General features: G+C 40.3%; 3 protein-coding genes across 10 annotated transcripts; 1 reads left to right on the top strand and 2 right to left on the bottom strand.

The window, feature by feature from the left end:
• Positions 1–982: 982 nt before the first annotated feature.
• Positions 983–14,008, top strand: fmnl1a (formin-like 1a). The gene is made up of 25 exons (XM_063470778.1): positions 983–1,572; positions 4,854–4,937; positions 5,291–5,377; positions 5,475–5,548; positions 6,201–6,284; positions 6,393–6,536; positions 7,254–7,362; positions 7,545–7,621; positions 7,700–7,793; positions 8,143–8,217; positions 8,302–8,412; positions 9,771–9,920; positions 10,017–10,118; positions 10,607–11,189; positions 11,282–11,406; positions 11,515–11,717; positions 11,848–12,082; positions 12,169–12,237; positions 12,316–12,396; positions 12,482–12,611; positions 12,710–12,873; positions 12,961–13,062; positions 13,148–13,243; positions 13,381–13,495; positions 13,618–14,008. The coding sequence occupies exons 1-25, from the start codon at positions 1,387–1,389 to the stop codon at positions 13,680–13,682; spliced, it is 3,345 nt and encodes a 1,114-aa protein (XP_063326848.1). The 5' UTR covers positions 983–1,386; the 3' UTR covers positions 13,683–14,008.
• A 270-nt stretch (positions 14,009–14,278) lies between these two features.
• On the bottom strand, positions 14,279–105,813 carry srcin1a (SRC kinase signaling inhibitor 1a). 8 transcript variants are annotated; one of them, XM_063472214.1, is made up of 21 exons: positions 105,663–105,813; positions 60,791–61,149; positions 54,368–54,394; positions 46,941–47,136; positions 46,181–46,192; positions 45,464–45,759; positions 41,836–42,656; positions 41,420–41,521; positions 40,872–40,999; positions 39,272–39,292; positions 38,481–38,641; positions 36,182–36,357; positions 35,103–35,233; positions 34,646–34,793; positions 33,429–33,735; positions 33,027–33,288; positions 31,994–32,133; positions 31,678–31,830; positions 25,904–26,041; positions 21,696–21,740; positions 14,279–19,502 (listed from the first exon to the last, which is right to left on the bottom strand). In XM_063472214.1, exons 1-21 carry the CDS (start codon positions 105,751–105,753, stop codon positions 18,984–18,986), a joined length of 4,233 nt encoding a protein of 1,410 aa, XP_063328284.1. In that variant the 5' UTR covers positions 105,754–105,813; the 3' UTR covers positions 14,279–18,983. The 8 variants fall into 8 exon arrangements, with proteins under 8 accessions (XP_063328284.1, XP_063328285.1, XP_063328289.1 ...); XM_063472215.1 differs by having other exon boundaries at positions 31,678–31,827; XM_063472219.1 differs by having other exon boundaries at positions 40,872–40,912.
• Positions 28,125–31,507, bottom strand: LOC135932901 (uncharacterized). Its single transcript, XM_065470635.1, has 3 exons — positions 31,334–31,507; positions 31,107–31,235; positions 28,125–29,311 (listed from the first exon to the last, which is right to left on the bottom strand). Exons 1-3 carry the CDS (start codon positions 31,505–31,507, stop codon positions 28,376–28,378), a joined length of 1,239 nt encoding a protein of 412 aa, XP_065326707.1. The 3' UTR covers positions 28,125–28,375.
• Positions 105,814–114,905: the final 9,092 nt, after the last annotated feature.

Raw genomic sequence — 114,905 nt, 5'->3', positions numbered from 1 at the left:
TGCAGCCATCTTCCTGTCACAAATCACCCCTGAAACTTGTGTCAATCCTCTCCATCCTGCATGCATTCTCTTCTTCAGGCATCTTGTGTACCTACTGTTGCTTTACATGAAAAACTCCAAGTATTTAAACTCACTTTACTTCAGTACCTCTGCTCCTGCTTTATCCTTTTGATGATTTTTTTCCAGCATTTCCCTGATGTCTAAACACCTCTCCAATCTTCTCTTTTGGCAGCAGTAAAGGAATCTTTATCTTGATCTTTTCTTTTCACTCAGCTGATAACACTGTTGCCTTCCCGTGAGTCTCAGAAAGCTTTGAAAATGAATATCCTGTTGCATCAGAGCTAATAATTTTCACTTTCTCGAAGAAATGCATCTGTGATAAACTTATTATTCTTTTCCTCAATAGAAATCATTTGTGTACACAAAGACTTCTTAAATTACTGAGCCAACGAAAAGTAACAAGTTAGTTTTCAGAAACGTAACTAACATTCCCACTGGATAGATCTCACTAGATGCAGTAGTCATCTTCACCCACAGAGGGGTGTTGTTTGACAATTCTTGTCATGCTAAAACCACCTTTACCTGTCTGGATTAAACCACCACATGAAGGGAAAATACCAAAACAAATGTAACCTTTGACTCATGTCAAGCTGACATCAGTAAAATGACTCAATCTAGTACAAAAAGGTGGTTTCTTTGTGAAATGTTGCAAAGTTTCCTTTAATTGTGTAGTTGATTTACATCTACATCGACATCTGTTAATCTTACATCAAATCTGGACAGAGTCTGCTCTCCTTCATTCCTGTAGTATCTTTTCTTTATCATCACCCACCTACTGCATGGTTACGTGTAACAGTTACCATGTTTATCTTCCACCATGTCCTCCGCCCCAGGTTCTATAGCTGTCATGCACAGGAAGTTACTCTTCTGCTTTTGTGCTTCTGTGGTTTCTGACTGTGTCACACTCCTCGTCCGCCTTCCTCTCACACGCAGGCTTCGGTACTAAACTATTTAAGGGAGTTCTCGGTCAACTAATGTAGACAACAGTGCACGAGGCATAGGTGGACTTTTCTTTCTAACAGGCCTTAACAGGACTTATCACCTCATTTTCAAAAGGAACTTGAAGACAACTTAAGGAGAAGGGGGCCATGAGGATAAACTTTCTTTTTTCATTGCCCACCCTGTCCTCGGGTGTGAGGCGGATTTTGTAAACCTGAGAATTAATGTAGATTGCCCTAGAGGCCCTAGACTTGGTTTGATTAGGGCCTTTTTGTTATTGTAATTCAAAGTGACCATCTTTTGTCACTTTGCTTGTGGATACGCTGATTTCCTGGAGGAAACAGTTTGCATAAATCAGTCCCCCTGGATTACTTGTGGAGATTAGTGATGGGGAATGCGGCTGGTGGGGGATTGGAGCATGAACCGGCCGAAGGCCGAGAGGCCAGAAACTCAGTCAGTGCAGCTTCAGCAATGAATGACTCTGCACCAACCTTGCAAAAAAAGCAGCCTCCTCAACCCAAACTTCCCATGCCACCAGAGAAGGAGCTGGAGGAGCGCTTCAACACGGTTCTGGTGAGTGAGAGCATGACACGCCATGCACCCTTACTGGATATGAAATCATGCAGATTTTGCACAAAGTTTTGGTTTGTATATGTAAGGGCGATTGCGCAAGTAAGTAAGTGATTAAGAGGATCACAAAAAACACATATCAAAACAGCTTTCATTTTACATTGTTACATTGTTAAAGTAATAACCCAAGTTTGAAAGTGACTGGTCTTTCACTCTTTGGAAATTTACTTTGCTCTAATATAGACTCCAATATGTACTTTACTTCATTTCTTATACTCTCTAGGTATATCTATAATATATATATAAAGCTATTTGTCAAGTGAGAAGAAAGAGCTGAACGTTACAAAGACCGTTAGACCCTCAGTCAGAGTCTAATGGTCTGTCATTTTGTCCAGTCAAATTTGCACAATATCATCAGTTACTTAAAATTTCACTTTAATGATAAAAACAATGACAATCCTGTCAACAAGTTGCCAAATTCTTCACGGTTTGGTTAGAAAAATTCAAGCCAGAAACTGCTTGATAAATGCATGCACAACAGCAGGCTGAAATGGGAAGTTGAGCAATGCATTTACATGACGGAGGCCACAGGACCGGAAAGGAACTGTTTCACCATTCTTTCAACAGTCTCACAACAAGTTAGTAAAGATAAAACTTCAAGTATTACGATCTTTTAGATTATATGTTGCGCAAAATATCAAACCATGATGCTTAGACTATCTTAATCCTGGTTTATTCTTTACCTTTTTTTAATGAAAAAATAGAGTTAACTATAAGATTTTTGTTTTGTTGTTTTCTTTAGTAATGCTAAGAAAAAAATACAGATCTACAAAAGTGAAACAAAGACACTATATTGTAAACAGTCATGTTAATCTGACATATCTTAGCCAGTAACATATATGAGTTAAGAGTTTTACTTTTTCAAGGCTCAAGTTCTCCAGATTTTTACATCTAAATAGTTCAGTTTGTCCTACAATGTTCTCATTTTTAATTTTCTATAATGTCTGGCATTGTGGTTTATGTGGTAGATGATTTACAGCATTAAGTGTCCAGATATACATTTTAACCACACTCATTAAAACCACTAGTCTGGAAGTGGGCACATCTACTTAAAGCCACCGAAGATTCTTTGACCTGTCAACCCCTGAGGTTGTCTTGCCGCTGAACATCTGGATGTTGGTATCAAATCCTTTGAGACCCATGAGTTGTAGGGTGTGGCTTCCATGAGTCTGGCTTATACCACAGAGGAAAGCACCTGCCTGCTATTATCAATAATATTATGCCACAAAGTTTAGGATGGTACTTTAACATAGGCTTTCCCAACAAAACATTAAATTACAAAAGCAGGATCAGTGTTATTCAGTGCAGTTGTAAACAGGTTTTAACCTTTCAAGCAAATATTTAGCATACATACAAATTTAGTGTATATAAAAAATAATGATTTTGTGTTTTTATAGAAGGTGGGGAGTAATTAGAAAGTTATTTTTTATATAGTAAAAAACAAACACTTTACACAACAAACATAAATCCATGCAACTATTCCAACTAAAACTATTCGTCTTTTCTCAAAAATGACATTGATTGGATCAGCATACCATGACTATTCTAAAGACAAGTCAAAATTCACACCATGTCTCCTTCATATGACAAACCTTGAATGGAAACATCATTATAATTTCATTCAAGATAATACCGTTTATAGCCAGGGTTAACAGTTCATCAATATCTACACAAAATGTGCTCTCCGGAAAATGACAACACCCTCTCAAGTGTCTTCCTTCTTCAGTAAAATACTTGTCACTTGTCAAACCTCAGACTAGAGATTATATGGTTGACCTCACCAACAAGGAAACAAGAAGTGAACCTTCTTTTTTTTTTTTTGCATTACTGAAAAATGTGAGTACTTTTTATTTTTGAGCAACTAAATCAGAAGCTATAAACTTCATAATGCGAGGCACTCACATTACCATTTTTTTTAAGTACCACAAAACCACAGTAAGACCTCTCCCTTACATCAGCCAAGGAAGGAGCCTCATCTCCTCGAGCACCAATGCATCAGATCATTTCCGTTTTCACTCCTCCCTTTTTAAAGAAAAAAAAAAGTGAACAGAAGATGTCAAACCGCTGCTCGAATGTACACAAAACTAGATTCAAAAGCCACACCCAACATCAACTGAAATTATTAAAACTTGCTGTAAATGGTCACACTTTTGATCAGCTTCATGAAAAATAGTACCAGTGCAGTACCAGCTGCAATAATGTGAGAGAGGACTGTGAAAAAATATCTTTAGGCAAGACATAAATAATTACAGGGAATTAGTGATCAAAGAAAGCAAGTTAATTTTGTGAGTGAAGCCTTTTTCCTTGACGCAGGGGCATAATTTCAAGGGGGTCAGGGGGGTTATGACCCCCCCAATAATCAGACCCAACCAATATAAATAGGCTGTTAATTTTCTTTACTCATTTCAGTTATTACCAGCAAAATAATTGCATGTTTAATCATCTGGGAATTTACCCAGATTTATTTATTTATTTAGACAGAGATCTTGACCCCCCCAATGTTCAGCACAAAGTTACACCAATGCCTTGATGTATCTTATTCCTTTTAATTTGACCTTTTTTTAAAAAAAAAAATAAAAATAAAACAAACAAAAAAAAACTCCTCTCATTCAGTTTCTGTGAATGGGGAAATAACCTTTACACATCACATGTCCCTGTAGGTTTGATAACTCAGTGTGAAACTGTCCCTTTTGGACAGTAATATGCCAACTCAAAAGTCAACCTACACTGGAATCATGGAGGTGGAGGATACTTGGTCTGTATAACGGTCTTTATGAAGTTCAGAAAATAACAGAAATATTACGTGCAGTTTATGACCGAAAAAGATATTTTACTAAAGCTGAAACAGACTGCACAGATAATGTCTAAACATGGGTCATATTATTTAAAAAGTCAATAAAAGTGTTGCTGAAGCTTGAGTACACACTGAGAGCGTGTAACACATCGGTACCTATTGGCAACGATCAATGCATACATGTAAACACTGAGTCATCTGCTACCAGTAGGTAGTTACCGCCTTTCAGTTTTATGCTGAAAGTGCATCTGAGGTATTGTTGTTTTGCATATTGTTACATGAGCAGGAAATACAAAGAAATGATAGCATATAGTATAATATCTTTCTGCTAAATATCAGTGGAGATGGAGTTGATTTTTTTTGTACTCCAAATACATTTTCATGTAAATTCTAAAACCCATTTTATATTTTTACATCTGTCTTCTTTCAGAGTTCCATGAACTTGCCTCCAGATAAACTCCAGCTGTTGAGTCAATACGACAATGAAAAGAAATGGGAATTAGTCTGTGATCAGGTGAGAGCTTTTATTTGTTTTTTATGAGTAACATATGCCATCAAAATGGACACGATTCTTGCAGCGTTGGCTCCACTGGGGGCAGAGTTGATATAAAGTGCGCAAATACCCGAAGGGGAGAGTCTTAAGTGGTGGTTGCAAACCTTGCAACATAGTTTCTGTGGTGGCAACTGATAGAGGCGTCGGCATGGAAACAGAGAGCGGTTTGTGCTCGTTGTATTTACTAGAATAACTTCAAATGCAGCTTGCTGGTAAAATATGGTTCTGGATCAGTCATTATTTGGGGTCGCTGCTTAAATTAATTTTACTTCAACATGTGCTGACTCTATCCTCTGTAAAATATTCTCCCACAGGAGCGTTTCCAGGTGAAGAGCCCCCCATCCACTTACCTGACCAAGATCAAAAGCCTCTACCAGGATCAAGGAGGGGTGTCTCGTAGGGTCAGTAGAAAGCATTTTTGTTCTTTCAAATGTATCATCTCCATATGCGTGCATCATGTACCTGCATCAGTGACTTTAACCTCTTCTGCTTTTTTAGTTGAAGAAAAGGATCCAAGATGCCACCCAGGTCCTTAAAAATTTGGAGATATCCCTTCGGACCAATCACATTGGGTGAGCCTGTTTGTTTCATGAGCCTCTGTTTGGTTTATCAGTGTTTAAGGTGTAATCTGTTTTATTTTGGTTTTTGGTGCGCCACAAGTATGTTTTCCAGATTTTTATAGCAGTTTCATGCAATCCAACCTGAAAATCTTTATCAATCATTAATGCTAAAAGATGATTCAAGGTGAACTTTAGCGAAACTGCAAACTGTCTGTGCACTTTACCTACATAAACCATTTAGCTGTTTTAGTTTCACTTGATATTTTTCAACTGGTGATCAACACCTTTGCTGAAGTGGTTCTTTACCGCACCAACAGTTATATATAGTTTATATACAACCTTTTACAGAAACAGTACTTAAAGCTTCAATGTATTGTTACATTTGTACATAAAGTGGAAATGTTGGTAAAACCAGTGCAGAAATAGTCTGGGTTTTTTTAGCCCTTTGACTTTGTTGCATTTTTTTTCCTTCATAGTGCAACTTGTCAAAAAAAAAAAAAGTAAGATTGCAAAAGAAAATCACCTGACTGTGCTGGATTCCATATTTAGAGTAGGACTGTGTTCTGTTTTCTTTCTAAAGTTACAATCTTTGGCTATAAATCCAGTCTGGGCACAGAATCTATTACATATGGTCACTCCTCATGATTTACTTTTCTTTTTGAAGATGGGCCCAGGAGTTTCTCAATGAACAGAATAAAGGTTTGGATGTTCTGGTGGAATACCTGTCCTACGCACAAAGTGACAGCTCGTGAGTACTAAGCAGACATGAATGCTATTTTAGAATCTGACTGAGTTTCGAAACTTAATTATTCTATTATAGATTATGTTAAAAGATGTCTATTTTTACACGTTTAAGGTTTGAGGTTGAGGCTATAGAAAATGGTGGCAGCCTGTCAGACAGAGGAAAATCAGCAGAAAGGTCAATGGAAGACTTGACCAAGAGCTCCAGCAGCCATCAGTCACATGGCATGACCAGAGCGGCTCGTGCACTGACTGTAAGGTAAGAAACTCGAGACTTGAAAGGTTACTGAGGTAACCTTCAGAGATGGTTTCAGAGATGTCGCACAGTTCAAATGCCTTTGAATGAAGAATGAACTTTAAACATAAGCAGCTCTACACACTGTCAAAAAATAGACTCATGCAAAGCAGAAGTGGTGTGAAAACTCCACGAACTTCTGCGGTACTGATAAGTACCACAGTGGTTTCCACTGCTGTGAGAACTGTGACATGCTACACCTCTCTTTCTTTTAAGAAGTTGCTGATGTATAAATATTTAGGATTGAATTTGAGGAAATCTGTAATCCAAGAAATAGAAATACTCTCAAATAAAGTGACAGCTCTAACTGATATATAAGTTAGAGCTTATAAGATTATAACTCTAAAATATGAAACATAGGTTTAGGTTTAGTAACTTAATCGAAACAGTGCTACAGCACAGCCTCCTTTTAAAAAAGATAACCATTGACATTCTCATGCTCTCATTCATTCAGATCCCCTCACATGGTCATCTAACTGTTTGTTAGTAAAGTTAGTTCGTCTTTTATCCTTTATCTTCATTCCATGTTGTGCTATATAGCATCTGTCAAACACAGTTACTGTCCAAAACCCTAGAAGTCAAAGCTACAAGTATCTCACTGCATCGACTTCAAATCATTTGCGCATACAGGAGATCCTCTTCCTTCAAACATGTATTCCAACATGTATTACTGCTTCACAGAATAAGCACCACTCTGGTAAACAAGATGCATAAGAAGTCCCACATAAACAACCAGAGAGATGATGTACATGTGTGCATAATGTGCCTGCGAGCCATCATGAACTATCAGGTAAAGCTTTAGCACACAGTCTAATAAAGTCACTTAATTCCTATGCTGTCTTTAAAATGGATTATCACAGTATATGACATGTTTTCTGGGTTACTTAAAAAACCCAGTTCTTGTTTCTAGCACATTTGATCACATTTACTCTGGAGTGAACAGCTGTTTATATATCTTCCGTCTGCTTTTAGTCTGGTTTTAATTTGGTGATGACTCACCCACGCTGCGTGAATGAGATCACCCTCAGTCTCAACAGCAGGAATCCCAGGTGAGCGCATTTGTCTGTGAGATAAAGTGTGTTAACTGTCTGCATCCACATCTCACCCATCCTCCTCTGTCGTGGCAGGACCAAAGCTCTTGTTTTGGAACTGCTGGCTGCCGTGTGTCTCGTCCGAGGAGGACACGACATCATTCTCTCTGCCTTTGACAACTTTAAAGAGGTGAAATTATTTTTTTTTCTGTCAATTTCCTCATATTGCAAGAGCCTTATTTGACTTTGACTGTTCAGTCATCTAATTATTTCAGACTTCCCCTCTTTCATTGCTCATCTTATGAGTAACAGTCTACTGCTCACATGCACTATGGTCGCAATTTTAGCACATGTCTAGAAGTCATGCATGTTTATGTTTAAGACTGAACTCACGTACCATACTTAGGTGCAGAATATACTGTCAGTATTAATGTTCTCTGAGGTGGGCTAACACATTTAAAATCTGTTTATTTTTAATCCTCCCATATTCACAATAATAAAAATACATATTTAGCAAGCTTTTATTTTATTTGTTTCAGGTGAGCAAAGAAAAGAACCGCTTTGAGAAGCTCATGGAGTACTTCGTCAATGATGACAACAACATTGACTTCATGGTAGGTACCACGGCCACTGGATGCAGCTTCACCAAGAGATCGTGTGCATGAACGACATTTAACTCTCATTGTTTCTACCCAAAGGTTGCCTGCATGCAGTTCATAAACATTGTGGTCCATTCAGTGGAGAACATGAACTTCCGTGTCCATCTACAATATGAGTTCACTCACCTTGGATTAGACAAGTATCTAGAGGTGTGTGTATATTTTGTTTAAAGTCCCTCATATGACCAGAAAAGCTACAGCTAATAGAAATGTATCTTTTGACACTGTATCTAAATTTCTCTAATCAACTTTTAAAATGGGCTGTGTTATTTCCAGATAAACAGATTCAGCATCATGAGATTTTCTTAACTGGTGATTCTACATTGGTTTTAGGATTGATAGAGAGAATAGTTGTCTATCTGTGTTAGTCTGAAGTACAATAAGTGTTAAATGGAAGCACAGATGCTGACCTAGTTAACAGTTTGGTAGATAACTATTAAGTGATAATGATATACAGCGATTATATTTTTAGGTTCACAAGAGGTCAATCACTTGACATCTTGTTAAGTTATTAACAAAGCCAAACAACTTTCATGACAGATGCCATGTACTCTCTCTTTACAAGCTAACACCGCATGGAAAATATTAGCATTAACTGCTTTAATTTTACCAGACTAGAAGAAGCAGTGCCAGTTCAGCAGTCAGAGTGATAATTTATTCCTTTGCACTCCAAGAGCTGTCCCCAGCAGTAGAAAGCTTGTCAGATGTTTTCTCTTGTTTTGCCGATTTTATCATTTATTTTCTTTGCAACTAGACATAGTTTCTTTTCGGAACTTCATGCTGGTGATGATAAGGGTGCATGAATCATTGTTTGCCATCCAGTTCACTTTTACAATCTGCTTCTTTGTTGGCGTTTCCACACCCCCCCATGTTAACTGGAGGTGACACTGACTTGCTACACCATCTTGTGGTACAAAGGGGTATTAGTGAAAGCATGCACCAGGCCTATGGAAGTTTAACTTATGTGCACTGTGTTGGAGAAAGAATTCATAGGGGGTTTCTTTGCTTTTAATTTATAATGTCTCTTTCTAACAACTTCAAGCCTATAGTGAGAAAGAAAAATACTTTAATGTAGCACTTAAATATTCACCTTTCTGATAAATTTACAACTTCAAGTATCCAGATGTTCAATTCTAATGCCCACTTTCTTCCTCTTTTACTCAGCTGTTGCCTCTTCATCCTGAATGACTCTAATTATACTTTTACTCTACTTTTTTGTCACACACTCACTTCCTCACTTCACAGTTAAGGGAAATGTATTCCAAATGACGTAGCGTTTCTATGAGTAAAAAAAACAAACAAAGTATAATTAGTGCTAATATTAAGATAAATGGCATAGTGACATTTTGTTTTCTGCCATTAAGATATTAAATTTAGCCTTAAAACCTCATGTTTCATTCTCATAAATTACATTTTTTTTTAATTAAAATAGAATCATGTTCTGTGATATTTTGTAAGTGATAATTTATTCCTATGATGTACCAATAGTGTGTATCTTTGTGTATTAGACTCTGAAGCTAACAGAGAGCGAGAAGCTGCAGGTCCAGATCCAGGCCTACTTGGACAATGTGTTAGATGTGGGAGCTCTGCTGGAGGATGCTGAGAACAGAGGAGGGGTGCTGGAGCATGTGGACGAATTACAGGAGCACAATGTTCAGGTTGGCATAGAAGAATCTGAGTGAATAAACAGAGGCAATGTTGTTGCACATTACGTGAAATCATGCTGAAGCAGTGTTGCTTGTGTGGTGTTGCAGCTGAGCGCACGGCTTCAGGAGATTGAGAACCAGACAGCAGAGAAAATAACTGAACTGGAGACTCAGCTCATGCAGGCCACAAAGGAGGCTGAGCTGTTCAAAGTAAGTGCTGCCTTCGAGTTAGCCAAGGAACATATGTAATCGTTACACAGATTTGTTCAAATAAGGTTAAAAGCATGTAAAAAAAAATAAGGACTTGCTGAATAAATGTCGAAATTACTTTTTTTTGCCATGGTATGAGCATAACCCTGAGCATGGTAACGCCAGGTGGTCTACCCCTTTATTTCAAACTACAATATCAACTTAATAACAGCTACAGGAGAAAATGACAAAATGTATGAAATAGTGATCATTTTTTATTTAACAGCAGTATATGGCTGATACTTTAATTTGCCCAGTAGTTATGACTGGAAAAACTAAATCCCATCATTGAATTTGGATTTAGAATAAATCAAAAGAAAATATGATGGCATAAAACCATATAGCAAACTGTCTTTTGTTTAAGTTTTTGTCACCACTTTTTAAGGTTTAATCCAAAAGTATTCAACTAACTTGACCATGCTACAACTCTGCGCACTTGTCCCTTGTAGGAAAGCCTGCGAGAGTCATGCTCCCAGGTTAGCACTTTGCAGCAGAGAGAAAGAGAGCGTGAGCTGGACAGGGAGAGGGAGAAGGACAGGGAGCGGCTGGGTATCACTGGCCCTCAGGGACCTTCAGAGCTAGAGCAGAAGATCCAGGAGCTGCAGGACAAAGGGCTAATCCGAGTGGGACGCACAGCCTCAGGAAGTCTGGACGTCCAAGTCATGCCTGTCACAGTCGTTGAATACATTCAAAGCCCAGCCCCAGCCAACCAAGCCAGCGCTCCAGCCTCCCCGTCATCTAGCATCCCTTCACCACCGCCACCGCCTCCTCTTCCAGGTGGCTCAGAGCAGACTGTCTCTCCACCTCCACCACCTCCATCTCTACCAGGAGGTCCTGCACCACCACCACCCCCTCCTCCTCCTCCTCCTCCACCTCTTTCTGGCTCTGCAGCTGCCCCCCCGCCTCCACCTCCTCTCCCTGGCACTGGTCCCCCACCTCCTCCTCCACCCCCTGGAGCTGGCCCCCCACCCCCACCTCCCCCACCTGGTGGTGGACCACCACCGCCTCCTGGAGCACCATCTGCAGACTCTGGTGAGGAGAATGATGAATACCCCCTCCCCCCAAAACAGAAACATGCTGAAAGAAAAGTGTTTACCATTCCTATTGTTTTTCTATTTTCTCAGGGGCTAAGAGCAGGAAGCCTATTCAGACCAAGTCCAGGATGCCTCTGTTAAACTGGCAGGCATTAAAACCAAACCAAGTGACAGGCACAGTCTTCAACGAGCTAGATGATGAGCAAGTCTTGGGGGTAAGAACATGCTTTCTGCATTTTTTACATACAGCAGAAATTATATCCTGAAAGAAAATGAAATTCTAATGTGAGCACACTCCCTGGCTCTTTTTTTGTCTACCACAGGAGTTGAATATGGAAATGTTTGAGGAACATTTCAAAACTAGGGCCCAGGGTAACCCAGCTGACCTGTCCAAGGTTAAGAAGAAGATGGTCTCAAAAGCCCCCACCAAGACATCTTTGATTGATGGCAATAAAGCCAAAAATCTGGCCATCACTCTACGCAAGGGGGGAATGAGCCCGGCCAATATCTGCACGGCCATAGAAATGTACGTGCTTACTTTTGTATTACTGACCTTCAGCAGATGTTTTTGCCATAATGGCATATTCTGTTCCTTCCTTCACCCTGCCTCTTACACTGTTTATTGCCTACACTAACTCTAACCCTCGTTTGTACAGGTATGACCAGCAATCTTTGTCCATAGACTTCCTGGAACTGCTCGAACCATTCATACCATCAGATTTTGAGATGAAGCTTCTCGCTAACTATGAGAAAGATGGCCGTCCACTGGATGAGCTGACCGACGAAGACCAATTTATTTTACGCTTTGGGAAGATTCCTCGTCTCAACCAGCGAATAAACACTCTGACTTTCATGGGCAACTTTCCAGACAGCGTCAAACGGCTGCAGCCGGTCAGTCTGTTAAATGCTTTGTAACTTGGGCTGAAAGGGATTATAAACACATACTGATTCTTTTTTTTTTTAAACTCCATCCACAGCAACTGAACTCCATCATTTCTGCATCCATGTCTCTCAAGTCTTCAACCAAACTAAAAAAGATCCTAGAGGTAAGTAAAACAGTATGAATGCTAATGAGGCATCTAACTGTAAGATTTGGTTCTCTTAACCCATTTATTTCCTTTCAGATTGTTCTTGCATTCGGTAACTACATGAACAGCAGTAAAAGAGGTGCAGCCTTTGGTTTCAGACTGCAGAGTCTGGATCTTGTAAGTACTGTTTTTTTTATTTTGTTTTGTTTGCTTTTCAATTTATGGAAGCTCAATGACATTTTTCACCATCTTCATATTTCAGCTGTTGGAGACCAAATCTACTGACCGCTCACAGACGCTACTTCATTTCATCACCAATATTATCCAGGAAAAATACCCAGACCTGGTCAACTTCCACACTGAGCTACACTTTGTAGACAAGGCAGGCCTTGGTACATGCACACACTCAGGCTGACCAATCAACCTTCTATTTAATTTGAAAAAAAAAAAAAGTTTAAAAATTTTAAACTCACTTGTGCTTCTTTGCCAGTCTCTCTTGACAGCATTCTTCAAGATATCCGCTCTCTAGAGCGAGGAATGGAGATGACCAAAAAGGAGTTCCTGGTGCAGGATGACAGCCCCGTGTTGAAGGAATTCATTAAAACAAATAGCGAACAGTTGGACACTTTAATCAAAGATGGCAAGACAGCACAGGTTTGTCTGAAATTCTTATCAAGCTCTCAACTCTAAATAATGTCTCATCATATTCTGAAACATATTCATCTACTGTTCTGCGTGCAGGAGGCTTACGGCTCTGTGGTGGAGTACTTTGGAGAGAATCCTAAAACCACGCAGCCCTCAATGTTTTTCCCCATGTTTGGGCGCTTCATAAAGGCCTATAAAGTGAGTTTCTGTGGTAGCTTTCTGATATTTGTCCTTTATAACTGGTGAGCTATATTTTAATCCTCTGTCCCTTGTCTGAATGCAGACAGCACAGCAAGAGATTGAACAGAAGAAGAAAATGGAGAGCGAGAGCCGTGAGGTTAAAGAGTCACCATCTCCAAACAAGGCTGGATCACAAAAGGTAAGAAACTATACATACCGCTAGTGTGTAGTCATCTGTAGGTTTTTTTTTAAAAAGCCTATATTAAATAAAATAGTCTAAAACATGTCATTCAGAAATGCACTTCAAAATATTCTTTAACTTTGTGATTTCTAAAGGGCCCAATGATGCCTAAGATGCCCCAGATGGACCTGATTGCAGAGCTGAAGAAGAGGCAGGTGAAACCGCCAGTACGCGAGGGGAAGGACGGTGCACTGGAGGACATCATCACAGGTACAGTAACATGCTTCTTGCTTGAGAATCATTTTTAGTTTGTCTGCTGCAGTATTTGATGTTTAAATGAAGGGGAAATTCCACCCTCACGTTTATGCATGTCTGTCTTTGTTTTTCATTAGATCTGAGGAACTCACCATACAGGCGGGCAGACGGTCGTCGGCCAGCCCAGCGCCAGGACACTTAAGCCAGTTTTTTCTTTTCTTTACAAATTTCCTTTTGTTAAACAATTGTAACTGGAATTACTCATTAAAATTCAAGCAGAAGACAAGTTTTAAACATTCTGTATATACAATTTTGTTACAATTAGCCATATGGCAGTGTGTATTAACGACATATTAGTGTCATTTTGCTCTGTAAATATAAAGTTGGAAATATTTTAATAATAAACAGTCCATAAACTTTAATTGAAATGTTACAAAACATAACCATTTAAGTATTTCTAATGGCTTTGTATTAAACTTGTATTACTGGTACACTGTTACCCATTCAGTAATAAAAATACTTTGTTTTTAAAATAAACCATTTTTTAACCATTGTGACCATAGTCTCAGAGGTCTGTGATTACTGGTCATATAATGCAATATTTGATATTAGGTTGAGCAGGCAAGCCATATGCCACAGGACCATTGCAGAGGCTTTGGTCTGAACCCACTCAGGGGCATTTGCTGCCTGTCTTTCCTTTCTCCCAGCTTTCCTGTCATAATAAAGGCTAAAAAGCTTCACTTGCTGACAAGTCAGTTTAAAGCAAGATCAGACACTACGACTGTACAAGAGAGCTGCACTTTATTTGACACACAATCACAGCAACTTATGTACAAAAGAAGGCAGGTTCAACTGCCTGCTGTCTTCTCACAGGAAAAACACACACATTTCTCACAGAATATCATGGCATCCACACTGATAAATTAGTATCTCCAGTATCAGTAGGCTTTTAAATTTATGTATCATTATATCATAGATCTATTTTCTGTATTATTTTTGTTGTTATATCACACTACTCTACAAATGGGAGAGTTACTCTGTGGAAAGAGGACACCATCACTGGTGACTTCTCTGGTTGGGGTGCGTTCAAGCATTCCTGACTCCTTTTCGCACTCTCAGCCACTATCATCATTGTCACATAACGTCACAGTAAGACTGAACATGCCCGTGTCACACATACCAAAATAATGTCTCATCCTTCATGTTTGTAAACCTATAACATAGAACCCTTCTCTGCTTTATTCTCACATTTCTGAGAAAACATGTAGACAACATATTTTTTTTTAAAATCACCGTGCGATTGCTTGAGACTATACATGCATTGTTTTGTATATACCTTTGTACCCATCGTCATAGTTTATTATTTAAACATCTTCTTTTGGACATAACAATTTGTTGAACTCGCTAGGAATGACTTGGCCTATTTACAAGTCAATTTTGTTTTTCTACTTTTGATGCCAAGAGTTTGGAACATCCACACATTCATGTAAAAATCTCATATACATACTATAGAATGTAGATTCATTATATTTAAAAAAAAAAAAAAAGATACAATGGCAAAAGAAAAGATAAAAGGTTAAATTCATAAAACTCCACATAATTCCCTTATTAATCCAACTTTCTGGTTTTTTTTACATTTATGGTTTAGCATAACTGCTATGTAAAGCCACTCAGAGGAACAGGTGGAGCAATATAAGCAACAAAAATGAGCTTCCACCTGCCTGAATCTTTCTGCACTGAGGATCCACATTCCTGCCATCCCTGTTCACAGGCAAGCATGACACAGAGATAAATTAAAGCCAAGTAATATTCCTTTTTTTTCAAAGCAGCAAGGCCTTGTATGACGCTTTCAGGCCCACAAACTCACAGTTACTACAACATTTGTTTCCGACCATCTCCAGTATCATTAATACCAGCTCAATCATCACGACACAGAATGGGGAGAAACAAAAAAAAAACAAAATTAAAAATAAAACAGAAACTAATCACAGTTACAGAAAAAAGTACCCTTCCCAAAATAAAACAACAGTAGCAAAATAAGCCCAACACACAGGCACTGGTCCAGCCTCTTATATCTTAAAGTGACCTTTCACATAAAGAGGCAAAGGTGTACACGAGCTGGACAAGTATTTTCAGGGAAAAGCTTTTTTTGTGTGTTTTTTCTTTACAAATTAAAATTACATAAAATCTAACTTGGTGTTCGTAAAGAAAAATTTAGAATTTAAAAATGAACTAACTTCAGAGTATATTACAGAGGCTAACTCTTATCTATACAGAGATTTTAAACAAATATAAAAATGTTCTGCATATGAATAAATAATCTCAGTGTGAAATGCAATATCTCTCAATGAATTAAAAAAAGAAAAATCTGTACAAAATGGTCACTAATATATAAAACAGAAGATATGATGACATTTTACAGTATATAATTTAATCTAGGCCTATATATATATATTTATATATATATATATATATCACATTTTCTTCACAATTATAATATCATACACAAACATCTCACTTAGATATATTTATATATGTATATTTCTTCTATGTTTCATTTCAAGTTTGAGTTTTTCTGATTGCCAGAGGCATCCACTGTGAGTTTTTTTCGACATGCCCTCTAAACCTCCAGCCATGTTGAAATCACAGCCCACTAACACTTGTCTTGAAAAAAAAAAAAAAAAAGTCCAGAGAGCACTGTCACGCAATTCTGGGAGGGTTTCATTTCAGACTTTACTTGGGGGAAAGCAGCCAAGCGTGCATGCTTCCTCCTCATTGCTCACCAGACGCAAATGCAGCAAATTTAACTTGGAGAGTTATGGATTTGAGTGTGGAACAGCATGAGTAAGTGAATTTCTTTCATTTGACTTCACTCAATATGAAACCCGGGGCTTGAACCTGCCTGGCAGAGCTACAGAGCACCCAGGGGTGAGACTTAATTCGCTGTGCTGCGAGCTTGCAGTTGTGCACACTGTTAGAGCTGGGGAGTGTTTAGTCAAATGCCACTGCTGCAACCTGACACACTGCATTTCAAGTGCCGTTTTCTTTTAGCTGCGAAAAATGGGAACAAACCAGTTCTCGCAGCTTCTTCTTTGGGTAAAAGGGTTATTCTGTCATTGCTGCTGATCTACTACTGTAATACAAGATCATTTGGGGGGTTCTGGCAGGAGCAACGTCTTAGAGGCACTGGGAAAAACATGGTTACAGGTCCTTGTAGATAAGCAGGCAGGAATATGTCAAAGGCAAAGAGCACTGCCTTGGTAAAATTGCAAGAGCGCTAATTATATATTGCACACATTGTTCATAATTGAGGCTCGTCAAACTTTGTTCTTGGATAACCTCAGCTGAGCACTTTTGACTTTCAGAGATCCTTCACACCAAAGAATGCAAAGTGAAGAGGGCAGTCAGACCCTTCCTCTCATCTCTTTGGGTCTTTTATTTCACAAGCGCTCTCAATGGACACAGGACGAGTCAAAGCCGGCCTTATTAAAGTATCCTTCAAACACATGTCCCCAAACTAATCCCCTCTCCTAAAGCTGCCTACTCTTTGACATGAGCCCCTTTTCACATGTTTTAAACCTCAATGCCACAAAGCATTGATTTCACACAGTCATGCTGGAGAACCACTGAGAAGAATCACTTTGTCGGTTACGGTCCATTCAGCTACTTCACCTCCCCAGCAGGCTGCCTCGAGGCAAACACGCAGGACAAGCAGCTTCCAAAGAGGTTCCTCGTGCAGGGTTCACACTGACAGACCTTTGATGTGCTTGAAAATAATCCCACCTTGAGTTTCTATCATTGAGAAACACTGAAGGCCTTCATTCATAAAAGTTTCATGATTCAAAATGCAGGTAATATAACCAAAGCGATACTTGGAATCTAATGTGTAGCATATCAAATGTATATGGGAATGCTTTGACCTTTGTGCTTGTCATAATTAACAAGAATTACAAAGTTAATTCTCGTTAATTGGGGATTTTGTGTTTGAGAGTCAACTGTGCTTGCTTTAAATGTCAATACTTTCCTCTCATGTCGCTCTTGGTTTGTAAGACTCACTTTTAGGCTTTTTGTGTCATCTGCTCATTTACAGAATGTATTATATTTTACAATAAGGCCTAAACTTTGATGTGATTAGTTTTGAACTCAAGTATCCCAAAAGAAAGGATCTATCAGTCTGTAGATCTGGAGGGTGAGATCAGATTAATATGGCATAATTTACCAGAGTGCTCTTTATAAGTGGTGAAACAGATGTGACCTACGATGATTATTCACATGAGATTGGCTGAAAGAAAAAAATAAATTGTTGAGTCTGTGCTGTACAGGTTGCTTTTTCAAGTGTGTGTGTGTGTGAGAGAGAGACTGTGTGTTTGTGTGTTGTTCTTCAGTGTGTGTGCTTAAGTCTTTGGGATGGGTTGTGATGTCAGGCTCTGTAATGCCAGAGCAACCTAGAAGATGCTACCGTGGAAACATCCTGATTGTCATAATTAACTAGTTAATACACACATATGAAAACCAACATTTGAATACAATTCATCGTTTGCACTTTTCCCTTCTGTTTGCGTAACCGTGCCTCTTTGTCGTTTCTTTAAAAAGACTTGTGCTATTTCAGGACTGCTGCCTTCTCTATATTCTTGTGAATGCACTGCAGTTTCCAGTTTTCCAATTAGACATCTACTTTAAATGTCCCTAATTGCTGATGCAACTATTTCGTTTGTAGGGTTGTAAATATAGATTAAAATGCAAAATTAAATTAAAGCGGACTCCGAGACAGGAGGGGGAAAACAACTGTGTAAGCTCAGTTTGTACAAACAGAGGGGAAAACATAGCACCAGTTTAGAGTTTAAAACAGGCGATTTAAAAAAAGCCACAAATGCCCTTTTAACACTAAACAGCTTGAAACCTCGTTCATCACCTTGGCCACCTTCTGATTTTTTTTAAATATTTTTTTGTTTTCCGAGTGGAATCACATTCTGTCAGGTGATGCAGGTAAGTCAAAACATTACTATCCTGGACACACACAACTACTGAACTCACTTGGTGATTATTGCAGCTCTTTTTTCTATATGATCAAAGTCACCGTCTAGATATTTCAACTATGCCACTAACAACCCACTGAGAGTATGTATGTGAGAATGGTGGTGTCAGCAAATACATCCAGACCACATCAGCTTATAGCAGGTAGCTGGTGGGAGGGGAGGCCTGTTTGTGCACTCTCTATCTGGGAAGGTGACAGAATGACTTTGTGGTAGAACTGCAGTAGAACTAAGGTACTGGATCAGAGTAGGAAACTTGTCCGTGAAGAAAACTGTGACTCCATTTACACTGTGGTAGACTGTGCAATAAAAGGAAGCAGAAAAAACAAGAAAAGAAAAATTCAAAAATCTTATAAGAACTGGAATATAAAGAATATTGTTCCATAATGCAGCGAGTTCATCTTTATGGTTCATGATGTGATGGTTGTGGTTGAGAACTGTATCCAAAGTCCTTATCCTCCTCCTATTCATCACTTGTTGCCAGGGTAAAGGTCCTTTTTCACAGGCTTGTTGCCACCATCCTTGGACCTGTTGAGGCTGGAGCTGTCGAGGCTACGCCTGCTGGGCTTGAGAACTCCAGAGGAGAAGGTAAAGGAACCAAAGGTGGGAGAGGAGGGAGATAGGGATGGAGTCGGGGTGCTTGGCGAGGATGAAGAGGAGGAGGTAGCAGTTGGAGTAGGGGAGGAGGATTGGCTGCTGGGCAGGGGCAGGGAGGAGGCTCGCTGCTCACGTAGAAGGCGGTGATGACGAAGGGCGGAGGAAAGGAGCAAGGCCTCAGCGCTCAGGCCGGAAGCAGATAGGCTTGCCAAGAGGGCCTTTGCTTGGCTTGAGGAGGCTGTAAGTGCAGGCATCGCCCCCTCCTGGGGATACTTCCTCAGACCAGGAACAAATGCTGCTGCAGGAGAGGCCACTCGGCCTGAAAAAATGCCCGTTTTGATACCAGAGAGGTATGGCTCAATGCTGCCACTGGTGCTGTAGGTCCCTTTCGCCTTCAGGTAGAATAGGGACACAGAAGACAGGAGGGAGCAGAGGAGGAATGTAAAGAGATGAGGTTTTCAGGGGTCGAAGGGAAAAATCATGAAAAATGAAAGTCTTAAAATTGGTTGTGGTTGGGTACTGTGCCCTGCAGCACCTTCCCTTACTATTACACTCAAACATTTCTGCGCAAGCATGCTTGCACACGCACACACACACACGCGCGCTTACACAGACTGGGTGTCAGACCATATATCAGAGTAAACATTGGGGATATGAAAGTAGCTGATAAGGTACAGGGAGCAGATGGTTGTGTGTATCTCTGGAGTCAGGTGAACAGGAGAAGAAGGAAACTGAAGATGCTGGACATGGACAGGTTGCTCACTGCTGCAGGTTTTATAGGTAGGGTAGATGGGCAGGCCAGGAGGTGCAGGGCAGCACAGGTTCACACGGGGTGACGGGGTAGGTGAGGTTGCACCGCAGGAACAAGTGTCAGAAGAAACATGTAGTGAAGGGGAGGGGAGTGAAAACAGAACAGGAAACAAACACAGGAAATTGTTATTCAGGTTGATATCAGATTGTGTGATGCAAGCCACGACACAGGCTGCCATCTTCACGTGATAAACAAAATCACTGATACCACTGAGAAGGTGCAACAGTGAAAGTGGGCAAATGACACTGTTGACCACCTTTATTTTGACACTTGTTTTATTAATGTTGACTCATTAAAAATGTACACATTCACTTTCAGTCCTTTTGTGTAATGCAGAAATGAGACAGTAGATGGCACTGTTTCAACAGTAGATTGAGACTTGTGAGCGATACCTTTACAACATGTCTTTGTTAAGCAGACTACATCTGAGAGAACAGTTTCTGTGTTTCATGTGCAAATCCATTTTAAAAAGTAAATACTCATTTTTTAATATATGGCAAAAAATGTGTTTTTGTACTTTTCAGATGAAGCAACAGGAGAAAAGTTGATTTCTGTGGCTATAAAAGTTTTACTCTGTGTTTGTTTTGGGTTTATGGGAATTAGTTCTGCTTGAAAAGACAGCAGGTGTGCTAGTCTAGACTGCACTGCTGGGAGGCTTTCATCTGCTCTGTTGCAGCTCCAGATCCTGGGCTGCCAACCGTTCCCAGAGAGCCGGGCTGTTCCTTCTGCTCAAGGAACTCTTCTTAAGCCTGGTGGACATATTTTTTCCTGGTCTGCGAGTATGGGAGAGCACCCCTTCATCTCACGCACTCGGACCTGCCTGCCAAATGATAACCTCCATGGATAGTCCCTTACTAACCCCAACTCATGCCCAACACCTTTAACTAGCCTGCTTTACTGCCAGAAGTAATAAGTGGAAATGGAAATAGGGTTTTGCGGCGTGAAAGTGATTCACATTGTCATGCCTTCCTTGATCTGTGCCAAAGCAAACGGAGAGAAATTGTGGCTTTGAACTGTCTGTTCTTATCCAACACATTGATTTGAAGGATCCTCATGCCTGAAATGGTCTAAGTATGTCTCAGTATAGCTTTATTGAGCAAGCAGCCCGAGTACAGCAGCACGAGGCGCTATCAGAAAAGCTCTGTTAATTTTAACACCTGCAAATACACATAGATAACGCTAGAATTAAATCTAAAAAAGAAACTAATTCTCCAGGGGGAATAAAGCTACATTTTATACTGTGGTAAGGTGTAGCAAGGCCATTACAAAAATCTGACTGGCCAACTTTATCCCTACCCCATAATTCTAATTTATGGTGATTGAAATGCCGCAATGTTCAATCAGTATTTTTTCTTGAAACGGCAGGACCCGCGTTTAACGAAAAAGTGGTCTCGTTTTATCTTAAAAATAATAAACTATCCTTCCAGCTGGCTTTCAGTCATGACGTGTGAATGAACACCAGCTGCCTTTCATGCAATCTGGAGGAAAGTGTCATTGTGCGGTAAAGATATTTAAATGTATTCAGATATTTAGGTCTATTTGTGTAGTAGCTGGAGCAGGGGACAGCAGACCATCAGGAGACTCTGAAGTGCTGTCCTCGTTCCTTGGGTTTGGACCCTATTTAAAATGCCCCAGAAATGTCATTACAGTTTGGCAAGAAGAGACAAAAGAGAACAATCTAAAAACACCAAGGGGAAATGGAAGGAGGGGTAAAAGTTTGGGACCATTTAGGGAGCTATGAACAGCAGATGTTTAAGAGAATAGCCTATTTTACCTTGAGTTCGGCGCCAAGGAGAGAGATCACCCAAGCTGGGCACATCTGATTATTGAAACAACAATATTTTTTAAAAATTAGCAGTGAGTTTGGTGGTGAAATGTTGATGGGAAGCACTGTGATTAACTGTAGTCATTGCCACATTTTACACAGTTCAAAAATATCAGCTAAACTTTAAGGTTTCATAAAATTAAAGAATAGATCATATTTTTGGTGTTTTTTTAGCAGCTGCAAGTAGAATTTCTCTTCAGAAAGATGACACACCAGATGTCACTGAGGGGTTTAAAAAAAAGATACCAGGTAAAGTAAAATGTAGATTGAGCAAAAGTTCTTAATTAGCTCTTAAAGGCAGTATGCAAATCAGCCAGCCGCCTTGATAATTTGATGAGATGAGCAGCAGATAATCAGCATGTTTTTTCCTGCCTAGTCTTTGCTCAGCTGTTTCATTATACTGAATTTAAAATGATTTAGTAGACAGATTTTGCCCCATCCATCTTTAAACTAAATTATCAGGCTCTGCACCATTTTCATTTGACATTAAAGATTTCAAAAATATTTATAGAGTTAATGATACAAGGACATTCAGACAGACAGACAGATAGGTATCACTAGTATAGCCTTAATTAAATTATTCACCAATTTCAACTCTTTTGTTATAGTTTTGTTGATGTTATATTGGACCTTTTATAGTAAACAGTCTGACAGCAAGTAGAGCAAAAACTGCTTTGCACTGATATCCATCCATCTATTTTCTTCTGTATACATAGAACCTATGAAACCAAAGGAAGAACATGTAATCACTACACAGAACGGGCAGTGGAACCCAGAACCTTCTTGCTGTGAGGCAACATTGCTAACCACCACACCACCATGCTGCCTTGTTTACTGATTACATTATCACAATTAAAAAAATACAAAAAACCCCAAAACACTTTCAAGTAGCTGTTTTTTAAGCAATGAAATTTGGTTGAGAGTTATTTTGTTATGGTTGTAATCAGGTGGCCACAGAGCATTGACTCAAACTACACAAGGTACACTACACTGTTCAACATGCAAAAAATCCATATGCAATTTATCCACATTGCAGCATTAACTGGTAATGGTAACCTCACTTATAGGGATTGTCACATAATGCATAACAAGAGCAAGGGGTCACAAGTCTGCGTCACAGCAAAATTTATTTCTGAGTTTCTTTTTCCTCCCTCGAGCTACGGCTCTTTGTTTTGTTGTATTAGATAAAAAGATAAAAAGACAATTTTTGTGCTAAATTTCCCCCTGGCAGCTTCCTCCCACGGTCTAAAACATGCAGGTTAATTAGTGTTTCTAAATTTCTAAATTAAAGGTGTAAATATTAATGGCTGTCTGTCGCTCTGTGTTAGCTTTCCAGTAGACTGGTGACATGTTCAGGGACTACATCACCTCTCTCCCAATGACAGCTGGGAGAGGCTCCAGCACCCCTGCAACCCTGAACTGCATGAAGAAAATAGATGGAAGAAGAGATGGAAATTTTATGAAGGAAACCGAGCAGATAGGGAGGTAATGGTGCAGATGTCTGCACAACTTTCACGATAGAGCTACTTTGTGACCAGTAGTAGAGGTCCAGATTACAAGTAGCCAGTGTTTATTTCCTCAATGATTGTTAACTGTGCATCAAAACTGTTGTCAAACTGCCAGTTTGCACATTTACGCAAGCCCGTCTGTAAATGTTCATCCATGAGGATCGCCACCATTAATTAATGTAACAGGAGCTCAACTAGTGATAGTTAGAAGCATGGATATTTCGGACAAGTATCTGACCAACTAACCTCTTTAGCCTTAAAGCAGCTAACAAACTATGGCAGCATTTTTAAAAATGGAGTCCTACCAACATTTTAACATCAATTTAATAAAGTGGCCAATTATTATATCAAGTGCACTTTTGCATTGAATAATTGTTTTTCACTTGTCTTTATACAACACCTGGAAATGTACAAAGGGACTAGTAGTCCCTCATCGTTAAAAATAATACAAAATAGACTTATTGGCTGTTGTAGCGCCTACCACAGCTGACTCTTTATTCTCCTACACTAAACCAGCTGGTTATTTGTTTCTCTTTGTTATTCATCACACAGTTGTGGTATGCTGCTACCCTTAACTGCTTGGCACCGACTTCCCACGCCGACAATTAGCTTTGAGTGTCCACCGTCCCTCGGAGGATAGCGCTTTCACTCGTACAGCATCTTTTCACAATGACTGTTTTGAAGTTTGTGGACAAAGAGACTGTGCTGCCTGTGAGTGTCATACTGAAATAATGGGATTAATTTTGCTTTCATTACACAAGTGTAGGCATCCACTCAGCTTCCAAATCTCGGGGAATGAGCGAGACTGACAGAGGAAGAGTGAAACGGAGAAAGGGCCAGCATGCATAAATTGCAGAGTAGAGAAAGCGGAAAGGGGAAGAAAAAGACATAAAGAAGAGGAAACCTGAAAGACTTTATGGTGGAAAGAGAACTGCCCTCTTCATAATGAATAATCAGTGATTGCCAGTGACTCAAGGGGTGATTATTACATGGCTCTGTAGAGATTCTTCTCAATCTTCTCTCAGTATGAGGCAACCAAAGCCCCCCATGTCTCAAGTCTCTGGCTGTCTGCCTAACGCATTCATTTTTCAATCTTTAAGACTGAATTTGTGTCTGAATGCTCTGTCAAATTCTGTGGGTTATGAAGGTTTAGGTGCACTTCACTGCTTCGGTTATTTTTCAAATTACATTGACATTAAGCCTTTTTCCCCTCCTGTGCACCGGCATGCTGTAAAAATCTTCTCTTGGCTTTACTTGACCGACATGCTCCAACAGTTCAATTTCCTTGCCTCTAGAGGCCATCTAGCATCCTTATGTCCAGTCTTTTGCCTTACTTTAAACCTCTAAAATGCCAGCATATTAGAAACTGAAAAAAGAATGAAAAGCCAGCTGTCAGGCATATGCATAACAACAAATACTTAGAGAGAGAGTTTATGAAGTTTTATAAATTAAACTCAAGCACTTTTAAGAGTTTCTTCATACCCAATTTTCTGTCAGACTTCAGAAGAAAAACAGAAGTGAAGACCTGTTAAAGATGCAAGCACGTCCATAATGCTAATACATGAAAACACTTTAATAGGTTTAAATTATATAATTAGAAGCCACGTAAGACTTTCAGACATGAAACACTGCTTAGGTAATTAAAGTGCTAATCCTTCATCACTCTAACCTGTGTGACATGCATCTCTCTGTGGGACAGTGCCTGCAGAAAATCCGTTGATCCAATTCAGCATTCCCGTGATGATGAGCCTGTCACAATAATGTGCCATTAAAAAGTTTATGATTGTTGGCAAAACTGGCTTTGAATTCAATTCATCACTTCTGCTGTCTGTTAAGTTTGTATCTTGAATGTTACACAGACTGTAATACACAGAGGGCGAGGAATGTATCACGCTGAAAGGTGGCAGTGGTTCTGCCGGGCACAGAAAGGATCGAGTGGCAGTGAAGAGTGGTAGTTAAGGCCCATTTAATCTTGATCTGGTGCAGAGTGGATTACGTGAATGGATGCACACACACTTGCTTTTCGAGAAAATAACTCTGAACGAAGGCTTGCTGAAGTTGTGGGGAAGGTGGTGTAAACATTAACGCAAAATATGTCTCTATTTGAGGAACAAAGCAATTAAATTTGCTTAAACACAGAACAAAATCAATACTATCCTTTCTAGCTTGATTTTTGGTAGGCCCAGATTTTTGCACTCAAAAAAATATTTATGCCCAAAATGCTGATGTTAAGCCATTTGACTACATAAGTATAATGTAAAAGAGTAAATTTAACAGAATCTGGTCAAATTAAATGTACATTCAGTGTATATGGCATTTTTCCCTAATAATTAAATACTTCAATAAATAAACCTTTGATTTTATATATTTCAGTTGCATTTTACTAAGAATGATAGTTTCATATTTCTCTTTGAACCTCTGACAGTTTCAACTGTAGTGACTCTGTGGGCATAAAGGCAGTACGATTCGATAATGATCATTATTGTAATTTTCATGTTTTTTTATATCTCCATTTTGTACAAGCCTTCATTAAGTGCTTAAGATGGTTACACCTAAAAGCCACTTGTCCATCTTAGGGATCATGCACAGACACTGCCAGATCAAGTGCATTTTGGCCTCAACAGTGCAAAACATAAAGGCAAATTGTACCTGTTGCTGGCCCTGGACCTTCATGAAGTCCTCTCTTTTGCCACTTTTAGTCTTTTCTGTGCTGTTTTGTTGCAGGTGCTTCAGTTTGGAGGCAGCCGAGGAGTGGAGAAACTTCCCGCTACCGGAAATAGTTCCTCCCTAAGAATAGAATAAACAAGAGAAGAACAGAGGAGAACCATTAATAACACTTTGTCACACAGCAGATGTCTGTAGATTTCACTTCCCCTCTACAGTGTCTTCAATTTAAGCTTCAGACACACATCTACTTACTACAGAGTTTGAGTCCAGCCTTTATTAAGTCTTTCTCTTGAGACTAATAAGGTTTTTAAGACCTCAGCTTATAGTTGGTATAAAATGGAACTATCCACTTCACAGAGTTTCACTATCTATCAGCAGAAGATGACAAAGACCAGAATATAGAAATGCGGCATCAAAACTGACGTTGCGTAGCTTAGCCTCACCACAGGATCCACGAGGCAGCGTGCTTAATGATCTTTCCTGCTGAGTTACTCTATTGACTCTCTCTAATACACAGAAAAACAAATACACATCCAGTCAAATTTCCATCCAACTGTGCCTCATCTGCACACAGAGACATTAGCTGAAAGGAAAACTAACAAAAGATTAACCCTAATATCAAATAGTCAGTTACCCCTACTACATTAAATCAGAGAAGAAAGACTTGTAACCACCTTCCTTCTGCGCCAAATCCTTTTTTAACGAGAAGCAGAATTTTAAAATTAGATCATAAAATTTGCAAGTAAACTTGCTGTTTGATGTGCTAATTAAAAACTAAACTCTAATGGGTTCTGAAAGTAGATTTCTTGTCAGTGTGAATTTGGTAAGTGCGCCAGCAAATGTTGGACAAGAGTTGGAAGAAGGGTCATGTTGAAATGATGAACGTGGTTGAAGTTGGAGTGATGAAATAATGTGTGAAGACTCTGTAATCCTCAGCCGTGCCCATGGGAGTGCTTTCTGGCTCTACATCAGAGGGCTAAAACTCACCATGACAGTGTGACTGTCAAGTATTGCAGCCCTGCCCTGAGTGGTAGGCTACAATCAGAGCAACAGGGAGTGCTACGCAAGCTGTCAAGACCTCTCAGACAAGTGGCAGCTGACACAGGTTTGATAATTACTAATCTTTTGTTGTGTAGCGGTCAGCTGGAGGTGAGCTAAAGCCAGGCCACTGACAACATCTGGTAATAGAGTTCAGCACATGGTCAGTACATATTAATGTGAAGTATATTAGAAGTGATACTAGGCTTTGGTAAGAAATCTTTTGTTTTTTAAACTTATTAGATTGAATTTTCTCTTTGTAGTTTTATCTTGTTATTTGAAAGCAGCTAAACAGTTTAAATGACTCGGTTTATGTCCTTATGATTAAACATTTTGGGTCAGCTGTTTACATGGATTGTAAATTTATGTGGATGGATGAATACGCACTTAATCAAAACAATGTCACAAAAGTGCTGCATCTGCATTTGTCAGTGGCTCTTTTATCTGTGACGCATGTCTGAATAGCTCCCCGAGAAAGGATTTCTCACATCTGTTTAGGGCAGAAGTTGCTGTAAATGTGTTACTCTTAATTCCTTGCATTGAAATGATTCGAAAGGGCAGCAATTAAATGCAGCTTATTAAAAAGGTTATGAGCCTCGTCCTGTTTATTGTGCTTGAGGTGTTCATATGGGGAACTTCTACTGTGTTTGGTCTTTTAAAGTGAACATTCACAGAATAGAAATATTAGGCTCCATGTAAGCATAGCCACTGTAATGTGTGCAACAGGCCCTTTTTATAAAAGCCATTCTGACTTGTCACAGCAGGGCATTTAAGTAGGCCAACATGAACAATACCAGGACCTGGCCCATGTACAAATGCTTAAACTCATTAATAATGTTTCTGTTTAGCTTGCAATGACACGTCAAAACAGCTGCTGCAAAAAGAGCATAATTTACAACAAAATGATGCTGGATAATGGAAGATACAGCTTAATGTAAATATGTCCTCGCGCTACCTTTTAATAAAGCACAACCGCAGTTGTACTGCTTTGTGCTTAAGACGATTAGTGAGGAAAAGAGAGTTGGATTTCAGGGCAGAACTAAGATAAGAAATTAAATTAATTAGATCGTACTAACCAGTAAAGAGCAGAAAAGGAGAAGAGGAAAATGCATTTATTTTTTATTGCCTCTTGGTGTAACAAAAGGCAAAATTAGCTAGACTCACAGACAGATAGGAGATACCAGGACAGATCAATAAAAAACAATTAACAACTCTGAGCTCAGCAGGAGAGCAGCCCCAGCACTAATCACAGAACAGACAAGTAGGTAGGAAGTCTGCTGTCTGTCCCCTCTGCACGGTTTCGATTTCAAATACAGTCGCATGCCGATTTAATCAGGGAGCAGACATCAGAAGCTGGAAAGTGAATTTCCAACAGCCATCCACAGAGAAGAGGTGAAGAAAAAAGAGGATGCTGCTTCAGAGCAGGAATGGACACAGGAGGTGTAAGCAATAAACCTGGATTGATGATGGACTCGAGGCAGACGGCTTGGGTGGGAGTGGTGGCTTCTTTGCCTCAGAAGTTTGACTACCAGCCGTCGGTACGGGGCTACTGTTGATGATTGTCTGACTGTAGAGCTGCTCTCTAGTAGCATGACCACTGATCTCTATCAATGTGTTTTCCAGCTCTCGAATAGTCTCCTCCAAGCTGTCCAGCCTCTTGTAGGTGGTGCGTCGGACATCTTCTGTCATTCTCCTCTGAGTGTCCGCAGACCTAGTTGACTCATTAGAGTTAAGAGTACTGCTTACTGAGCTCAGCTGTATCTCAGGTATTAATCTAATTTCAGGTTTGTGGTGAAATGTCAGCATGCTAGCCCCTGTCTCTATGCCACTTCTGAGAGCCTCAGCTAGAGACATCTGCTGGTCTGGGGCATGGGAGAATTTTAATTCGAATGACGCCACAAGGGAATACAGCAGTTCGTAGGCCTCTTTGACAGTTTTTTGTACCTTGAAGAGCACTAGCAGAGGCCGGTGACTCAGCTGAGTTTCAGACAGTTCCTTAGTCTGCGGTGAGATGATTAGAGTGTGAAGAACATCTCCTTTAGTCTCACTGAGCTCTTGTACCTCAAGAGGAGACACCACTCTCATGTCCAGATCTGTCACCAGCAGGGCAACTTCCTGTTCGAATTCACTATCCGAACACTGTTCTCGTTGTGGAGGACTTTCAAATCCCCCTGAATGCTTTCCCCTTGAAATTATAGTCTTGCCGACTGAATGATGACCAGTCCAATCTTGTGATTGAGTCTCTTCCACAAGGTCATTCCCTAAATCTCTGACAGAATCCTCTGAGTTTGTGAGCGAAGCAGGACAGCACTCTGTCAACACGATGTTGGGGACAGGAGACATGTGCCCTGCCTATAAATGAAGAAAGCACTTGAGTTTTAAATTTAAACACACTCCAAGAACAAACTTCAAGTGAGATTACAAACCATGGCATTAAAAACACCCAAGCACATCAGAAAGCATGAAAGAAATATTATCACATTGTATCTAATACCTTTGTAGATAATGCTACCAGGATGCTCAGTGTATATTCTTTACATACTGACTCTCACACACAAAAAACCACAATATTATTAATAAGTGCAAATACCTGTTAAGGACTGATGACTTTTATAAACATATCTAAAAAGTTGTGTAACAGGTGTAAATGGAAAGGATTAGAAAGATTGTTAATGAACATACTCAAACTGAACCAAATTACTCACTGTCAGACAAACCTGACTCTTTCAGTTATTGCTTTGGGTTTGCAGCGCATTATTGGCAGAAACCTCTGTATAGCTCCTGTCCAGAAACACTAGATAAAAGACAGCCTATAACCCCAGTTCCGAAAAAGTGTAGATGCTTTGTAAAATGGAAATAAAACCAGAAAGCAATGATTTGCAAATCACAAAAGCAATGTATTTTTCTCAAAATTATTTAACCTGAAATGAAAGGTGCAACAAAAGTCGGAAAAGAGCATCTTAGAGAGGCAGACCTTCTCAGAAACAAAGGTGGGCTGAGGTTTGCCAATCTACATAAAAGTGGATCTAAAAAATGTGGAACATTTTCAGAATAATGTCCCTGAAAATAAAATGAAAGTCTTTAAGTAGCTCAGCCTTTACAGTATATCATCAAAGGATTTAGACAACCTGGAGAAATCTCTGTGCACAAGGCCAAAAATCAATATTGGATGCCCTCAGGTGGCATTCTCTGTGAATACAGTTCGCTGTGCTATCCACAGCAAACTGCATTCAAATGCAAGCAGAAGCTCTGATGCAAAGAAGAAGCCAAATGTGAACATGATCTAAAAGAAAATGCCACTATCGTTTGGCCTAAGCTAATTCAAAATCGACTGAGGCAAAGTAGAAAACTGTTCTGTGGTCAAACAAATCAAAATTTGAAATTGGATTTGGATAACATGGTGCCGGATCCTCTGGACTAAAGAAAAGAGGAATCATCTGGCTTGTTATCAGAGTTTCGTTCAAAAGCCTGCATCTCCGATGGAATAATGGTGCATTATTGCCATGGAATCAGCAGTTTGCACATCTGGAAAGGGTAATACTGATTTTTAACGCACCAATACTACTTATTGTGCTCTACTCAGTTTGAGCACTTAAAGCATTTTCTTACTACATGCCTCATTTCCACACATATACAAGTGCTTTTATCTAAGCCTAAACACTTTTTACCTAATGTTCACACACTCTTACTTTGATACTGCATTTATTTCAACAGTAAGGCTCATAGAGTCCGTGTGCTGAACTTGCCTGCTTGCAGTTCAGACATTTTACAAATTGAAAGTATTTGGCGCATACCAGAAATGAAAATACCACAAAGAAGCCCCATGACTTCTGAGAAGCTAGAATCCTATATCAGACAACAATAAAACAATATTCAAGCAACTAGTCTACTCAGTTCCCAGCTATATAAGCTTACATAGTTGCAAACGTTGCCCTGTCCTGACTTTTGAGACATGTTGCTGCCATCAAATTCCAAATTACTTTTTATTTTTACCTTAAAGTTTTAGCTTTTATTTGCATTTTATACAGCGTCCCAAGTTTTTTGGAACTGGTGTTGTAGTTAATAATTCTTGTGTGTAGTAGCGGGTGTAGAAGAAAAGAGATGGAAACTTAGTAGGTAGATCACTCAGGGTAAGCCAAAGGGTTACCTCACAGCCTGAGGCCTCAGGGGGCCACAGGTCCAGTCTGGATGGGTGTAAACTTTTCATACTGCATGGGCTAACTAGCAGGGAAAGGGGAGCTGGCATAGAGAGCCTGAGCGGGGCTCTCTCAAATAGCTGAGGAGGAAAAAAGAAAGTTACAAACTGTCATTATCTGCAAAATAAAAACACAGCAGCAGCTGAATGATCAAACTCAATTACTGTTGAGTCTTTACTCTATTCAGTTTCAGCAGGTCATCTCTAACACAGTCCAAGCAGCTATCAGGATCCATCTGTCTGGCTGTGATCTGTGAGCCCTGGGTGATGATGTGTGTGAGTGAGCAGTATGTGATCTTTGGGCTCTCACAGTGCCAGGGGCTGGGGACATATGGCACCTGCTGCTTGAACATGTGGTAATGAGGGTGAGCATATCTGAACAGACATTGTCTGCCTGTGTGCACACAAAGACTTGCTCCAAATTGTGGACGTAACATGAATACTAAAAACATTTCTTTTGTTTTGTTTTTTTCCAATGAACAACAGATTATTGGGGATATTATTAACCTTGTGTTTTCTTTACCTCCAATTCGGCAGCAATTTTCTCCTCCTCTCCCTCCTCTTTATCTTCAGAAGCCAGTGTGGGAGGTGTTGATGAAGGACGAGGGTTTTCGGACACGGTCCTCCTCAGTTTTATGTGAGGTTTCTGTCCCTCTGTCTCTTCAGATTCAGCCTTCTAGGGCCACAAGAACAAAAAGGGGTAAGAACTTGTCCAAAGCTGGTGTGAGAAGCTTGCAATTTTGTCTGAAATATATCAATAGGGGAATTTTAATATGATGACTTGTAGATTTGAGGATTAAAACACTGGAATTGTTAAATGCACTATTTTTTTCAGTTACCTTTATGCTTTTTACAGGAATTAGTGGCTCCCCACTGCGAGTGGTCACACCGGGAGATGAGGGGAAACTGCGTCTAGGCGGTGGAGGTGGCGGGGACTTGGAGGGTTTCTCTGTGCGATACCGAGGTACTGTCAGCTCATCTGAAAACACAGTAACATGTCATTAGAAAGAATTATTACATTATTAACACTGAATTTTAAAAACAATATCATGCCAACAAATCCAATTCAGCTTTATGTATGGAGGAATAAAGGTGAGGCTTTTAAAAATATGATCACTGTATCAACTGTAAAGCTTGGTGGTGGTAGCATCATGCTCTGGAGCTGTTTTGCTTCCAGTGGTACCAGCACATTGCACAAATCCACAGCTAGAGACAACTGGCTGTTTCAACAGGACAATGACCCCAAACACGCATCAAAACTGGTTTTGTAGTGGATAAAACATTAAGCTTCTGGAATGGCTTTCCCAAATCTCTGAACTCAAAGAAATGGAAATTGAAAATTTGTGGACTACTCTTTTAAGCCAGGTCTGTGGCAAGAAAAAAAACATTTTAAATAAACTCTATCAGTTCTACCAAGAGGGATGGCCAAATATCCAGCCAGAATTACGCCATATGGCATGCTTTACATACTTGTTGATGGCTACAACAAGCATAAAGTTGAACTGCAACTTTTAACCTTTTAAAGGAAATTTAACCAAGTATTAGTGGAGTGTTTGTATATAACTAATTATGTATATTTAATTCTCACACCGTGTATGAGGGTCAAAATACATTCAAATTAAATTCTTTAAGTCATTAAAGATGTATACTCTTCAATCAATCAACCCTGGAAAAAGAACAGTTTAAAGAAACAATTAAAAGCCCAAATTACTATAATGTAAGCACAACCGTATGTTTTTAACATGCAGTTTAATAAACTGATTAAATAACAGTGATTGTTTATTGAAGAATTAAAAATTAGATTCATTTAAAAAAAAAAATTGAAACAAAACTCTGATCTAACATACTAATGCAGCCTGAGCCTCATCTCACCAGAGCCACGCCTGGACCCTCCCTCTTTCCCAGAAAGCTTGTGCTGGGGCTTGTTGGCACGGTGGTCTGGGGTCGCTGCCCCACTCTGGGGGGTCTGTGTTGATGGTGTGTTGGAGGAGGGCTTAATCTGCTTGGCAGCAAAATCCAAATCTGGAATAGCCTTCATTAGTTCAGCCTGGGTCTCTTCCAATAAACGGTTGATGTCCTGAGCACTGTACTGGGTTAGACTGGCCCGCTTCTCCTCCCAGTCCCGCTCTGCTGCCTGTGAAGTTGAGAGGTGGATATGAGCAGTGTATGAACTCAAAACTATAGTTATGCCTCACTGGTTTACTGGTTTGCATCACAAAGTATTTACAGCAGATGGTGAAAAACACGTAAATAAACAACAGAAATAATCCCTACCAGTCGGACCTCCATGGACAAAGCTTTGTCAGCAGCAGCACGACGCTCAAGCTCTTCCAGAGCTTTGCCCTTGTGGGGAACAGGAGGATGATTATCCTTGTGAAGGCCGGATGGGTTGCCATGTCCACGGCTGAGGCTGGTGTGAGGGCTCCAATTGGACAAGCTGTTGCCTCCCCCGAGATCGTTGATGGCGAGTGGTGGGCTGGTGGGGATTTCAAAGTCTGCAAACTTTCGCAAGTCCTCGTTGTGCTTGGATGATGAACTAGTGAAGTCTTCTTGCTTCTTCCATACTCCCTCATTTGCTTGTCTAGCAAGACAGAAGAAGAATTAATTAATCAACATTTTTAAATGTACCACAAACAACAAACATGTATTATACAGATCTCGAAATGAAAAGGAATTGCAAATGCTAAAAAAAGACCCAAAACACTAAATGCTGAAGGATAAAAACTTCCACTGCAACTGAATGCATTTGCCAACTTACTGCTACCCAAAAGATGAAAGAAAAGAGCAACATTAGATGAGCTCTTTTATCACTGAGATTAATTAAGCCTGAGAGTGAGGCGCTTTTTGGACACAGGGCTGATTAGGAGATAGACAATGGCATGCTGAAGGAAAAAGTCCTTCAAAGTCCTCTAGTCTATACTAACCGCAAAATTAAAACTGTTATTCATGTGACGAAAAAGGACATTCATCAGTGTGACATTCAATAATGCCAATTAAGTACAACAATACTGGAAGCTTGACTGCACACTTAAAGACTGCTTTTCTTCACACTTGATGGATTTAAATCACTTCTATATCTCTTAATGAACTCTGACTTAAAAAAACAGCAAATGTTTAAGCATGAAAGTTTCTGATCTGGATCAACAACATTATCTAATCAATTTTCTTGGTCAAAGGCCTCTCCCGCTGCCTCATTTATGAAAATCCATAATGTTCTGCTGACACACAAGCACATAGGGGTGAAAACATTATGCCTTTCGCAGAGGTGCAAATGGAAAAACCGGGCTGACCGGAATTGATTACAAGTGGATACAGGTCAGTCAGTGTTCGACATATTTAAGAGCTTTCAGATCATATTTAAGATCTTGAGAATTTACTGGACAAGTGTTTCCTTGTCAGTATTTAAAGGGTTATTAAAATCTCTAGACTTTAATGTTGTTTTTTTAGTGGAATACAAACTACCAAGCAGGTATTGTTGTACTATGTCATACTTGCGCATGGTAGCAAGGGTATCAGTTATAGTCTTGCATCGTTTTAACAGGGCATCAAGTCTGTGTGGCTCTTCCTTCAGGAATTTGACAGCTTCCACCTCCACCCGGAGCACCACCCGCATCTTGCTCTGCAGACCCGGGAATTGATCTTCAGGAGAAAGCAACAGATTAATACAGGGAGCCAACTGTGATCACACAAAAAAATGTCTATTACATTTGTCCAAAATGTTTTGTGGTAGGCAACCATAACCTTTTTCAATTTAGGTAAATGGTCACTGAGTTCATTGAGACAATGAGTAATCTGAGGGTGATTAAGTGCTACAGATTGGCTGTTCGTGACTACAAGTTAATCAGTGCATTGATGAGTAACTAGGGCGTTATAAATTGTCTGCCAGCATAAAGGGCTGTGTTTTCCTTTTTGCGCCAGTGTACAGTGAAATCCACCAGAATGACTCACTTTTCAGCTCCGTGAGTGTTTCTCCCAGCTTTCTCAGAAGAGTGGCCTTCTCCTCCAGCTCCTGCACTGTCACCAGCTTGTGGTTGACAGACGACTCCTTCTGGATCTCCTCCACTGACTTCTCCAGGTCGCTGAGATGGAACAGACAGAAGGCTGAACACCAGGGATTCCTCCGCCACACTTAGATTCGACTGAACATTTATCTCAAAATTGTGATATTCAAGTTTCAGCCATGCTTTTGCCAATAAACTGTCTCTCAATCAACTGGGAACTAGATCAACAGTTTGGGCAAGCTGAACTGGAGGAGATACAGATTAGTTTTCAAAAGTTTCATGCAGCAACTGAAGTAAGAAACTTTTAAAATAGCTATATAATATGATGCCTTCAAGAAAACGTAAACTACGCAAATATAAATTTGTTAAGCGCTAATGTTGAGTTGATCTAGTCTGGTCCTCAAGACATATGATGAATAAAAATTCAGTGTATAATTAATCAAAAATAATTGGCTGCCACTAGCCAGGCAAAGTACCAGACATCGATTAGCAGGGATCATCTAACAGTTCAACTAATTATTCTGAAATCCAAGTGCAGAAACGAGTGACATTCAATAAGTCTTCTTCGACTCACAGAGCGATCCAGCAAATTTCAACAGAGTGAAAATTTCCACATACAAGACTGAAGCAGGTTATCTGATTATTAAATCTCAAGGTAGCTCTTTGCTCTCATTTTGCAGTCACTTTAATTAGTTGTTGGACAGTCGTGTACCTCAGATCTTAATAAGCATCTTGCTCTGTGCCGGGCTTAATTATAGCGACAGCTTTATCCTATCAGTGTGTTGTAAAAGAGACATGAATTTTGCTATGTCTGATATAATTATAAAATACAAGTTAAAATATATCGTAAACTACACAAATGTCAACCAGTATTCACCTACAACACAGATTGCATTCATAGATTCTTCTATATTTGGAAACCCCCCTTTTTTTTAAATTATTACTCGTTTCTATCATCAAGCGTGTACTGCTCAACAACTGTTATACAATGCACTGCCAAGAAACAAATCGTGTACTGTAACTGACTGGAGTTGCTGGATGATGAGCTCCTCCTCGTTGAGATATTTGAGTCTTTCTTCCTCCACCAGGAGGCGCTGCCTCTGGAGAGGATCCTCCTGTTTCCTCAGGGCATCAGTCACGCGCACATTCAGCTCCGCCTCTGTCCGCTTCAGCAGCGTTCGCACTGAATCCTGGTTCTCTAGCTGCATGAAAAAAAGCCACACATTAAAAAACAACATCACAGAAATACACATACGCTCAGCAAATATTTGGAAATTAGCTGTGGGAATGTTAGCCTTCTTGGTCTTTGGAGCATTGCTTGCTGGCGTTATGAAAGCTGCTATTTCATTTATCACAAAATAATGTCACATTAAGGAGGAGAACTGGAGCTGACTAAGGCTTTACAATGAAAACTTCAGCGATTTGCAACAACTGCACACCTTTTTCTACCTTGTCCTTGAGGGGTCAGGTTCTCTGGCATCTTTACTCCATGACCTTCCACATGTGAAGAACACTTAACTCTGTCCTTCAATGTATATTAATTTTCCAGTCAATATTAGAGAGTTTTAGCCTTCATGATGTAATGAACAATATGTTCTTGAAACCACTGTGAGATACAGCCAATACTTCACTTTCTGCTGTCTGTATTTGCATTAGCATGTGCACACAAAATTGTTCTAAACACAGAGGGCTGAAATACCCTGAGGAAAATGAAACAGATGCACCAAGCATGAACTCCACTTGCTTTCAGTGTTATGAAAGGAATATTCTACAGGACTATGCATGTAACACAACTCCCCAAGATGAAATCACCTAGTAAGCAAGAAAAAATGAATAATTGATTATTCTTTTGTTCCAGGAAGTGAAGCAAGACAACAATATCGCTAACATTTATAATTACCCAGTATTCCCTGATATACTGCCAGCAGCAGTGATGTAGATGCATGAGGCCAAAAGCAAGGAGTACAGTAACACATTAAAGAAAAATGTTTAATGCATCTAGAGAGATAGCATGCTCTGCTGCCTCTCTCTTGCTCAGTTGCCTCTCCTTTACCCTCTTGCATAATTCATTCACATGTAAAATTGAAGCTGCTGGCCATCAGCACGGGCAGCAATACAGGCCCAGGTGCAGAGGTCACACTTGGGCACACTGACACGCGAACAGCAAACTGTTCTCTCTTCGGTGCATCACAACCATTGGTGTTTGGCTCGCCATCTCACTGTTTCGCTAGTTGAAAGCAGCCTTGCAACTGCTCTTACGGAACAAATAAAAGCACTACATGCCTATCATCTCTCACTTCCATTACTCAATTTTTCATCCCTTTCCCTGCAAGAAACTCCACTCCTCTGAAAGTGAGAGCATTTATCTCATCTCTTTCTAATTCCTCCTGTAGTAACCATGGCACCACTTCAAGCGGAGATAAATGAAACGCAGACAGAAAGGACTTAATTTCCACATTTTGGTTAACTCTTCTTGTGGCTTTCTGTCTAATTCTGCATCTATCTCGACAGGTCTAAGGAGCGAAATGGAAAAGGATGCTCCAAACAAATGCTACTAGCACATCATTCACGCTGATCAAGATAATGCCAGTTCGCTTCAGTAAAAAATGGGTTTATCTCAACCCAGAAACAGTGTCCTGGTTTCTCTAAATAATCTACTGAGCATGCTGTCAACACTCTTCCTAAGGACTACTTCTTCAGTAGAAACTTGTTAATAACAACTGCTCACAAGACTGTGTAATATGCAGAGTCATCAGTAAAGTGTCTCAGGCAAGGCATGCTGCTGCTGATTTTTTTTAGAGCGTACATTTGCAAAGCCTTGAGCAACACATACAAATACAAATAACCATTTGCATGCTATTAGGGTAGAGGTGGGGTGTTAATAATTGTTCACCTTTTCCAATTTGTTTTGATGAGTTATACCACTGTCACAGTGAATTTACATTTCAAAATATCGCATTAATATCAGAGGTCTTTGTTTCTTTTTATCCTTATTACATATTTATATGTATTTATTTTTCTGCTGTGCAATAACAACAATATAACTAACAAAAAAGATGAAAGAAAACATGTGTCCAGATAAAATTTATGTAGTTCTTACATAGTGGCATTCAGTACACAACCACAGAGAGCTCGGTTCACAAACACAGAGTGCCATTTGCAGCTACGATAATCTTTTAGATGAGACAGGAAACGTTAAATATAAACTCGAATATCAAAGGTATATTTAGGAAAACAAACGGTGTTTGTAGAGCTAGACAATAACCAGTTTTCTAATCTGAAAGGACAAACCAATTAAAAACGTTTAATCGTGGATATTAAATACCTGGATCTTGCGTAGCTGGTTGAGCTGTTTGCGCAGGTCGCTAGCGTTTTGCTGCAGACCGTGAAGATGGAGCTGCATCTGCAAGCGACCAATGCTGTTCACCTGGATTGAGTTAGAAGGTGGCGGCGGCATCAGAGCTAGAGGTGCCGACGGTGTATTTGCTGCCAATCACAGAGCAGGAAACGGGGGTCACCGGGAGGTCGTTGGGAAACAAAGCGGTTAGTTTGTTGGGTTATAGTAAAAGTAAAAGTAAAACAATAACACAAATACACACTTGCCATAAAGGCCCAAAGAAATTACATATACAGAAACTCTGGGCGCACACACACAGAGGATATAGTGTGTGAATACAAAAAAGTCCCATATTCACAAAACTCTAATTGCCCAGTGGGAGAAATATGAGCTCATGCTATTAGTAACCCATAGAGAAGTGCAATTAGTCTATTCAGCAGTGACACACGGGGATAACCATGCTCTTATCTGAACATAGGCCTTTGTGAGTATGGCCATTGACCCACCAGATATTCTACCACACATATTCACACACCCTCACAAAGGAGTTTTCCACTGTGTGCCAAAACAAACCTCTGAAATTCGCAAAGGAATAACCAAGCAGAAATTTAAAAAGTAGAGACAGAGACAGAACGAGGGGAGTCTGCGTTCCAGGAGATAAATAGGAGAATATACACTGCCAGCTACCCAGCAACACCACACACCCATACAGAGGTCAGGGAGCAATGAGAAATGTCTGGAAGGAGTAAAAGGGTGATAGAGTAGGAGATGGAAACTACCTTTCTTCTTCTGTCGTCCGGCTGGAATATAGAAAGAGTGAGCCAGTTACCAAGAAATTAATGAGTAGCAGAGAGACAAAGAGGGAGAGGAAAGTTTAGATTTACAGAATGGTGATCCCGGAGAACATTTTATTGACTATAGCAGAGACAATGGCTGTGGTGATGGCATAAGTCTTCTGGCAGTGATCCAATGCATGAGGAAGCTTCAAAGACAACAGGGTTATAAAATTATGGAGAGACAGGAATGACTGTACAGTATCAAAGGGATGCATCCAGTATACCTATCGGGGTACAAAAGCTGAAAAACTCCTGTCAGTATTTAACAAATTCTATGATTAAATATTTGTTTCTTATAGAGAATATGATATTTTGAAAAATACCTTTGAACACAAAATTGAATTTACATGCTGCCAGCAGAGACCGTCACAAGTGAAGGAATAAACCTTCCAGAGACTTCAAAGCTGTCTTATTTTCTCTTTCTGGAGGTTATGTTTACAATTTGGCATCTCAGTTTATTTAACACATTTCACGAGCTGTCACCAGGTATATTTTTCAATCTCTGACAGATCCGTGCTAGCAGTTCGCCTCTACTTTCCTGTATTTGTACTTAGCAATGCAAAAAAAAGTTTGCTGTACAATCTCAAAAGAACCAAAGAGTAATTTTCTCATCTGACCAAGCTTTAACAATTCTATTAACCCGATTTGATGCTTGATTTGATGCTTTATTTTGATTATCAAATGATATATTAGACATTTTAAATTAAACTCTTCCACTTAAGAAGTGACAGAAAAGCAAAGACAGTCAAAGAGAAATAGAAAAAAGAGCTATGAATGAGGTGGAAATGTAATTTCTCAGAGAGTGTCCAAAGGGGCTTTAACACTGAACTCATTTGGTTCAATTAAAATAAACACTGGCAAGTTTTCCTGTGTAATGCAGTTAGTTTTGGATAGCTAGAAGAAAAACTGTCCATGAGAATTATTATGACTTCATAAGCTAAATCTGCTGTTAGATTTGCAATGCTTATAATAAAAAATGCACAGCCAATGTAGGATCACTATTTACGATACATGGAAGTATTACCGTATAACCTATCATACCACTGATTTATTAAAGATATTTCATCTGACTCAGTGTATTATGCACTATATTTGGCCCATTAACATGTCAATACACATTCCCACTAGAGCTAAAATGAAATAAAATTCTTTGAATTCTGCTTGGGACAGGACACTATTACTGTATATGTAGATAAACAGGTTTAAGTTCCAGGGTCAGACTGTATAACTACATATTCACATGCAGTTTGATAGCTAACACATTGTTTGAACACTGCTGGAGTAGAACTAAAAGTTCCAAACAAACAATTACCAACGCTACATTTCTTAACTTAACTTCTTATCCGCCCTCTTGTAAGAAAGTTACCAAGTTGGCATATATTAGTCTTAAACCAGGAAGTCACCGCCATTGCTAGTTTGTGTACATTCGGGTGCATGCACAGGGAGCAGGGAAATCGAGCCATAAAAGTATTCTAAACAGCACAGGAAAGGAAGTGTTAGTAACGGTTGGGTTCACAGGTAACAATTACGCTGCTTTACTCACTTCCAGTGGCGGAGCCATCACTGTTGGTTTCGGTCTTCTCGCTGGAAGAGAAAGGTAATGGCCGTGAAAACTCCGTCCCTTGGTCTGGAGGGCAGCCCGCCATCATGCAGAGACGCAGCAGGCCACATCTGAGGATCAACGGCCACAGGGCAAGGCAATTACAGTGCTAACACTAGAAGCACCACTACTGGATACTGTCAGACTGATTACATTAACAAGTTGTCACCTTTTTAATGAAGTCTACTGCATATGTGAGAGTAAAGTGCCCTGATAACAATGGTCAGTGTAAAGAATCAAAATCTACTGAAAGACTCTAGGAGATGTCTGTATTTATCAGTGCACTGATCAGCATTGTGCCCTGTGGCTAATGTTTAGTGCTCTGAATTTGTGCTGCGCTCACACGAGGTAATGCACCACTTCACAGCTATGGAGCTTATAATGGCTCTCATAATAGATAATAATCCTGTCGATCATCCTGTTTCTGTGTCCAAACAAATGCTGTATCTGTGACTTTCAGAGGGTTAATGGGCTGTAATGGAGAGTCTTACGTGCTGTCACTGTCTGGTGCTCTGGTCAGCACACTCTGGACGAGCCCAGTCAGACTGGCTATCTGCTTCTCCATGGCCTCCATACGCTCCAGGCGATGATCCCTGCGAAAATAACAAACAGCACATCTGTGAAACAAAACACTGAACTCAACACAAACGAAGAGCTGAAAAAACACTTGGAATTCTTTGCAAACAGAAAAATATTTGTTCTTAGGGGTGTGAAATATGCAAATTTGAATAGGAGATTGTTAAACATGAATTAATAATATCTGTAAAATTTTATCAGGCAGAGAAAATATGTAACATTGAGGTTTTTTTTTGTTTGTTTGCTTTTTTCCCTGATGCACACTGCATCAGAAGATACAATAAAATACACGAATAAAAGCAGGAAAACATTCACACTGATTCTTACTGACCTGCTACTGTCAGAATCTTGCCCGGATAACGAAGACCCAAACCCAGATGTGGTGCGGCTGCCCTCTCCAGGTCCAGCTGTTATACACAGAGGATCAGAACTGGAGCTGGGCCTGGATTTCGGGCTCTCCACAAACACAGAAGAAGAGGCAGAGTCCTTGCGGAAACTCTGTCTGACAGGTGAGGCTCTGGGTGTGCTGGAATAAGAGTCCCTGTCCCTCAGCTGCATGTCAGGGATTTTCTGTGGGGATGACGGTGGCATGCGAAATCCCATGCCCAGAGTGGCAGAAGAGTATGTGTCTGAGTATAGTGAACCTCCAGGCTTGTAGAGCGAGTCTTCCAGGTCTCCCTGGAGAGCAGCAGCTGAGTAGGTGCTGAGGGAGCGCACAGAGCCACGTCGGTACAGGCCAGCGGAAACAGGGAAGCTAAAGGGGTCTCCGATCGCAGCTAATGACTGGGTGGAGGCGATGCTGAGGCGGCCTTCGTGCATCAAGCTGTAGGGATCGGCATATAGCCCCTCATTTTTCATCAGTGCCATGTTTTTAGCAGAAACCTCTTCATCAGGCTTGACATCGCGGCGCTCCAGGATGGCACTAGGTGAAGGGGACAGACCTGCGTTGGCACCATGGCCGGCTGAGGGATGGTGTGGGTGTCGGGGCTGATCATGTTGGGGATGGGATCCACCGAAGGATGGAGCACGGCCCCCGCTGTAGGAGAGGCGTGAGCGAGAAGGAGACCCAGAGGATGCTGAGGCGTTGGAGGAAGGAAGGGTATTTAAGCGGCGAGTTGGGGAGGAGTCGCGGGAAGAGTAGACCATTTCCCTCTGAAATGAACAAAGAGGGATGAGAGTTACCATGGAGACCAACAGATGAGTGTGCTGTGATTCCCATGCTTATAATGACTATGGCTATGACTTGGATCTGGCTGACACCAGACAAGGTGTCAGGATCTGCAGATGCCAAAATATGATGATAAATTTGTTAAACAACGAGACAAATTATTGGTCCAATGGAAGAGATCAGAGATGCTGCCTGTGATTTTGTTTATTAGACTAATGATAAAAGGAATGAAATTGATTGTGTCTACTCAAAATGGAAAGAATCTGCGAGGCAACACAAGACCATGTAGTCTTAAATCTGTATATTTATCTACTGCAGGATGATAACATGATGCAAAAGCTCATTCAACCTGAAAAGCTCTGAACATTTCTTCACTGAGCTCTTCTTCCCTGCCTTTTGTCTAGTATATTATTGTTAAACATGCCCCAGTGCTATTTTTCACTTCACCTCTGGCTGTGTTCTCCTGCTGCTAATTTACTCCTGTTGTGATTTTTCTAATTTCTGAACCTTTTAAATGTCAAATAGTCTGCTTTTCCTAGTCGCATATCTACTTTTCTAACTTAAGCCATTCCTGTTTTCATTCATTCTCAGCATCTTAGCAAACAGTTTATTGCAGAGAATAGATTAGACAAAGACAGAGTAATCTGTGATGTTTAGCCTTTGTAACCAGGGATAAATTCATTTATATACACTGAAAAACCATGGCATTAAAACTAAGCCAAACCCTGTATTCCCTGACCAGTTGACAAGTGGTTTCTGATTTTCAGTGGAAGAAACTGGATGTACCAAGAATCGCAAACACTAACTAACCCAGACCTTCCCAAAGTGTGGGGCCCGCCCCCTAGGGGGGGCGCAGAGCCATGGCAGGGGGGGCGCGGGATGAAAAGGGAAAAAAAACAAAAACAAAAACGCTTGGACACTGCTAGCACGGTGCACCCACAGAAACGCAAAGCAGGAGATGAAGCATGGCTGAATATGTTTCCAAACCAACTTCATTCTAAGCCAAAGACTAGAAAATAAGGTGAAGCATATCTGCCCTTTGGTTTCACCTGCACAAGTGCCAAGGTAGGTCTCCCCTGCAGAATTGGTTTTCCCTTTGTCGGGAGCGCGCTGGGCTCTCCAAATCACGGACAAACAGTATCCCACATTCTTGATTTTTAGTTCACAAACACTTGTTGTAATGACTAACTACTCCTGACATGTTGGAGATGTTAGCTCCTTATACAGTAAAGTTACAGTGGGATACAAATAATATCAGGCTGATCCTGCCACGATTTGTTCCCCCGGTTCAAATCACGGACAAACAGCATCCAACAGTTGTTTATGTTTTTAAACCCATTTTGCACAGAGAGGCATTTTTTGAAAAATGTATTGATAGCAATGTTGAATATTATTACACAGGAAAAAACACAACTACACGTAAAATAATTACACCATGACGCCTCTGCCTTTCTAAATGGAGGGACAGTAACTGCATGTGTATGTAAGCGTGTAAAACCTGCAGATAGTCAGATTAACAGTAACAGTATTTCGTCTCTATCTGCCATTCTGCAATTCATCTCATGTAAACAATAACGTGACGTGAAAAAAGGCACATACCTTTGACACAACTCTGTATTCCTTGTCCACACGTAAACGCAAAAAAGGAGTTTTAAAAAAATCTCCGTTTTCGGTGATTCGAAACGCAATTTACGTGTGGACGAAACAGCTGCGTTTTCAAAAATACCCGTGTAGGTGTGGACGTAGCGTAAAAGAGTTAGTAATTTATTTCATTGCTACCTGTAATTTATTGCAGATTACTTGTATTTGCTTAATTGTTTAATAAATGTTTGAGGTGTGAAATAAATCGGAATGGAGCAAAATATGGGTGTGTGGTTGGAGGATGTGCGTGTGCGTGTGCGTGCGCGCGTGCATGCGCGGGGGTGGGGGGGCGCGAACATTTTTCTTGTAAAACAAGGGGGGCCTAGCAAAAAAAGTTTGGGAACCACTGAACTAACCACTGAGAGGTACTGAAACTTTAAAAAGTGCAATAGAAAATACCTCCAGCCTGCAAGATGGGGGCTTTAGCAATAGATTTCACAGTGACTGTGAACAACCACTGGCAACCAGTCAAGGAATACTTATTTTTCCTAATCAACTGTTGCCAACTGGTTGCCAGGTGGTCACCAGCTGGTCTTTAGGCATGTGTGGCTACTTGTTGATGTTTTTGTGGTGTACACATACTCGTTGGCCACCCCTTCCCCTCTTTTTCCATGTCAACTTCTTGTATAAAATGTTTATGTAAACAAGCACAGTACATGCACTGAAATCATTTTTCATTCTCTGTTTGCATGGTTAACAGGAGTTGTATTCTTAGTATTTTGTGAATAATGCAGATTGTAAGCAGAGTTTTGTATAAAAAAAACTAAAAAAAGATCTCCCTCAGGCTCCCTTGATCTTTACTGAAGCAGAAATAGCTTTGAATGTTAAAATATGCTCATTTCACACAGGAACATTGTTCTCTGGTGTCTGCACAGCAACAGATGGCCTACTTGAAGATAAGAAAATACATTTCCAGGAGGAATACCTGTTAAATTACTAACCTGAATATACTGTAATAGCCTGTCAAAGTAACCACTGAAATAATAAAAATAATAAAAGAAGGCACTATTACCTTACCAAAAAGGCACCCCATTATGGTTTTCATTGACAGTTCAGTTGTCAAACTTGCCAGAGATCAGACAAGAATTTTGTTCTGTGAAATAGCAGAAAACAGGCTGGCCTTTTCACCTCCCAGCTCCATTCTGCTTACCCTCAAGTCCCCGTTGGCCAGGTGTGCGGCAGCGGGATAAGAAGCATAGATGGGTTCTTTGCGGTAAATCTTGATGATGCTGCGATCCTGAATGTCTCTGACATCCTCCAGCTCGTAGAAGACATTACGGGCCTCGTCCTTGATCAGGATGGCTGTGTTGGGTGACTTCAGCATACCTGCTGTCAACTTCTGAGGGAACATGTGCACGATGAGAGCATGCAGCGTATCCAGGCTGGTGAGCTCATGGGTGATGTGCACCCGGCGCGTCTCATCTCCATATTGCAGAAACAGCACGCCTAAAAGAAAGCGATGAAGGAGAAGGTGGCTGAGTCAGAAGATGCTGGCTTTAGTGGATGGAGAGAACTAGCAGAGACATTTTGTTGGCTGCAGCTGAAATGATACAAATGTTCTGACTCTTGATATATGAAATCTAGATAACTTTTCTCATCAGATGTCAGCATGACTAATGGCTAAATGAGTACCAAACCCACTCTTATTTTCTTAATGTTAGATTAGGATTGTGAGAGCTAGTTGAGAATTCACAGATAATGCACAAAGATGCATGCACAGGCTGAATTTTTTGCAAGGTTTTCTTTTTGAGTATAAGTTGCCCCACCTATGAATAATTAAACTCCAAAACATCCCAACTTCATAAAAAGCTTTCAGCAGATTCTGCAATGATCATATAAATAAAGATGTGTTTGACGCCTGACTAACCTGAAAATTCATCTTCATACACCATGGGACAAACAAAAAGTCATACACCATGGGACAAACAAAAAAGAACAAACAAAGCAAAGAAAGACCAAGAGTTAAAAGTCAGGCAAAATTAAGTGTCAGTTAATACTGCAGACAAGTTGGGGAGAGAAGAAAACAAAGACAGTAGTTAGTGTAGAGACAGGGGAGACAGGCAAGCCTGGTGTGCCACTTCTGCTTGAACGTCTTATTCAGGAATGCCCTAATCAGGTATAGCTCTTTAATTTTACACCCACTTCTTTTACTTACGCAAGGTAACTCCACACCTTGCTCTTCATGAATCTGCACCACCTTCACGTTAATCCTCTCTACACTCCCAAGGCCCTTTTGTTGTAAAACTGTCCTTGAATGTTCTGCTTGCACACAAGGATATTCTTAATCCAGTACAGTATGAACTCTGTTACAGTTAAATGAAATGTCACTAAATTAACTATCCTAAGAAAAAAAAGATCTATTTTTTTTATTCCATTCTAAAAACTACAAGACATTTTTGAGCTCACAGGGAGCGTACTGCATTGACACTGAAAAACAAAGTCATACTTTATCAGGTTTGAGTGTTCTGTACATTTTTATAGCAGGTCAATTAGACTAAAGACTGTAAATTCGGTGTGAATAAAACATAATTCCTTCAATTCCTTGTAAGCACAGTGGTTCCCTTCACCAGCTACATGAGGTAAAGAGAAAGCTGCCTTGAGTCCAGCTGGTATGCAGTGATTTTAACCTGGAGATCGTAGCTTATTCTGGCTGGCTGAGCGGGACAGCGGCAGACTCTGGCGAAATCGGTTCATCCGGTTAAACCCAATGGGGATGTCGGCTTCTGACATAGTCTCCAAGGATTCAGCGGAGGCAAAAGAGAGCTTGGCAGCCTGGTCGGCAAGACCAGACTGGGTAGACTGGGAGTGGCGTGGACTGCGGCTCTACAGAGAGAAAAGGGACAGAGTAATTCACTGTGAAGTGAAACTGAAGTGGAAAGAATGGATTGGATGGGGCCAGTGGTGTAAGAACAACTTGAAAACAGAAAGCGGGCACACAGTGAGACACCACACAATGAAACACCTAACAAGATTATTGAAGCCCTGACAATGGTTAAGCTAGCAGCCATTTACAAAGAATTACTGGCGTCACAGTCTCTGACATTAGTTGAATGGTGCAGCAACAAAACATTATATAGCTGTACTCAGTTGGCACAGAATGCCAGGACATCAGCCTTTATGAATCACTTATAAGGAGACGTATTAAGCTGAAACTCAGAAAAAGTTAGTGAGACTTTGCACACCTCCCACACGCTCTCATCCAAACTTGTCCGTTTGCAGCTACGAACTTTAAATGAAGGCTTGTGGGATGGGAGGAGAAGCTCATGCAAATCCCAGGCTGTCACTGTGGGTTTATCCTACTGGCCTATGCCCAGGCGTCTCTCACTGAAAGACTGTTAGCGCAGCTGGGGCTGAGCTCACTGAACTGTCTCTCTGATCCCCCACCGCTGCAGAGTCTCCTCCAGCTCAGAGGCTGCTGTAATGAGCTCCCAGAATGCTGTCTGCTCATTGTTTGGACGGCAAAAGCAAACGCATCTTTGGCCACAGTATAGGAGCCATTCCTGTCTCATCCTCCTTGAACCACGAGCACAACAGTCTTCTCCCTTTCTAAGAATTTCCCTGTCTTCCTTTCGCTGCCTAAGTCAAGCAGCAGCATGGATCTACTGCTGCTTCCATTAATGTGGTATTTAATTAATGGGATACTGACAGAAGCAATATGTAGGGCCATATCTGCGCTCATTAAGTCTCAGCAGTGGGCTGTTTGAATTCATTCATAAACACACAACACTGCACAGAATACACAACCACTGTACATCCATTTATGGTTTTGTTAATTGGGTAATAAGCCAGGAAAGCATGCTGAACAAGAAATGAAAGATGCAAACAGAGAATACTTTCAATATGGATTTTTTTTTTCAAAATAATCAATTAACTACTTAATCAGTAAAATGAAAAAATAGCAGGGAAGAAATCCATCTCAATATCCCAGACAGAGAATTTCAAAAGGGTGGGTTTTGTTTTTACCAAAAGGCAGCATGTGACAGTATACTGTCACAGTGGGCAAAATGAATGTAGCACAAGATTAATTTTTTTTAGCCTTGCAGGTGGCACAGTTCAATGGATGGCAATGTCACCCTGTCAGATAGTCGATCGACCACCTCGGTGCATACTCAGCTTTCAGATCGATTGCTACAGAATTTTGCACAGACGATCATAGTTCAATTTGTCCAACACTTCCAAGTGAACACCAGCCTAGCTTTAGCTTTAGTAGATATCCTTAATATGTAGATGCAAATGATAATAAACGTTGCAGTACTCATGCAACTCAATGAGATAAATCTTTTTTACTTATTAAACTTCTGGGAATCGAGTAATTATTCCAGTAGTAAATGGAATAACCAAACAGCAACATATATGGGACCTTATATCATGTTAGGTACTGCAGTCATTGGTAATTTGGTCTTTTAATTAGCTGCTGCATGCATTCACGTGTATGTTTACAAGACAAGTTACAAACCTGCAGCAAGACTAAAAATCCCAACAACCATTTTTTATAATGTAACCTTACATTCCTTTTGTCGCCATCATACATAATTCAATCACGCAATCATACACAGTGAAGCAAACCAGTGATGGTAGCGGCAGACAGTGTCTGAGCGCACTGAGAAACTGCGATGCTGACAGATAACCCACACCATGTTTTCTAATAGGGTCATTTATCTAAGCTGTGACCACACCAAGGAACACAGCCAACAGCATCACAGAGGAGGAGCCCACACTGTAGCTTGCCTCATTCTGGCCAGACCATCCTACATAAGGACATTAAGGGGTGAGGAGGGTTGGGGGATCAAAATAAACCCTGGAGATTTTATTTACGTTTCCACTGTTTTAGGAAGCAAAAGTTATGATTGAAATGTTGAAACATGCTTTCGGTGTTATACAAGCTGTTTGATGTGAGTCTTCTGCTTAACTAAGAAGCTATGATTTGCAGACTGGCAACACTGGTGAACAGTCACCAGTGTTGCTTGGGCTTCGTGCATTTGCCAGACTACTATGTAGGCTGGAGTTATTTATACATGACCTTACGTCAAAATAGGCAAAATAACCAGTTGTAATTTTTACACTTTACAGCCTAAACAGAATAAAAGGTTACTTACTGAGCTAAAAGGTACTGATTTGTAGATTTTTGTTACTTTTTAGAATGAACCAGCGTAGTGAGGTGTGCTAATGATAGTGACGTTTTCATATATACTTTACATACATGAGACAGATAACAATCTTCTCAACTAACTCTTGTTAAGAGAATGAATAAGCATATTTCCTAACTATTAAATTTTTTAATGTTAATTTTTGCTAGACTATTTGTAGACTACACTTGACGTTCTAAATGCCAATAAAGAAGGAGGATGATAAAAAGCAGTTTTTGGACTCTGTGCTTAACAAATTCAGGTGTTTAGCCAACACAGAACAGGTGCTGAACCAGCCGTCTAAATGAAATATTACTCAGTAAAAGTAACACCCAGGAGCTGATTTGGCAAAGAAATGCAGCTTTTTCTATGAATGGGAATATGAGCAACTCTGAACTACAGCTTGACTCATTCTAGCTGTCCTTGTTAGAATATTATTTTAAAGCGAAATAACCCACTGAGCTTTTTAGGAAATGGAAATGGGAGAGTATGATCCTGTATGTCTGAACTAGCTTTCCTGTCGTCTTTTTACACTCAAATTTACCTCCTTATTCACGCTGTATTCTCTCCGGAACTCCTTTCAACATGCTGCAAAAAAAGACAATGAAATCCCCATGTATGACAGGGTGTAAGATTACTGCAGCTGTTGTTATATGTGGTTTTACTCAGATCCTCTTGTTACAACAGTCCCCAAACATTGACTTCCATATTGGTGGTTTATGTGATATGTAAACTGAAAATGTCTCACTGCGGTAATTTTGCATTGTAAATAATATATGTGAATACACCATCTGGTCATGCATCTGGTGCTGCTAGAAATGCCAGTGTTACATCACGGTGTTCACAGCCTTTGAGGAAAACTGGTTTTACCTCCTCATTTTTCCTCCACACCCTCCCACCTTCCACCCCCTTCCCTACACCTCAACCTTTTCTTTTAGACTTTTTCCAACAGCACTCAGTTACTGTTGAGAACTCCACGCTGCTATAAGGGCATGGCAGAAGAGAGGAACAAGAAGAGAACAGGATGATCTTACATGGAACACAAGTGAATAGAGTGGAAAGTGGGACAAGGCAACCTAAGGCTACAAACTGCATTAAACTCATTGCAACCTCCCACCATGTCTTTTCTTGCTTCTTGCTTGTAGACACTAGCACGAGTGCATACACACACACACACACACACACACACACACACACACACACACACACACACACACACACACACACACACACACACACAATGGTCTACTCTGCTTTAAGGTCAAAAGCCTTGTAGCCTTGGTATATGGCGTTCTATGTTTGGGGGAGCATTTCTCATCAAACTCCATCTTGTACTTCAGGGTCGTCTTATCTAGACAGCAAACTAGTTGTCAGATTTTTTTTATCTCTTCTTCAATAAAAATGGTGAAGTTCACTTCAGCCACAGAATGTTTTAATCAGGCATACTGTAATTATACTTCTGGGGCAATCAAAAAATGAATGCATCTGCAAAGTGTTAAGTTATCTCTCTGTGAAGATTACATTTAATTTGAACCCTGAACTTGTTTTCTGATATTGTGCTCAGTTTGAGGTGGTTGATGCCTGATTAACTAACTGCCTGAAGGTTCAGTGATCTGGCCATAAAAGTGAAGTGAGCTCATTTTAAAAATTCTGGAGTATATTTTGAACTTGAAACCCCCTCTGTGTCCTTATATATTCCTATTTTCCTCTTGTTCATAACATAACATGTAGAATGTGAATAAATATGAACCGTGTGATGCACAAGCTTAAGTTAAGAGGAGTTCATGTGAGAGGTGTCGGCATTGGCTACGATACTGCTGAGCATCCGACAAGACAAGAAAATGGCTGAACTACACTGCTGTAACAGTCTAAAACCAGAGGCTGGCTTATTACATGATGGTTGCTGCCAGCCTCTTTCTAATCTTTTCTGCAAGAGCAGTAATTCTCCTCTTAAGTGATATTAAATTCTGTTGGATTTGAAAATTACTATATATAAAAATGCCAAACACAGCTTGATGTGAGTGAAGCCTTTGGTTCCCGAGGTGTAAAATCTTTAAATTGCAAACCTCACACCTTGTCCACATCTCATACTTTTTTCCCCCACCAGCTTATTTTGTTCACCCCTCCTAATAATATCTTTATCTTCCCTGGATGCTTCTGTGTGTCTTAGCCTCCAGTGATATGTCCTCCTTTCCCACCTTTTATCCCCTGTCGCTCATGTGTCCTCCTTTAATTCTTACTCAACTGCTTTGTGTGAACATATCTGCTTCCCCCTCAGTCTCTGGCAGCAAAGGCCAAAGCCACATCCAGGTACATCTCTCGTGTTGTTTCTGTCTACATCTTGAGCATTTTTAATGTTTTTCCTCCACCCACAACCTGGCTCTTTTCCCACACAAAAAAAGTTCACAGCTCTCACTTTTAGAAAATGGAGAGAAAACAGCCCCCTAAATCGATCCATCTCTCACATCCATTTGGCTCTACTTGCTTTTTTCCGTTATTATAGCTTTTCATCTTTGTAACCAATCTCCTGGACACACACTCCCCCAACACTCTCAGAGTCCTTTCTCTTTAGAATACCAGGAATCATCAATGCATGGAACAAAATGCTTTGTAAAATTGCTATAAATTGTAAGTTGTTGCAATAGGTTTGCTTATAAAAGAGAGTGAGAATAACGTAGTGTTCCTCAAGACACCATATTATAACTGAGAGTGTTAGGTGGGTTTCTGGCTGAGAGAAACAGCAGTTTTGAAAGTTTGACAGTTTCATTTTCAGGGATATGTTTAGTCATGCATCACTCACAACTTGTTAATTAGAGTTAAAAATGTGTCTATATTTAGCATGCTACAATCCAATAAGATCCCTGGAAAACATATTTATGCCAAAGATGAAACCATGAGTGTAGTGCAGTCCTTATACTACTTCTATTTGGGGGTTTAATTTGAGCAGGGAGGGTAATTCAGGGAGAATTAGCCTTAGATTAGAGATGATAGCATGAGGGAACAGGACATGGCTTTCAGGAGCTCTAGTGCAAAATGAAGAAAATTGAACAAGATGAGGCGTCGACATACAGTAAAAGATGTCAACAACAGCCTCTGTGTTAAAAGCACATAAATATCTTTAGATCTATGATCACTTGGAGTATTTTGCTTATTTCATTTGACACTATATTAATGCTGCTGCACCTCTGGAACAAATCAATAAATTCTCTCTTTCTCACTACTGCGTTATTAAAACAACCTAATTTAGTGCATTGTGAAGCAAAGCTGCAAAACAACAATAAGTGAATAACAAAAAAGCAACTTGCACTAATAAATGCAAAGAAATGAAAACAATCCCTAGTAAATCACTGATAAAGAAAATGTTAATCATGAACTACTTTGACTAAAGAAGAGTTAATTAATTTTAGCTTTTTTCTAAAGATTTTCTTCTAAACAGTTCACAGTTTGTATAACGCAGCTTTCAGTTTCTCATTAACGGTTGGAAAAAAACTAAACATCCCTAAAGGTCAACTTGACTTTGGGGAATACTGATGAGCATGTCATGGCCTTCATTGCTAATCAAGAACCCACATTTTCAAATGCAAATATAATTATTAGTTTCAATTATTATTATTTTGACATCATTTTAACATTTTCATTGGGAATGAGCAGGATGGATAAGATTAGAAATGAGTATATCAGAGGGCTAGCTCAGGTTGACATGATTTGAAAATGCAGAGGAGTGATAGTGGATATAGTGGGTAACAAATGGGTAAAGGATGTTAAATGTGGAGCTTCCAAGCAGGAAAAGAGGAAGATTCATGGATATAGTGAAGGAGGACAAAGGGTTGGAGGCAGATGAATAGCATTCTCAGTATTTCTGCAGAAAATCTTTCAGTCTTGTTATTTCATTTCTGAAAAGTCATAATTGGTTCAATTGATTGTTTCAAATGCTATTTTTCTTCCTCAAACACCCCCGAGCTTTGGCAGCCCACCTGTATGTCCTGCAGAGTTCAAAATCGTTTACTTGTGTGGCACATTTATGTGACAGACAGAACTCTAAATTCATGTTTTTCAGGATAAAGTAGTTGTGGGAATAGGGGATAAATTGCTTACCCTTCCCCAAGGGTCAGGGCATTTAGCCATTGATATTTAGTGACATTTCCACCTGGTCCAAATGATGCTGAGAGCACAGACTGAGGTCAGACTACAACTCAGACCAGCCCTGGGCTCTTCCCTCACACATATCAATACCTTCTTTAACCTCCTCTATTTAGATAGTACAACTCCCTGCCTACCACTATGATCTATAAAGTGAGAAACTGATACACACAACCTTGCATGCAAGCCAGCAATTCAGCGTAAGTGATTTATACAGTCAGTATCACTGCCTGTTCTCCAGTGTATACAACCCATGTTTTTCCTTTATAAACCTGTGGATAAAATACATTTAGCATCTTTAGCCATGACTCAAGCTTCTGTGCTAATGCCAAAGCATTATTTCAGTAATGCTTGAGTAGCACATCTGAAATGCGTTCTTAATGTCTCACTTAGTAATACTTCAGCAGTGTCACATGGCTGCTATCCATTAATGCCAGCTGACTGAGGTATCATAAATCCAGAGAGAATCATCTTCTGCAGATTAAATGGAGCAGGAGAAGTTTAAGCTGTTGCCACCCCCTGACACCTCTGCCACCACACACACACACCCATAAAGAGACAAAACTCTCACACACATGCACACACACAGTGCACAGAGAGCCAAGAGATGTCAAGCGAGTTGGATACTGAAGCCAAAGTAGCATGGAGATAGGCTAGTGATGCCTGAGGGTCGAAAGTGATGCCACAGCACAAAGCACACATAGACACATTCAAACGGACACACTAACACACACAACGGACAGGAAAAATGACAAACACACAGGGACACTTCAACTAGCAGCACTGACCTTAAAGCTCCAGTAGTTGGGCTGTTGCTGTGAAGTTTCAGGAAGGGAGACAGAGAGAGAATAGTTAGATATTTACGTCTCTGCTTATAGCTTAAGTTAAATATAAACAGAATCTTGAACAGAGCAAACTAAACTAGTTACAAGACAGAGTCACGCTGCAGGCCACAAAAAGTTTTGCATCTTCCTCCAGAAAGCATCATTTGAACTCATTAATATTACTGACAGCCTCATCTAATAGGGCTCTCTGAAGTATTAAATGATTGGTGTTAATGCAAGTGGTCGCTGTGTTTTGCAAGCACTGGGTTCCAGCGTACATAAAACAAGATTGCGTTGTTGGCTGTAACTGGTGAAGGTGAGGAAATGAAAAGAGTGAAATCGAATCAAGCAAGCAACCCACTCTGTAGCGGCAACGCTGGCCTCTCTCCCAGACTTCACCACCACAGGCAACCGAGCACTCTGCCTCCCGCTTGCTGTCTCCTGTCTCATCCATTCCCAATCCACCAGCTGCGCTCTTTTCATCAGAACCTCGAAATCTCACCTGCTTATTTTCGCCAGTGCATGCTGTATTTCTCATCTGTCCATTTGCCCTTCCTGCTGCTCTGCCACATACTAAAAGGCGCTCGCATTTTGGCAGAGGTCTCTGGCTTTCTATAAAGCCATAATTACCCCACAGTCAAATCCAGGCCAATCCACTGATGGTTCCAAAATACCTTAAACTGACATGGAAATTTAAAAAAAAAAGATTGCAAAAGTCCATGAATTTTAATTCTAATCCAAACTGTTATTCTTGTTCTTATTCTTATCTGCAGGCAATTTTCAGTCCATTCAGTCCCCGTTCTCCAGAACCCACATTAGTCTCCTGGCAGATGAATTTTTTTCTTTTTCTTTTTTTTTAAGCGACAAGTTTTGATTTATGATAGTTGGTGGTTTTTCATTACCCGCCTCCCATTCTAATACAGTCTCAACAAAAGCCAGATTATTTCTGTAAACATGAGAATCAGGGCCAGTGATTACTAACTTATTGCAACCCAAGCTTTCACTTAATGTTCCCTCACTCTTTTTCAGCTCAGGTGTTTCTGTCACTCTATTTCCTTCCATCTTCTCTTTTTATATCGAGGTGCAACTGTTTGCTTGGCCTTGACACAGAATGAAGTGCTATAATTAAATTAATACAAAGCAGTAAAGTTTCCTGGGCAAGAAGGTAGCAGTAGTAAACTACTGTGTGCTGAAAACCCCTTTTCAGCTCTTTTCAGTCAGTATACAAGGCGTTTTATGGCTCTGATGAAAACAGAAGAGGAAAACTTTAAATGGCTGTTTTGTAGCTACTTTACATGAATGAACAGATAATTATTTTATATTATCAATTTTGAATTAAAGTGTTAATTTTGAAAGCCACACCAACAAAAAGAATTAAAAAAAAATCTCAAATGCACTAAAAAGACATTAAATGCTTTTTCAAAAGTACTTCTAGAGCTATTCTACTAAAATTTAATTATTCTAATGATGAATTATTATTGTTTTTCCCAGTACTTTGACTTTTTGCATTGCGCCGTGCATCAATAGCACACATGGTGGCTCGATGGTGAAGCGGTTCACGCCATCTAACAAGCAAAAGATCCCATCCCAGGAGGAGACAAATCCTTTTGAGGGTGTGTCAGGAAGTGCATCCAGCGTAAAAAAAAATCTGCCAAATCAAACATGCCGAGCTACCCGCTGTGGGTCCCTTGTGAATAAAGGAGTAGCTGGAAGCAGCCACATCTACAGCACTCACCTAAATCATGTCTATATGGTTACCTAAAAATAAAAAGTTGCCAGAATAGCAAAATTTAATTGTTTTTTTTAGACAGAAGATACTGTATATACACACAAACAGGCTGGAGGGGGGAGAGCTAAATATCAAAATACGTTTCCATGTTTCCCTGATATCTGTGCTACACTGATTGTACACTTCTCTTGAATAATAAAAGTCCATTTAATATTTTTTGGAAGTATTTTGAGACTTTTGCAACATATTTTAAATCTTGCTTTTCCTGCCGTCTGGTAGGAGGTTCAGGCTGCTGAGGTCCCGGACAAATAGACTCAAGGACAGCTTTTACAACAGGGCAATAGACCTAATCAGTGCAAACAGCTGACCTGATTGACTACCTCCCTGGACTTTTTTGGGGGGGTAACAACAATAACAATAATAATATTTATATTTATAAAAAACAAGATGCAACAATAATTAATGTGCAATAATAACAGTGTGCAATACACAAAGACTTATTCTTCATTTTATTACTAAGTTAAGTTACTGTGATGTGTTGTGTTGCATATAGTGCCGACGTGGGACAGTTTTCCAATTTCATCGTACTATTGTACTATGTATGACTGTACAATGACAATAAAGAGTTATCTTATCTTATCTTTAAATCAGCATGTAGTTTGGACTTTGGACTCAGCATTAGTCTTGGGAATGACTGCACCAAACTACCAGAACATCCCAAAAAGGGAAAAATATTCATAGCTCAGAATATCTGCGCCATTCATTACAAATCTGTGTTTTGTTATAAATGATAGACAACAGCTTTAGAAGGATGCTCTAAAATTATTCAGGTTTCGTGAAGTGGCTGCTGTCTTTGAGTTCATCTGTGCTTGTCTCTTCTTTTTTTTATACTGTATCTCCACTATATAAACGAAACCTGCTTGGAGCTTACACAGTATACAATACAAAAATGGTTTAACAATCCTGTGATATGGGCCGAATAACAGTAACAAACTAACCACCTAAAAAATGAAACACTGAAACCTTTAAATCTCACTTAAAGCATTGTGTGCCATTTTGTTATATTATTCTCCAAGTAATGTTTTGCTAGTGTAGAGTGGAGTTGTTCTAAGTATAATTTTAAATGTATATGACTGTGTTTAGGCTCACTGGCTCTGAGACAAGTGGGACACAAATTTATATGGCGCTTAATCTCTACCCACGCTTCTTTTTCCCCGTGGTATATAAATTTCTACCAACATGTCAAAGCAGTTACTAGAGAAGATGACTCTTTGGTGTGATGGCGAGGAAGATTTCTGTCCCCTACCAAACTCTAATGCCTTATATTGTTGCTGTCCATAGAAAACCACTTATCTTCAAAGTCCACAGGATTAAATTAACCAACATTGGTGATAATAAAGAGAAAACTCCTTGTGGATGATTTTAAAAAGTTCTCGTTGTTCACAGGAACACACTGGATTTGTAAATCATCTGGTCAAAAAGCAGACTCTCAGTTAGAGATGGAAGGTCAGTGATAAAGTGGGTCGCTTTTGGGGATATGCCAATGCACAATCCTTCAGGACTGGACTTAAACTGACCTTAAATACCTGATCATGAGTCCATCATTTATTAACTGTAGCCACTGAGTTTTGTCCTTGACAATTTGTCGAACTGACAGGAGCTCAGGGGCAGCACCGGTGCATCATAAATAATTGCTGTTCATTTGTTCCGACAACCTTAATGATTTTATTTTCCCACAAAGCTGAATGACTCTGAGGCTTGGCTTTAATGGTGCAGAAGTGATTTGTGGTCTTGTGCGTCTGTCTCTTCCCAGTGTTTCTCTGTTTGTTGCTTTAATGAGGCTAACTCACACTAAAGTAAACACATTTTTATTGTTCTTTCACCGTTGCTCTGCTCTGACAGCTGCAGATACACTTCACTTGGACTTTGACTTGCAAATATTCTAATGTGAAGGTGAGAGAGAGCAAACTGGAGAGGGCTTATTTCAATGTAGATTATTTCTCTTTAGCAGTTCTCCATGCAGGCAATAATCACTGCCATTAAAGAACATCTTCTGGGAAGAAATCATATTCAACACCTTAGCCTATACTGCCAGTCGTTATCACTCTAATCCCAGATGACACAGTAACTCTTGACTGTAGCTCTGCTACTTAGCTCAAATCTACACATTGTCATTTTTTAACTTCCACTTGAATTAAATAGGCTGCAAGCCCCACTTAGACAAAATTACTGATAGATGTTTGAACTTAGGGCTGGAGGGCTAAATGCATTTCTCACTGCAAAGTTAAGACATCTATATATTTACGGATAAGCTGGTGTTTGTGCACTTACTGGGGTTAACCACAGAAATCTAACAGAAAGACGTAGTCTCGCAGAGTGGAGCGCTGCATTACCTGACCTGCATGTAAAACAGGCTGCACTCGCTCCACCCCTCCTCCACCTCTGTCTCTTTCTCATGTCGTCATCCTCTCTGCACCCCCGCCCCCCTCAAATCAACCATTCTTACTCTTTCTCCCTCGATCCTCCTCCAGTCCGGTGTTGTGTCTAAACATCACAGCAGCTTCTCCCTCTCTCTCTCTTAAAAACGCACACATTAATCAGCAAATTACTGCTCACTCAAACAGAGACACAAAGGACGCTGTGAACAGCTTATACATCAGCCCCCGTGTAGCCTGCCTTGTGAGCATATGCACGCTGTCTATACAACCACAACAAGCACAACAGGTATGCACTCTAATCCCAGCGAGCACATGCCCTCCCAGAAACACACAAACACACAAACTCTCTACAGCAGCCTCCAGTTTCCAGTCTCATCTCACCTGCAGTGCACCTGTGCCTGTCCACCACTCCAGTCATCCCAGGCTGTTCGTCAGGTACAGTGAATCCTCATCGTGCTTTCGCCTGTCTCTCCCTCCCTGAGCTTCTCTTACCCACCTCCCTCTCTTTCACTCAATCTCCCTCTCTCGCTGTCTCGCTCTACAGTTGCACATGCGGCGGAAACTCTTTATTTAATTCATTACAACACCAGCCGATTAACTCCTTCGCAGATGGGTGGCTGGGTCCTGCTGGTGCTGGCTAATTGAGCAGTGGGCTGCTTCACAGGCTGCTGTGCTCCTCTCCAGCTCCTCCTCCCACCCTCCCTCCTTCCTTGCCGTAGATGCTCTGCAAAACCACAAGATGACAAGAAATCCTGGGCTCTGCTGCTTCCTCCCCTGTGCAGTGAAAATGCCCTGTCACCTATGGATCTGTCCACTCCACAGGCGGACACTTAATTTGAGAAAAACGCCTACCTTGAGCTTATTATTCCCCTGTCTCTTCTGCCTTCATTATTGCACAATTCATCCTTCTCTACACAACCTGACCTTTGCAATGCGATATCCCCACCTACCATACATGGGAGAGGTTACCAAGGCAACTACGGACTCCACCTGCCGTTCACCCACCCTCCCGCTCGCTCGCTCACTCCGTTACTCTCTTTGATTCTTTCCCTTCACCCCTGATGTGCTTTTCTTGTCACATCATTACACTAAATTTACCCGTTTTTAACACAGCAGCTGCACTGGAACACAGAGAGCATGTTTCTGCGTAGTGTGTGTGTGAGACAGGGAGCCGTGAAACTGGTCAAAGCATGAAGCACATTTGGAAAGGGGAAAACAACTGATAAATAAGCGAGGAGAGTAGAGGAGAAAGATTATTTCGATGTGTCCGCATTAGCATATGCGCATTAAGTACTTTTTACTACGTTTTCCGACACCTTAGCAGAACCCCTGCTCTGGTCTGAACCCCTCTTCTGAAGGCGGCACCATGCTGAGTAGCATCCTGTTGCAGCACCTCCAGCTTGGTTCTTTGATCTTTGTTTTTTTTTAAATCAGGGTTTCAAAATTTTGTGCTAATTTGAGAGGACATCTCTCATCTTTAACTCTATGTAAAGTTTTGCTACTTCTTCAAGAAGTAAAACAAAACAATGCATTTTATAATGACACCTGTTACACCTACAAAAACTACCTGACGCACCTCTTTCACGTCTTTTCTATCTAGGTCGGTGTCAAACTGTGTGCTCGTTTCACTGTTGATATCATCAGCAAGATGCCTGTTTTTACCATTTAATAATCCATTTAACTTCACCTAAGTAATGGAGCATTCTGTGTGTACAGACAGCATGTTTTTTTGATTTTTTGGTTTCGTTTTTTGGTGATGTCACCCACTGACAAAACAGTAGTATGTCCTGAATTAAAAGCAGCACCTGCCAAAAAAGCACCATAAATGGAGTAAAACCCTGCAAGCTGGTTCAAGGCAAGCAACTTGAGCTGCGCTACGTCATACAAACGTAACATGACTCACGTCCTGCTGTCGTATATCAATAACGCTGTCCCCATTTGATGGTGTATTTATACTTTTCTCTCCCTATAACAAATCAGTGCTGCTGGAGCCCTGCACCCACCTGTTGGCTCCCCTATTGCTCCCAAATTTCTGCGCGTGTGATATTTGTGGGGGAAGAGATGTTCTCTGGGCTAAGATACCAAATTCTAGCTCTGCTGCTGTAATAAATTAGTCATTTCAAGCTTGAGTTGTCTTTTGGAAGTATCTCTGGAAATGGCAACAAAGTGAAAAATAGAAACAGTCGCAAGTACATTAACTAATAAATTAATATTAATTACTTGTTCTCTTGCAGATCGCTCTGATGTACCCCTCATGCTGGCGTGGGAGGGTGAGGGCGACGGTGGGTTGTGGTGAGGGCTGTGGTGTGGATGCTGAAGCTGCTGCTGCTGCTGCTGCTGTTGTTGGTACTTGCTCTTCAGGTGATCCATGAAGGCGTCCCTCTTGCGTTCCATGTCAGCTTTGTGCAGGTTGGTCAGGGCCTCCAGGCTCTGCGCCGCACTGACTGTGTGCCGGTGCTCAGACGTATGCACCAGACCAACATTGGAGAAGCGCCGAGCGTTGTTCCCCAGCGTCCGGTATTCCCGTGGATATTCCAGGTCATCTCTTGAGATCATGTGACCGCCAACACGCTCGGGATCTAAGAGACGAGGAAAGGGAGGATAAAGGAAAGGGAGAAAGGGAGGAAAGAAGGGTGGGAAGTATGCAGGAGAGAGGTGAATCATCACCCACACAAGCATGCAGAAAGATTTTAAGGTGGAGACGTACATACACACAGCAGGCACACATAGGTGGAAACAAATGAAGCAGAGAAGGAGAGTGGAAATATAAGGTACAGAGGGGACAGGAGAGAGAGCGAGAGCGAGAGAGAAAGAGAGAGAGAAATGGGATGGGATGTTAGACTATTTGCCACCAGGACAGAGCAGTTCCTTGCAGAATTATTGATTTCAAATGCTGAAGGAAGAAAAATGAGAAAAGTAAAATGCTTCTGCGGTACATCAAAGGAAGAAGCTCAAACTGAATTTGTTTTGCTGGATATTCCATTGTGATATGCCTGCTTGTCATCTTAAGTGGCTTTCATTGTTTTCTTGGGGAAACAGTGAAAAACAAACTACTGAAAATTGAGGTGATTGAAAGTCACATGGGAACATGAAGAGAACACCATTTTCATTTCTTTCACTGTTCTTGTCCTTCCTCACCAACTCCTGTCGATCTGTGTGAGCATGCCCTCCATCCCATAACCCCGTGAGACATTTTCTCTACATATTCTTACTGTCTCTGCTGAAAGGTACTGATCCGGCTGTCCATTTTTAAGGAGGTGCTTCAAACTGACAGCCCTTGGCCTTTTGTCAGCTCTCTAACTGACAGACAACACAGCCCAAGGTGGAAGGAAAGAGAAGGACAGAAAAGGAGACAGTCGGAAGGAGACAGTGCGATTACACACATACACACACACACACACACACACACACACACACACACACACACACACACACACACACACAAATAAACGTGTGACTTGAATAATGAATGAATGATGGTGCGATAAAGAGCAGAGAACCTTTCAACCAGTAAGTTACCTTGCTTAGGAAAACAGGCCCCAGCGTTGGCTAGAAGAGAAACATGCCAAGGGTTAATATATGTGTTTGTGCACAGATGTGCAACCAAACACACCAGAACACATGACCATCAGAAAAGGGCTATCAAGAAATGATAGCACTTTCTTTGAATTACAATAAGTTAATGCATTATATATGCATTGTGATGTATTCATAAGGGTTCACATATGGCGAAATGGCTTTCTATGAATGCTAATAGTGTCTGACGGTAACCTGCAGAATGGTGAATGACTACAATCATGAATTTTACACAGAAATAATGTTTCCTCAAACTACAACACATTTAAGTCTAACAAAATATTAAACGTCAGCAGGTAGACAAGCATTTTTCTTTTCAACTTGATAATAAAAACTAATATTATTTAAAGTAAAAGCATGAAAAGTGCTGAGGCTTAATAGGGCTGAATGAAGTGCACCATATGTACATTAAATTCTCATCAGCAACATTAGGACGAGCTGAGCAAGTGAGCAGCGGAGGGAGGCTCCTCGGGGCAGAAGCAACAAATGGACTGTTAATGAACGCAGAAGTGACGAGAAAGCCGGCCAGATGGAGGCTCCAACGCTCTCTGGTGGAGAAACCTTAACACAGAAGGAGTCTGTGAAGGGCCGAAGGTCTGTGATCACTCCACGGCAGCTGCAATCAAACCGTGCACTCATTGTGAACCCATTTCTCACTCTCTTCGTTCGCCGAAAGATGCTGCACTTACGTGTGAACTGCTGTCTCAACACCCCGCCCTACCACCCCACACGTTATGAAGTGCTGATAAACTGAACAGGCAAAAGGCAAAATGGACTGACCTCCGAGCTAATAGCATTAGCATTGAGCTCTCCACTGCACACCAAGGCTGACGGCCATACTCATTTGGCCCCCTCTCAGTTTCCCAGATCTCTGGTTTACACCTCATTAGGCTGGAGCTTATTGTGCATCAGCTAACAAGGACCTGACTCAAGGGCCCCATCACAATGGATGGCAAAGCTGTGCCTATGTAGTATGGCTTATTATGCAACTGAGTAGCAGCGTTGACAGTGAAAAGCTGAGTACACTAGGCTGCCTATAGACAGGCATAAAACTAAGAAGAGAACGAAACATCAGCAAACATTTATAGTACAGCCAAGAGTCTTATAGAGTCCTATAGACTGACTGTCAAACTTTTCACAGTGAATACCATCTCAAAAAACATTTGGCTCTTCAAGTGCCATCATTATGGCCGGCATTAAAATACAGTAGCCCATTTAATTAGATATATAGTATTAGTATTTTTACTTGAAGTTAAGACAACACATGGGAAAACGTTTAAAGGGTAACGAGGGCTAAATGTACAGCAAAATACAAGCACTGGTAGCAAGCCCTTATTAACTGTTAGCTAAATAATTCAAACCTCTTAACAACAATAATGCATCAGTGCTGGTTAATGCCTGGAAAAAAACCATTTAGGACATTATCACTACACGGTTGTTCTCTAGAATGACGGCGTAAACAACTAAACTGGCCTGTATACGATTTTGTTTCTTTCTCCTGGAAATTAAGTTTAAAAAGTGTGGATAATTTTATGATCCTCCTTTGCTAGGCATGTTTTCACGTCTGATTATCAAGAATCTGTCAACTACAGAGGAGTTTCCTTAGGCCAGGGGTGCCCAATCCCAGTCCTCGAGAGCTACCGTCCTGCAGCTTTTAGATGGATCCTTGTTCCGACACACCTGAATCAAATGAATGGCTTGTTATCAGGCATTTGCCAAACTTGATGGCATGCTGAAGAGGCAATCAAACCATTTGATTCAGCTGTGTTGGAGTAGGGCTGCATCTAAAAGCTGCAGGACAGTAGCTCTCGAGGACTGGGATTGGGCACCCCTGCCTTAGGCTTATGTATCTCAGGGAAACAAGATGAGTGTAGAAATGTTTCCTATCTTCAAAATGAGTTGTCTTCAACAGATGTCAGATAATCGGAAATTCTTTAATATCAGGTCTGTATTCAGGCCGATATGCTATGTGGTTGTGCATATATTTTAGTAAGATTTTATGTCATAGCAGAAGTTAAATGGCTTGCAAACGTCTGCCAAAATGAATGACTCAGTATCTCTTTGTAACACTCGTTTCAAATCCAACCCAAAAACTTTCCAAACTGCAGTTTGTGGATATTCTTTGCAAAGCTGTACACAAAGCCCTCCATCTTAAAAACAGCGGGAATAAAAGTTGTGTGGGCAGGAGCGTAAGAATAGAAAATGGAAACAGGTTATTCATCTTTACTTTCGTCATTCTCAGCCAATATATTTCCACATAAGCTGGCAGACAATAACCCTGACAGCCAAAACAATCTGTAAAAGCCCACGCAATGGCAGCATCATTTAAACACACATAAAAAGACGGGTTGGGGGAGGATTTCTAGTGTACACTATATAACAAGAAAGCACTTTCTGTCACAAAGTCTGGGTCTGCAGCGCACCAAATTGCAACTACAAAGCGCCTCCGGGAAAAGTTGCAGGATGTTGGTCAGCTAAAAAACAGAGGACTTGAATGACAACAGGAGCCTGCAATGAGAACTGATAAGATCTGTGAGCCCAATGAGGCCTGAGCTGCACTGCCAAGATAGAGGCCACAGTCAAGTGCATTAACCTGTCTAAATAAAAAGAGCCTGCTGCGGCAAGCTCAGAGAGATAACACAAGACAAACAGAGGAGAAGAAATTACAATCCTGGAAAAATAGATACTATAATACAGTCCAAAAAATCCCAACAAAAAAACAACTAACAACAAATGCACCCTGATTGCACAGTCCAACTCCAGTGATATTTCTCCCGGTTTATGCAAAATGCATGAAGTCTGAAACCATCTTCCATCAGTGAAGATTTTTCTACAAATTAAAGATTATGCATAAAAAGATAGAAGCTGCTTAAAAAAACAGGGCTCATAGTAGTCATTTTCCCCCCATAATCACCTCATCCTCCTTAACGTTTCTCATCTATCTTTAAATGTAGGCAATTTCAGTTTCTGACGAGGTATTTGCCAAGCCACCCACAAAAACTATTAAGAGACATACATGCATAATATTAATCTCTATCACTACAACCAAATTCTGGACTGTATACGAAAACGTGTTTTTACAGCCACCCACTGAACTGGAGTTTCAGCTCAGGAAGAGAACTTGCTACTCATCATATGCAAAGACATATGGTATGGAGAATCAGGAGAAGGGGTTTGGATTCGCTTTTTGCTGGATTTGGAAGAGGCAGCCTGTGCAGCTTTATATTTTAGGGATGTTAAACATGTGGGTCAGAGAGAGCAGGGGGTGTATGAGAAGCTTTAAGTCACACAGCATGATAAGAGAGCTGCAAGGTGCAAATAATCAGAGCTCTGGATTCCTTAATAGCTAAATCTAATTTCACAGGCACTTCAAAACACTTGAGTCTGTACATATTGTGCCATATGCAGGTGCAATTTAAGGCTTCTGAATAAGCATTGTTTGAGAGGATACAAATATGAATAAACATTCTTTTGACATAATAAAAACATGATGCTTGCAGTTAAACAGTATTTTGGAGATGCAATTATTGATAAATGTGGAGCATTTCTCCTTTAATCAATAATCATTTGGTCTGCACAATGTTAGAAAAAAATGAATATTTCTGTTATCATTTCCAACAGTTAAAGGTGATATCTTTAGTTTTGGAGACTACTCTGGTGAAACACTAAAGAAGCTGAAATGCTATCATCTAGCTAAACAAGTTAATCAGTAACTAACTGATGGGTTGCTTGTCTACTTATTTAGGTGGCAGTAAGAAACAGGAAGACAGAAAGCTTTTTTTCCTATCTGTGAAATGTGAAATAGTTAAAGTATGAAGTATTTTCTAAGTTACTTTGTGTCTGAAAACTCTGGCACATACAGTACATGCTTTTTTCTAGTGTTTTTGAATAGTCTCGACTGTGCATTGTCAGACAGCAAGAAGCAGAAGTGGCAACAGGGAATAAATTAACGAGTAAGTGTAGCAATAGCTAAGAAAAACTCAATCATCTCTCCTAATTGGCCCTCTGGCCCTGTTGTTGCTATCAAAAATATTTTTTATAAGTGAAACTTCTTTTGATTGCTTTCTTTTTGGATTTTTGAAGTAAGTTTTTTTTTATTTTTATAACTCAATGTCCTCCCTATGCAGACGGTTGGGAAAACAAGGCGAGCTCTTCCCTGTAAATGCAATCTAATTTATTGCTAGCAAGGCAAAGCTCTTTGTGGAATGCCGGCTGCGGCAGGACAGACTAGTTGATTATTAAACCTGTGAAAAAGTGGGGAAGATGTAAAATTAAGCAGAAGTAGGTAAAAAACTGCAAATTGCAAATCCGGCTCGTCTGTTGAGGCTAAAGGCAAAAGGAAATTTGCAAAGCCTAAAGCTGTTAGCAATTTTAACTTGGTGCACTCCAGTGGGAACACTTAAAACAAACAACCAGAAGGAAAGAAGGGCATGTCAGGATTAACTATAACCTCATGAAAACCCAACAATCAGGACATTATAAACCCTGCAGGTCACAACTCAAGAAAGAGGCTATATCTCCATAATGAATAAGCCGTAAAAAGAGTACTGTGAGCTGCATTATCAAAGATAAAACAAGGGTGGTTAAAAGTCAGGTAAGGTTAAGATGAGGTAAATGCAGTCGCTACTGATTTTCCAACTGCAACAAGTGACTCGTATGACAGTGATTGCAAGCTGTCACACATCTTGAAATCTACAGTAGCTGATATAAAGGCAACCATTTGAGTTTCATTGAATACGGCGCCAAAAAATGACTATGAACTTGTAAAAATAACCCCCCTTCTCTCTTCTCTTGCTCTCTCACTGCTTGCGTCTGCTATACACTTAGAGCGATCAGGCTCCAGGTTAAAACACACACACACATATAACCCAGCAGGCATGTGCTATTCAGTTTTTTCTCTCCATTAAGGTAATCTCTGAAAGCTCAGAGGCACTGCTGTGCCAGGAGAGGAGAGTTAAAAGGGGTGAAAATGACGGCTGGGCAGAGAGAGCAGGCCATCAGGAGAAGGTCAGCCTGCCTGTCTGAGCTGCTGGATGGAATAACAGGCCAAGGCAATCATGAGGCTCCAGACAGCCTCACATATAACTGACAGAGACAACTGTAATCTGTTGCGCCACACAAGGCAATGGGGGGGACACCCTCTTGATCATTAAAACATGTACAATACAAAGCAACACGCCCATCTTTTCACCTTTTGCCCTCCACTGTCTATCTATTATCTGTGCCTCTCTCCCACCCACAAACCCAGCAACCTCTAACTTTGTTTCAGTGGCAAACTTGGGAATACTACAGAGGCAGCCAAGTTAAAATTGCAGCAGTAATGTGGATCCAGCAAAACACCTGTTAATACACAAAGGCACACAATCGAGCAATTAGAGCACGCTACGGCTCCTCTGAAACATCTCCGGGGCCGTCTGTAGCTGCAAACGACAAATGTGTGTGTACTCAACTGGAGGATGAATGCAAGAGATGGAATATAAGTGTGACAAAGACATTCTGGAAGGGGAGGAGAGACCTGGGGAGAAACAGGTGGTGGTAGCTAGCGTATTGCATCTCTTTGTTTCACTTATCGTTCTGGTAAAAGCTGGCTGTCTTTTTTTTTCTTTCGAAAATAACAGCAGTCCAGCAGCAGGTGAGAAAGCCTCTTAATTACAGCCTGTTGTTGAACCCGGTCAGGCAGCATGGTATTGCCACTGGGTGTGAGGAAGACACTCCAAACACACTACATTACATCAGTGCTGCTACATTTACCTCACTGGGGAGCTCTACAATAGGTTGCCAGATGGAGACAGGCAGGCGTGTTAGAGTTAAGAGAGAGCTGATGAAAAATACGTTCGGCGAGAGATACTTCAAAGAGCTGCAACCTAACCCCGAATCTCAACAGTGTTTTAGCTCATTTACAACAGCCAAACAACAATTTTAAGTAAATCCACCACACAGTATGTCTGGTTGCAGTTACAAAGTTTGATTTAAAGTGTGTACATGACCAAAATGATCCTTAAACTTATCCTTACAGGCCATACAGAGACACTTTGGGAAAAGATTTTCAAATTCTTATCAAACCAGAGTGCAATTAGAAAATTACATATTTTAATTCCAGTGAATCAAATCTGTAAATTAAGGAGTAAATAGCAACCCTATACCAATGAGTCCAGTCAACACGGACTATGATTGAACCTGTTATGAAAATCCCCAGCTGCACTGCTGCCAAATGAAGCAAAAGAAATCCTACAACCATTTTAGTCACAGCAGTATGAGGCCGCCTCTTCACTGAATGTGCCACGCTCAGTAACCTTCGAAGGGTCCAAACCACCGGAGAGGAGATAGAGATACATATTAAAACTAACAGTCAAATGAAATTGATAATATTATGGTGACAACCGATACTCGGGGTTTAGAGACACATTACATCTCGAGTAGAACGCTAAAAAAAAAAAACAACAACAATAGAAAACCAAAGAGGACATTATACACTCTCAATTGAATGACAGAGATGCCCGAGTCATCATAACATCTCAAACAAGCTGCTGCTGACAATACAACCTCTGGCAGGGCGATGTAATGAGATTGGCCCGTTGCCACATCTACAGTGTATAAACACTGGCCACAATCAGCCGCACACACATAGCAGAGCTTGGCACAAACTGATAGATGGTGTAGAAATCTGCAGACCACCTTTTAAAGTATCTGCATGGGTCCATGCTGTAAATGATGATGCATTATTATAGCTAATAAGATTCCTCATTGATCGCTGTTGCAAATGTGTCTTCCTGACTGATCCTGCCCACATGGAGATCAGAGTACAGTTTCAGTAACAGAGGGGTAACTGGTGCAGGTAAGTTTCTTCAGACATCAAGAATGTGGACTCCAGTTGAAACGCTAAAATCCAGGTCTATTTTTTTTCTACTGATTTAAGGAGGAGTGTTAATGTATAACCACAATGACCTGATTCTACTGTATGCAGACAGCAAACAACAGGAATCGTGTGGACCACATCTGGTTTGGTAGATAAGGTCCTGTATACACTTTTCTCTCGCTTACTACACTCTCTAAGTGGCACCTGAACAGTTAAATACCAAATGGAGTTTTTGCCTTGTCCCTCTAAAATAGCATGATGCAATACACTGCTGAGCCTTTGAGTCAAGAGATGAAAGGAGCAACAAAACAAAGCATAAAAACAGCATCACCTGTGGCATTATCCAACAGTTTTTTCTTGTTTTCATTAGACGAATGCAGTACACTGAACTTTGAAACAATGGACGTCACTGCATGCGGAATACTGAATTTCCTTTTAGGGATTTAAAACAATTAGCTTATTTTCCACAGCTGCATTTTCCTTTTCTTAAATTCATAACTGGGTGCCAATTTAGTTTACCGACTAGTAGCAGGTGACCCATATGCTAAAAGGCTATAATGCAGTTGCCTGGGTGTGAATCGGCCTCAAAGACAGTCACTGCAAGTCTTCCCCTGGTCTTTCTCACATTCTTCTCTTTGCTGTTCTATCACAATAAAAGCCAAAACGTCTCAACTTTAAGAAACCAGGTTCTAGGTTTGAACCCACTGGTCCCCTCAGGCCTTTTTCTGTGGAGTTTGCGTGTTTTCTTATTGCATGCACTGATTCAAGTGGAGTCCAAAGAAAGGTCCTCACATTAGGTCCACTCCGTGTGCCTAAATTGGCTTCAGGTGCAGCAGCCAGCATGAAATGTTGTCTGTCTCTTTACATTAGCCCTGTGATGGACTGGTGATCTCTCACCCTATGGCATCTGGGATAGGCTCCACTCCTGCTGCGACCCTGAACTGGATAAGGAGCTAAGAACATGGAAAGAAATAAAGATGGAAACGAAAAACCTCGACATATAGTGGCATAATAAATCACGCCTTGAAAAAAGTAAAAATACCTGAACAGTCACCTTTTTAGATGTGAACAACCACCAAACAAAAACATAAAGGATGGAGCTTTTTACAAGTTAATGTGATTGTAGAGAAACAAACTATTTCGGGAGAGAGAAAGGGGACAGAGGCAAAATCCAAAGTTTTCCTGAGGGTTTCAACATGACTGTTTATCTTGCAAACAGGCCAACTCTGGCAAAGGCAAATGGATGACAACACTCATCCAATCAGGATCTGCCAGCTGTCCTCTTATCTTGCTCTCATATCAATAAATAAATCTGTCTAAGAACACACATGAACCATGCTGAAAGCACTGTCACTTGAAAAAAAGAGGCGCTCCCACTAAAAGCATTCAAGCTGCTGCATTGCACAACCATGTCTGAAGGACAGGGGGAGCCATAGTTAAAAATTAGAAAGCGGGAAGCGAAACGTTGCTAGAGGTCGCAGATAACAAAGGAAACACCATAATGGCTGACAATAACTCTATCTTAAATTGCTTAGGTCTAATGGGTCATTATCTGCCCCACAGGCCCTGTTTTATTAATAGCAGGACACACCTGCACATGCACAGTCACATATCCCCATATCCAGATGTTGCTAGAGTTTATAATGCAGCACACCTTAACTATAACATGACTGATGATGTGAAATCTGGTCGAGTAGCTGAGGCAGCAATGAAAATCTGAGGATATAAAAGGAAGATTTAAGAAGCCTTCGCTATCTGTGTTGATAACCTGAATGTTTACATATTCATAAGATGAGCAGGGTTATAATGACAGAGGGGGCAACACGGGATGAGAGCAGTACTAAGAGAGCTATAAACCTTTTTACAGCTGTGTTCCCGTATTATGCTCCTACTTTAGACAATGCTGACGGTAAAAAGCTATTAAAACATACATAAAGACCACTATAATCATGGTATATATAATAATGAAGCAAATAACTGGTGTAATAACTAAGAATGACCACCCAACCCTACTGCTCTACAGAGCTCCTATTTTATATTGCACATCATTTTCCTCTGATCTCAACTTTCATATTCTCCTGGCATCCTGGATGTAAAAATAAGCTATTTTTGCCTGCAAAAATAGCTTAATGTGATGTCTGAGTGGTAGTTCTGTCAGCTTCTCTCCCTGCTGCCAGCGGCCAAAACAATCTATTATTCCAGCGTTAAAGGAGAGCGCCACCCATATTACTCGTAAAAGTCTTTTCAAATGTTTGTGGGAGTACCACTAAAAAAACACAGAGGGGTCTAAACCCTATAACTTAAAAAAATCTGAGGCTGAGAAGCTAGAAAGGCTATGTAAGCTTCTTTTAGTATTAACATTAACAGATCAAACTGTTGGTGGTCTAGTTGCACGATAGGTAGCATTCTGCTGCATCAATTTTGATTTTTCCCCTCCTTCATGGCAATATAGGAGGGGAATGCTGGATTCACTGGTGTGCACTCTTATGTAAATACACCTTTGTAATCTCTGAGGGCCACCCACAACCACAATTATAGGAAGTAGTGTTAGAAGCACATACATTTTTAGAAATAGATTCAAGCAGATGAAGTGAATTTCTTGTTATAGTACAGACTGATGGTTCATTAAGTTTTCTTTGGACAGGTCAGCGTGCTTTCCTGTTTCTTTGCTCCACAGGCTGGCAGCATCAGGCTGATTTCAAAACATCCATCTGCAGGTATGTCAACAGTCTCTGTAAGACACCCGAGGTGTCAAACTGAATCTCGGTAAAAGTGAGAGACGTGGAATGGCTCTTCAAAGATACCGCAAGAACCAGCTTTCAACTTCTAAAATGCTCCTTTGGGTAAAACCAGCAGGTACACAATGAAAAGAGTTGTGAAATAAAAGACGACTAACATAAAAATGCTTGTACATGATGGAAGTGTTGAGGGTATTCTTTCCTCGGGCGAGAAATCATTCTTCTTCTCTGCAGTGATCAGACAGGATGAATAATATTAAATTAAATAAATTACCAGATTGTTGAAAGCTCTTAAAAGGTAACAAAGAAAATGCATGCTGAGGTGACAAAGACAAAGCAATTTATACCATGATATTGTTAAAAATACCTTCTCCAGTAACAATGAGTGTGATCTTTTAATGACTTACAATTGACTACAACCCTAAAGACCTTATTAATTTATTTGCACTGAATAAACGCTAACAAATGACGCATTCCACTGCTAAAGAAACACAGCACTGCATAGGCAAGCAGGGTAACTGCAAACACTTACCACTGTTTCTTCTTCTTGTTATTGTATCTAATTAAACAGTCAGCCCCAAAATAACGTCATTAATAAGATTATGCCTATTCTAATATCAATTTACTGGAATGAAAGCCAAAACCTCATTTGTGACACTGAGGCTGTGTGTCTAAGTTTTCCAAATGATCATGTAATGATGTGTAATTTACACTAAATCTTGTCACCACAGCTCTGGTAAGGTTACTTATTTTTATAGGGCAGGATTACTGAGCCGGTTCTGACATGTAGTTGCCGTCACCCCTCCCAGCAGACCTGCTGCCAAGCCTCTTGTAGTATTAGCATTTTCATTCCAGACAGAGCCAACAGGCTAACCTAACGAGCAATCTCCCACAGGAACACATCTGTTGTCAGATTAGTTAGGCTCTGGCCATGGGTCATCAATCAAAGTGGTGGATTACATTATGTACTGGAATGCATTCATTACTTACATCAGCTGATTAAATGGCATGAAGAGATGTAGAAAGAGCAATAGAGAGATGCCCGAAAATTGAGGGGGGGAAAGTTAAAGCATTCAGCTCCACAAATCAAACAGGATTAAATGTGAGTATAGTGAAACTGAGAAAAATGTGAATTGGCACAGAAACAAACACATGCCTTACTGCCTTATCATTTGTAAATGTCAATGTGCTCGAATTTATAACAAATCTATTTGCTATTCTTCATTTTTCTCAAACAGCACACATGAAAACGTAGGGTACTTTCTCATACAGTGGCGTTTTTTAATGCAGATTTGCTCAAATAAGTCCTTTGTCTTAAATTTGGTTGTAAAAACATTAATATTTTGTTATTGCCTAATAAATAACAGTGTATAACAGGTTTTGTTATTTCTTGTTTATTTAAGACAGGTGGTCTAATGAAATTGTTAGGCGCTCTTATGGGAAGAAGAAGCTGTAGGGCATCGTGTTGGCACCAAGTGAAGCCAAAAAGATCAATGATGAGGCCCTAACAGCCTAAGAATAAGCTAGACCTTTACCACAGTCATCTTTGTCTCTGCTAAAGTGTTTTCTGGCTCCTAGATAGAAGCTACAATTAGCTTTTCATGTCTTCTACCTGGAGGGGCAGGCATGCAGTCACAGTCACAGAATTGCTGATTTCCTTCAAATCGTGACAATAAACAGAAGCAATTTTCCTCTTTGATGGGAATTATCCTGACAGTTTAATTGGAATGCCGCTGCCAGAATTTTTTTTAATTGGAGGAACAAAACACACACAAAACTTACCTACAAGAAACTGGAAAAGAAATATAAAGGATCAATCAAAACAACCGGTCATTAGCCGCGATGAGTTTGACAGCGACTGTCACTGCAGATCGGTTACCTTGGCAACAGGTCAGCTGTTCTGCAAAGCCGTCAGCAGTTAGCTAACCCCCAAACACAAGCGCGCACACACACACATCTGTCCAACAAGCATATGGTTAAAGGTTGCACAAGCATTATGGTGTGAGACGTAGTTAGCGACAGATGTGGCACAAGCAGGGTAGCAGAGATTACAAGTTGCTGAGACAACACGGCACATGAATCTGTGTTATGATACGGATCATCATGTGGCACAGTACAAACTGCTCTCTGTCAACTGGCATCAGAGAGAAGACAAATAGAAAATCAGAAGATAGGAGGTAGGAGGTGGGTTTTCCTCCAGATGTCTGGTAGGAAACGGCTTTTACTTTTAAAGGGCTAAGTTAAAGAAAAAGAAAAAATTAAGCATGCCTCTTTCATCTTCAAATCACGTTTTCAAGTCATCTGCTTTTGTGTTAACAAAACCCCTCATCTATTAGGACAGTCAGATCAGAAAACGCACATGCTGAAAGAGTGTCACAAACACAAAGATGCCATGTTCATTTGAAGTCAAGCGAAAACTGTGACACAGATCAGAAAGGAATTCCCATATCTAGGATTTCAGCTTATTTAGCGGGGCTTTGTCATGACTGCTGTGATCCCAGTACTTGAGGGGGGAGATGAACGGCACACAGCAGTCCCTAGTGGGGTGTCAGAGTAATTGCTTATTTTTAACCAGTCCCCAGAGGGCATCACAACGTGGGCAGCGGAGAAGCTCGACTAAACACTCCAAAACAGCAGCTCCACCTGCTCCTCCATATCTCCGTTGTCTGTCTCTTTGTCTTCATCACAAAGGTCAAAACAACAAATACAACCTGGCAGGCTGAACTTTACCATTTACTTCAGTATGTGTCCCTCGGTAGTGTCAAAAGCCAAGCACAGAAAATATAAAGTATATTAGAGACACTGTCACAGTATAACTGGGAATTATGGTCAATAAAATGTTTGCCATTTTGTGTTTATGGCAGGGTTTGTCAATGTAATGAAATGACTTCACTGTACAGTGTACGTGAAGGAGAAACTAAAACTCAAAGATCCCCAGGCGTACATTTATTTTTAAGTTCACTACCTAAAGAAACAGTGTGCCCAAGCACTGTGCAGGCTTTTACACAGGTGACGATAAAATCAATTTTGTATGTTACTGTTCTTTATATTATATGGTATGATTATACCGTCTGTCAGTACTGATGATGCTTCTGCTTAGGGAATTATAAAAATTTTAAAAAGCATGGTTTTAGTGAATTTTATCTTTATTTCTTAGCTGTACAGAAGAGACTATTTTCCAGAATTTCTTTTTTTTTCTTGAGAAAAAAAGGCATGACCTGATTTCAAGTGTTTTTTGCTCCAATAATCCACAGAGAAGCAGAGCAGCTTGCTTAGAGGGCATCTGAAAGACATTTCATCTAGTAAATAAGTGGATCCTCTGTAGCTGGTATTGCTTCTGTTCAATGTAACTTACAGTATTATGCTTTAATAGTGGGATGCTGCATTCTCTAGATAATGCACCATTATTTCATGTCGCTGTGCTTTCCAATCGCTTTTGAAGTACTGCAAGATTGAGTTACCTTGTCTTAACTAAATAAAATTTTGCATCTTTCTCATTTATCTTCTCTTGCGCTTGAACGATTGTCCTTCTAGGCATCACATTAGTGGAGACAAAACTCTGCAACAATCTATGCTACTTGTCTGTTTTCCCTATTCATTTATCATGTGCCCTGTGATCGTCATGCCTCTTAAAGATGTCTCTTTCCTCCTTTATCTCGTGTTTCTACTGCATGTCTCTATGTGTTTCATTTGGGTTGGCGTGCAGAAAGATGAATGGGGTGGGGCAGTCGTACAGATGGATGCGTGGGGTTCTGTTGTGATGTACTGTAGGTGAGCGGGGAAGAGCAGCCAGTTGGCACGAAAGAGGAGGAGGAGATGACGAGTTAGACGTTAACAAGCTGTCGCTGCCAACACAACACAGCGCCCAATGCAACAACAAAAACAACAGAGACAACCCCCCGACAAGCCCGGTGCTATAAACAGCAATCAATATGAATCCAACACCGTTCCACCCACAGAGAAGAGGTACCCACTTTAGGTCAAGCTTGGACCAATTGAAACAAAATTAATGTGCAAAATCAAGCAGAAGCCTCCGGGTATGCAGAAATGCCAAGACCAGCAGTTCCTCAAATGGACACTTGAGGGTGGATCCAAAAGAGAGTCAATCCCAACAGACTGTCATATTAAAATGCCCAACTGAAGACCATTAAAAAGCAAGAGTTCTGATTTGAGATCGTTCCTCCCTTCACAACAACTGCAGGTGTGATTTTCTTTCTTTATCTCAATAGTTTAGATTTTATTTTTAGCATTTAAGTGGCATTACCTTATAAATAATATGAATTATTATGTGGTACAGCACATTCAGATGCATGTGCTATGGATTTGGTTTGTAAAATTTTAGTGTTTTAATAACTTAGTTAGCATTTAGCAGTCAACTGTGTGTTGTATCCATACGAGTCTAAGAGGAAACATTTAATAAAACATTTTCATAATTAAACAAATATTTCTTAACTTTTTTCAAAGGCTTTTTATGGCTTATAGCTCATGTAAATTAGAACTCACGTGTCTCAGATTATTTGAATGTTTCCTAAGATCAATCAAGAAATACAATACAGGATAATCCAACTTCTTAAAAGTACATGCATTTATAAGCTCAATACTTTGTTGGGGTTCCTTTACCACAAATGAGTGCTGAGCTATGATTGAAGCCCAGGTTGCTTTGATGGCAGGTTTCAGGTCATCTGCACTTTTGGGTCAGATGTTCCTCATCTTCTTCTGATGACAGACCATAGATTCTCTCCTGATTCATGTCAGGTGAGTTAGCTAGCCAAGCAAACACACCAATAACATAGTGAGCAAACTAGTAGTTTTGGCACTGTGGAAAGTTCGAAGATGTAGGCAAATGGAAGCATGAAGCATGCTCGTGGTAGACAGTACCACTATAGGATTCTGATATCAATATTTGGTGAATATTGGATTTAAAAGTCCAACATTTTGATATACCAGCTGATATTTGTTTCTTTAGGCACACGAAATATTAAACAGATTTCCCTAACATCTGTTAGGCGTAGTATTTAGCATATTTACTTATTTAGGCTCTGCCAGATTATACTTGTGTTTGTGGCGTTCCCAAACATCTGTGTTGCCAACAAGGAAATTATGGAGTGCCCTCTGGTGGACAATTTATTTAATGTCAGCAATAATAACATGGTTGAAGGGTTTCTCCCATCTGTCTTTTACCCTTTTAAATTTCATTTATCAGGATTGCAAATGCAGATACTGATAGATAAGCACATAGCCAATATTGGTTGTAATGTCTAAAATCAATCGGACATTAGTAGACAGCCACATTGACTCTGAGTGGACCAACCAGCACGAACACCAGCAGATGACATGGCACCCCAAATCATCACAGACTGTAGAAAATTCACTCTGGACTTCAAACACCTTGGTTTCTGTGCCTCTCCACTCTTCATCCAGACTCTAGGACCTTGATTTCAAAATGTAATGTAAAATGTACTTTCATCTGAAAAGAGGACTTTGAACAACTGAGCAACAGTCCAGTCCCATTTCTCCTTAGCACAGTGAAGATGCTTCTGATGTTGTCTCTGATTCAGGAGGGACTTAATTCTGAATGCAACAGTTGTAGCACCTTTCCTGAAGACGTCTGCATGGTGGGTCTTGATGCACAGACACCAGCCTCAGTCCACTCCTTGCAAAGGTCTCTCAAGTTCTTAAATCAACATCTGTTGACAAGACTCTTAAGGCTGCAGTAATTTCTGTTGATTATGCACCTTTTCCTACCACACTTTTCATTCTATTAAACTTTCCCTTAATATGCTTCAATACAGCGCTCTGCGAACATCCAGCTTTTTCAGCAATGACCTTCTGTGGCTTACAGTGATTATGGAGCGTGTCAATGGTTGTTATCTGGACAACTGTCAAGTCAGCAGTCTTCTCCATGATTATAGCTTTATGTGCTGAACTAGACTGTGAAATACGCACTATTTATACTGTAGAATATTTCATTTGAGTAAATTACTATTGAAAGAATGAGATACTGGATTTCCATTTTTCATGAGTATAAGTCAAAATCATCAAAATCACAAGGCTTGTGTAATTCTTGTGTTAAAGGTCTTAAAGGTCACAGCCATAAAGATGAACCTCAAAAACCAATAAATGATGTCACTTTCTGTGTTTGTGTTGTCTTTCTTTTTTTTATTGTGGTGAATAGCAATTTTAGTTGATGAAACTTAGAAATAGAGCAGTAAAGTTTACTGTGCCCTTCCAGACTAACCTCAGTGTCTCAGCTCACTCCCAAATGGCTTACTGCAGCAAGACGAGGATTAGCCAATGTTGCTGCCACCACTTCAAAACACTTTAACTGCAGCAGTCAAAATCAATCAAACCAAAGGAGAGAGAACATCAAATGTGTTCTGTTGCTTTTGGTTACTTTGCTTTTTGTGACTTTAGATAGCTTATCGGGATGTACATTTAACATTCAGTTTCCATTGATTTAAATTTACAGGAAACTTTTTGATTCCATATTATACCATGTAAAAGCTCTGAATGCTACAGTGCTCCCTACAGTATACTTTTAGTCACTTATTGTATTATATCATGGGACTAATAGCTGCAGGGCTTGGTACAGGCATGCCAAAAACACCTACTCCCTAAAACTCAAGAGCACCAAGTAACATTTACTCAAGTTAAATGTCAGTTATGATGAGTCCCAAGGCCAATCTGACTGAATGTTTTTCCTTCAATCTTAAGGCCTCATGCTGCCAATCACACCCACAGAAAAGCTGCCTCTCTGGACACACATAAATAGGCGGGGTATCACAGTTTTAAAACTAAAGCAGGTCTCTTTTGGGATCCTAGGTCTTTAAGGGAGAATACAGCAGTATTTAATATAAAAAAAAGACATCAAAAATGTCTCTATTTTAGCGATTGTTCCAATCTTTTCTTCCTGCCACCTGCTAGCTGAATGAAGCTTGAATCTGACAATTGTTAAATGTTCTGCCCCACAGCACCAGAGCACTTGGCAGAGCCGCCCATGGCTGATCCAGTAAGAACTAGCACTGACTCACAACGAGCTGGGAGACAGAGAAAAAGAGATGGAGATTGACAGAGAGACAATGGTTGCTACAGATAGACAGGAAGAGAACCTAAGTATTGAGGTAGATGAAACTTAGAGAGCAAAAAAAGAAAAATGGGAATATAGAGGCCGGCAGTAAGAGGGCAGTGAAGAGAGGAGTAATTGACGGTTTTCAGGTAAGCGTTGAAAAACAGCTGAAAAGTGAAGAAAGAGAGCGGAGAAGTGGGCTGAAATGAGGTGTGCACTGAACAAGACAGAAAAAAAAGAAACAAAAAAAAAAAAAAATCAACCGTTAGAGTCGGGGGCCAGAAAGGCAGTGGGAAAAGAGCAGAGAGCAGAATCCAGGTTGTGAAACGTCCAAATCCATTTGTTACCCAGAGACTCATTAGCATTTTTGAGTGAGTGTCTGGTTATAAATAGGATTGGGAGTGTGTGTTTGACAGGAGGGAGTCTACAATTTGACAAGAAGACATTCATCTCACCAGAGAACTCCCAGAAGATGGACAGAGAGACAAACAGATGGATCTCCCACAACAAAGCACAGTATTTCATCAGTCAGCAACTCCCATGAAAAGTCTTTCCTACCCAAGCCATACCCTCATCACCCCATCTTATAGTACAACAGTGAGTACAACACTGAAACGAGTGCAAATAAATGAAAACTGCATTTTTTTCCCCTTTTATTTATTGTGAAAGTATTAGCAACACTTTATAGTACAGCCCATAACTAGGGGTGTAATTCCCCTGTAATTAAATGGAATTTCAGTAGATTTTATTTGATTATATTGATTATATTACATATTACCACAAATATTTAAAGGTAGAACAACTAGAATATGGCAGTAACAAGTCAGGTTTTTACAGGAAACAAAGAAATTACTAAACAGTACATTAATTTAAGCACTACATAACTAAGTAGTTTTTTTAAGTAGTGTGCACTTTTATGATAATCAATAATATTTTCCCATCTTACATCGTAACTACGCTGTACTTTTTGGGGGGGAGGCTATATTATGAAGTTGACTGAATGAAGTTATGCAATAATTAAAGTTACTCATGCATTAGTTTTTAAGCATTACTTACTTACTTACCAATGACTTACATAGTCTCCTGCAAAAGCCTGACTTGTTACACCCTATTATAGCGTATCTACCATTAAGTATTTGTGGGTAAACACAATTGCATTGTAATTTAAAAGAAAATAACAGGTGATCTATGCACTTGGGCATGGGCTATATTATAAAGTGTTACAGACTTGTTGCATTTTACTTTACAAAGTTAGGAAAAAAATCTTTACACCAACCCTAACATTGTATTAAATCTAAAAATCATCCCCATTATCTCCCTTAGAATGAGGAATACAGCTTAACAGCAGCTGAATTAAGGTATCGATATCAGTGGCTCCCTAGTTTCTTCAGACCCATGTTATACCATAGCTGCAAAGACAGAAAAAAAACTTTAATGTTCAAAAAACACCTGAAATATCTTGCTTCCACCTTACCATCCAGCAAATATCAACTCAGTGAATAACCAGTTGAACTTAATATTATCTGAAGGCAAAATCGATGCACTGACACAAGTTTTTACTTTTAAATGATGGACTGTAGATAAATATTTAAGTGAAGAGCCATCGTTGCTCCTGCAAATACTGCATTTTGCAATTGATTTGTTGACTTCGGTGAAGTGTATTCACAAATTGGTACATCTAAGTAGAGGCTGTCATCTTCAGTCAGTCCTCATAACTCCTACATGTCACTGAATTAGTGTTTGTATACATCACCTGCATATTTCCTTAGCAAAAATGTGGAAGATAAACACATGAAGAGAGCGTGAATGAAAGATTTAGTGCGGGATTTATTGGTCACTGAGCTTAACAAATCAGGGGATTTTACCAACTTGCAATCTGATCCAAAACAGAAAGGCTTCACAGTCTCCTGCTCATATGGTTTTGGCATACACACCAAAAAGACCCTGATTCGTTTGATGCCATAAAGAGCACTTTTGTTTTTGATGTGGCAGGTTTTAACTTCAGTTTTTCAAACATAGAGCCTTCCTCCAGTCTCTCTTGCTATCCCTGCTTCTTTTTGGCCATATTTTGTCTTTTTCCTCCAACTTGAGACTGTGGAGCTCTTTATGCTTCGCTAGATGCTTTTGAGATATTTCTAGTTCCAGCTTAAAAGCTTGTCAGTCACTCATGGCATGTTCTCCAACTTCTTTGTCTCTTTCGGCCTCGCTCTGCTCTTATATGCACATCTTCCCTACAGTCAAAAAAATGCAACACTGGCTTTAATTATATGAAGAAAGAAAACTAAGCACTCTCATCTCCATCCGACATCTAGTTATATTCTGCTTTTGACCTGCTGTTGCTCTCACCCTGAAGCCATTTGAAGCATGTGTGTACAAATGTTCCATTTTTTTCTGTCTGTAGATGGCGCCTCTGGCTACAGCACTGCTTTCATGGTCTCCCCCACCCCCCACCACCGAAACCATCTCCTGCCCACCACACAAATAGTTTCAACCTCCAAAAATCTAGTCTTCCTGATTCTCAGCCCAGATCCACCATTGGCATTGCTACACTGTGGCTGGTCAACAGGACATAAAGCTGCGGCAGAGCCCAGGGAATGAATGAAGAAGGCTCAGAGCCATGCTTCAATCATGACCTGGAACCATTAGAAAACAAACTGCTTTCTAAGTCATAAAAAATTAGATTAAAACTGTTTTCACACATGCAGTGCAATCCTGAATAAGTATAGGATTTATGGAACAGTAGAAGGTCAAAAAAGACCTTTGTGCCAAGGTCAAAGGTCACTTTACATATATGCTGACATTCACTGAAGATTTCATCATAAATGTCATCATACTCTAAGAGCTGATAGGATAATAGAAAATTATGGTTTCTTTCTTATTGCAACACTTTCAGTGGTCCAGCGCCACAAACTGTGTTTTCTCAAAAAAGGGTCCCAAGGGTCAATATAACAAGTTAACTTAACCTCCTAGGACCTGCCGTCCACATATGTGGACATCACATTTTTGGTTATTTTGACCAAAATACTCAATTTTGCTCTACGTGGGCCTGATATTCACTTACGAGGACATTATACTGCTACTGTTCTATTACAATTTTAAATGAATATCCTCATTTGTGGCTCTCATTTTTCTTAAAAACAAAAATAAGGTAAAAAAAAAAATCTGGAAATTCTTTGTTTTTACATTCATCGGGCCCCAATATGCCCAAATATCAAAGAGAAATTAAAAATGCATGTCGTGGAAGAGTTCGGGTCTTAGGAGGTTAAAGACGAAAAGCAATGCTGACATATGTCAGCATGTTTTTCACAGCTTTGCAGCAAATTTTGATCGGATGTTCTGGAAAGAAATAATCTATGTGGTAACTTTTGGGTGTTTTTATTTTTAATGGATATTAAAAATTCATGTCATAGGGTCATTTTGTCTCCTAGCTGGAGCCAAGCAATCCACCAATATCTCAGGTCTGAAAATGGTTAAAAATGTACATCCATCATAGTTTTGTGACCATTGGTGGTGGTATAGCATTTAAGATGCAGCTAACGGGATGCTCACGGGCTTGGAAATCTAATGGGGTCTTCCTCTGCTGATGCTGTACCTTTCTGCAAACCTTCTAACGTTCCTGCTGGCAGACAAACAGAGAGAGATGGCAATTTTTCTTGGTGGAGTAAATGAAAAATAATCTTGTTTGACAAATACTGGATTTATAAATGAGTGCAAGCGCAATATTTTTAAGAAGGTTATTTTTGGTTAAATTTACATGTTACTTCAGATTAACTGGTCTAGAAGTAGATAAAAAGAGAAAGTGTTTTTTTTTTATTAGTTCTGGTCAATTTCATGTCCGCACCAGCTTATTACTAGCAAAAATGTATATTAATTTTAAAAGACTTGATGGGTTTCACCCTGCATCATAACACTTCTCATATCACCAACAGGTTGTGAAAAAGTTGCCTTTTTTAACATAATTATGTATTATTAATTACACAATACACAATCATGTAGAAAATTTACTTAGGGATTAATAAAGTATTGTGATTCTGATTTTTTAGTCCAATAATGAATAGCAGATATATATATAGTCAGAGTAGTCAGAGTATGTTGTTGTTACTTTGAGAACATTTAGGGATTAGTGTGATTTGCTATCATTTCAAGGATGAAAGTCCTTCCTAGTTTTCATTATCCAGGCTATCATATTAGGATTAACAATTAATCTAGATTGTCATAATTCCCTGTTAAAGAGAGGCTGGTCTGGCTTTGAAGTGTCTCATATACAAGGCAGTAAGATTTAGACATTTGTCCTTGTATGTGGTATAATTGTGTTATAATGCTTAACAGCTTATAGCGAAAATCCTTGATTGTATGGGTTCATGGACACAAGGTTTTCCAAATAGAAAAAGATAGAAATGTAAATGTTTTGACTCACTCTTAGTTTCTTTTTGGCCATAAGCAAACACACCAAATAACTAAAATTGCCCTGTGACCAACCGTAACTCCACACTTCACTGTAGGTTTGTGATGTTACATCATAATTTAGCCATGACAGTGGTCTTTATGTGATTTTGCAGTGTGACAACTAATGCCTAGAAATTCTTCCATTATCATGCATATGTTTCCAAGTGTGGAATGAAGAGGTTAAACGCTTTTATATTTCAGAAAAACTGCCATTGCTGATATTCTAAATATAACCTGGACACTTGTGGTGAGAACACATCTCCACAGAGAGCTGCTGCCAGAGGTCGACTGTTCATGTCGTGTCAATGTGACTGAAAAGGAGGAAGAAAATATATCAAAAAGAAATATCACTTTGAGGGTAAGATGGGGCTCTCAGAAATGCTGCCGCAGCCCTTCATCATCTCTTTTCTCCTGTCTCTTCACAAACAATTTTACCCTTACATCTCTCTCCTCTTTTCCATGGTAGTGACAAACAGTGCGCTTCCGGAGTTTCAAGTGCTGTTTCAACTGTGCCTGGAGAATAAAGGCAAAGCAAAGCTGCATTTTTTAAAGTGAATCCTAACTAACAGGAGCAATAACTCGGTGTAGAGAAATACTAGTTGTAGCCTAAAAAAGACAAAAAAACAAAACAAAGGAAAAAAAACTGCCAAAATGCACCAAATGATTAACTGTCGATGCCCTTCATCAAGGACAATTTTTGCCGGTCCCTGGTGCTGCGATGTGAGGATTTGCTGCTTTCTACCACTAAAACCCCCACAAACACTTTGTTAAGCAATATTTTTTGGTCATCAAAGAGCATCATATCTTGCTCCTCAGAGAGTCCACAATATAAGACAAATGCATGAAAAAGATTTAGAAAAGACTTGCGCTGTAATCAATATTCACACAGGTTAACACACTAACTCTGTCTCACAGTCTGTCTTTTGGAAAGAGATCAGGTTGACATGTAAGAAAGTTATTCTAAAACAAATTCCACTGTAGCCAACAAGCCGATTCGACAAGGTTTATACCCAGAGAGTATACTTACAATAAAAATGAACAAACATTAATCAACCCGACTTTTTAAAATGCCAAAACACTGTAAGGAAAATAACTCAGAGAACAAGTGTTACATAGTGTATAATAGAAAATAAACCAGAATGACATTTTGTTGTAAACCATACAATTTACAAGAAACAGTACCTTTGTGATATTTTTGAAATTACAAAAATAAAAAAAGTGCAAGGTAGCTGTATTTTTGTACTTTTGTACTAAAAAAAACCAAAAAAACATTTCGGATTATCATGTGTCGAATGTCAGGACAAGTTGTCATTTGATTTACGATGAGTATTAATAGCACATAACAGATTAAATAAAACATTTTAAAATGCCAAACAAGCTTACTCTTTCTCTCTCACACACACACACACACCTACATACTGTCTATGATCCTTCACATAACATAGATGTATCTTCCACAAAGAAATCCCAGCACACACAAATGTCAGCTGCCCACTTTTAATCTCCCACCGCCTATTGTCTAGCTGTCTCGAATCCTTTAAACTCATTTTATGAAGACGACAGACTGTAGGCGTTTTTAGAAGACGTAGAAGAAGGAAGTCGTTTATTCAGGAAGAGTTTGCTGCATTTTAATCTCTGCAAAGATGTGTGTATGTGTTTGTGTACTAGATGGTTTGACTCTGTGAACCCTGCATCCTACTGGCATTGATCCTAAATGCACGCATAAGCACGCGCGCAGACACACATTAACTCGCTATTAAGTGATGAGATTGAACTAAGGGCATGATGAATAAATAATGGTTTAAACTCTTGGGGTTCAGTTGACTAATTAACAGGGAAAAGGAGCCTTCTCGTAAAGCAACAATAAAAACAGGGAAACAGAAGGCCATCTTGTAAATCAGGGATTACTGAACAGGTTGCATACACACCAGCACACGCACACCTGAAAGGTATACACACTGCAAACATATCCTAATTTGTGCTATAGTGTGCTGTCAGGACGAGACAAAAAAGGGGAGGAGAGGAGCTGGCCTCTATTGACTAAAACCCAGTGGGCTAATGAGAACTCCAATGCACAGCCACACACAAAAACACACACACAGACCCCACACCCTCATTACTGTCATATCCCTGCTTTGGAGGGCGAAGGTGCCATGTTAGCATCTCACCACAATCCTCTTCAGCTGAAGTCGTCATTAAGGAATATCTAAAGAGAAGTTGTAGTTGCTTCACAGCATCCTTGATGCTCTGTGAGCTTCGTGGTCGCCCGACAAATTCTCGCACATGCTGTCACTGAGGTCATTAGAGTGGTATAATTGTGAAGAATAACTTGTCTTGCTGGCCCAGCTGTCCTGCTGACATCATCCAACTAGTTTTCCCTGGATCATATTATTGCTAAATGTGTGCAGACAGCAGAGGGACAGAGAAAGGAATATGAGAAAAATGAAAATGAAAAGGGAGTGGCAACACTGACTGAGGGCTTTTATTTTGGCAAGCTGACATCTCCCTGGAAACAGACAAGTTCACTATTTAAGGGATTGTAGGAGCCTTCGTAGAGTCAGTAAATACAAACCAGCATCAACAGCAGCAAAAGAAAAGTTTTTGCAAAAAACCACAAATATAAACCAGCATGGCAGCAGAAGACGCAAGAATAGAAATCAAATGAACTACAACTGACTGGCTACAAATGACTTAAAAACTCCCAAAGGGCACATGGGACGCAAAAGCAGAGTTTATGAAGAAGCTTCTCATGAATGAGGCAGCAGTGGCAGCAACAGCAGCAAGTCCTAAAGGAGCAACCAAGCTCAACAGCCTTTGAACATACAGGAGGCAGGCAAAGGCAGACAGCAGAGCTACGTGACTCTCATGACAACCAACCACAATCAAACAGATGCACAAACACACTGTCATACACATCCACAAAGTCCCTCAGTGCTGCAAGTTATCAAGATTAAAAGCCACAAGCATCCAAGCAAATCCAACAATGCTCAAAGAAAACTCTGAAGAGAAAGAGGGAAGAAAGGAAGGAGATGGACAATAGACAAAAACGAGCAGAGACCAGGACACACAAACGGAGGAGAGGAGTGAGGGGACCACTCCGACTGCCCACCTGAGGGTTTCCCAGCATTCTCCATCCGTGCTCCTTTTAGCTCTCTATCCCTGACTCTCTGTTTTCTTCTAGGTCACTCCATCCCTCCATCCATCTCCTCATTCATCCCCTGCTGCTGCCACCTTACTGGGACACTGGCTTGGGCGGACATTTGCGTACAAAAAAAAAAAAATCAAAGCGAGGGAAGGCAGGGAGGGACGAGAGAATTGTGAAAGAGTTGGGAGAGAGTAGGAGTATTGGAAGAAATGCAGCGAGTGAGAAAGACACACACAAAGAAAGCAAGAGGGCGAGAGAGAGAAAAGTGAGGCTGCCAGTTCCAAACATTGTCTCTTTTCTCTCTGTCTGATTGTGTGTCCCTAGCTGTCTGTCTTATTTGCTGCTCTCTCTCGCTCTCTCTCTCTTCATCTTCCACATTATGTCCATCTGAGTGGCCGTGCCAGGGTAGGTGGAGAAAACATGGCTCGCCCTGGCCCTAAAACACCTTGAAGACAGGCCACCGACTGCAGACCTGTGTGCACTGGTTGTGCGCTTCAGGCCATAGATTGAGCAAGGGTATGTGTGCCAGTGTGTGTATGACTGTACTGTCAGCCAGCCAGAGCCCCAGATTACCGACGCTCCACTGGCACGTCCCACTTCATCCTTCTCTTCTTGTCACCCCGGCAACACCTCCGCTCCCCGCCTGCTTCCCCCGTCCTCAACTCCTCATCTTCCCCTCCTCCTCCTCTTCACCTCCATCTGCCTCCACTTTTTCCTCCCTTTTTTTTCCTTTGCATAAAATGAGGGAGAGTGTTTATATTTATTTTCATCCATCTCGCAAATCCTTACCAGCAGAGCCCACAGGAGAAGAAAAGATCGTCAATCTTTGCATCTTTATGTGCTCTGATAAAAAGAGACCCATCAGAGTGGTGTGTGTATATATATATATATATATATATATATATATATATATATATATATATGTACACACACACACACAGATACACACAGTCCCCACGGTGCATCCTTGCTCAGATAAAGATAGCCAATCACAGGCGGGGGAGGCAAGAGGTGTGGTGTGGTAATTAACAACACTGGGCCTGGGATTAGCTCAACAGCTCTCAAGAATCATACAGAGCAACAATCAATCAAAATCTTAGATGAATGAAAGCAAAGCCGTTGCTTTCTGCCCCTCTGAAACAGCAATAATGTTTGATTAACATGTTAGATTTAGTCAAGATCGGCACCTGAGAGACCTTCATAAAAAGCAAGAAAAGGTCAAGGCAGCCCTCAGGATGAATATTGCCCTCGAAAAGGAATGCAAGTAGCCAATCTGTGCAATGACATAGAAGCTGCTTTTTTTCTTTTGAGTGTATCTGAGTCTTTTGTTAGGGTTACTGTCTTCCATGATGTACGATGCGATTACTTCATGTCTCCCATAGGATAAAATCATATCGGATCTGACAACTGCTGCATCAAAATAATGTGCAGCAACAGACTGTCGCCATAGCGCCTGCACGACAGCGCAGTATTGTCATCGAAAAATGACAGCTGAAATTAAAATAACATAGTCGTCTGTTTTAATATTATTTTAACATATTATTTAATATATATTTAAAATAAAGCTTATCATTGCAAAAGCATATAACAAAATACTCAAACTTGTGTTTGACATGTAAGTACAAATGTATAAATAAAAATTAACGTATGTTATGTTTAGACTGTCAAATGACAAAGATCCAACAAAATGTTAATACAAATGCGTGAGGCTTAATCTGAACATTTTTAGAAATCTTTTTGTTTCCTTTAAATTCTGTATTCTGTAATGGACTGACTCCAAAACATTGTAACTTTTGTAAATCACCCATAGAACTAACCACATCTTTGGGGATTCCAATCATGCGCTGTTTTCCCCCCACATAGTAACTCTGGCTCTTTGTGTTTTAAAACCACATGTAACAAGCGATGAGCGATATCTGACAGAGAAATGGAGAGACACTGCACATCTTCATAGGTTATCCACTTGTCAATCACGAATTAGACCCGCCCTAAAGTGTATTAGGTCTACTGTCCTTTTTAATTATAATGATAACACATAACAAACACTATCCTTGCTTTGCCCCCACACCACACTCTTGCCCACTACTTCCAAGCACTTTGTTCTCCAGTGTGTGCCTTTTCTCTCGTTTTGCATGTATTCCATGACTTAACTTTTTAAACCTGAAAGCTACACACATTTTTATTGATCCATCTTTTGCAGTAAAAAAAAAAGCACCCCCGAAATGATTATGCAAATCTCGCTAAAGTGACTAAAGTCACAAAAGTTGACACTTCAGGCTTTAAGTTTTTTAAAGCACATGAAGTGGTCCTCTGTGCTAACCACATTGGCATATCTCCACACTTTTCAATTAAGTGTTTGGGATGGTTAGACAAAGGGCAACCCCCCATTATCACTGTACTGAACACCCACAGATAATTTACCCTGTGCAGCGGTACACCTGCTGAGCGATGCAAGGTTAACAATGGCCACATAGGGATTGACAACTGCTGAACACGCAGCTTTACTCCCCGGAGTTCACAGACTAAAACACTTGCACATACATTAAAGTATTCACTGCATTTCCATTGTGCACATGTATGCATTGTATGGGACATGAGTACTAGCGTTCAAGCTCTGTGTTTTTGCCAATGTTGATAAGTGACAGGAAAAAAAAGTGTGTTGTTAACCTAACGCAGAGAGCTAATGCCTTGCAAGGACAAGTAAACAACAAGCAACAAAAAAGCGTATCCTCTACCTTTGAAAAACAACCCTCTATCCACCAAGCAATTTAGCACCAACAAATACATACAGATGAGATATTAATGGCTTACTGCGTCCTCTTTGACCTTTTAATTATTCTGATTTGTGTACAGAGCAAGCGTGCCGTAATTGCATTAGCATCTCTGCAGGTTTACTTAATGTTCCAGTAGAGCGGGAATTGTGATTCAGCAAGCAGATAGGATAACACTCCCTTCTTTTCGTGTACACTAAATGATCAGTGTGTGTGTCTGTGTGTGTGCATGCTCGTGTGACTGCGGTAAATCATCTGAGATTTATTAGCTCAGTTACCACTAGTCAAACCCTCTGACGTGCAATTATGCTCTATCAGCAAATAAATGATTTGGCCATTACAGACCATAATTGGTTATGGAACAAAGGGCCCAATATATTGTCCGTCTCTTTTCCTGATGCTTAACATCTTGTCCTACTTTTTTCTACTCGTATTACCGGAAAACTCTACTTGCCCCCTGTTTGCCCCCCTCTTCCTATTCCCCATTTCCTCTTCTCCTTCCTCTGAGCATTTCCCTAGAGAGGACCCTGGCTCCTTACTTTCTCTTTATCTTCTGGCAAGGCATCTGGAAACCAGCTCTGTCTCCACCTCTCTCGATCACATTCAATCACCCTGATGCTTATTCAGTTCTCTGCCCTATCCACCAACCCTCTTCCTCCCCATCTCCCACCTCCTGTTCCACCCACCCTCCTCTTGGCTTGTCACCAAAGGATTGCTCATAACAATCCTGCATCCTTGTCTTTCTGTCATCTCTCTCCAATTGTTTCCTTCCTCACCATCTTGCCTGTACAAGATTCCTTTTCCTTTTAAATTGCCCCTCTGTCTTAACGAGTTTCTGTTCTAGACTTTGCTGCATCCTTTGTGATATCTGAGTGTACTGCTGAAACTTTTGCAAGCTCTCCTCTGAAGCTGTAGTCAAGTTTGAAGGTGGCAGTCTTCGGGTTCTCATTCTAGTTATAGCTAAACCATACACACTTTTAATCACTTACGGGCTCAGCTTCTGCACCCAAAGATGAACGAATCCCATCCTTTTAAATGCTTTTATGTTTGAATGATTTGATGCACAGAAAGTTCACTGATGCTTTCCTTATAAAATTGTTTATGTACTACCAGAAAAATCCTAATTTCAATGTAGCGAGAAAATGATGACATAATACATGGGCCACTAACTTTTACAGTTCATGAAAACATCTGCTCAGAGTCTGTATGACATTATGAGTGTTGTTACATGCTTACTATCTACCTCACAAGTTAACTGCCTTAACTTGCCTATGTCCTTGGCCAAGAGGACATGCTTCCAGCTTATTGCACTGCACACACCTATAACACAGAACAGCATGCCTAACTGCAATAGCATCACCATGTTAGACCAGAACACTAAACATATGTTTTGGAAATATACCCAGCAAAAGTATATGCAACGCTTTCCCCTTGGTTTCTCAGACCATTATATGAGATTACTGCTGCCAAATACAGGCAAAGACAGAAAACACTCAAGATCCATTCAAAAGTCATTCAGATCTGCGATAACAATTTTGTGAAAACACTTAGAGGCTGTTTTGAGCTCACTGACTAGGAGATATTCTGCCAGAGAAGGGAGCGAGACCTGAACATACTCAATAACTCCTTCTGCCTGTAAATGTCATTCTGCGGTAACGGTGCTATTTCAACTAAACAGGTCAGATCGTATCCTAATAACAACCCCAGAGAGCTGAAAAACAGTGTGAGATCAGAGGGAAGAAATATGCCAATGAACTGAAAAGGCAGCTGAAGCATAAAACAAAGCCAAGGTCTGATACAAAAGTAAAACGGAAGAGAGATTTACCCAAAGACAAGGGATGTGAGGCAGGGCCCCGACACCCGACTTCAGTAACCAAAGCTGTTCGGAAGCCGGCACCTTGATAGAGGTCAACATGCTCAAAAGGAATGAACCCATGACATACTCTACTCTTTTGCCTCAATCCATTTTGAGGACCAGAAGGTTACCCCAAAAAACTGAATTTCAAACCTGTGGCAGTCACCACAGTCATACATGACTGAAGTTGTGGTGGTGATGTGGAGTTTGCCACAGCAGGATCACTGTCTAACTTTTCAAGATACGGTGACTAGAAGCTTCACTCTTGAAACTCAAACCACCTCATGTTGCACATGTGACAGATGAGGGCTCCTGCTCACACAAACAGGAAGAATGTGGATGCCAAGTTTGTCTAATTCCAGGAAAACTCCCTGAAAAAGAACATTAGAAAGTTTAAAGAGCATTGTTACAGGGTCACCTCATACGCTGCCTTTGGACATATGGCACTAATATGGAAAGGCAGGTGATGAACTCTCGCTCACACTCTCACAATCCACTGTGCATCCTGATAAAACATCTCTAAAGTGGAAAAACAAGAAAAATCTCACAAGCAAGCAAAATCATCGACACCACTCTCAAGACCCTCACAGTCACAGAGTAAAAAATAAAGCAGACTTCATCAGAGAGGACCCTCCACCAACCACTTCACCATTCCTTTCAGCTACTCTCATCAGGCAGCACCTCTGGCCAACAGATTCAAAAAACTCTTCACCCATCAACAAGTGCACTCTTCCTTTGTTTACTTGTGCGTGCGTTTATTTCATTTTATTTTGCATGACTTTCAGACATTTGGAATCAAATGGACACGTACTCAGCCTTCATTGCACTTGCACAGTAAGGTAACAAATAGTCAAAAACTTCAGCAACATTTGTTACATGAGGTGAAAATGAAACACAAGAATTTGCATGTGCATCATTTGCACATGTTCAAATGTAAAGCAGAAAAGGTGTTCTGTACACAAGCTAGAACTACTCTCTTTAGGTACACTCCATAGCTTGATGCTTTTAGACAAAGCACAGACTGAGAGGATGTGGGATATGAGTGAAAACCCGCATCACCAAGACATAATTGCTGTGCATGAGCTTGGTATAGGTCTAATAAGTGGAGCTCACCCTGATGCCTACAACTTCTCCCACACTGTAGTTAATTAATTCTATCCTCTCTCTTCCTCTCTGAGAGGGAAAAAGAAAGTAAATGTAATGACAGCACAGCAAAAACAAGTGTAACCTTTTGGGTCAGACCTTATTTTGACAGGGCATGTAAACAGTCTGCTCCACACAAAGATAGAAAGAGGTAGTGGAAGGGAGATGAAACTTGTATCTCTGAGTGAGAGGGTAGCTGAGGAGGAAGTACCTGTGTCATTATACCCCAGCTTGGCCACACAGGACATCTCTGCCCCGCAGGGCCAAGCCATGGCACTGATAAGAGGAAGTCCGGGGGGGTTGAGCCGATAAGAACCGGCTTTAAAAATCGCAGACATTGACAACTTTGAAGAAAATCTCAACAGAAGTGCAAGTGGAAAGAGAGCTAAGAGAGCCAGAGATGGATTTGCTGAGTAAATGGCTGCAAGCTAATCAAGACGCTAACAGTAATGGATAGGCAGGGCTGTGCAGATTGCCTCATTTAAGGACACTTGAGTATCGTTTAGGTAATCTTTCTGATGTCCTTGCAATGAATGGAAGTCACTGACAGAATGGTCAGCAACATGACAAACGCAAAGACATTTCACTTCTTTCCCAAAAAACGACAAGAACAAACAAAGAAACAAACAATCGCCTTTGTATCTTACTGTTCCCTGCAATGGGAGCCAAAACAGTTGCCCTTGGGTCAGCATTCAGGTAACTGACAATGTTTGTGGAGTAGAAATACTGTAGCTTCTTCCATCTCTCACTGAGCCGACATGGAGTCAAGGAAGTAAACTAAACCAGAAAAAACTGAAAGTGTTTCCCCTTCCTTTGATCCTCAGCTGGAGGCACGATCATCAGCGACCCTGAACAACCTCTATTGGGATTCTAGCTCTCTTCTACACTGACTCTTGTATAGCTGCACTTACTTTTTACCTAGTTTTTAGGTATCCTATCCCTTCAGTGACTTTGTCATTCAATATATTTTCACGCATCTATTTTCTATCTCTTCTCATCCCTGACAGCATCTAGGTTTTGTACCTACCCTCCTTCCCTCAATACCACTCAGAGGATCTCTCAGTGGTGTTGTTGACTGTACTATGGCCCACACCGCAGTAATCCAATGTTATTGGGGTGCTATAACTCAGTTTTATGTGATCAGGAACCTCACAGCCCTGGCTTCTGCACCTTATGACAAATGACCCAAGTCAGACATATCACCAATGAGTCAGTCAAACTGAGAGGCACTGGTAAAACCAGCTTTTGAAGCCATTTGTATTTCTGCTTTTTCCAGGCTTGACTGTATGTTGAATGTGTGTCAGCCAGCGTTCATCACTGTGTGGGTGAGTTTCTCCATCAGCGAAGAGTCAGCTCTGCAGAGCAGCATTAACATTAGATGTGATCAGACCGCAAGGAATTCAAAACAGACAGCGGAGACGTGTCGGGATGTTTTCTTTTTAAAATGCCACAGTGTAAGAGCATGAGAGAATCATGGCAGTGTCTGTTTAATCTGCTCTCTCAGAGGGAAATGTCTGTCAAAATTTCCTTCCATTTGTCTAAGTGCTTTCTCAACAGTACACTGCAAGCAAATGAAGACAGGCATTCGAATGCTGCTTGTTGGATCGTGTACTAAACCGAGTAAGAAGACCTCGGTTTTTGTTTATGATCATTTCTTATCTAACCGTTCTGTGACAGGAAAGCAAATAGCATTGGTTAGATTTTATAAAATAAAAACCGCTAATACCCTTTTACAAACAACAACCATGTCATTTGACCTTGTATGCATCTGTCTCTGAGAGAAAATAAAGAGCAGTCATAGATTTGTGCTGTTTGCTTCAGTTTGTTATTTGAAAGGAAATCTGTAGCTCTTTAGAAGAGACTATAAAAAGCTGTCAGAGACGTTAACTAACTCTAGTCCACACTGAAACAAAAGACAATGTAACCTACATATCATACCTCTGCAACTGACCCCAAATAAATCTAAACAGTCTTGTTTCCTCTGCAAGAGGGCTCGCAGCCACAAAAAAACGAGGTCCTTCTGTATGTAAAAAAAACTCAGAGAATACTGCGATAATAGAAAGTGAAAAAAAGGGGGAAAAAATACAAATGAGCTGCTAATTATGCACCAGAGTCCCTCTAAGTATGTGAAAACCTAACTGTTAAAATAAAGAGTCTTTTCTCAGCAAATGGTACTTTCAAAAACCAATTTGCTCATGGATTTTCGTATGATTGTTTTTAAACATCAATACATTCTTGAATAAAAAAAATAACAATAAATCAGATACACCACTATCACAAAGGCTTCCAAATATAGGCAGGGCTTTACATTAATCCCGTTGCTGTACTACATCAGCAGTTCTGTGAAGGTGCCCTCTCAAGGTCTATCCATCAATCGTCCGTCCCCGATGACCGCCTAGTTCTATGACGAGAAAGAGCGCAGTCTTCATTCTTCAAAAACTCGGTAAAGGCTGTGATTGGATGAGTGTCTAAAGACAGCAGTCATGTGTTTTCGTCTGTGTATGAGACAGCTTCTCTTCGTCCACGTTTTTCGAGAAATCTTGCACAAAATCCCAAATAGGCATTAAAGTTTATTAAATATGCAGAAGTTAGACTAAAAACACATTCACTTCAGCATCAATGAAAAAAATGGAGCCCAGTGTCCTGTGACGTCTTAAGCAGCTTTTAATGACTGTAAGAGAGTGCGCATGGGACCTCTGGCACAGTGGATAAATTAGCATTCAGCACTGGAGGACACAAAGACTCAGTCAGGTCTGAAGGAGATCTAAAGGGAGTAGGCCGGCCGTTTCAACAGTAAGCTGGACAACTATGTGACATATTGATCGGATATTGGCTACGCAGTACTGCACTTGAGCTCCATCACCATCAAGGCTGCACTCTGTCACTCCCCCTTTTCAGCTGTTAATTTGTTGCACCCTGAATTTTAACATTATGCCCTACACTCTGGCAGCTATCACATTCAGGAGAAGACCACTACATCAAACTGCAGCTATGACGACAGGAATTTTAACTACACCGGAGAGGGGAAATTAGAAGTGCTCAAACACACACTAATGTTTTTGGGCATCAGTGTGTGCGTACCTGGACTTACATTCGCTGACTCCATACAGTATTATTAAAATCTCTCCTTGTGTTATTACCCTCAACCCACCTTTCCTGCTCTGTTTTAATGTTCAACTTAAACACATTCATCAATCATTTAGCCTATGCTTTGATACTGATGTGCTGAATTATATTATTAATATTTCCAGAGAGGCAAATTATGAGCACTTTGTATTTAAGAGGCTTTACGGCTTCAGCAAGCAGTTTTTTAACTACCCAGCCTTATCAGTGGAAATCCAGACGTCCTTGGAAGAAAGAAAACAAGGTTCTGCTGACAGTGAGATGAGAGTTTCACCAGTCTATTCAGCTCTTATCAGGTGGTTTTACAATGTAAAAGTGAAGTTTCTGTAAAGTTTTGATTCGTGGATAATCTGTGTGCAGAAGAAGAGACAGTATCACTAATGAATCCACTAATTGGCTGTTTAATTGGCTGCAATTAGAGAAATCTGTATCAAATAGCAAGTTAAAATAGCAGTAATAAGCTGCCATATCTGTCAAATCCTGCTGCAAAATTGTAGAATACTGTATAAATGAGCTTGCAGTAATAGAGGGGTAAAAAGTGGCTGTGCAACAGGAAAAACACAGCAACATAATACTAAACCACTACTTGTGTGCTTTATATGAATGCACCTCTCATCCGATTTTGTCCACGAGGGATTGAAATTTGTGTTTTATGGAGGTATTCAAGGATTTATGCTTGGTCTCTCAACTCAACAGGGCAGCTCTGGGTCTTCTGGGGGCCTTTCATGAAATTTAATTTGGGCTCTTCATTCCTGGCTCTGTGTCAACCATCAGCACACACCCACATCGGTACATCTGCAAAGCATGAGTCAGATTCAGGCAACATATGCTCGGGTATCAAGGTGAGATAAATAACACCGTATACTACAATCACAAAGAGATTATAGTTCAAAAATGTTTGATTGTGAAATGAAACATGTCTTAAATAATTTAATCTTGTACGCTCGATTTATTAACTTAATCAAAGCAGCCTAATATATGATTAAATTAGCTGTAAAACATTTGTCTGTTTAATCACATTTATCAATCACTGGTTTAATGATAACTGTCAACACCACAACTATGATCGAATCGTAATTAAAATGTTGTGTATGAGTACCGCTGTTATATTTATTGCAAAACTAAAGCTCACTATTGGTAAGGTAAGGTAAGGTCAATCAAAATCCCATTTTTAAGTCATGCTGCAAACAGTCTCACCCTATAAACTAATGCCAAAACAGGTGTTTTCTAACTTTATTATAATGGAGTCAAGAACTCTCTAAATTAGGACTTCTTAAGAGTTTTAAGAGTCTGTTGTGATAATGGAGAGGAAGCCATAGAGACTGCTGTAATGCTTCATGAGCCAGTCTCTCTTATTATAGAGAGCCAAGCTGATAGACAACATTTGGATAAATAATACTCTGAAAACCAGGCATAATTAGATATTACAGCTCAGTTTCCCCAAACATGGATTAAGCGTAGAGTTGGACTAAAAATACTTTTCCAGTAGCAATCTCCATCAAAGTTTTCTAGACTAGGTTTAATCCAGGTCTGGGAAACTGGCTGAAAATGGTTTATTATAGTAGCTTAATCACAGCTGATGGCAAAGTAGCTCCAGCTGCTCACACTCATCAAAAACGTCCCACAACCCTGGACCCACATCACACACCGGTTAATAAAAGGGGTAGAAACAGAAAAGATTATCACTTTTGTAGATATTACCTCATCTCATGAGGTAACCATGAGCACAGTGCATGCTGTTATGCAAGTAAACAAATGCTTGACTTCATGAGTCTTTGTTTTATTGATTTATCTTTGCTGTCGCTTTGATGCGTTACTACTTCAGCTTTCAGGAGGCAGTCCTATATAAAACTGTGTATTTTTGATAAATATACTGATTACTAATAGCACTTTATGACCAAAAACAAATAAGGATTTCAAATGTTTTCTGTTTTTTTTTTTCTAAAAACCAAGACATTGCAATTAAAAAAAATCAAGTCTGACAGATAAACTATACAATACTGACACGCTTTATGTTTCTTAGACTGTTCAAAAGAATACACTTACAGTATATATCAATACATATGCTTATATCGGCTGATATTACCTCAAACTACAGAGTGAGAAATTAGCAGCTATAATACATGCAGCTGCATGTTCTAAAGGCAGACGCACCGACATCATTAATGCAGGAACACTGACTCGTATAGGGAGTCTGTACGCTGTGTGTGAGGAGGTCAGGGCTGCTGTTGCAGAAAGCATCAGTGTGGGCAGAGCCTTTCTCCTGAGCTACTAGCTGTCTGCATCTACCAGCAACTGTGAGAAGAGCTCTATAGCTTCACAGCATAAGACTTGAGCTTGCAATTAACAGGAAAAAAAAGCTCACATTTTAATGCTACAGTCAACAGCTTGGCTGTCCGAGTGTTTTTCTTTTTACAAAAAATAAATAAATCATTTTGCAGCACGAATCAGTCCACATTCAACACCCTGATATATTAAGGATCTTGCATATGCTTTCATTGGAGCATTAAAACTGTACGGGAATGGAACTGTTCTAAACTTACTCAGTTATATTTGCAAATGGATAAACACACACAAACACACACGAACATGAACACTGATCCAAGCAAGCATTCATCAAAGATCAAACTACGGTTTTGTTTTTCCTGAGATACTGTTTTAAGCTCTCGGATATGTTGGGTCCCAGGGGATTTTTAGAGCTGCCTTCTCAGCTAGTAATAAGTTCATGCACATGTCAGTGATGATTATTTTGATCTTTTTTTTCCTTTTCCTATTTTCATGACACTTCTATTTATTTTATAAAAAGACACATAACTGAAGATTTTACTATTATTCCAAAACAGCGAAGAGAATCAAAGGAAACTCCCCTGCTAACAGGTGGGTAAGGAACAAGTAATCCTGACCTCTGTCAAGGGAGACGTGTGGATTTACTGCTTTAAGCCTGACTGATCCACGAGGCACTCCTAGCCTTTATCTAAAACCCTACTTTTAGTTGTAGCCTAGCCCTAAATAGATGGAATCATTTGCACTCCATAAGCCTAGCTTGCTAAAGTCCAAAGTCCAAGCAGTTTAAGGAAGGAACTGCTGTTGTAATATATATAATGCCAGATTTGAAAAGTAATCAGTCAAACATACCCCACAAGCTTTTGCCAGTGACTTGGAATATTTGGAAGTTTTGTTTCCATTTTTTTTTCCTTTGAGATAATTCATACACAGAATTAAAGACACCTCAATGTCACCCATGGCATTGGATTCAGCATTTTTAGAACTTGAGTGTTAGGATTTTGGCTCCTGCCATATTGGCTTTTTTGGAGCTTTTTTGGAGCCCTCCACAACAGTCCCACTTTCTCCTCTGGCCCCTTGAGAAAATGAATCGCCCATCCCTGCCTTACATGGATGAAAGGATGGAGTGCAAATTTATCAGCTGATGCAAATAAGCTTGGTTAGCAATAAACAATATGGGATGCAACATGGATGTAATATCAGCTAAATAGTAATGGACTAATAACATACTAGAATTTCACTCACGAAAACTGAAGCACAAACTTCTTCTACCCTGTACGACAGAGCAAGCCTTAACATTAGTCAGATAATCCATTAAGACAGGCAACAAATGCATACACACACACGCTCAGTGAAGAAGTTGAGTTTAGTGGATGAGGTCTAGCAGACTCTGAGGCTCCAGTTACCTGTTAGGACACGTATCAATCACTTGGCCACACCCCTAACTTAATTATGCATCAACCCTACTCGGTTCCAGAAACCATTTCCCTATTGGTTGAACACAGCACTTTCTGCCAGCCATGCACCCGAGTCATCTCACAGTCAGTCTCCACAACATCTTAACATCTTTGCTACTACTTCGCATCTCTTTCACAACACTGCTTCACTGAAACCATTCGCAAAGCTGTAAATCACAATTAACAGCACAACATAACTGATAAGTGCTGTGGTGTCAGTGGTCTCTCACTCAATTAGACTGTTATGTAATTGAGTTGTTTTTATTACTGGACTGGAGAGAAGCAGTCTGTTGTATAATGGCATACAAAAATGAAATATGAATACGGCATTGTATATCCAACGCCATATTCATGGCTGTTATTTTTGGGCCTTGAGACCACGGTGAAAGAAAAGAAACTGGTGGAATGGTGGAACAGATCCTTAGAAAAAGTTCCTGATAATAAAATTCCATGTAGATTAATATAAATTAATTGTGCTGTACCGACACAGCAGCCGACACCTAAAGCAGATCTGTCATGCTTTATTTGAAACAGATGATAACAGTGTAAAAGATTGTAACTCCAACATACAACTGCACAAAAAACAAAACTAAGGTTGAAACAAAGGTCATATTTGTGTAACTCACCACCACCAAGACACCTTAATATGAACAAATTTCCGCCAGTGTCTAACATTCATCATCCTTTGGCCATCTACGCTGTTTGTAAGACATATTTAATGGGCTGCAATCAGAAGCAGCCATCTATTCTGTTTAATCCCGCTTTCAGGTGCTGCGATTCCTCATCTGTCTTCATAAAGTCTACTGGTCCCTGTGGGACCCTGATGAACCCTGATAGGGTGGTTCACCTGACAGAATATCAAACAGGACATGTGATTCCTAGGATATTGCAGAGAAGCTATTGTCCTGGAGCTGACACGTTACAGATCCACGCATGTGATTCAGAAGCAATAAGGATGCACAAAACAGCATTCATGTGTTTCTGTATTTTTTTTTTTACCTGGAACACCAATGCAGGTATAATCAAATCCAAATTCTTCAGGTCAGTTGAAAGACTTGCCATTTGCTTTATTTGTCTCTTCTACTTGACTACACATCAGTGTCACTGGCAGAACAAATTAGGGAGCGTGCAGTGTGTGCTGAATGAAAACAATGACCGTGAGAGTGAAATGGAGGCAGGAGTAAAAGGCAAGACATTTAACATGGTTGAAAAGAGATGGAGCACACATCAAAAGAAAGATTTGTACAAATGAGGGATAAATGAAAAATTGAAGGAAAAAAATGTATCATGTAAACTGTGAGGGAAAGAATAGAGGGAAACAGGGAGTCTAGGTCTGGGTGTGACCCCTGTCAACTGGTGACAGTTTAGAAAAAGAGTCGGAGCATGTTCCCCTACCACCTTAACATCACATGACGACAGCTCGTGCAGTGACTACAGTTCAAGGTTAATACAGTGAGAATCACACAAATGAGCCCCCGAACTTAAGACCTGTTCACAACAGTTTAGTGGAAAAGAAAGCCAAAACATCATACTCTCATTGCCATACTGACTTTCTTGGCTCCGTCTTCTACGTATGTGCATGTCTGAATTTTTTTTCCTCTTTCAGGGATGATGGAAGAGTGTGAATGTGTCAAAGGGACACAGGACCAGACACCCATGGGAGAAACATTCAATCCTGTCGCACTGCCAGAGGGAGACAACAGGAAAGCACTCTCTACCCTCAATCAACCCCTCCCCTCCACCATCCCAGCACTTTCCAGCTCTTGGCCTTTCCCTTTTGTGCATCTGAGTGATAGTGATAATGGCGGGCTGTCTGTCACGCAAAGTCTGACCCAGATTCACTCTCTGAGAAGAACAGCGAGTGGAATGATGGGGATATCTTAGTCCTGTACCCATAGGATTGATCCTCCCCAGTCGGAACTGTTGGCCTGGAAGACAAGAATGAGCAGGAGAATGCAAAGCCAAGGGCGTACGCTAACCGGCATCTACTACTGGATTCCAATACAAACCCACAGCAGCCAACTCATTAGGCCAGCAACCAGCAGCAGGGTGTCAAGTTCTTCATAGACAGCTCCATGAAATAAAGGCCACTGAAACCTACTGGGCTGTGGAGGGCAAAACGAAAAGAAAAAAAAAAATAAAACTGAACTTTAAAGCATACTTTTAAATGTGATTTATGATAATGGAAAAAAAAGTCAACATTTGTGCCAATCAGAGACAATCCCCTGTGGCTGTGTGCACACACTGTTGCATGGATACAGCTACACAGGGCGGTAAGAGAAATCACAGAGATCCGGATGGGTGGAGACCGAGCACACAAAATGGCTGAAAGGGAATCTTAGAAATTAAGGCTATTTTCTGCTGGCTAATTGTTCAAACTCAAAATGTAATTGTGATGTTTGTAAGGAGATAGTGACCGGGGAAAGATCACAATGTTTACTGATTAATCAGCCTTGTTCAAGTGGTTATTTTTAATGTTATTTTTAAAACAAAGTTGTCAGACTTACATTATCTGCCATCAGCTTAAACTGAACTAGATTAATCTAAACACACTGTTTAAATATTGGGTTCAAACTCACCCTTATCCTTCTGGAAGATCACAGCATGAAGTGTATGGAGATGTCTAACTGATGCTTTGGAAAGTTTAAGAAATGCTTGTACACAGATACCCAATTTCATGTCATTATGTCACAATAATTCAGATGTTCTGATTGAGTATACTGGCAGCATTAAGCTCAGCGGGGCTTGTTTGTTAATTAACACGTGACATGGACATCTCCCCATCAACTTTGTTATCACCCTATCAACGCTGAAATCTGCAGGAGTGGCTTATTAAGATCAAACAGGTGAAAATAAAAATGTAAAAAGCCAATTAAAATCTCGACGAGTGTTTCCCATCTTACAGTCTCATGAATATCCCGTTCAGGAATCAACCACAACATCTTTTAAAAACAGGATGTAAATTTTAACTGTGAGAATGGTTTTTCGCTACTTGAGGCCCCGGTCACACAGTCCAGCTGATGAACTCCTGGCAGCCACTGGCTGTTAGGGAAAAATAAGTATTCTTTGGCAAGTTGTGAATATTTGCTGAAAGTTGCTGTGAACAAGATTGCTAAGATTCAGAGCAGGGTTAAAGACCGGTCAATTTTTCCCTTTCACTAGGGAAAAATTTGTATTTTTCAGCCAGTTGGTGAGCGGTTGCTGGCACTTGCTAGGTCACACTGGTTGCAAAGAGGCATATGGATTTGCACCTAGCAGAATGATGCAATCAAGAGAATACCTCCGGTTTTGTAAAGTTAATTATACAATCCAAATAAGCATGAAATAATAGCTTTCTAAACAGAGACATTCACTGAAATCCATAATTTTCCCTTTCTTTATATCTTATGAAGATCATGTCTTTATAACTCTTTTTAAACGTCTTTATGTTTGCACATTGCTTCGACTCCACACTCAAACTGTTTTTAAATTGCACTCCAAGAACAGAAAAATGAAAACTTTCGCACATTCAAAGTTACCAAAACCTCTTAAATTATAACTTGCTTTGAATATCACCTGGCAGTTCATTATTTGTTGCTCTGAACAGAATTCGTGCTGTTTGGAATTCCACTAGATCTGCAAATTTCAGTGTAATAGTGAGTCTGTATGCTCCCTATAACCTGCATTGTCGATGATGTGAACTACTTTTTTTTTCAAAGTGAGAGCATTCTTTATCTCCAGTATGTGTTGCCCTACTAGTTTCACTACCGCTCGTTTGGAACAAGTCGACGCCAACGGGTGATTACGGCAATTTGCTAGTGACTAAACCAATAACACACCCTCTTTGTGACTGATTTCACCTGGCACCAGCACACAACCTCCACAACCACTCGCCAGCCAAGAATACACATTTCCAATTGGTCTCCAGGCCCGTGTGACTGAGGTCTAACGTGGCAACTTTACAGGGACATGAGGAAGAAGACTGTAGCTCCAAAAGCAGGAAGAATCCCAAGAAAAATGAATGCTAATAAAGATGCAGTTCTTATCTGAGTTAATGTGTTTTGATTCAGCTGGACCTCATTTTTTCAAGAACACCTGAACCTCCATTCATCCATTCTCTTCCACTTATCTAATTCACCGTCGTTGTAGCCTATTCTTGCTATCATAGGGCAAGAGGCAAACAACCATCCACACTCACATTCACACCTATGGGCAATTTAGAATCACCAATTAACCTAACCCCACTAACTGCACGCCTTTGGACTGTGGGAGGAAGCCGGATTACACAGAGAGAACTCACACAGACACAGGAAGAACAAACTCTACATAGAAAGTGTGGATTCGAACCCAGGACCTTCTTGCTGTGAGGCAACAGTGCTTAAGCTCAATCGCTTAATTCACCTCTTAGGAAAAGTATCCCTGAATAGTACTTAGCATAACATTTAGAAAGGTCAAACATCCATATGCCAAAAGTCAAGAACATGTTTGAGCATTCAGCCTCTTCGCTTTCTTACATGACATTCATATCCTAGTCGTAGTTTCCTTTGTTTGTCAATTCCCTTTTTACCAAATAGTGTGGCAAATAAAACTGTACGCATAAGTCATTAACAACCACACAACCCATTCACTAAGGTTTAATTTATTTAAAAGCTAAAGTAAAGTGCCCTTGCTCACTTCTTCTGAAAAAGGATGGTATTACTTTTCAATATATCCTTTCAAATTGGCCAATAATACGTTTTTACGATGGAGAGCATGAGCTACAATACTATTATTCACTAAAGGAAAAGGTCTGACGTTTTCGCTCGCTCACTCAGTTTCAATGCTCTCTGCTTCTCTCCCTCTCCCTGCGTCCTTCATGTGTCCTTGCGTGACAGTGCAACCGCAGTGTGCTTCACCGTTTCTGTGGGAGGCATCTCTGGGATCCCAGTGTGTGGGAGAGGACTTGTGCCTGGCTCCCCATCTTTCTGTCGCTTATCTCAATCATGCACACTCCTGCCATCCCTCCTACTGCCTCCCAATCTCTCTCTCAGCTGTCACACAAAGCCCTGCTTCACTTTGTTTCTCACACAAAGGTGCATTTCTCAGTCTGTCACCAGGATAATGACTGGTGGGGAAGTGAGGCATTTGTTTTCTTAATTCCTCCAAAATCTTTCTGAAAACCACTTTGACAGCTCTGTCATCAGTGTGACAGGCAGGTTGTTTAGGTTAACATAGGGTAACCTGTTCCTCCTCACAGGGTATCCTCTCGTGACAACCTTTTCAGCTGCATTAATTATAATGAAATAAATAATTTAACATAAAAATATCTCAAGCTGTCAATACAAGCTGCCAAAAATGCAGGACAAAATCCTGCTACTCAAATCATCAAGGGTGATAATCATGATTAATAATTGTCATAATTATCATCCAACAAAATAAGCAGGACTATCGAGCAAACACACGTACATATACACACTTGGATTTTCTCTATCCCGGCTCGTAGCTGCAGAGAATTTCTCCTGATTGAGAGTGCTACAGTGCCAGAACTAATTAACAGCATTTGATTGTCTTGCCGCAGAGGTGGAAGTCATTACCATCATATTTCCCTGTGTATGCAGAATATAGTGCTTAAAAACTCCAGCAGATGTTCACAATGTGGACGCTCTGTGGGTGAGCTTAATATCCATCTATATTCCATCATCATACTGAATCATACTGGAAAAAAAAACATGACATCAGTGCTGGTCCAGTTAAACATTTGGAGTGTGTGCACGCACAGGAAGACATCAGCTCAATCTCTCCTTTCTACCTACGTTTTGACGCTTTATTATCATCATGATAACAGTGGAAGGAATGTGCCTTGCGATCTTTTTTTTCTTCCATTCTTTGCATTAGTCAGTGGTTTTCTATTGCTTCAAAATCTTTTGAATGTTTTGAATGGGATGGAGCAGCCTAATTAGCCTTCCTGCCTATACAACCCTGGCCTCTGGAACAGAGGGAGGTAGACAGAGACTCTAAAAGGGAAGGAAGGAAAACAGGAAGTTTTGCCTTCTTTTTCCATTCTTTCTCCACTGATGAATCACAGCTTGGATTTTTACAGCATATCCCCTGTTCACCCCCACTCAAGCCTCAAATTATTCTAGCGGACATCAAATGAGCTCCGTAGCTCACACAGAAAGCTGCCAGAGCATAAAAGACCACACCAAATCCAGACACACAGACAGTAATGGTAGAAGCACGGAGGACTATGAATACAGGAGCAAAGAGAATCCAAAAGCAAAAACTGTTTCGCACTACACACTGCTGTGTGAAATGGTATCTCGGGCTCCACTTGACAGACAAAGTAGGTCTGAATGATTTATGAGCGACAACAAAGCTTGCCAGTTGTTTGTTTTAGATAAATGCTACACAAAGCAAAAACTAACAAACGTGATGGCAAACAAAGAAAGACGAAAGTTTTCTGGCCAAAGAAAAAAATGCACCTAGATTTCCTGAGTTTCAGAGTACTCTTGATGAAGTGGTACAAAGTTCAAACCCACAGGCTGTTTAAGCCTTGGCGCAGGTAGGGCTTTCTGCAGCAGTGCAACAGATCCAAAAAAATAAATAAATAAAACTTTTCAAAAGCAAGAGCTGAATTCCTCTCAGAAATTCAGCTCTGAAGCTGAACCCGCTTACCTCCTCCAACAGCATCCATGGGTCCCAGCACTAACACCTGGCCAACTGCCCGCCCATCAGGTGTGAACACCTGGTAGTCCTCACCAAACATTCCCTCCCCCTAGTCTGCCAGCAAACAGCCTCTATCCATCCACTAAAGCTGCTCAGCTTTACTCAGCTCAGCGGAAAACCTGTAAGATCAACTGAGTGATGCATCACAGTACTATACTGTACTTTAATGTAATCTTCTGTATTCAAAGTGTACAACACCACTTCCCTCCCACAGTAACATTACGCCTCAATGATTATGACTTTAAAGGACACTGAAGTTAGAGTATGACAAAGGCCTAAATAGGGTAGCTGACTGATAACATAGTGAATGTGCATAATAGGGACTAACAGCACCTCTTGCTCTCTTTTACTACTATACAGTCTTTCAACATCTGTGCTCTTCATCAGCAACATGCTTATTCACAGTCAGGATCGGAGACAAGCGCTCGGGGCTGCAGAAGCACTTCCCCTTTCCTCTGCACTTTCTCTCTGCCTTGATCTACCCTCTTTCCATCTCTGCCTTTCTCTGTCTGAAAGGTTTCTGTGAAAGGCCCAAGATGAAAGGCTGCCCTCAATGGGAGCGTGATTGCAGAGACAGTGCTGCCGGCACAAGGTGCTACCAGAATTGCTCACTCAGAATTGCTCCGCCCTGCAAAGATGCACACCGCCACTGTCCAAAGTTTGTGCATGTGCAACAGCAGAAAGATGTTCCCCTTAACAGCCTCTAACTCAAAAAGATTTATCCCAGCAGTGTTCAGACAACATGTGTGTTGTGTCACACGGAGAGGATGTAATGTGCAATGACACGCACACACACAGAGGGGAAGCGCTATAAGATAAATACTAGCTACACCTTGTAACATGTAGATAGATCTACTGCATTATATCTGCTGCTTTCTGTGACAATGCGATTTGTTTCAGAATATTCACACAGCATGCACATGCACAAAAATAGACACTTTTTGTGATCTGCTGGGTTTCTAATCTGATAATCTAAGAGCAAAAGGCCTAGAGACTTGTGCGGGGAACAGCCAAATGTCTGCTCATGTAAAGATGAATTCTTGGAGAGAAAGCGGGGCACATTAAACCATGAGTGCTAAAAAGGTAAAACTGTACAAGAATGAGAGATGGACAGAACTCTAGACAGGAAAAATCTATATTTACGTCATTCTGTGTTGACAGGAAATTATCCAGGATATTAAAATCTATTGAGACTTTGAACACCAATTTAAAACATATAAGTTTATGTGTATATGCAAACGTGATTCACTTGGAATAACTTCAGTTATAACCCAGTTATAACCCTCAGTCTCAGACTATGAAGGGAAAGATACTCAGGAATGCTAAATCATACATTTACAGTAACAATTTAAAGAGAACCTACATGTAAATACAAATAGATCACTAAACAACAAACAAAAACCACATAGAAGAAGCGAGAGTCCTCCTGTAAATGCCTTGGATACAACAATAGTGCACCGTTGTCTGTTCTATAATAAGCAGGACTGCAGATCAATAATGCAGAGTGATGTTGCTGTAATGTGACCAGAAGCCTACTTTTCCTCTCATATCAAGATAAATACAAAAAGATGTGAAATCTGATATTACGCTGCATGTGTACAAAAGGCCTCGTCACCAAAGGCCTCGTACCAAATTTAAGAGAGACGATTGACCCTCTTAATCCCAGAAATAATATTAAAACACACACACACACACACACGCACACATAGATGTAACCCCTAAACCTATTTTATATATACCCACAAGAGAAAACAGAGGATTTTCAGTTCAGTTCTACCAGAAGCTCCTCTCATGTCCCCTCCACCACAAAATTACCAGTTTTATGGCTACAGTCCAATTAAAGTGATTATGTGTCAGAGAAGAAAGAGTAATATGATGATTATGATAATGACAGATGCGACACTTTGTGAATGAGCCACAGGTGCAAAGCTAGACCCAGGCACAGCCATCCCAAATAGGAGATTTTGTAGAGCCAGTAACCGTACAGGGTAAAGAGGTGAGAGATAAAAAGCCAACCCTTCAACTTGCAGAGACGGTAATTTATGTGGAAAGAATTTACAGGTGTCACAGCCCAATATCTCTTAACGGCTCTTTGGCTGATTTAAACAGAAGCATTGGGGCTGATACTAGTCCCTTCAAATTAAGTGGTCTACAGGGATTGAGCAGTGAATGGAATTCATTATGTTGGTTGACGGCTGTGATGTTAATTTAAGCAAAGATAACAGAAAAGTAACAGGATATAGAGAGAAATGTCCTACGACCAGACCACTGTTTTCCCCTTTCACCTTATCCCCTCAACTGGTCACAGCAGATGGCTACCCATTTTTTGAGCATTTTAGCCTATAGTATACAGCGATGATTGTTGGTGTGAACTGGTGCAGACCAATCCCCCTTCCTTCCTTGTCTTTCTCCCCATTGCCAACAGCATGTTGTTGTTACTAATCAGTATAATCGGAGAAATGGTGTACTAAATGTACAGTAAGTGAATATCCGACCTGGAGAATTTAGGGCTAACATTTTCAGTCATCAAAATGACAAAGATACAAAAATGCCAGTCTAAATAACTTAAGATTAGCTGTACAATTAATAACTTAATTGAGTTTAAACATCATGAAAACTGTGAAAAATCCTAGGTAATCGTTTTCAGATAAACCAAAAAAATCAGAAATTTTCTTGGATTGTATTTAATACTTGGATAAAAACAATTTGCAGCCTGAAGTCTAGAACCCTTGAACATCACCACGGGCTGTGGTTTCTCCCTTGAGATATTGTGCCCAACCTTTACACTACAGGCACTTTCAGTTGCAGCTCGTGTATGAGTCTCTCTGGATTCTGTTTCAAAGCATGCTATACTGTGTTGAGATCAGGTTACTGACTTGGCTATTACTTGGCTTGAAGAATATCCAATTTCTTCACCTTGAAAACCCAAGGTTGCTTTTGCAGTATGCTTTGGGTCATTATACATTTGCACTGTGAAGTACTGTCTAATCAGGTTTGCAGCATTTACATGAATCTCATAGTGTATTTCACAATTCACCCTGCAGTCACACTATCAATAAACACTAGTGGCTTAGTTTCACTGACAGTCATACATGTCAATGCTATAATGCTAATATAATTTAAAAGATAATGCATTATGCTTTGAATTATGAGTTTTCATGTGTTTCTTTCCTCTTCTATACTTTTCTCTTTCCTGCTCAAGTTCATCTTGATTTTATCTATCCAAGGACTTTTTTCAGACCACTGCATGCTCTTTTAGATTTTTTCTAGCAAAGTTGAATCTGACCTTCATGTAAGAGTGTAAACAGTTGTTTGCACTTTGTTGTAAGCCCTGCATATTTCCATCCGTGAAGGTGTCTCTTAATTTTAGTCTTTAACAATGACACATATGCCTACTCAAGAATGTCCTTGACTTGGTGATATGTTGTGAAGTTTTTCTCAACCATGGAAGTAATGCTGTCATTATCCACTTTTGCCATCTTTGTTTTGCTCTTTTTTGAACCTGACTGCTGATTCGGCCACTCCTAAAGTTCCTCCTGTCTCTCTAAGAGCTTTGTTTTGGTTTTCCAGCTTAATGTTGGCCTCCCTCACTTGCACTGACATCCAAAACTACTATGAAAAGTTAAAAAAATTAAATTCAACAATTTGAATCAACCATCCGCTTCTGCTTATCCTTTTCAGGGTCGCGGGGGGCGCTGGAGCTTATCCCAGCTGTCATAGGGCGAGAGGCGGGGTACACCCTGGACAGGTTGGCAATCTGTCACAGGGCTGACACATAAAGACAGACAACCATTCACACTCACTCCCGCATTCACACCTATGGGCAACTTGGACTGATCAATTAACCTATCCCCACTAAGTGCATGTCTTTCGACTGTGGGAGGAAGCCGGAGATCGCGGGGAGAACCCACGCAAACACGGGGAGAACACGCAAACTCCACACAGAAAGACCTCGGCCTGATAGTGGAATTGAAATCAGGACCTTTGTGGTGTGCAGCAACAGTGCTAACCACCATGCCACCATGCTGCCACAATTTGAATCAACTTCAGATATTGTGTCTGCTTCATTTTTCATGAAATAACAAGGGGAAAGGCCTCATCTGGCCATGTGACTGCTGGTCTTTCAACTGTCCCATTAATTCTGAGTATTTGAATAGTTTTGTAAAAATCCTTGAATTAAAGTTGAACATCTGCACTTCAAACATATATCGATTCTCTGATTTAAAATCCACTCTAGTGGTGTACAGAGACAAAACTAGAAAAACTGTGTGTTCGTCTAACAAATTACGGACTTAACTGTACCTGATAAAGTTAGTGGCCTTTATTCAGCCAACCTTTAATACCACTTTTGTACACCTAAATTGAATAGTGAGTATTTGTAGCAGGGTCTGCCCTCCATCCAACATGGGAAAGAGTATTTCTGCCTAGAGAGCACAGTCTATGATTCTGACCCTGTGTCAAAAAATGAAACTGTAAACACAACAGTGGCTGAAGCTGTTGGCAAGCATCCTGAAGAGCAGGGCGAATAGGAGACCTGACCATCTAGGGTTTGTTTATGTCTTTACATGCTATTGACTTGCAATGCTCAGAATGTGATGTTTACTTATCCTAACTCAGAGCAGTGAATAACACCTTATAGGTACTCTTGGCTCTAATCTGAATTCAAGTAACTATATCGACAGCCATTTTAAACTCTGTTACTTTATGTCTGAATTTTCAAACTGTTTAATATACATGGATTTCTAAGGAGCTCAAGAATAAATCACTGGGATATTTTTCTCACCTTATAAAAGACTGCTGTGAGCGTCCTGCTGCTCCAGTGAAAAGTCATACCACTCCTGTGGGGTTCCAGACTGCTACCAGTACAGACAGCGTTCATAGGGCATCCTGACAGATACGCCGCGTGAAAACGATAGGACGTTTTTGTGATATATGGATAGGATGGATGGACTGAGGACGTTGAAAAGGATCAAAGGGCCACAACAAAGCCCTGCGTGTCACTGAACTCCTGCGTCAAACACCCAACAAGAGAGCAGAGGGAAGAGAAATCAATAGTGACTCATGCTATGCTCAGGCTGCATCAGGTATATTCGACCGTGAAGATGAAACAAGAAAAGAAGGGAGAGAGTACAAAAAGGAGGAGATGAGGAGAAGAAGAGAGCGATGAGGCACATTTTGAAGGCCAACTCTGCTCCCTATTGTTATTAGACAGCTCCCTATAGCCTCCCCTCCACTGCACAACTCTGATGTTCTTTCTCCCCGTGACCTTCGTCTGCTAGATCACATTGTGCTCTTTCTCATCTATTGTAGAACATCTGAGGGAAACAATCTATTTCAGTGTGATCATCATTTTGCCTTCAATCATGTTCTCATTGTGCGAGTGTCTTAAATTAGCATAACAACGCAAAGTTGGAAAGGTTAAATAAAGCCTGGAACAAACAGGAAATTAAGAACTCGATGGATCGGTTCAGATTTTTCATGAAGTTGTGAGAGCGAGTCGTGCAGGTGACCAGCATCCCAGAGCGCTGAGTGACACCTAAAGGGCACAGCTTGACTTTTCCAAGACATCTGCAGCAGGTCTCATTAGTATTCAGCTATGAATCATTCATACAGCCGGCTGTCATTACCACAAACAGCATCAGGGGGGACTTACAAAGACACACATACACACTCTCGTTCACAGTTAGGGGTCCTTACAAAAAATATGCACACAACCAAAAACGCTCAAAATGTACAAAAGTGTGAAGGAACTGTGTTAAAAAGAACTAGTTAGATGATCTGATTAGTTCATCTGCAGAAAATTGATATGTGAATAAAGGCATGTCTCAATTACAAACTGACAGGAACCGATTCAAGTTCCTCCACTAAGGATTTGCTGCTTTTCTGTCTCCTTTACTTCTTTTATTCTTTATTTTCCACAAAGTGATGATCTAAAACTACTGGCTGGACAACTGAGAAGACATTAACTCTACTACAGATTCACAGAAGATGAAAAAGAAATACATTTTTGTACATTTTAAAACACTAAATTATTAAATAATCAGAGAAACAGTTGTCACTTAGCTTGCTGTTAAAAATAAACTAATTAAATTATTACCTAATCATCGAAGCTCTAGTGGCAGCCCCTGAATATTCTAAATGATACGCTGATTACCAACACTCTGTGTAAACAATACCACAAGGCAGTGCAGTAACAGAAAACATGCAAATCACAAACAATAAGCCCTTTGTTTGCCTCCACAAGGTGAGACCTCTTTCCAACAAAAACTCCATTTGCATGCTGTGTGCAACAACTGTTTGTGGTTAACAGGCTTACACACCAAACCAGAACAGACTACTAATGCAGAGAGGATCAACTTCAAAGATACTCCTCTCCCTCTCTCTTCTTCTCTCCGTGTGAGGAAGCAACGGTGCTCGGAGATGATGCACGACTCCGGGAGCACAACAACTTTGTGTCCTCGACATTCCGTCTCCATATTTGACATTGATTATCTATACGTTTGCATTAGAACACGCACTGTACTGTAACAAACAACAGGACAGTCAATGATAACCCAGTGAGCCACAACGGAGTTGTCATTATGTACCGAAGCCAGGAATCAGTATTTATTAACCACATCACATTTAATGTGTGCCAAGGGCTCTATTCGCTTTAAAACACTACTTTAGCAAATGTGTTTTCATGCCAGTGTTTCCAGTGTGAGTATTACTGTTTTGTTTTTTCTTGTATATATCCATTCATTCATCTGCCCATTTCCTTAATCGCTTACATTAGGTGAGAGGCAGCCATTCATGGATAAACACATCCTAAACTACAGCCAATGCACGCTCACCGATTAACCCAACACGCACGTCTCGACTGAGGGAGAGACCTCTTGGCGCACCCGGCAAACCCAAAGCCTTCTTGCTGTGAGGCAACAGCGCAAACCAGTGCATTTACAGTATACAGTTTAACGCAAATACACAGATGCACTTTATGTATTGATGCAATCATAAGCACACTTTAATCTTTTCTTCCAGCAATGATCCAAATTGAATCCAAGGGTTGTGATCTTTCCTTCAAATGTAGCTTCTCTGTTCTCGAGTCGCACTCAACACATCGCAGAAGGTGAGAAAAAAAGACAAAGCAAGCAGTAATTTCAAAAACAACACCGGGGAAGACACAAAGCAATAAGGGAAAGTCCACAGTGTCTTCAACAACCTTTTTCTGGCATTTTCCATCGCTGAGAAACAGAATGTCTTTTAATGAAACCAGTAAAATAAAACTCCCCCCAGAGCACACAACGCATTAATAATTCTATGAAGGTATGAATATTTGAAGCTCAGTTTCAGGGTAAGTGTCAATGTTACTTGTGAGGGCAAGAAAAGAGCGCTTTATATTGATAAAAATGAACTGATGCCGAGACATTGCTTGCATAATCTGAAAGGGCATTATAAGCAGCAAGCAATCGTATGAAAAATAAGTGTAAAATAAGTGGTTAATAAGCATCTTACATAACATACCTTTTCATAAACCCTATAACTTATGTCTGAGACCATTCTTCAGTCTTTAGAAATGACATTTCATCTCAATGAACAAATATCACAGCGGTCTGAATGACAGGCAGCAACCCATCTGTGTATACGCCACCATCTCCAGAGCATCTGCTTGGCAGTGGGTGGAAGTGGGCTGGACTGGATGAGCTCTGCTGAAAAGCCCTGGAGCTTCTCTCTGCAGCCAGTGGTGCAGAATTCCTGCTGTTATCTAGAAGGTGGAGCTAATATTTTATCATGATGGCCTCTTGGCGCTCCAGTATGCCAAAAGGCAGAAGGCTGCAATACAAGACAAATGACAAGCTCCAAATTCCCTGGCCAACAAAACCCACATCTGCCAAACCAACAGGCTGTATGAAGCACACTATCACAGCCACCTCTGCAGAATGAATGAATAGTGCTGAAGAACATTAACCAAACCGAAAACAAAACAAACACAAGCAGATGCACAAATACACGTTTGTACCAGTAATACACCTGTATGCGTGCCAACACAGCAACAGAGATTATAAGGTCAAGACTGCTGCACTCTGTTTCCAAACACGTACTGGAAGATCAGCGGGTTGATCTATGGGTGGGTGATCCAGCATGCATGCACAATGAGCCTAATACATTGTTTATCAGTGTGACAGAACTGGTAAGCAGGGTCATTAGAAATGTGGACACATTTATCACAGCAGAGATAGCATGAATTAAATCTTGGACTCAGAGGAAACAAAGCAAACACGCTACAAAAGGTTCTGAAAGGATGCAGAAATAATACGTGAGCTTATGTGTTTATTCAGTAAAATCTATTTATTGTCACTGAAAGAAACTAACAGCCGAAACAGAAAATGCAGAATGGGTACAGGTGTCACTGAAGCAACGCCAATAAACTGGATGACACGGTAATCTTTTAATGTATACAAAATTTGGAATTTGTGCAGCATTTAACCCCAGAGCTTCACTTCTTATAATCAGGTTAACACTTGCTGCCAGTCTGCTGCTTCGCTGCACCTCCACAGCCTCAACAGCCGGCTCTGTGAGCCTCCTGTTTCCTAGTAACTGTGGCAGGGACACAGGGCCTGGTGAACGGAGGAGCTTCTCTTTTTTGTCATCTTTCTGACAGTTGGGTGCATGCATGCACTGATTTTTAAATAATTTCAGGACTCCTTGCATACATATATGATTTTTCACTGTAGAGGTAACTATGTCTGTCGGTCCGACAGCTGGTGCACATTTTGGTCCAAACTAAAATACTCCAACCAGTGAAAACAATTAGTAAAGAAATGACAATTACCAGATGAGAAAATAGTAAAACTTTTCAACATCTCGATATTTATTAAAGGCTTTAGTGGTTTAAAAGCAACTTCTGGTTGGATTACCATTAAACCTAACACAAACAATCATGACTCCCTCAGGATAAATTATAATAACTGCTGCCCCATTACCTTTTCATCTAACAGCATCTGCTTGTAAAAATGCAAATAATCTTATAATTTGGTTTATGACCCGAAACATGTAAAGCTAATCAGCATTTCCATGCTGTCCCATCACTTAATAAGCCTCAGCTTTTTTTGTTTTTCTGTTTGTTTTTTCTCTATTTGACTGAAAAAAAACCTTACTAAAATGTATTCAGATACAGCTACACTAAAATGAGCAACCTCAGGCTTCCTGTAT

The sequence above is a fragment of the Pelmatolapia mariae genome, linkage group LG4 (genome assembly GCF_036321145.2).
Source record: "Pelmatolapia mariae isolate MD_Pm_ZW linkage group LG4, Pm_UMD_F_2, whole genome shotgun sequence".
Classification (NCBI taxonomy): domain Eukaryota; kingdom Metazoa; phylum Chordata; class Actinopteri; order Cichliformes; family Cichlidae; genus Pelmatolapia; species Pelmatolapia mariae.
Note: the sequence above shows the minus strand (reverse complement) of the source record. Positions and strands in the feature narration are given on the sequence as shown.

Bases quoted from the DNA above. Each gene is read 5' to 3' on its own strand.
- fmnl1a (XM_063470778.1), top strand. From the start codon at position 1,387: ATGGGGAATGCGGCTGGTGGGGGATTGGAGCATGAACCGGCCGAAGGC. The intron at 6,285-6,392 runs GTGAGTACTAAG...TACACGTTTAAG, and splicing joins TACGCACAAAGTGACAGCTC to GTTTGAGGTTGAGGCTATAG. The intron at 13,244-13,380 runs GTAAGAAACTAT...TGATTTCTAAAG, and splicing joins ACAAGGCTGGATCACAAAAG to GGCCCAATGATGCCTAAGAT.
- LOC135932901 (XM_065470635.1), bottom strand. From the start codon at position 31,507: ATGTTCAAGCAGCAGGTGCCATATGTCCCCAGCCCCTGGCACTGTGAG. The intron at 31,236-31,333 runs GTAAAGACTCAA...TTTCCTCCTCAG, and splicing joins ACCTGCTGAAACTGAATAGA to CTATTTGAGAGAGCCCCGCT. The intron at 29,312-31,106 runs GTAACCCTTTGG...CTTCATTTATAG, and splicing joins CTGAGGCCTCAGGCTGTGAG to GCAGGGCACATGTCTCCTGT.
- srcin1a (XM_063472214.1), bottom strand. From the start codon at position 105,753: ATGTTTGGTGAGGACTACCAGGTGTTCACACCTGATGGGCGGGCAGTT. The intron at 61,150-105,662 runs GTAAGCGGGTTC...CTCGTCTCTTAG, and splicing joins CATGGATGCTGTTGGAGGAG to ATCCCGAGCGTGTTGGCGGT. The intron at 33,736-34,645 runs GTATGACATAGT...CTGTCTTGCTAG, and splicing joins ACCCTTGCTACCATGCGCAA to ACAAGCAAATGAGGGAGTAT.